Below are 144,179 nucleotides of genomic sequence, written 5' to 3' on the forward strand. Positions count from 1 at the left end.
GTTCCAAAACCTTGTCCAAATTTAAGTCCTTAAAGTCGATCTCACTCTTAGAAACTCGAACCCTCAATTCTTTAGATTAAGGGTAGTTTCTTCCTCCCCTTTGATTTGTGACATCGTTGTTTCTCCCTCCTCGAAAATGACAACATTAAACTTCTTAAACTTCCTATTATTAACCTACTCTGCACCCACTTTTTTTAACCATGTTGAATCGACAACTCATTGGAGTAATACAGGGAGGCCCATGATCAAACCTATTGGCTACCACTATAATACCAAGAGTATGTCCAATAACCTAAGATATACTAATAACTCATGACTTATCAAGAGATGAGATGTCCTGAACCCCATGAGGGAGATCTATCTCATAAGTCACCTACTTTTTGAGCCTTATCAAAAAAACCATGTCCCTCATAGGAATTGAAACTAGGAGGAGAGAATAAAAAACCATTATCCCAACCACTCGGTCTAAACTAATGGGACAACCCACTCTGCAACTACTATAGAAGTAATGTCATATACTTCTTTGACATACCCTAAATATTAAAGTCTTAACTTTTGTCCTTTTCACTTTGAATGTCCAAATATGTTCTCTCTATTTGAAATCTTTATCAAATGAATAAGCTTTCCTAATATTCTAACAAAATCATAATCATCCCTTTTTCTCTTAGTAATTTTCTAAACAAATTTCAAATAATTCATCTATTAAACAATATAAAAAAAAAAAAAAAAAAAAACCTCTCTCCCTCCTCACCCTCCTCATTCCCTTTTCCCTTATTAATTTTCTAAACAAATTTCAATTAACTCACTCATTAAACAATATAAAATTTAAAAGAACTTCCTGCCCTCCTTATGTCCTCATAATGATTCAATTCTTTCTCCATTTCACCTCTTGTAATGCTACGAATTTCTAAACTTTCCACTCTATATCATTGGATTATTTTTTAAATAGTGGGAAAACCTGTTATAACTTAGTTGTTAAATTAGCAGTGGGGATAATCAATCACTGGCTACTATCCGCGAATGCAAACCGACTCATCACTGCTATCCGCAAATGCAGACTGACTCACCACTGCTAGTCGCAAATTGAGTACGACTAATCACTATTATTCAAGGAAAACCACGCCACTCGAAATTACCCGTTGGTGCTTCGTAAGGGGATAGGTTATCACTCCTGCTAGATGCTTTGGGTCATTGGATCCATTGCCACACATGTATTTTTGTACATGTTGAAGGTAGAGTATATTGTAATCACTTTGGGTCAAAATGCTTTTTTTTTTTTTTAACAGTAACAGATATGGGTTGATTGTATTCATCTTGGCCTGAATGCCGATAGGATTGTTACATTGGGAACTCATTGCCCTGATGCTGCTCTCTGCAGAGAGTGCAGCTGAAACTTGCAGAGTTCCTAATTGCTAAAGAGACCATGAAATCCATATCAGTGATTTTCCCCCACTTGAAGATGCAGACAAATTTATTTAATAACCAGCAGTAGAACATGGCAGCGTGCGGTTTATGGAATGGGTTCCCAAGTTTCTTTTCCGTCCTTCATCTTTGTTCCGGCAGGGAGGAGGACAGCTTTATTGGCTTCACTGTCCGCCTCTTTATTATGAATTCTCAGCACATGATAATATCTTAGGTTCTGAAAATAACTCTCCATGCCTTTGATTTTGGTTATCATTCTTGCTAGCTTGAGATCAGAAGCTGGGGAATTGGTAGCCATTGCGTTGATGATGATCTGGGAGTCTCCTATAACGTTGGCTTCTTTTATGTTTAATTCTTTAAGGCTCTGGAGACCTTGAAGGAGGGCTAAGGCCTCCGCTTGAATGCTAGAAGCATACCCGAGACCCCAGGCAAAGGAATGTACTTTTTCTCCTAATGGATTTAGAACGATTCCTCCTGCTCCTGCTTTGCACGGGTTATTCTTTGCTGCCCCGTCGAAAAAGAGGGAGTGTCTTTCTTGCATTTTGATCCAGCTTTGCATGTCATTTTCAGACTTCCTTATCTGCCATTCTTTAATAATTGGGGTATTTTTGATTGCTGGCCGGAATTGAAGTCCAAGGGTCGATGCCCAATCAATGTCCTGCTGACTCAGATTAGTGTCATCTTTAATATCCACCAAGCACTCCTTAATTTGACATTTGATTTTATTTTCTAAAATCCTGTGGTTGTGCTTTGTATCCCTGAAGGTTCTTCTGTTACGCTCTAGCCATATCTGCCAACTTATGATCTTAGGGAGAATTGCCCACGCTGTTCTGATGACCTGATTTTTAGGGGGAGGGCCGGGGTAATTGAGTGCCCAGGTAGAAAAGAGGCCTGCCATGGTGCCTGGGAGCTTGAGGGATGGATTTGGGATGAGAGAGGACCAAACCTGCTTGGAGAAGACACTCAAGGAACAAATGAACAGTTGACTCCGCGTTTTCTCTGCACAGAGGGCAGATGGAGGGCCCATAAAATCCTTTTTTCTAAAGAATGTCGAAGGTGAGAATTTTGGTGTGGCAGAGCTGCCAGGAAAAGAAGTCAATCTTAGGCAGAGAGGGGATGCGCCATACGCCTTGCCAAGGGGTTGGATCGGGAGGGGCGTATGGAAGCTCATTAAGTTTGTTATACCCCCGAGCGACTGTATAACCTGTGACACTCGTGCCCCATCCCTTCTGGTCTCTAAGTCTCCTGTTAATGGGTGCCAAACCATGTAAACATTCCAGGAGCGTGTCCCAGTCCTTTGTCAGATGCGTCGGCCCGTCAAAGCGTATCCAACCTGCCCAGGAATCATTCTGCCACTGTGAAATGTCCCACAGCGTGCGCATTGAGTTGAGGTCCATCCAGCTGCGCAGCGAATTGAGGGTGACTATGCTTTCGATTGGATCATTATTCATGATTCTATCGCTCCAAATTTTAACTTGTTTGCCGTTGCCTGGAATCCAGAAAGAATGCGTGCTTATTAATTGGGCTGCTTTAGCATGTAGCTTCAGGAAAGTCGAATTGGGCATATGGATGGCGTTTTCCAAACACCTGGTGCGGGGACCCATGAAGTATTTCTTCCAGAGAACATCTTGAGCCCATCCCGGATTGGATGAAGTGATTTTCCAAAGAATCTTTGCTGCCATTGCCACGTTCTGTTGGCAGAGTTTTTTGAACTTTAAACCCCCCTCCCACAGCGGCTTGGTTATGGTGTCCCAGCTAATGAGAGGAATTTTATTTTCATTGTTTTTTCCTCCCTTCCAGAAGAATCGCCTGATGTATTCTTCCATTTTTTTAATGATGATTGCCGGAGCAAGAAGGCCTGTGAATTGGAATAATGGTAGACTGTGTAGCACTGATTTAATCAAAACTGACTTTCCAGCAGTGTTTAACCAAGTGTAGCCCCAGGCTTGGATTTTTGATTTGAATTTTTCCAACTGTGGTAGCCAGTCTTTGCTCATTAGTTTTTTTAGGTGAACAGGCAATCCCAAGTATTTAAACGAAGTCCAGGAGGAAGAGGCTGCGAAGCCCAAGCATCTTGAAATATCAAATAACGCCCTCGGGGTAATGTTCCAACTGTATATATGGCATTTTCTCGTATTTACAGCACTACCTGTAGCCTTACTGAGGTTATCCAAAACCATTTTGAATTTTGATGCAGAGGAGAGAGTGGCAGGTCCCAGGAGTAGCGTGTCGTCCGCAAACAGTGCATGATTTATTTTTTTTGCCCCTCTTGCGATGCACAATCCATTAATGTCTTGATCTTGCATTCTTTTGTTTAACAGGAAACTGAGGACGAAAGCTTGAATGACAAATAGCAGGGGGGATAGAGGACACCCCTGCCTAAGTCCTCTCGAAGCTTTGAAGAAGTCAGTGGCTCTTCCATTCACTAATGGGGCGATCCAAGGCTCCGAGATGCATGCCCAGATCCATTTAATGAACTTATCTCCAAACCCAAATTTGCTCATAACTTTTAACAGGAAGCTATGATTTACTCTATCAAATGCATTGGCTAAATCGAGTTTGATTGCCATACCTTGTTCTTTTCGGAGAAGACTTGAATGAATTGCCTCTTGGACGTGAAAGTAATTGTCCACAATCTGCCTTCCTTGGATGAAGCCTCCTTGGTTCTCAGGGATTATTCTGGGAAGAATGGGCTTCAATCTGTTTGCAATTATTCTGGTAATTAATTTGTAACCAATGTTACATAGGGAAATCGGGCGAAATCTGCTGAAGGTGTTGGCGCCTTTTTCCTTGGGGATAAGGGCTAAGAAGGCAGAATTTGTGCTGCCTCCTATCTTCTGGGTATTCTGAGATTTTTGCACCATTCTGAGCAGGTCCTTTTCTATAATCGGCCAGCAGACTTGGAGGAATCTAGCTGAGAAGCCATCCGGCCCCGGGGCCTTATCCGGATCCATATCAAAAAGGGCTTTTTCTACTTCTTCTTTGGTGATTTTGGCCTCTAGAGACTCCTTTGTTTGTTGAGTTATTACAGCGGGCACCACATCTAGCAGATCTGAATTTTGATTTGATTCCTTGTCCTCACTGTACAGGCTTTGGAAGTGCAAAAACGTTGTTTTCTTTATATAATCAAAGTCTTTATGAATGACATTCTCTACTTTGATCTCTGAAATAGAATTAAAGCATTTCCTTACCTGGGATTGTTTATGAAAAAAGGCAGTGTTCCTATCCCCAGCTTTGAGCTAGAGATTGCGGGATTTCAATCTCCAGTATTCTTCTTCCGCTAGGCAAGCCTTGTGGTAGCGCTGCTGCAAATGAGATTCATGATCAATCACCTCCTTAGTAATAGTGACATTCTCCATGCTCTTTTGATGGGAATCCAGCAAAATTTTCAAGGATTTTCTGTCTGTAGCCGGATTAGACAGAGTTTTTGCCCATCTTTTGAGAGCTCCTTTTACCCTTCTGAGCTTTTCTTCCCATATATAGAAAGGCGAGCCTTTGACCGCCTGGTTCCAACTATCCTTGACAATTTGCATGAAGCCTGGCTCTTTAATCCAAAGCGGGCTGAAGCGGAAAGGAATAGGGCCCAGATCTAGATGAGCAAGAAGCTCAAGTTTAATGGGCTTATGATCCGAGATGCTGTTAGGAAAAATGTGCATTCTTGGTTCTAGGCCTAGCAGCAAGAAGGAGCTTTGAATAAAGAATCTATCTAGCCTGGCAGCGATATGGCTCGGGCCTAATCTTTTATTAGACCAAGAGTACTTACCAGAAGAGGGTTTGATATCTAGCATGTCCCATTCCTACAAGATGTCCTCCGCCCATTCCCTTGCTGGATCTCGTACTATGCTGCCTCCCCTTTTTTCGGAAGAATGAAGAGTGAGATTGAGATCTCCGGCTATTATGATATTCTCCATGTTTGCCAAATCTGCTTGGTGTCTTATGGAATCCCAACAGTTCTTTTTTTCCCCCGCAATAATTGGAGAGTAGACATTAAAAAGACAAAAAATTTCCTTGGTGGCTAAATTCTGCATTTTCAGTAGTAGCCAGTGGGTATTTCTAGCCTCAAATAGTACAACAAATTTACTCATGTTCCATACAGTGCCAATTCCTCCCGAGGCTCCCCGGGCAGAAATTGCTCTTGCTTCACTTTTATACCAGATTTTCTTACTTGAATGGATGAAGACAGTGTCTTCCAGCTTTGTCTCCTGGACAAGAAGGATGTCTGGGGTTTCTGTTCTTATTAAATTTCTGATAGCTTCTTCCTTAGCTTTGCTCCCCATACCTCTACAGTTCCAGGAGATGATCTTCATTATTTATGTTTCTGATGGGCTCCCTTGGAGCCTTGGATCTGGCTTTTCAACATCTTTGACTTTGGTGCCAGCAGCTTTTCCAAGGTTGGTTGGCTGCCCTGAAGTTTTTCTCTGTAGGTCTCCTGCTCCCTTTTTTCTTTGTCCGTTTTCCGTCCTCTTGTAGATCTTCTTACTGAGGATTGGGACTCGCCTATTTCCCCTTCCTCTTCTGATTCTTCAGTTTCATGTTCAGCTTCCTCCTCTACTAGGTTCTTGACGTTGGAATCTACAGTATTGGCTCCTTTGGGGGAGGCTGAGGGGGTACCTTTTTCTGGAGGAGCTGATTTGTGGGCTTCGGTCTCCTGAACCATTTCTGTCTCTTTTTGGATCTCGATCTCCCGGGTTTCCTCTGTTTGCGAACTCAGTGGGTCAAATTTGCTTTCAGACGTAGTCTTGGTAGGTATCTGGTGAGCAGTAGCATGGTGAGTCCCTTTGCCGGAAGGGCCTCCCGATTTCTGATTCTTGGGGTGAACTTTGGATCTCTTGACTTGGTTCCATCCATCCTCCTTCCCTTGCGCCGTTTCATTGTTAAAAGGACAGTCTCTGGCGAAGTGTCCATAGACATGACATTTCCGGCATTTGAAGGGCAGCTGTTCATAATCCAGTTTCTGGAGGTGCGTCCAACTTCCGACCTTTAAAGTAATGGCCTCCAGTAATCCCTCCTCCAGATCTACCTCTACGCAGATCCTGGCACAGTCATATTGGTCTTTATTGTTAGCTCGGTCTATGAATTTCCCCAGGGCGTTTCCAATATGTCTCAGTGAGTCCCAGTTCCAACAGTGAACCGGGAGATTTGGGAGCCTGACCCATACCGGGACTGCTTTGGGCACGTCAACTGTCGGATCAAAGTCCAGGGTCCAGTTGTTTAGATACAATCCCTGAGGACCCATGAAGTAAGGGCCGTTTTGGAAGATCAGCTCCTTGTCTTCTTTGGATGTGAATTCGAAAAGGAAAAAACCTCTCCCCATAAAATATGAGGTGACATTTTCTTTGATTAGCGGCGCCCAGTTTCTATTGACCCAGCTCTCGGTGGATTTTGGAGATGGCCATAGTCCTGTAAACTGGCCGATGAGAGCCTGCTCAGCTAACGAGAGCGCGACTTGAATCGGGGTTTCTGGAGGAAGAGAGATCACCGAGATTTTATCTAATTTTTTGACAAACTTTGCTGCATCAGATGATCTCTTCTTTGGGAGGCCCGCAAGGAGCTGGGAGAAGGCCTCAGCTGGCTATCTCGGAGGGGGAGGCGGGGAAAGCGACTGAGGGGAGCCCAGCCCTTCCATTGAAGTGAATCCCAGGAGGTGGAGGGTCAGAACCCGACAGAATCCATGGATCGGCCAACCACTGCATGCAGAGGCGCAGGGTTCAGGACGCAGGACCGATCGGCAACACAAGATGCGCGTAGGGGCTCTCCAAGGTGTGCAGGAGACAGGCCGATGAGAGCCAGCCACTGCATGCAAGCCGCAGGGAGGCCGAGATCGGGCAGCGATCGATCGAATCCTGTAACAATCAGAATTATATGTCGATTTACTTTGGGTCAAAATGCTTTGACTCTTAATTAATTTGCAATTTTTTAGAAACTATTTCCAAAGTTTATTAAAATTTTAGTAAAATTAAATATTAAACTTATTTTTTTAGAAATTGAAAAATATTTTTTGGAAAAAATTGAATTTCTAATTTTTTATTGATGGATGACTGATTTTATGTGGTTCAAAATAATTTTTTCATAATTAAAAAAAGTTTTATTAAAAAAAAACTCTAATCGCTACTCATAAATTAATTATCTATTTTTTTTCAAATATATGGATTTTTCATAATATTTTATTTTCCAAAAAAAATTTAAATACATGAATTTTTCCATAATTAATATTTCATTTCCATTCATTATCATACTTATTTTTAACAATAAATATTTATTAACCTATAATCATTCCTTACTTGATTTCTAATTGTTATATTCTTCCTAATAACAATGTTTTTTCATATTTTTCCATTAATATATTTTACTAATCATAATATATATATTTGTTATTATTATTGTTTAATTATTTAATTGTTACTTATCGTTTTTCATAAAACTATGTTAGTAGATACTAATTGATTATTAACAATTTGATTTCCCCTCCACCAAAATCAAAATACTTAAATTATTCACTTAATATAACTAAAATATATGATCACATTCACCTACATTATCTTTTTTTTTTGCATGAGAGGCAACTACTTAAAATGAAATGAAATGAAACGATATTTTAACATCCACAAGACTAAAACTAGTCTATGAGACCATTAGTGCCCTGCTTTTCACCTTTTTCAATTCAATCATTTTCTTATTCAACTTGACGATGAGTTGGCCCAACCTTCCAACAATCCCCTCGCTGCAAAGACAATGCCAAGAAACCTATGCTAACATATTCTCATAACTTTCTCTAATGTCTTTGAACGCATCACATTCCAAAATGAAATGTTTTTTCTAATTCCACTGCCCCAAATGTGCAAAAGGTACACACCCGTTCTTCCCAAGCTTCTTTAGGCGTTTTCCACCGTCTTGTTTCACACCGAAGTTGATGCGAGTTGGTTCTTAATTGAGTAATAAGAACCTTTGCCCTCCACATAATGTTAGCTCCAATGTACTCTTTTTGTTGGAGATCACACGTAGAGTTGAATTCCTCAATGTAGTACTTCTTCTTTCTACCCAATTCTTTTCCCCATTCCCGTTTACAAAACTTCTCCATAACAAAATTCTTTAGCTCCTTGCTATTTGTGGGGCAAACATTGAGGTAGATATTCCATTTTTGCATCCATGTGTTGTTTTGTCTCATCCATGTTTTCTTTCTTTCACTCATGCCTTCATTGAAGATAACATTAGACCATCTACCTACTCCCATTTTCTCAATTGTTTTTAGATATCTTATGAGTCGTACCATAAAAATTGCTTCGATGGGAGTTGCTCCTATTTCACTCAACATTATCTCATAAGGTATCGAACTTTTTATTTTAAACTTGCTCATATCAAGCGTTTTTGGATTTTCTCAATTTGTTTCCATTTTAAATAGGGGGTGCTGCTAGCCCACAATTCACACTCATATAGCATCACTAAACAAACTAGGAGGCCAAAAAGTACTTTAATTGCTTTCCAATCACATAACTTTGCCTCTCTACATCTGTTTTGAAGAGCATATAATGCTTTCCACCCTCCTAAAATTATCTTCTTTTTGTAGTCCTCCCAATTAAGTTTGTTGTTGAAATCAATCTTGATGTACTTGTACTCATTTATTTTTTCGATCATGTTGCCTTTAAAGAAGAACATAGGCTAGCTCTGCTTCCTTTTATTAGAGAAAATCATTGTTTTGGGCTTGCTAGTATTGACTTGCATCCCCACTACTCTACAAAAATGCTCAAGGGCATATAGGCACATTTGCAATCCATGGGCCGATTTGGAAATCAAGACAAGATCATCAACATATAAAAGAACCTTTATCACAAACTCCCCCAACTGAACACCATTTCCATCTTGCAGGTTTAGCCACACTTCAAGTTTATCAATATATAAACCAAAAAGAGTAGGGAAAGATGAAAGAAAGAAAGAAATTATTTTAACATCCACGAGGCTAAAATAGCCTATGGGACAGATTTCTTCTTCATTTGCTTAATGTATTCGACCCTTTTTCTGTGAAGCTTCATAGTAAATGCTCACAGCTTCTCGACAAACCCCTCGCTAAATAGATTATCTCAAGAGCTATCTGCCAGCATATCTGCATAACTTTCCGTGTTGTCTTTGAAGGCCCCACATTCTAAAATGAAATGTTTTTCTGTTTCCACTTTTCCGGAAGAACAAAAAATGCATATTCTTTCCTCCCACACTTCTTTTGGCCTTTTCCAGCACCCTGTTTCACAACGAAGTTGATGAGAATTAGTTCTTAACTGAGCAATACGAATTTTGGCTCTCCAAGAGATATTGGCCTCTATGTATGCTTTTGGTTGATGACTATGAGTGAGATTAAACACTTCAATATAGTACTTTTTCTTTCTTCCTAGCTCATTATCCAAAGTACGATTGTGGAACTTTTCCATAACAAAAACTTTTATCTCTTTGCTATTTATGGGACACATGTTCAAGCAAATACCCCATTTACTAAACCATTTGTTATTTTGATGCATCCAAGTTTTTTTTTTTTTGCATAATTTGTCATTAAAGACAACCTTAGGCCATCTACCCTCTTCCATTTGTTCATTTTTTTTTAAAATATCTTATGACTCGCACCATAGCAATTGCTTCAATAGGAGCAACCCCTGTTTCACTTAACAAGATAACATAATGAACTGCACTTTTAATCTTGAATTTGTTTGTAATGAAACGTTTATGAATTTTCTCAATTTGTCTCCACTACATGTCAGATGTACTATTGGCCCATAGTTCACAACCATAGAGAATCACCAGAATCACTAGAAGCCCAAAAGGAGTTTGAGTGGTTTTCCAGTCCCATAACTCGCCTCTCTACACCTATTTTGAAAAGCATAAAATGCTTTCCAACCCCCAAAGTTCTTTTCTTTCTACAACCATCCCAACTTAGATTTTTGTTGAAGTCAATTCCGAGGTATTTGTAATCTGCAACTTCTTCCAGAATGTTGCCTTCAAAGTAGAACTTATGTTGTTTATGTTTTTTTTTTAAGAGAAAACCATTACTTTCGTTTTGCTGATATTGACTTGCATCCCCACACTTCTACAAAAATGCTCAAGGGATAGTAAGTGCTCTTGCAAACCAAGAGTCGATTTAGCAATTAGAATAAGGTCATCTGCATACAAAAGAAGCCTTATAACAAACTTGCCCAAATAGATACCATCACCCCCTTGTGAATTTAACCACTCTTCAAGCTTGTCGATATATAAACCAAAAAGGGTAGGAGACAGTGGGAAACCTTACTTGACCCTGATATCGCTTCTAAAACTTTCAGAAATGCCTGTTGAAGTTCTAATTTCGACTTTCACCTCTTCATACAGCTTATGCACAATTGCTCTCACATGTTAAGGAACCCTAAGTTCCTCCATTCTGTGCCAAAGCTTATCCCTAGGAATCGAGTTAAACATTTTTTCTGAAATCAACAAAGCAACAAAAGACTTCTTCATTTTTTTCTCCTAAACTTTTTCAATGATGTGCCTTAAAGTTATACATTGATCAATTGTGGAATGTTTAGGTCTAAAACCTGCTTGCCCTTTAGCACGCTTATCTCTTTCTTCTGCCCACTTGCTAATTTTATTTTCTAGCATGCTTCCAAATAGCTTTGCAAACAAAGTGTTTATCATGATGGTCCTATAATTTGAGGGATTATTGATGTCACCGCTCTTGAAAAGAGGTATTGCGAGACTAGTTGTACAATCTGTGGGGAGCCCCTGTTTTATGATGTTGTTGAATTTTTTTGTAATGTGAGGTGCAAGGATCTTTAAGCCCCACTTTAGATATTTTGCTTGGAGTTCAGCTAAGTCTTTTGCTCTTCCAACATCCAACGTCTTGATACCCATCTCTACCTCTTGCACCATGAAGAGTTCAGTATCAGTGTTGACCAAGGGGGGAGGGTTAACCTTGGGATCTTTCTCATAGAGTTGTCTTGCATAGTCAAACCATTTATAAGCTGTAATACTTTTTCCAGTTTGTATCTTTTTCGGTTGGAGCTCCTTCCAAAATAATTTGGGATTATTTTTCCCAAGGAAGATTAGTTCTTCCCTCCTTGAACCATGAAATCAGCCTTTTTCTTGCTTAATAACTGCTTGTAAGCTTTAAACTTTATGGTATCCTTGTTTGACTCTAAGCATGGAGGGTGGGTAAGTTTAACAGGGAGAGAGTCAGGCCCATAAAAGTCATTATGCCTAGCTTGCGTGATAAATATATCATTCTAAGCAAGAAACATCTCTTGAGGGATTCTCGTTTTTTCCTAGAAGAAGATTTAACTATAAAACAACAAGAGGAAAGAAGGGAGGAAATTTTAAAAGTTGGGGCAGCAAGAGATGAAGGCAAGACAGCATGGATTTATAAAGGCAAAGCTGTGATAGCGCGATTTGGACCTCCTTCCAAAACAGAGCAGCAAGATGGTAATAAAAAGAGGCAACAAACTCTTCAACAGGAAATCAGAGAGCAAGGTCAGTATGGGAAAGCATGGACAAAGACTCAAATTAGAGTCTTGCATGTCAAAATAAATAACAATCAAGTCATACCCAAGTTTCCTTAAGATTAGTTTGTTGGAACTGTAGAGGTTACCCATGGAGACGAGGACTTGGGTTAGGGCCTATTGCGGAAGATAGAGACATAATTTGCCTCATAGAAACACATGAACATGAAGGGTGCAAGACACCTCTGTTTGAAGGATACTAGAAGATGTCAGTGTGGAACAAGGCAACAGGGAATGACAAAGGGCACGGGGGTATCATGGTTTTAGTAAGGGAGAAAGAAGGTCATCTCATTCAGTTAGAAAAAGAAGACTCAAATAAGCAATTCATTTGGTTTAAAATATCATAACATGGAAACCACATCAGAATTGTAGCATGCTATTTTGCGTCGTAGGTTTCAAAAATCTACAAAGGTAGAGGGCTTGACCACAAAGATCCATTTGCAGCCTTAAAAACAGATATTGCAAGATATTCACAGCTAGGTGAAGTCCTTATAGTGGGTGATTTCAATGCTAGGACTGCAAGTGAGCAAGCTAGCATTCTTTGTTGTAAAGATGATGGTGACCCTATTTGGCTTACGGAAGAAAGTAATCATCAGTGGGAAAGAATTTCAGAGGACAAGGGTTGCAATCTCTTTGGTGAACAATTGCTTACTCTATGTGGGGCCTTTGATTTAGTCATTTGTAATGACTTGACTAGATGGGCAAAGTCTAGTAATTTCACTTGCAATACTTACAATGGAGCAAGTGTGGTAGATTATGTAATTTGCTCGCATGGTTTGTGTGAGAAAATGGAGGAAGTTTTGATTGGAGATCAACTATGGGACTTGAAATCAGATCACAAACCAATTTATTTATGTTTCCCTTGGATTGGAAAGAAACAACTAGAGTAAAAAATTCAACATGTCTAACAAAATCTCCCACAAGGCAGACTTCTTTTGACCCCAGAAAATTGTAATACCTTCAAAATGATGCTAGAGAGGCTCTTCGAGAAGGAGAAAATTACAATTCACAACCTTCATAGTCATGAATTAACACATTTAATTCAATGTGCACTTGCAAAGTGCAAAAGAGCAAAAATTAAGAACTCTGAAACAAATTGTTTTTCTGTTAATGCTTGGTTTGACGAGGAATGCAAAAAGGCAAACAAAATGTGGAAAGAGTCAAACATGGATAACATAAAGCTCAAAGCTTCCAAACAGTTATTAAGCAAGAAAAAGGTTGATTTCATGGTTTTAAGGAGGGAAGAACTAATTTTCCTTGGGAAAAATAATCCCAAATTATTTTGGAAGGAGCTCCAACCGAAAAAGATACAAATTGGAAATAATATTACGGCTTCTAAATGGTTTGACTATGCAAGACAACTCTATGAACAAGTTCCCAAGGTTGACCCCCCCCCCCTTTGGTCAAAACTGATACCGAACTCTTCACGGTACAAGAGGTAGAGATGGGTATCAAGAAGTTAGGTGTTGGAAAAGCAAAAGACTTAGTTGAACTCCAAGTAGAATATCTAAAGTGGGGCTCAAAGATTCTTGCACCTCACATTACAAAAATCTTCAACAACATCATACAACAAGGGCTCCCCACAGATTGGACAACTAGTCTGGAAATACTTCTTTTCAAGAGTGGTGACGTCAATAATCCCTCCAATTATAGGACCATCATGATAAACCCTTTGTTTTCAAAGCTATTTCGAAGCATGCTAGAAAACAAAATTAGCAAGTGGGTTGAAGAAAGAGATAAGCGTGCTAAAGGGCAAACATGTTTTAGACCTAAACATTCCACAGTTGATCATTGTATAACTTTAAGGCACATCATTGAAAAAGTTTGGGAGAAAAAGGAAGAAGTCTTTTGTTGCTTTGTTGATTTCAGAAAAGCGTTTGACTCAATTCCTAGGGATAAGGTTTGGCACAGAATGAAGGAACTTGGGGTTCCTAAACATTTGAGAGTTGTTGTGCATAGGCTGTATGAAGAGGTGAAAGTCAAAATTAGAACTTCAGCAAGCATATTTTAAATTTTTAGAAGTGATATCAGGGTCAAGCAAGGTTGCCCACTGTCTCCTACCCTTTTTGGTTTATATATCGACAAGCTTGAGGAGTGGTTAAATTCGCAAGGGGGTGATGGTATATATTTGGGCAAGTTTGTTATAAGGTTTCTTTTGTATGCAAATGACCTTATTCTAATTGCTAAATTGGCTCTTGGTTTGCAAGAGCACTTACTATCGCTTGAGCATTTTTGTAGAAGTGTGGGGATACAAGTCAATATCAACAAAACGAAAGTAGTGATCTTCTTTAAGAAAAGAAAACATAACTAACATAAGTTCTACTTTGAAGGCAACATTCTGGAAGAAGTTGCGGATTACAAATACCTTGGAATTGACTTCAACAAAAATCTAAGTTGGAATGGTTGTAGAAAGAAAAGAACTTTGGGGGGTTGGAAAACATTTTATGCTTTTCAAAATAGATGTAGAGAGGCAAAGTTATGGGACTGGAAAACCATTCAAACTCTTTTTGGGCTTCTAGTGATTTTGGTGATTCTCTATGGTTGTGAACCAGTGAAGACAAATTGAGAAAATTCAGAAGTGTTTGATTACAAACAAATTTAAGATTAAAAATGCAGTTCTTTATGATATCTTGTTAAGTGAAACATGGATTGCTCCTATTGAAGCAATTGCTATGGTGGGAGTCATAAGGTATTTAAAAAAAATTGAGCAAATGGAAGAGGGTAGATGGCCTAAGGTTGTCTTTAATGATAGATTGTGCAAGAGCAAAAAAACTTGGATGCAACAAAATAACAAATGGTTTAGTAAATGGGGTATTTGATTGAACGCGTGTCCTATAAACAGGAAAGAGATAAAATCTTTTGTTATGGAAAAGTTCCACAAGTGTACTTGGGATAAGGAGCTAGGAAGAAAGAAAAATTACTATATTGAAGTATTTAATCCCACTCATAGTCATCAACCAAAAGCATACTTAGAGGTCAATATGTTGGGTCCCTATATACTAGTGATTCCCCCATTACTATTGTAGTTGTATCCCTTATTAATATTGTTGTGCCCCTATTGTCCCCATATTGTTATTACTGTGCCCCATAGAATCCCTCTATTGTTATTTTTGTGCCTTTATATTATTATTGTTAGGTCGCCTTGGTTATATTGTGACCCCTTAGACTCCTATATATAGAAAGGAGGTTTTGTCATTTGAATCATCTAAGAATTGTTCATTTGTGTAATGTAAAGGAGGTTGCCCCCTCAAAGAGGCTTATTTCTAAGGCGTTGATCTATCTTTTCTATCTTTTTGTGAGCTGGTTTCATAACATTTGGTATCAGAGCTTTGGATTCTAGGGTTTTACTGCTATAAACAGGTCATCATGGAATTTGCGCTATAGTTTTTTTTTTGCGATGTTTCAGATGCTAAAAAAAACCCATTTGGGCCGAAACCGTTCTAAATCTCGGGTCCAAATTTCAAAGCTTTTCGCACTATATTTGTGGAGATATGATCTGAGGAAGTTGGCATTTTTGCATACTCCCGAATTACATTCCAAACAGGTGACCTGGGGGAAAATCGTCATAACTTTTGTTTTGAGCATCAGATTGAAATTTTGTAAGAAGTTATAGAAAGAGGACGGACTATAGTTTCCTGTGTATATTTGTTAGACCCGAAGGTCAAAACAGTGACACGTGGCACTTCATACAAGTTCGTTCTTCTGAAAAGGTATATAATCAGGTCATCTTGGGAGATTCTGCATAACTTTTTCTTGGAGAATCTAAATTCGATCAGACTGGTGGCATTGGAAAGAGGACGCAGAGGGCTACTGCAGGTCACAATTTCAGAACTAGATGATCCAAAATTATAGAGATACATCAGATTCAATATCGAGCTCCTACAAAGTGGAAAAAGGTGTGTAATTTTTTTTTTAAGTTTGCATAAGATTGGTTTGAAAAAATAGTTTGAAGGAATTCAAAGGGAATAGTGAAGAACTATTAGCATTAATTGATGCCCCGAAGAAAGAAAATGGAAACACCTAGTAAGAAACCTGAGAGCTCTAGCATGACTCGTGAAGAAGAGGAAGAAATGCAACATGATATATCAAAATTACAAGACCAAGTACAACAAATTTCATTCTCACAAAAGGTAACTAAAGCGAAGATGAATGGCATGGAAGCTAATATGAATGGCATGCAAGTTAAGATGGATGGCATGGATGCTAAGATGAATGGCATGGACGATAAGATGGAAGAATTGAAGATAAATTTGAATAAGTTGCTACAAGAAATGGTCATGAATGGTGAAAGGGTAGTAAAGGAAACTCATGATGAGAACAAAATAAGTGTTAATCATGATTTCATAAACTCTAATGTTGGACTGAAGACTCACCATATTCCAAAAATCGATATGAGGAAGTTTGATGGCAAGGATCCCGCAACATGGATACTACAGATGGAGCAAATTTTCGATCTCCATAATGTGCAAACACACAAAAGGTACGTATTGCAACTTTATATTTGGAACCAAATCAGTTTGTATGGTATCAATGACTTTGCTCTCGTAAGCAAATTGTCACTTGGGCAATTTTTACGGAAGAAATGACAGCACATTATGAGGATACAAAAAGCAACACTTTTTTTAGTCAATTGATAAGTCTCAAACAAAAGGGTTCAATGATGGAGCACATTGAGGACTTCCAAAAATTGAATATAAGGGTAAAAGATATTCCAGAGGAGCATATGATTGATGTGTTTATAGGGACTTTAAAGGATAATATCCAACACGAGGTTCGCCTTTGGGAACCTGATTCATTGGAGAAGACATTCAGATTAGCAAGAAAAATAGAAAGCAAAATTATGGCAACCAGGAAGCCTACCACTCACAACTATAAAGATGGAAGTGTTGTTGCCCCTAGCCTTCCACAACCTATAAGGCTGACACCACAACAATTGGAAGAAAAAAGAGCAAAAGGGCTTTGTTACAGTTGTGATAGAAAATACACCAAAGGTCATAAGTGTGCTGAGAAGAAGTTATTTTACATAGATTGTGAAGAGGAGGAAGAAAAGGAACAAGAAATGTCAAAAGAAGAGGATATACTCTAGAAACAAACCCTAGATAAAGAAGAAATGAATTCAACCATATCTTGTAATGCATTGACTGGAATGACCATTTCTCAAACTATCAAGATAGAAGGACATATCAAGAAGAAAAAGGTAATAGTGTTGATTGAGTTAGGAAGTACCCACAATTTTATTCATTGTAAGATAGCAAAAGAATTGAATTGCTTCCTATATCCAGCACCAGAGTGTCAAGTGATGGTTGCAAGTGGAGGAACCATAAATTGCTCTGGAAAGTGCCATAATATCAAGCTATCCATGGGAGAATATGTATTGAATAGCCCAATTCTTTCCATTCCAATGGGAGGTGCTGATGTTGTACTAGGAGTCTAATGGCTACAATAATTGGATACAATAGCTTTTAATTTTCAAGAACTTATCATGAAATTTTCTGCGGAAGGAAAGGAAGTTGAATTAAGGGATATTGCAGGGAAACCGGGAAAGATAATTAGCTCTAATGATATGACAAAGCTTCTAAAAAAAGAACAACGAGGTGTAATTACACAATTATGTTCGCTAGATGTTTCCACATCGAAATCGCCTATTTCTCCAGATCTCCAAAATGTTTTGGACAATCATTCCAAGGTATTTGAGAGTCCCAAAGGTCTCCCACCTATTCATGATCATGATCATGCTATTCGTTTTATTCCAAGAAGTGTTCCTCCAAACATCAGGCCGTACAGATATCCCTATGCCCAAAAGAGTGAAATTGAACATATGGTTGCAGAAATGCTAGAGGCTGGTATAATTCAACCTAGTCAAAGTTTTTTCTCTGCTCCAGTGGTATTGGTGCACAAGAAAGATGGATCATGGCGCATGTGTCCGGATTATAGGGAGCTCAACAAGCTCACTATTAAAGATAAGTTTCCCATTGCTGTCATTGATGAATTATTGTATGAATTGCATGGATAAATTTACTTCACCAAGTTGGATCTTCATTCAGGATATCATCAAATCAAAATGAAGACTGAAGACATTCCGAAAACAACATTTAGAACTCATGAGGGTCATTATGAATTTTTGGTCATGCCTTTTGGCCTTACCAATGCACCTTCTACATTTCAAGGTTTGATGAATTCCATTTTCAAACCCTTCCTTAGAAAATTTGTGTTAGTATTTTTTGATGATATATTAATCTACAACAAGTCTTGGAAGGATCACGTTGAACATGTTGACAGGGTGCTACAACTATTGGAGGAGAAACAATTATATGCAAAAAGCTCCAAATGTTTCTTTGGAGTACAAGAGGTGGAATATCTGGGTCATATTGTATCTCATGAGATGTTAACCCTAGCAAAATTAAAGTCATTAAGGAATGGAAAATCCCCACATCCATAAAGCATCTGCAAGGATTTCTCGGGTTGAAAGGGTATTATCGCAAGTTTGTTAAGAATTATGGGAGAATAGCAGCACCTCTAACAACATTATTGAAGAAAGATGCATTTTCATGGACTCCAGAAGCAAAGGCCTTCGAACATCTTAAAGAGGCAATGTGCCAAGCGCCGGTCTTAGCTACACCGGACTTCACAAAAACCTTTATTGTGGAATGTGATGCTTCAGGAAATGGAATTGATGCTGTTTTAATGCAAGATGAAAGACCCATTGCTTTCGAAAGTCATCCAATCAAGGGAAAGTATTTACACAAAGTTATTTATGAGAAGGAAATGTTGGCAATACTACATGCACTTAAGAAATGACGACCCTACCTAATGGGAAGACACTTCAAGGTAAAAACAGATCATGATAGCCTTAAATACTTTTTAGAACAAAGATTATCCTCTGAAGAGCAACAAAAATGGGTCACAAAGATGTTGGGTTATGACTTTGAAATCATCTACAAAAAAAGGCAAGCAAAATGTTGTGGCAGATGCACTTTCAAAAAAGGATGAGGATGTGGAAGCATTGTTGTGCGCCATTTCTATTATCCAACCAGATTGGATAAACGAAGCAAGGGAGGAATGGAAGAATAACGAAGAAGTGTGGGCACTTATTCGAAAGTTACAACAAGATTCCAGTACATCTGATACATTTAGCTAGAAAAATGATTCGTTATGGTACAAAGATCGCTTATACCTCTGTAAGAATTCCCAACCCAAACAAAAGATTCTTATAGAATTGCACACTTCTCCTTTAGGAGGACACTCGGGATTCTTAAAAACTTACCACATGATTAAGAAGGAATTTTTTTGGGATGGCCTTAAATCGGATATTCAAAAGTTTGTGGCGAAATGTTTGGTTTGTCAACAAAATAAAGTTGAAACAATTAAGACCCCAGGTCTATTACAACCTTTATCTATTCCAAGCCAACGTTGGGAGGAGGTTTCAATGGATTTTATCACAGGTTTACCCAAGTTTGAAGGAAAGAGTGTCATCATGGTGGTAGTTGACAGACTTACCAAGTATGCACACTTTTGTGAATTATCACATCCATTTAATGCCAATACAATTTCTACTGCATTTATGGAAACAATTCAAAAGCTACATGGAAACCCAAAGATTATTGTGAGTGACAGAGATCCCATTTTCACTGGAAATTTTTGGACAGAATTATTTTCTTGTCTTGGTACTCAGTTAGCTCATAGCTTATCTTATCATCATCAATCTGATGGGAAAACTGAGATAGTAAACAAATGTTTGAAAGGATATCTTCGTTGCTTTGTATCTGGTAAATAGACACAATGGGTCAAATGGTTGCCTCTGGCTGAATGGTGGTATAACACTTCCTTCCATACTGCAGCAAAAATGACCCCATTTATGGCACTTTATGGATATCGGCCACCATCCATTACATCATATTTAAGAGAAAATTCTAAGGTTCAAGCAGTGGAACATCACATCGAGCATCAACAACAAGTTCTCCAACTCTTAAAGAATAACCTCGTGTTGGCGCAGAATAGAATGAAACAACAGGCAGATCAATATCGCAGTGAAAGAAGTTTTGATGTAGGTGACTGGGTATTCCTACGGCTACAACCATATAAACAAATGTCCCTCAAGCAAGCTAAGAAGGATAATAAATTATTACCAAAGTATTATGGTCCGTACAAGGTGTTGCAAAAGATTGGTACTATGGCATACAAATTGGAGCTCCCTGCAGCTTCTTGAGTACACCCAATTTTCCATGTTTTATGTTTAAAGAAGGTTATAGGCGACAAGCTCTCAGTTCAAACAATATTGCCAGAACTTGATGAGGAAGGAAAAATTATATTGGAACCGAAAGCAGTCACAGAAACAAGAACTCGACAGCTACCAAATCGATCAATTTCGGAGTATCTCATCAAGTGGAAGAACTTATCCGCTAAAAATTCCACATGGGAGGATGATAATTTTATACAGAAGCATCCAGAACTACTTAAGCGTTGAGGACAACACTTTTTTGAAGGAGAGGGGCATGTTGGGTCCCTATAATACTAGTGATTCCCGCATTACTATTGTAGTTGTATCCATTATTAATATTGTTGTGCCCCTATTGTCCCCATATTGTTATTATTGTGCCCCATAGAATCCCGCTATCGTTATTTTTGTGCCTTTATATTATTATTGTTAGGTCAGTTTGGTTATATTGTGACCCCTTAGACTCCTATATATAAAAAGGAGGTTTTGTCATTTGAATCATCTAAGAATTGTTAATTTGTGTAATATAAAGGAGGTTGCCCCCTTGAAGAGGCTTATTTCTAAGGCATTGATCTATCTTTTCTATCTGTTTGTGAGTTGGTTTCATAACACAATATCTCTTAGAGAGCCAAAATTCTTATTGCTCAGTTAAGGACTAATTCTCATCAACTCTATTGTGAAACAGGGTGCTGAAAAAGCCAAAGGAAGTGCGAGAGGAAAAAGTATGCATTTTTTGTTCTTCCAGAAAAGTGGAAACAAAAAACATTTCATTTTAGAATGTGAGACCTTCAAAGACAACATGGAAAGTTATGCAGATATGCCGACAGCTAGCTCTTGGAATAATCTATTTGGCGAGGGGTTTGTCGAGAAGCTGGGAGCATTTATTTTGAAGCTTCACAAAAAAAAGGCCGAATACTTCAAGTAGATGAAGAAACAATCTGTCCCATATTCTATTTTTAGCCTCGTGAACTTTAAAATAATTTCTTTCTTTTTTCACATTCTTCTTGCCTACTTATTTTGACTAAAAAAATTCATTCATAAATCTTTAAAATCATTAACAATTATCTGCTTTAAATGGACGTTTGAATATCACTGCGGGTCCGGTAGAAAGAAAACCAGGGTTGAAGTGGCCTAGGAAGAGCCTGTTTTCTGAACGCTAAACGCGAGACAAAACCAGGTATGTTTTCCTTCAAAACGTCCAATGTCAAGGGTTCAGGAAATGAATATCAATCTTGTTTTTTTGGGAGAACAATTCTCTTATTTTAATCGCTAGTTGCTGCAAAGCCATTGTTTCATACGGCCTTTTAAAAAAATGGCGGAATTATAGAATTCCAGTGATCTTCAGTCGTTTCACTTGTTCCATAGAAAGGGAGCTGCACCATTCTTAGTACGTCTCCATTGCTGTTGCAGAAACATTCAACCTTTGGTTGGAATGAGAAAGCCTTCCGATCCTCCCCTACTGTTAATGAAACAGCAGTAGGGGAATTTGTCACCGGATCTTCTCATCAAAGTCATTACATAATCATTTGCGGGTTGTTTCTTTATGTTCAAAAGAAGTTGCTGCGCCCAATAAAGGTAAGATCTTCCTCTAAAACCCTCTTGAATTTGTCATGCAAACCCTGTGCCATCTTTTCCAATTCCACCCATAAACTCGCGAATGCCAAGAACCACATCCTCGTTTTAGAACCAATGTGTTTGGCAGACAATGAACAGCAGAATCAACAAGTTAGTCCAATATAAGAATGTGGTTAGACGGATTGTTTAATCTGTTTAGAGGCTAAACTGAAATCTTAAAAAAACTTAGGAAAATGCGGCAATAGTGCTTGCTTAGCTTACCAGTTTTGTCAGCAATTACCGTGATTGAAGAGGGAATGCTACAGACAACAGGCAATTTAATCTTTGCAATAGCTGGCATCCTCTCCAATTAAGTAACCGCGTTTAAATGTAAGTGTCTATCCTCGCAGAAGAAAGCAACACAGATGTTTTAGATGCACCTTATGTCTCTCTTATCATTCTGGAATCAATTGAGTCACCTAATCACTGACAAGGTACAGAACAAAAATGTTACTCGAGGATGAAAACTTAAAGGCGAAGATAGCTAGGGTTGTGTTGTAAAACATACCAGACACCCCAAAGAATTGCATGAAATCCAGTGTAGTGTCCAACCACCATCTGTCAACTGAGTAAAAACGGTGCTCTCTTGCACATGGGTTTTTCGATCTGAAGCTACTACACTACAAGACTCAACAAGCTCCACCCTCTGTCTCCAATGCTTTGGTCCCCCATGCAGCAAGATCCTCATCTCCCTTACAGTAATAAGAAGTAGCTCATGCAAAATTTCATGGTCTATGCCCTGGGTATCGACTAGGGCCTGCTCTAAGGAATCATTTCATGTCCTGCATATTCTACTATCAGTGGAGCATAATCAGCTACAACTGACAAGGGCTACACTCCATGAAATCTTCAAGGACGCTAGAGCATCACAACGCCTCCCTTTGCCCCTCAATTTCATCCCTGAAGCATGCTTTCAGATTACTGCTTCTCGGGATTGTTTTTTAAGTTTGGGAGCATGCCTCTTGGATTTTTGATGCCCTACTTGCCCCTGTGGAAATTGCCTTGGGAGCAGCACTCCTAGGGTGCCCCCCAAGCCTTAAAAAATGCTTCCCGAGCCTTAAATCTAGATAAGAAGTTAAGATAACAGTCAAATTGAATATTCTCCAAGTAGGGTGTACTTTACATTTTCTTTATATTTCCCTTCCTACTCGTTTTTTTTTTTTTAATATTATCATTAATTGTTTTAAAATGTTTGAGAGGGGTTGCAGCCAGTGTTTTTAAACCCGGCCGGCTTGGAACCGACTCAGCCGAGTTGGTCCGAGTCGGCCAAAAAAATTTCAACTCGGTGGTTGAACTGGTTCAGCCGGCTGAGTTGATACCGAGTCGGCCGAGTCATGGCTCGGTATTAACTCAGCCGGCTTGGCCGAGTCCATATCAACCCGGTTGGGTCAAGGAAAGCCACTAGTGAACCCCCAAAAACACAAATTTTTTGATTTTTTTTTATGTTTTTTTGAGTGTGTGGGACTCCAAATGGTTTTATTAATTGGTTTGTTGGTCTTTGGGGTCCATTCCCCTCTCCTAGTATTGATATGCTATTCATGGTAATGTTAAATTCTTAAAGTAAAAGGATGAAAATGAAGATTAAGGAGAATGTCACTTTTACTTTTAAATTTTTAACATTACCATGAAATGACTCAGGATGTTTGAGAGTGGTTCCGGCCTCATTGGATTTCATATGGAGAAAGTAGAATTTTAGATTTCATTCAAAATACAGCAGACTTATCAGTTTTTCAGGATTTCAGGATTGGGGGATTGCAATGTTTCCATTGAATTTTGTCATGTATTAGGGTATGGAACTTGTATTTAATCAAGAGCACCAATCTCTCTATGTACCTTGATGTTAGTGACATTGGTTGTCGAACTCCTCCGGGATTTGCTCCCAAACTGGGAGCTTCTGAAAATGTCGTTCCCACTCCCGTTTTCGCTCTCGCTCCCTGCTTTCGCTCTCGCTCCCAAGTAACACTGAGCCAGATGATGTTGGCAACTCTAGCAGTAGCCAGTATAGTACTGGTCACAGACTTTTGTTGTAGAGGCCATGTATAGTCTCCTTTGTTATGTGTTTTTGTTTTGATCTCTATATCATCATCGTGTATGTATTGGATAGTGCACTGGGTGCCATTTTGATATAATGGATATATTCATGAGCCTACTTTGATCATATGCTGTCTTCTATCTATATTCTAATGTTGTGTGTTTGGAAACATGAATGAAAATCTTTAAAATTATGTGTTTTTATAAAAAATAAATATTTAATGTATTTTTTACAATGACTGAGTCATTGAAATCGAGCTGGTCGAGTCGATACTGAGTCGGAGTCGACCCTCGGCCGAGTCGGAGTTGGACTCGGAGTTTTAAAACATTGGTTGCAGCCTCATCAGACCTCATTTGAAGAAAATAGAATTTCATACCCCATCCAAAATTAAGCAAGCTTAGCAGTTTTGAGGACTCTAGCAAATTGCACTGCTCCAAACTGAAGACAAGTCCTCTAAATCATCAAAAGACACTAAATTTCACCATGCTCTTTTGCCACATGCTTAAAATAGTAGTGACCTTCACAGATATAGGAATTGAGAAAACTTGAAGTTCAACACCACAACCAAATATGGGCAGAACCATTGATAGTTCACTTGCATGTTCACACAGCGCAATACTTACTAAAAATAAAAATTTACTAAAATAGTAAATTTTCCAATTGAACCTAGAATACCAAAATACTATAGTTGGATATACTTAATGTAAATAACACATCTAAAAATATTCATTGCTAAAAATAGCACCACCTCACATGTCTTCGAAAACAAGTTCATTTGACTCATTGTGACGAGGAACAAGAATATGTTGGCTATTTAGTATTTTCTCATTTGAGCTCCATAACTCCACCTCTTTCGAAAACATCACCACCTTTTCTGAAACATCTCGCAAGTTGCATGTTATCGAAAATGGTCTCAATTGATTCATATGACAACTAGGAACATGGATAATCAGCAAACATTGCAACCTATGGAAGCATGAATTAAAACCTACAAAAAGTAACACATTCTTGTACTGTCCCCCTCTAGAAATACCAATCTCCAAAACTCAAACTCTATAATGTAACTAAATCCCTAGAAATTGAAATCTAATTGTAACAACTTTGGTGTAAAGTATGATGGCCATAGAATCCATTGAGAATGTGTCAATCAATCGTTGATGTTGAACAATCAAGATGGACTAAGGAGAAATCCAACCTGATCCTGAATCTACTCACAAATAATAATGGAGGTAACTTCGATTTTCACATTTATGGCCTATTTTATGTACGTTACATGACAATTTAAGTTTGAACTTTTGATTGCATGTTACAATTCTTTGGTAATGAACATGATGCCTTGTTTCATTTCATGGTCGCTGTTATCTATTATAGTTTGTCGCTGGCAAATGTTATATGTTGAAACTTGAAGGTTGATGTTATAGTAGATCATTTGATTATAGTGTTATAACTGTTGTTTTTCCACGATCTTGGGTCTAGGATAGAATCTTAGAATCTTTGACGCTACCAAACCAAGAATCACAATGATACTACTTTGCACAATGGTATATAAACAATAGTAAATCTACTAGTTCAGAAAATATGGACAACCTTTTACAATTTTCAACCCAACTTCGTTATATTAATCAACATATAATACAACAGTCTAGGGCTCCCGTACCAGGGATAATGGCCCTCATACATACACAAAACTAGGGCTTGGTGCCAATCCATTGACAACCAATTTGCCCATACAAGATAGATTGACCATCTGGCTGATGTAGCGCGCTCTCTCAACCCCTCTCGGTCGTACCCTGTACCTGCCCATTCTTGCGGCTTTCGATTTGCAGCAGCTGCCTCTATCAATGATCCAAGTCCATCTAGCCATTGAACCTTGGCTATCATTCTGCTGACTAGTTGTGCCTTAGTCCATCAAGGGCACAACAATTGAGACTCCTATCGAGTTATTCACAACTCCGTTTGTGAACAACTCTTAATTTGCCCACTGATGCTCCTCAGCTACTCAGGGACTTCAACCCACTATTGTCTTCTTGCGTTGCTCCAATGAAGACCAACACAGGGCACAAAGGGCTGCTAGCTATCACTGCAAGATGTCCATCTCCCATAGTGAACACGGGCTAGGAGGACTGCCCATCATCTGCTGTAGAAGTCCTTCTCAACACACAAGTCTAGGGCTGCTCAATATGCTGCTGGTTGATCAAACCCTTGAGCTCTTCTTCTGCCATTCTAACAACCATCTAAGTCCATGAAGATGGTGCACATCGGGCTCCAACTTGGGTACTATCAGGCTGTCCTCTAGTAGACCATGAATGCCCAATCCACGCCCACCCTTGGTCAACTCTCACGCTGCCTTCCAACAGTCCATGAGTGACCAATACTCATTGTAGCATCTGCTCCTAGTCAGGGCAACCAAACCCTATGGAGACCCTTCCACATGGCCGCTAACAAGCTTCTCAACTCAGTCCTCTCCTAGGACCCTCATCCACTTAGCATCCAACCATCAACAAGGTGACATCTACAACTCATTGTTGCTGCCTCCTTGACCTCGATTTCTGTGCATTCTCAAGACTGGTTAGGGCACCCAACAACCCTAAACCACTGCTCCAAAACTGCTCCTCTTGTCCAAACTTCCACCTATTTTGCTGTCCCTTCCTTGATCTTCTAGACACCTTGGGCACCTCCACAAGGCTCTGAAATATCTCAGACTGCTACAACAAACTAGGGCTGCCTCCAGGCACAAGAAAAATCACGTTTGAAGCCTCCTTTACCCCTGTACAAGTTGCGTTGTTCCTATAGAGGTTGCGACCTACAAAGAGCCTTCTCCACAAGGCCTCACGACCCTCAACACTCCACCAATCACCTGTTGTAAGCTACAGCAGTGTGCGGCCCTCCTGTAGCAGAGATCCTGTCACAAATAAGCACAAAAAAACACTCTAACATACCTCTGGACTGCGGCTAGGACCTGCAAGGAACTCACACCATATTTAGGAGATAATTTGCCCCAAAACCATCTTCCTTGCCTCCATGCAAGGTGCCTTAGATTTGCAGCGCTTCCTCACAAGAAAACTCGCACCAAAACAAAAGTATCTACCGAAACTTGTGTTCTAGCCCTTGCATCCTAGTTGTTGAAGAATCTAAGGCAATTAGAGTTAATGTGATTCTTCTTAGCATGATAACTATTTGAGAGGCTTTCTTAGTAGTACAATCTTTCCTTATTATTAGAGTGTGTCTTCTTTAGTTCATCAAATAGCTACCAAAACAAAGAGACAGGAACACAAGATGTTTGGCTTTCTGCCAGGACCAAAACCTCTCCCTCTTGGAAAGGAAAACCCGCATAAAATTCTTCTTATAGAGATTCCAATTGACGAATACCAAGACCATGATGTTGATTTGGGGTAGCATCGGATGTGCTCTAGCCATGAAAATTGGTGGAGCGGCTAAAGCACATGAGATCTCCAAGACCCAGAAATGGTTTGGACCAATGTTTTAAAACTCCGACTCCGACTCCGACTCGGCCAAGGGTCGACTCTGACTCCGACTCCTACTCGGTATCGACTCGGCCGACTCGATTTCAATGACTTGGTCGTTGTAAAAAATACATTAAATATTTTTTTTTTTTATAAAAAAACATAATTTTAAAGATTTTCATTCATGTTTCCAAAGTCAAACACACAACATTAGCTTTGCTCAACATGTAAACCCTAGCATCTTGTTATTAATGCTCAAATAGTAAAATACTGCTATATAGTATAAGGGCACTTGTCACCTAAGACTCAAGAGAAAACTAAGAATCAACTTCAGAAATAGAATAATATTATTTTCTAGTGGGTCCCTCATATTCTGTGCACCCAAATCTCATTTGACGAATAAAATTCATTAAGGGACTGGCAATTTGGCACCAGATATAACAAAATTCGATGGTTAACATATTAGACGAGGCATAACTTGGATTTCAGTCTGACCCACCAAGAAATTGCAGCAAACGAGCTAAATTTGCCTCAAGGTATCTAGGAGGCCCTGCACACAATTGCTTTATATGGTTTGAGGAGCACAATACGAAGATTTTTTATTAACTGGAAACTATTTGTTAAGAATTTTTTTTAAATATTCAGAAATAGAGGAACATAGGGAAATATACTTGCTTATGAACTAGAGCACTTGAAATGTAAACTAGCAAACTATCAACAATACAATCAAGAAATACAACAGCCTTGAGAAGAATTTCAACAATGACTTATTATATAAAGATGACGAAATTTCTCAATCTATAGTCAATGCGTTAAGAACAAAGAGAAGGCACAATACAGAACCATAAACCATGGAGAAAGAAATCAATACAAAACAATTTTGACATTTTTTATGTGCTTGGGCCACTGTACGTAACTCGGCCGGGTTAAATACGTACTCGACCGAGCCGGCCGGGTTAATATCGAGCTGGCCGAGTTGTTAGACAACTCGACTGGCTCGGTATTAACCCGACCAACCGAACCGTTTCCTATGCCAGGTTGATTTTTGGAGGCCTGGCTTGGACCAACTCGGCCGAGTCGGTTCTGAGTCGACTGTTTTTAAAAACACTAGTTTGGACAGATTGTACCCGGTTTGGGAGATATTAAAATATTTAATATTTTTAATGGAGTTCCTAGGTCTAAACTTAGGAAAAAAATATTAATGGGTATTAATATAAAACTGGGTTAGAAGGTTCCAATAATCATGGATGAAGCCAAATCTAATCTTAGCTGTTGATTAGAGATTTAATCTCGACCATTGAAGGACCAACGAGAAAAGTATAAGAAGAGGCTTGAGGGTCAGTTGGAGAATGCACCAGAGTGATCAGTGATTCATTTTGCTAGAGCGAGGTTGCTAAGCAAAGTTGAATCAGTGATCAACAGTGAGGGGCAGTGAGTACGGGGCAGAGAGGCATAGTCAATACTGAGAGACTAGCGTAGAAGCAGAGAGAGTGAGAGCAACAGCTAGTCCAGGCTACACAGAGCCCAATAGAGTCAACGCAGAGGCTAGAGGGACTGCGTCATCCACGCAGAGGCTGCTGGAGTGACGCAGAGGGTCCCAGAGGTAGCGCAGTGCCTCAAAGGGCTGATGCAGAGGGTCCTGGGGCTGATGTAGAGGCCAGAAGGGCCAACGCTGAGCTTCAGTTGTGCTGCAGAGGGTTTCGTGGGATAGGTTTTTTGAATACCTGTTTTCGAATATAGAGGTATTGCTGTCGTGTATTTTTCTCTGTCGGGTGAGCCGGTTAGGCACCTAGTTGTACTCAGATAGACTGCATAATAATATACCCTCAGAATAGTTGCACCAGTTTTCTCGCATTGGGTTTTTCCGGGGACATTTGTCCAAAAATAAGGGTGTCACTTGTGTGCTTGTTTTTTTTAGTTGTTGATCTGTAGATGTTGTGACTATTGTGTTTATTTCGGTATTTAAATGTATTAAATAACTTGTTCGAATTTAAACAAGTAGAAGATATAAACCAGCAGAATACAGATTAATTTTCTAACGGATAGACTTAGAAAATTCAACACATGACCCTTGACCTACCAAGCCACTCCAAGACCAAGACACCAATCCTCTTCTTACTGCTGAGATCATCATCATCATTACTACTTCACTAGGATTATCATCATAGTACCACAAAGGTCCTCATTGCTGCACCATTGCTTGCTTCATCACCATGTCAATGAGTTCTTTCTACTGCTGCACTATCAAGGTCATCACTAAGATCACTATTGTTGCAACACTGCTGTACCGAGACTTATGACAACATCTAGTAGTATGAGAGAGTATCACTGAGATCCTTATAATAGTTATGACAAGAACTAATAGTTATGACAAGAACGTGACTGTGTCTTTCTTATTGATACCTCCATCGAGACTGTAATTGTATTCTCCATGCACCGAGATCACAGTTATGCCGAGAAGGTGTACCACTGTAATGCCTATCCGAAAATCACAACGATCCTCCTTCATACGAAATACTGAACTGTTGCCTTTATCCGAGTTTCTTGATCACTATACCTTGTCCAAGATTCTGAACTTCGTGCACTCATTCAAGATTGTAGAGACTTGTCCGAGATTCTGAGCTTCTGTGGTGACTTTAGCTGCATATATATAGTTCTCTGTTCATGTATTCAAGCTGACATGACAGTGTGAAACGCTGTGTCTTTTTATTGAGCCGACATGTCATTTATATTCATTTGCAGGCCGACATGACTGTGTTTTACATCGTTTAGCTTGCTGCCTTCTTCAAGAGGATTGTGCTTGTCTTGGAGGGTTGATCTAGACTCTAGGTTGACTCATATACATTACATATATGCTCAAGAAGAGCTCTTTGACTCTTTGACTTTCCATTAGCACTTCAACATGTGTTGGACCTATGTAATGAGCAAGAAACTCATTTTATAATTTTACAAAAATAATATTTATTTTCTTTTACAAGTACAAAGATCAAAATTACATTTATGAAGACCGAACCTAGTTATACTTTCTTCAACACTCCCTCTTAACTAGGGAGGTATTCATAATGGTACTTGGTCATTCTCAATTTGAAGAATTTCTCATAAGAAGAATCAAATTGGTAATCCCATCTGTAAAGCATCATATCAACCAACATTGTCACAGTGCAAGGCCTTGACTAACAACTATCTCTCCACGAGACCATGACCTTCTAGGACTATTCTTATCTTGGGTTCCCAGCCCTTAAAGAATATCAGTCCTCTTGCCTACTCTTATCTTGGATGCCCTACACATCCTCAAAGAGCATTAGATGCTAGATGATTACCCAATCCTCCATTCTTTCTTCCCAAATGAAGACAAGAATGTTGTGTCTATCTCTCCCTCTCAACTAGGGAAGATACATCCATCATGTGTCTACATTTCTCTTCATGGCCTTCACTAAGACTTACGGCTGTTAGTCTTGGTCTAGTGCATGACACATGAAATAGAAAAACACAACTGTCACTCCTTTTTAATTAGGGGTGACCCAATCCAAGCTCCCTCTTGATTAGGGACCTATCAGAGCTCCCTCTTAACAAGAGACTCTCCTTTTTCATCAGCAACTTCTTCTTCGTGGGTCCTTCAGTTGCTTGAACAAATTCTTTCCCCGATGTCATGAAATTCAGTTGAGCTTCTTCCTTGTTGGGCATTAGCCATCGATCACTTTCCTTCTTGGTTTGTCACGTCATTCCTTTCTTCATGGAAAATGGCCTCCTTGATACATATCTGGAACCTTCTTCATATGGCTACTCTCTCATCATGCTTCTTCCATCCACCACATGAATGCTAGTTGTACTTGTACTTACAACTCTTGTTCGAGTAGCCCTGCATGAACTCATCCAGATATTATTCAAGAAATCAAAACATAATATTAAATCAAATCATACCTTACGAGATGGCTCTTCATCATGACATCTTCTTGTAGGTATCAACATCCTGCATACATGTTGACACATCTCCCAAAGATATCCATTGTCAAGGGTCTTCATCATCAGAGTCTTCATATCTTTCTGGGAGATTTCCTAGTCAAGTCTTCTTGGTCTTTTGGATGTTGATCGCCTTCATCAGGGTTGCATATCGATCTCTTCCTTCCTCACACATTCCATTCCCAAGATCTTTCAATTAGAGTTTCTTAATTGTAGTCAACCACCTCATACTTCATATGAGGACATATTATGTTGATTTCATCTAGTGTGACTTATGCCTTCCTGCATCCTTTCAGAGGAGGAGATTCTTTTTCTCTTGATCATGCTTCTCAAGATAGAAGTAATGATCCTTGTTACCTGCAACCATACAACATGACATTATAATATTAAACACAAGCATACATACCTCATTTTATCTTTAGGTCATCTAGGCTTCTTCTAGTAGCTTCCTTGATTGAAAAGATCTTGATCTGCATCATGTCATCACACCATCATCCCATGAATTCCATAAGTTGGAGTTCCTGATGAAACACTTGCTTCCTCTCTAGATTAGTGAACCCTTCGATGAGGATTCCTTCAGAGAATCTTGAGGATCTTGTATATCCCCATCTGGAAAATGTTTCCTTTTTGACTTGATGTATGATGAGCCTTGTCTTGGATGACTTCTTCCTTTCTTGCAATGTCCAATGAGGTTCCCAAGAGTTATATCCTTCATGTTTGACTGCCATGGATTTTGTCCTTCATGATTCCCATGGTGATGTCACGAGCTTTAGTTTCTAATGCTTCCACGATGCATCTTATTATCATGGTCATATCTATAACACAAGATTTAGGAGCTTATGATAGGACCCTTTTGTGAGGGATACCATCTCGATCATAGTATAGATCTATTACTCCCACTTTCCTTGGCCCTTTTCTTCAGCTTCCTCCATCTTTTCGGTGATATGAGCTTCTTTCTATAATCTTTCCATAGCATTGAATCTTAGCTATACTATTTTGTCTTGTTTGAGGACCAAACTTCCCTTTCCTTTCTGCACATGTTTGAGTCCTTTAACCTTCAATACTTTTGCCATCAACTTGTCTTTCTCTATCTAGCATAGAGACCACAAATTGTTGAATGAGGTAACCTTCTTGTTCATGGACATTTGTTACCTTGCCTATCAGTTAGAACAATGATGATTATCTTCATCTCCCAATTGGGATCTTATGAAGATATTCCTACATCCTTTGATACCCTTTACTTTCATGTAGATAAGATTTCATGTGACCTTCTTCATTGCACCTTCAGAGAGTGAGTTTTTCTTTGATGTCTCCAATATTACTATATGAGGGGATCTTTCATAAGTATCCCTTTCCATGAATTCAGAGGAGACCTTTTGATATGTTCAATGACTTCAGCTATTTAGATGACTATGTCTATCCTCCTCCTTCATGCAAGGAATCTTGATGACCCATCCAACCTGTAGATATCCTTGCAATCGTGAAGTCATTTAACCAAATTTGATTATAGAATGGAAAGATACTTGCTTGTCATGTGAAGATGAAATCTTCACTGTGATTGCTTTGATGACGATTGAAGAAGATATATTAGTACTTCTCCTTGGATGACCTTCTTTTGAATGAGAGAGTCTTTCCTCAATAGAAGAGGTTGCTCCTTTTGATGAAGATGATTTGCTGCTTCCTCGGATGATCTTCTTCTAGGGCAAAGAGATGATCCTTGCTTGTTTTTATAACCTTGAAGATGACACTGCCTTCTTGCCTTCAATATGCTTTGCCTTCTTTTGTTTTGTAGGTCAGGACTGCTTGTATAATTTCAACTTGTTCCAAGATGAGGTATCTTTTGAGGTCCTTTGACTTACCTTGCTTTGTAGACATCTTGATGAGGGTCTTGGAGGTCTTTTGATGATGACTGTGGAGACAAAAGATATTGCTGTTGTAGATTGTCTCCTTGATTGCATAGACAAAAACCCTTGCTATTGTAGACTGATCTTTCAATTCCTTCAACTTGCTTTGATGCCCTTCTTGAAGTTGATCCTTGAGTGTCTCTTTTTGCTGCCCTTCCTTTGACTTCATGTTAAAATTGGCAACTAGGGTTAAACTCCATGTGGGTCACCTCATTTATGGCAAATAATATTTTTCCTAGATTCCTCTTGTCGAGAGGTGTAGGATTGATGTAAAGATCATCCGATTCCGACAAGTATTTATGGAGATATGAATTTATTTGTATTTACTTGACAAATTGTCAAGGTCGGCCAACAGTTAAATGTGTGACACACATGCCTAGTGAATCATATAAATGTGAGAGAGGTTGATTCATTTTCTCATCATCCCATCTCACTCATTTTTCTCTCTCTTCTTAGCTTTGGGTTATACAAGGAGCAGCTCACACGTGGGAAGGAGGACGCATTAGGGCAAGGAGGACGTAGAAGCTGTTGAAGGTCTCTTTGACCTGCGTTGACTCATCAAGGGTGCGGTTTTGGTGTGGCTGCCTCTCTTAGGCAGGCCGCAGATTTTGGCACAAAAATCGAGGCAATCCGTCCACAGGTTTGACTAGCGTTGACTGCCCTAGTTTTGGGCAGCAGGTTGACTTCAGTCAACAACAATTTGACTATGTTTTTGGGGCTGTTCAAGAGCTGTTTCTTTAGGCTGTTCGAGGGCTAGTTGACCGGAAATTGACCAAGCATATTGGAGGTCAATTTCAACTCGTTTGACCAAGTTTGACTTTGCTGATCTAGGGTTTGCTGCTGCTGATATAAAATTACAGAATTCTGATTTTGTACTATTTCTCTCTGCTGAACTATTGAAGATAAAAGAAGATTTGATCAAAGGGTTTCCCCGCATTGGGGTTTGTCCCTAGCTAGCTGCCACATCTTGTGTCTCTTGTCTTGGCTTGTTTTCTGTTGATCGTTTAATGTTTTATTTGCACTTTACTTAATGTATATGTGATTGCTAATCTGTGGCTAATAAGAAGAAAAAAAGTAAACTGCTCTAAGCATAGAACATACCATAATTTAACATGGTATCAGAGCTAAGGTGAAGACAAAGCCCAAGCAAGAGCAAGAGCAAGAGCAATCACCGAAGAGAAGGTTGGAAAAGGCTATCTTAAAAACTTCATGGGGTCCTCAACGCTCTTCCCTGCTGAAGACAAGCTCCATGAGAAGTCTGACTATCACAGATGGAAGATGTCTCTCGATCTGACTTTAGAAGATCAGGAAGTGTTGGACCATGTGAGAGGCAATATTGTTGCGCCTCCATCAAATGCATCCGCTGCTGCCAAAAGCAAGTGGTCCAAGGGAGAAGTCAAAGCAAGGAAGATCATCTGGGACTCTATCGACAAGCGCCTGGTGGCTTATGTTTCCGAGCTGACAACCTCCAAGGAAATCTATGATAGACTGTTGAGTTTATTTAAAGTTAATTATCAATTTCTGTTCCTTAGAAATAAGCTGAAGGAAATTAAGAAGGGCAAAGATGATAGTATGCAAGCATATTTCTTAAGGATCACCGAGATTAAGAATGATCTCCTATCTATTGGGGAAGTAGTTCTTGACAGGGAAATGACTATCACAACTCTTGGAGGACTGCCACCTGAATGGTATATATTCAAGACTACTCTTCTCAACAATAATGTCATCCCAGGATTTGAGGAATTGATGGCTAGATGTATTCAAGAAGAGACAAGGATGGAAGAGCAAGAAATGCCTGCACTTAAAGGCCATCCCTCTGCCTTTTCTTCTCATACTAAAGAAGAAACAATTCTGGGGCTAAATCCAAAGGAAAGGCTGGACTGAAGGGTGGAAGAAAAGGACGATGTTACAATTGCAATAAAATGGCAAGTCCAATCGCAGAGGTAAAAGAAATTCCGAAAATCAAGGAAGAGGACAACCCTTCAAGAAGGCAAGAAACTCCCGGTATGAATCTAACATTGTTAACAATAAGCAAGATGAATATTGTCTACCAGCGACCCTCTCTACTACTGCTCCCCCGGACACGTTGGGAAATTGGCTTATTGATAGTGGTGCCTCAAGGCACTTCACTGGTTTCAAAGAAGCTCTCTCTAATCTGATAGAGAAGGAGACCAACTTGGAAATTGTTCTTGGGGACAACGCAAAATATCCCGTGAAAGGCGTAGGGAATGTCACTCTTCAATTGAATCAGGGTAATACAATTCATTTGCAAGAAGTCCTATATGTACCTGATCTAAAAAAGAACTTGGTGTCTGTTTCGACAATGGAAGACAAAGGCTACAAGGTAACCTTCATCGATGGCAAGGTACGTGTATGGAAAAAGAATTTTAAAGAAGCTTTCACTCTTGGGTTTCGAGTCGATTCATTATATCAGGTCGGAGGAAGTCCGCTGGGTGTCATGTCTTGTGACACATCACTTCAGTCCGAACTATGGCATCAGAGGTTTGCTCACCTTCATTATAAAGCTCTACCCAATGCAAGACAGATGGTGACAGGGATGCCCGAGTTCCGAGTAGAGCAAGAAGGTGTATGTTCGAGATGTGCCGAAGGGAAGCTCAAAAGGGGACCATTCCCCTTAAGCCAAAGCAAGACCTCCGATATATTGCAGTTGCTTCACTCAAACATATTTGGTATGATGCCTGTGAACTCCTTGGGAGGATATTTATATTATCTCACTTTTATAGATGACTATTCTCGCAAGACTTGAATATACTTCTTGCAAAAGAAGGATGAAGTGTTCACTTGGTTTTGTCACTTCAAAGCCTTGATCAAGAATCAAACCGAAAAGAAAATCAAGATCTTAAGGACTGATAATGGGACCGAGTATGAATCCAATGAGTTCCATGACTTTTGCAAAGAAGCTGGCATTAAGAGGGAGACTACAACACCATATACTCTTGCGCAGAATGGTGTGGCGGAAAGGAAGAATCGTACGATTGTGGAAGCTGTCAGTGCTATATGCTTCATGATCAAAGACTTTCGAAGTTTCTATGGGCCAAAGCTGCGAATACCGCCGTATATGTGCAAAACCGATGCCCTCATCAAGCATTGGGTTCCAAGACTCCCGAAGAGATGTTCACTGGTAAGAAACCTGACGTATCTCATTTTAGAATTTTTGGAAGTCCGGTATATTTTCATGTGCCGAAGGAGAAGAGAAATAAATTGGGTGCATTTGGAAAGAAAGGAATCTTCGTGGGCTATAGCGAAAACACTAAGGGCTATAGAATCTATGTGGCTAGTCAAAGGGAAATCGAGATTAGCCATGATGTCACCTTTGACGAAGATATGGCTCTTAGCAAAGTTGACAATCTTCCTACTTAAAGGGAATCTAAAGAAGCTGACACCGGGGAACCAAAGGAAAAGGAAGATGAGATGATGCCCGATGTGGAAGAACCTATGGATCCTATTGATCCCCCTCCGCGAGAGCCTTCCTTTTCTAGGAAGAGGCCTTCATGGCTAAGGGGGACACTTGATGATGCTGAAGGGCACGTTGCACCCAGGGGAACCTTCCGGGAAAGTAAGAAGCCGATTAGGTATCAAAGATACTTGACCATCATGAGCACGATCATCCAAAATGAGCCTTCGTCATTCGCAGAAGCTGTCAAGCATCAAGTATGGAAGGATTCTATGACTGAGGAATATGAATCCATCATGAAAAACGATGTCTGGGATGTGGTCCCCAGACCCCAAGACAAAGCAGTTGTCACTTTGAAATGGCTTTACAAGATCAAACTTGCAGTTGATGTAAGTGCAGAAAAGTATAAGGCTCGTTTTGTCGCTCGTGGCTTCTCTCAAAAGGAAGGTATAGACTATGATGAAATATTTGCACCTGTTGCTTGATATACCACCATCCGCTCGATCATAGCCCTTGCTTCTTCGCAAGGATGGAACCTACATCAGATGGATGTCAAGACCATGTTCTTGCATGGTTCGATCAAAGAGGAGGTCTATGTGGAGCAACCCGAAGGATTTGAGATTCATGATCGAGAATCTCACGTGTGCAGGTTGAAGAAAGCCCTCTATGGGCTGAGTGTGGTATGAGAGGATCGATAGTTACCTGATGAAGCTGGAGTCACTAGGAGTGAAGCCGACCCTAACCTTTACTTTAAGGTTGAAGATGACAAACCTCTCATACTGGTGTTATACGTTGATGACCTCTTTCTAACAGGTGCAGACCCTCTCATTCTCAAATGTAAGAGGAAGTTGGCTTTCGAGTTCGAGATGAAACACCTAGGACTGATGCACTATTTCTTAGGACTGGAAGTCTGGTAGAAACCAGGGGAGATTTTTCTATCTCAAGGAAAATACATGGTGAAAATATTGGAGAGATTCGGTATGGTGGACTGCAGGCTCGTGACTACCCCGATGGAGCTTGACTTCAAGAAGTTAAGCGGTAGTGCTGCTGGACCTGTTTTACGAAATGCTACCAAGTATCGTCAACTTGTCGGAGCATTGATGTTCTTGGTGAACTCCCGTCCGGATATATGCTTTGCAGTCAACACATTGAGTCAACATATGGTTGACCCTCACCACACACATTGGATTGGTGCCAAGAATCTGTTGAGATATCTTCGTGGCATAATCACTCATGGGTTGAGATACACTGCCGGAGATGTGAGACTACTTGGATATACCGATGCTGATTGGGCAGGCAGTGTGGTGGATGAAAGAGCACTTTTGGGTGCTGTTTCTCTTTGGGATCTGCCTTTGATATCCTGGATGAGCAGGAAGCAGAAGTCGGTGGCTTTGAGCACCGCCAAGGCAGAGTACATTGTTGCTAGTATGGCCTCTTGTGAGGCGGTCTGGTTGCGAAAGCTCTTCAATGAGCTGTTTGGATTTACATTGGATACTACCGTGATCCTGTGTGACAACCAGAGCGGGATTCGTTTATCAGAGAATCCTGTATTTCATGATCGCTCCAAGCATATCGATATCAGGTACCACTATATTCGGGATATGGTGCAATAGGGAGTAATAAGGCTCCAACATATCGGTATAGATGAACAGGTCGCCGACATTTTGACGAAGCCCCTGGGAAAGGTCAAATTCTTGACTTTTCGAGAACGACTTGGTGTCGTTCAGAGACCCTCTTATGAGGGTCAAGTATGATGTATTGAGCTCTGGGAGCTCTAGGGGGGCGCGGGGTACTTCTTGGAGCGACATGCGACCACAGGGTGACTCACCATCCCCTGGTGGTGCACTATGTACAGGGTGAAAGGTTCAACCTTCCCCTGTGACACCCCGTGGCGACTGTAGGACAGGATGATTAGTTCTTTTGTGGGCTAGGATGATTAGTTCTCCGTGGCGACTGTGGAACACGATGATTAGTTCTCTTGTGGGTCAAGATGATTAGTTCTCCGTGGCAACTGTAGGACAGGATGATTAGTTCTCCTGTGGGCCAGGATGATTAGTTCTCCGTGGCGACTGTGGAACATGATGATTAGTTCTCCTGTGGGCCAGGATGAGTAGTTCTCCTGTGGCGACTGTTGGACAGGAGGATTCGTTGTCCTGTGGATAGGATGATTAGTTCTCCTGTTGAGGCATCCTACCCATGCAGTCTCGGACTCATCGGAAGTACCTCTCATCTGATCAATGAGTAGGGAAATGGGGTTGGGAGCATTAGTAATACTATTGATGGATGCATCGTTGTATCTACTGTACTCCCTATGCTAGGATGACCTCCATTGATCTGGGATTAGTGAGAGTGGTATGACACACTCTAAGACTGACTTCGGGTCAGTGGAGGATGGTATGATACATCCTCGATCATTTCTTCTTATTCATAGTTCGAGCAGAGCAAAGCAGGGCCAAGCAGTGCATTTGATGGCTGGGATAGTAGCGACAATCAAATTGATTGCAGATGGAGTTCTCCCTAGTTGAGAGGGAGTGTTAAAATTGGCAACTAGGGCCAAATTCCATGTGTGTCACCTCATTTATGGCAGCTAATATTTTTTCTAGATTCCTCGTGTTGAGAGGTGTAGGATTGATCTAAAGATCGTCCGATTCCGACAAGTATTTATGGAGATATCAATTTATTTGTATTTACTTGACAAATTGTCAAAGTCGGCCAACAGTTAAATGTGTGGCACACATGCCCAGTGAATCATGTAAATACAAGAGAGGTTGATTCATTTTCTGATCATCTCATCTCACTCATTCTTCTCTCTCTCTTCTTAGCTTTGGGTTATACAAGGAGCAGCTCACACGTGGGAAGAAGGAGGACACATTAGCGCAAGGAGGACGTTGAAAGGAGGACGCAGAAGCTGCTGAAGGTCTCTTTGACCTGCGTTGACCAAGCGTTGACTCATCAAGGGTGCTGTTTTGGTGTGGTTGCCTCTCCTAGGCAGACCGTAGATTTTGGCACAAAAATCGAGGCAATCAGTGCACAGGTTTGACCAATGTTGACTGCCCTAGTTTTGGGCAGCAGGTTGACTTCAGTCAACAACAATTTGACTGTGTTCTTCGCGCTGTTCAAGGGCTGCTTCTTCATGTTGTTCGAGGGCTAGTTGACCGGAAATTAACCAGGCATATTGGAGGTCAATTTCAACTCATTTGACCAAGTTTGACTTTGCTGATCTAGGGTTTGCTGCTGCTGATATAAAATTACAAAATTCTGATTTTGTACTATTTCTCTCTGCTGAACTATTGAAGATAAAAGAAGATTTGATCAAAGGGTTTCCTCGCATTAGGGTTTGTCCCTGGCTAGCCGCCACATCTTGTGTCTCTTGTCTTGGCTTGTTTTCTGTTGATCGTTTAATGTTCTATCTGCACTTTACTTAATGTATATGTGATTGCTAATCTGTGGCTAATAAGAAGAAAAGAAGTAAACTGCTCTAAGCATAGAACATACCATAATTTAACACTTCAACACCTTAGCTCTGATACCATGTTGAAGAATCTAGGGCAATTAGAGTTAATGTGATTCTTCTTAGCATGATAACTATTTGAGAGGTTTTCTTATTAGTACAATCTTTCCTTATTATTAGAGCGTGTCTTCTTTAGTTCATCAAATAGCTACCAAAACAAAGAGACAAGAACACAAGATGTTTGGATTTCTGCCAGGGCCAAAACCTCTCCCTCTTGGAAAGGAAAACCCGCACAAAATTCTTCTTATAGAGATTCCAATTGACAAATACCAAGACCATGACCCTTGACCTACTTGGCCACTCCAAGACCAAGACACCAATCCTCTTCTTACTGCTGAGATCATCATCATCATTACTACTTCACCGAGATTATCATCATAGTACCACAAAGGTCCTTATTGTTGCACCATTGCTTGCTTCATCACCATGTCAACGAGTTCTTTCTACTGCTGCACTATCAAGGTCATCACTGAGATCACTATTGTTGCAACACTACTGTACCGAGACTTATGACAACATCTAGTAGTATGAGAGAGTATCAATGAGATCCTTATAATAGTTATGACAAGAACATGACTGTGTCTTTCTTATTGATACCTCCACTGAGACTGTAATTGTATTCTCCTTGCACTGAGATCACAGTTATGCCGAGAAGGTGTACCATTGTATTGCCTATCCGAAAATCACAGTGATCCTCCTTCATACGAAATACTGAACTGTTGCCTTTATCTGAGTTTCTTGCACCACTGTACCTTGTCCGAGATTCTGAACTTCCTGCACCCATCCGAGATTGTAGAGACTTGTCCGAGATTCTAAGCTTCTGTGGTGACTTTAGCTGCGTATATATAGTTCTCTATTCATGTATTCAAGCTGACATGACAGTGTGAAACGTTGTGTCTTTTTATTGAGCCGACATGTCATTTATATTCATTTGCAGGCCAACATGACTGTGTTTTACATCGTTTAGTTTGCTGCCTTCTTCAAGAGGATTGTGCTTGTCTTGGAGGGCTGATCTAGACTCTAGGTTGACTCATATACATTACATATATGCTCAAGAAGAGCTCTTTGACTCTTTGACTTTCCTATAGCACTTCAACATGTGTTGGACCTATGTAATGAGCAAGAAACTCATTTTATAATTTTACAGAAATAATATTTCTTTTCTTTTACAAGTACAAAGATCAAAATTACATTTATGAAGACCGAACCTAGTTACACTTTCTTCAACACTAGCTGCCTCCTTTGTTGTCCTATTTTAGAGCTCTTTCTTTGATATTGATGCACTTAGGATTTGTATAAGCCTCCACACATGAGCTCTATTTATACTAATCTCATGTGGCAACGTCTAGCCCTAAAGGGCATCTCTACAAGCTAAGGCTGACTTGCCCTTTATGCCACAAGCCCATATAATAACTTAAAAAATTCATAACCCTTCACCGACAACTCGGAATCGAATGATTTTCGATGTGTAGGATTCATCTCGACGTGTACTATCATCCTCATCCATCACATCTCGAAATATCTCATGGTTTTGTCCTCAACATCGATGGGTGCAAAACCCCAAGCTTGGGTTTCAAGCCCACAAAGCCACTTGTAGAGCTCCTGCCTCCAAACACAGTGTGAAACATTGTGTCTTTTTATTGAGCCGACATGTCATTTATATTCATTTGCAGGCCAACATGACTGTGTTTTACATCGTTTAGTTTGCTGCCTTCTTCAAGAGGATTGTGCTTGTCTTGGAGGGCTGATCTAGACTCTAGGTTGACTCATATACATTACATATATGCTCAAGAAGAGCTCTTTGACTGTTTGACTTTCCTATAGCACTTCAACGCGTGTTGGACCTATGTAATGAGCAAGAAACTCATTTTATAATTTTACAAAAATAATATTTCTTTTCTTTTACAAGTGCAAAGATCAAAATTACATTTATGAAGATCGAACCTAGTTACACTTTCTTCAACACTAGCTGCCTCCTTTGTTGTCCTATTTTAGAGCTCTTTCTTTGATATTGATGCACTTAGGATTTGTATAAGCCTCCACACATGAGCTCTATTTATACTAATCTCATGTGGCAACGTCTAGCCCTAAAGGGCATCTCTACAAGCCAAGGCTGACTTGCCCTTTATGCCACAAGCTCATATAATAACTTAAAAAATTTATAACCCTTCACCGACAACTCGGAATCGAATGATTTTCGATGTGTCGGATTCGTCTCGACGTGTACTATCATCCTCATCCATCACATCTCGAAATATCTCCATGGTTTTGTCCTCAACATCGATGGGTGCAAAACCCCAAGCTTGGGTTTCAAGCCCACAAAGCCACTTGTAGAGCTCCTGCCTCCAAACCCTTGATCTTCAAGGCTTGGAGTAACTCCCAAGCTACAAAAATCAACAATAACTGCTAGATGATTGATGTTATATATGTACTAAATGATTGAAGTGTTTATAATCATCGTTAATCTATTAGTTAAATATATGTTTTCATGTTTTTGCAACTAATTCAACATCATGCATGCTTTTTTAAATATATATGCATCAAACTATATTAAGTTGTATACCATGTGAGAAATTCTTTGCTCCTAGAAACTTTTGAAAATTGGCACTTCTCACTCTTGCTCCCAACAACTTTGATCACAACAAATTTTCCACCAATGGAAAAGGGTTTGAGTCTGATTTGATGGAGATCAATGTAGTGGACTATGGTGAGGGTGAGGGTTTTAGTCCTAGGTTTATTTTCAAATCTAAGGAAGAGCTTTTGGAGATTTGGAGTAGGAAGCAGTGTTTTTAAAACCGGAACCGGTGACCGGACCGGTCCACCTAATGAACCGGTTTACCGACCGGAACCGGTCTAACCGGGACTGGTTTGGTCTAAACGAACCGGTTTTAGAAAAATACATTAAATAATTATTTTTTAATGAAAAAAACTATTTTTAAGATTTAAAACCATGATTCCAAGCCAATAGAGACAAAATACGGAAAGATTGCTCATTGATATACCATGTAAAGCCTTAAAGGTGAATATATCAAAATGGCACCGAGTGCAATACATATCATCGACAAAATACATAAGCAATGAGGCTCTAAATGGCCACTAGAGTGCAAAAATAAAGCCTACAAACTATGGGGCCAGTGGCCTACTACAAGACTTCAGTCTAGACTCTAGACTCTACATATATGATAATAGCAATACTATAATAGTGATCAACATTATCACTTGAAGTTGAAACTTCTCATGAGTCTCAGTCATCATGATCAAACTCAGTTGGTTGAGTCTCGACTCCCAAACTGTGTAGCCACAAACTTCTCTATTGGTTCAGTGACTTGAGTCTCAAACTTCTGAAGGTATTCTGCCCTAATATGCCCTATTATTTCATTTGGTGCTCCACATGGCTTTACATGGCCTCCTATCCCAGCCAAGTGTTGCTTGAACCTGTTAATACCCCCTCCTTGAATGGATTTTTGGCAATATTTGCAGATCATTTTGCCATCAATCATATCACAATGAGCCCATGCAGTATCTTCGGCTTTTGGAGGCATGATGACTCCCTGGATGGTAGATCATAGAAGTGAGAAGTTTATAACACAAAAAAAAATTCATGGACAGCAGACTTAAATGAGGAATTATCAAGTGCAAATCCTTACCTGGAAATGCAAACTAGCTCCCTTAGCCTCCTCTTGAAGATGGCAACTCCACTGACAGCTACACACTATCTCCAAAATAGCTCCAACTCCAACTCCAAGATGACTACTTCAGCAAAAACTCCACACTCTCCAAGCTCACAAACAAACTCACAAACACTCACAAACACTCCAAATCAGTTGTGTGAGACAAATGAGAGTGAGAGGGGTGTCTTATAGCAAGTGTGAGGGTGTTTTTGGAGGGAAAACACCTTTCCCTGCCCCCCAAAACCCCTAAACCACCACTAACAGCCAAAACCGCAGCGCTTTTTCCTTTTACCGGCGGCCTGTCCATAAACCGGCCGGTTTAGGACGGAACCGGCCGGTTAGCTATAAACCGGCCGGTTCCGCCCTAAACCGGCCGGTTTTTACCGGTTAGGGCTGTATTTTGGGCGAGTGAGGGAGGAAACCGGGTTAGAAGGGCCGGTTCGGACCGGCCAGGCCTCCAACCGGCCGGTTAGGCCGGTTACCGGTTTTTTCCGCCGGTTTTTAAAACTATGGTAGGAAGGCCTTTATACAAGGAGGTAACCTTAAGGCCTAAACAATTGGGGTAATACTCAGAGTTTTTTAGTCCATAGTGAAAAGATTTTGGTTTGACACTTTGACAAGATTGATTAGGACAATAAAGGGAATAGTGTCAAATGTGTAAAGGCATAGCTTGTCAATGGGGACGAGACATGTCAATCCATAAACCCTTTCGTCCATAGAATCTTTGCTAAAGGTGACATGGGTGCATATGGTATGCTCAAGCGAGACGATACTTGAAGGCGTAAAGGCTCTAATCCATGGAAATTCGTCAGATCAAGGAGAGTGGCAACCCTACTAGTAGACTAGTATTATCAAGGTTGGAAGGTTGGGTATTGAGAATGGAATAAGGTGAGGCAAATTATTTGGAAGGAGTTGAAGGGGGAAGGAGTATTAGGGTAGTGGGGGGATTTAGTCGGAAGTGAAGGTAGTCAAGAACAAGTAGAAGCAACGATGTATAAATTTGAAGAAAGAACATATTAAAATGCTTCTTGGTGCAGATATAGGAATGGAAGTCATTTAAGGTTTAATGGGAAAAGACCTTGTAGGGAGAATCCTCAAAGCTTTGATGGAGAATAATTGTTTGATAATTTTAGGGTATGTTTCCAAATTCCATATATTGCTCCATTGATGGCTTTGTTTCAAGTTCATATAGACAAAGGATGGTGTGGAAATACATAGAAAGCACTAGTATTGGGGCCCAATAGCTCCATTGAGGCCTGGGTTTGACCCTATAAGTGAACCCTACAATAGGTATGGGTGATGACGCCGAGGCTTCCTAAGAAACTCTAGAGCATAGACATTCTAGAGAAATTGGGTAGTAGCTTACGTAAGTTTGTGCAAATTAGGTTTGGAGGAAGGGAGAGAAAAATAGGGAAAGTCCCCATGGTATTCTAGGCTCAAAGGGAAATAAGGAGGCGTTAGGGAAAAATTAGGGTTGGATATTGGAGGAACAAAGCTTGAGGAAAACAAGGGAGGCAATCTTTTTGTCAACAAAGGTGAGGCTTCAACAACCTAAGTTCAAAGCTTTCCAAAGAGCACAAAAGAGCCTTTCTTAGCCACCAATTTCAAAGCCTTTACAAAACAAGGTATGAAAATCAAGCTCAACGATTTTTTTGTTTCAATTATAGAAGATAAAGAGAACATTGAAAGTAAATCTCATTCTAGTCTTGTTGTGGGAATATAATGAGATGTTAAATTTTGGATTTAAGATGTTCTTTGCTTAGATCAATTACTTCATTAGATTATAAGCCCATTAGCAATTCCATTATTCCATTAGCAATCATCATAGGACAATAACTAAAGAAAGAACATTGAACATAATTGCAGAAGACAAGCCAAGACAAGAGAATGCAAAAATTGGCTCGAGCTAGGGAAAAACCCCAAGATGGGGAAAACCCTTTATCAATTCTTCTTATTATCTTATATCAAAATATTCAACAGAGAGAGAGAGATAGAGTACAATGATTCAAACTTCAAAGTCAATAATGACTTGCTAACATCATAGCCATTAAACAAATAAATGATCTATTCAGAATTGCAATTCTGGCATGAACTGCATACATTTTACTGAAGAGGGTTAGACTGGTTAGGGCTGCTTACGGATCATTGTTAACTGCACCAAAAACCCTCCTCATGACTGCGGCTTGACTTGACATACAAGGAGCTACCCTTAGGGCTGGTTGGTATCCAGTTTAAGCATCTTGACCTCCTTCATCTAGGCTAGAATAGATTGCGGCCCTACCTGAGATGATAGATCAAAGTTGCGGTCTCATAAGGTGAGAATTTCTCCCTTAATTTAGCCACAGACTAGCCAAGAAATAGTTATACTAACTCGACCTTCCTTTTTGTTCTTGAACCCGGACTTGCAAGTATAAATTGTCCATACAAAAAGACCATAATTCTCCTCAAGACCAACCACTGTCCTCTCTGAAACATTTCGACCATGTAGTAGAAGAATAACCCAAAAACAATTCAGCCCTTCGTCCTCTTTCTAGGGCACGACTATCTCAGACATATTTTGGAACCCCTGGATGTCACAAATGAGGATGGAGGACACCTCTATATATACAATTTGGTGAGGGTCCAGTGTCATGATGATTGGTCCTTTTGAGCCTACATGGAGGTGAGGCCGACCTTGACAATTTACATAAGAGTGAGCATAAATTCGAAAATATATTTCCCCTTATCCAAATTTGATGATCTTTAGGTCGATTTTGGTCTCCTTGAAAAGAGGAATTCAATGCCATAATTATCTTCTTCAAAGGACTTAACCAATGTGGAATTTGGCCCTAGTTGCCAATTTTAACGCTCCCTCTCAACTAGGGAGAATTCCACCTGCTAATCCATCCATCATCATCGATCATCATGTCATCCTAGCGTCAAATCTGCATCTCGTCTCAACTCTGCTGAACACTGATATAGATAATGAAGAAGAATTGATCGAGAGTGAGTCACAAGACCTTGCCACTCTCCACTGACAAAAGTCAGTCCACATAACCAGGGGTTGAACCCTAATAGGAATTGACCCCAAGTGATCATCATGCATCCTAGTCATAAGAAGTACGACATTACACGATGCGTCCATCGGTAGTGCTATGGTCCCTATCCACATTTCCCAACTCATTGGCCAGATGAGAGGTACTTCCCATGTGTCTGAGACTACATGGGTAGGATGATGTTGGGGCAACAACAAGGAAAGAGTAAATCACATCCTGCTCACAACGACATGTAGGGAAAGGAGAAACCACATCCTACAAACATATGTCACAATCACACGTAGGGGAAGGAGAAACCACATCCTACACGCATGCAAACCACCAAGAGTAGGGAAAGGATGAACCACGTCCTACATGCATGCTAACCATCAAACGTAGGAAGGATCCTACACGTGGGGAAAGGATGAACCACGTCCCACTGACATGTCAACCATCGATCATAGGGAATGAACATCCTACATGTGGAGAAAGGATGAACCACGTCCCATTGACATGTACACAGATGCCTATATGCATCTCTCACTGGGGTACACGCTGGAGAAGGTGAACCACTCATCTTGTTCATATGCCATAGGAGAAGGTGAGCCACTCATCCTATGCATATGTCATCCATAGTAGGGGAAGGTGAACCACTCACCCTACACACATGTCATTTGTCACAGGGGAAGGTGAACCACTCACCTTGTATACTGCGTACCTATAGGGGAAGGTGAACCACTCACCCTATGGTCGTTTATAGCTCAAGAAGTATCCCAAAACCCCAGGAGCTCCCAGAGCTCAATATTCAGCAGGGACCCTCTTATTAGGGTCTATTCATGACTTCCAGCTTCTTTCCAAGAGGCTATGAAAGGATGTCAGAAATATGCTCATCTCATCAATAGTGTTAAAGCTTGGAGGCTTTCCAATGTATTATATCAAATGGCTCATGGATGAGTTTTCTGTTTTCATAAGACAAACTTGCTGCTAAGAACTTTCAGCCTCAGCAGAGCTTCTAGTATAACCAAATCATGAGATATCAACCTGTCAACCGGGCTAGCATCAGAATATCCATAGTGTCTTAGATTCCAAGAGATAATAAAATCACAGAGATATTTCAATGATCAGTTATTCAATATATGAGGCTCATCCATAGATCAATTCATAGCGAGGCATATGACTGATAGGGTGATTAGTCAAGAACAACATGGATCCCATCAGGTATACATATGCAGACCAGCCGCTTCTCCTTCTCATCGGACCTTTAAGTGAAGAAAACAAGGCTAGGTCTTTCTACCTTGACTTTAAAAATCAACTCCCTCTCATATTAATAAATGAGAGGGTCATTAATTAGACATCATCAGTAATGGCGTCTTTATAATTCAGTCAACATGATTAGATCATAATTACCTCTAAATATAGAGACAGTGACCTTGTTAAAACATAATCATTGAGCCACCTGTAACCTGTCCTTTTTCTACTATCGACCCTTTAGGCCCATGTGCCAAGGTCATCAATGCAGCTAAAGGCATCATCAGAGTCATCATAATCAGTGTACATGACTTGCATTTATTAGGCAAGAAGAGTCATCAAGTTATTCAGCTAGAGACTCTATAGCTCCCTCTGAAGTCTTACTTCAGTTCAGCCTTCATCAATCTGTCCTCATCTTGCTGCAACTATATCAGCAAACATGCCCTGACAGTCTTTCTCACATGCTCTGACCATTCAACAATGAGTTCAACTTGGCAGAATCATACCTTGATATCACAAATATTTCTAACTGAATGAAGATATTAAGAGACTTGCTGTGGATTTTGCCTTGGAGAGGTCCGCTCTGTTCCTTTTGAACTAACAGCTACAAATCTGACTGAGCCACATGTGTCTTAATACTGATTCATAGTCCTTATTGGCACTGTTCCGAATATCTTCTGCTATACTCTAGATAAACTAGAGAGAATCCAAGCAATGCATATCATCGATCAAATCAAAGTATTTCTCAGCCACAATATAACCAAGTTCTGTAGATTGTTGCATTGCTATATCATTGTTGCTATCAAGGTCAAGGACACTATTCCAAACAAGGCGATTTCCTTTCTGAAGGTTATCCTGCCACATAATATTGTTAAAGCCCTACTGTCATGCTGGTCACTATTCCTTAGACAACACAGTCAAAAGGTTAACGTGTCATGCCATGCCCAAAAGTCACTGCCTTTAAATCAAGTTTACAGTCACTGCTCACTGTTATGTCTGCCTTATTTCCATATTACTGTCATCATGAAACATTGCAACAACTCAGTTGTATATGTTACTGTCATGCATGCCATCACTGTTACTTCTGTCATAATTGCAAGATTGCTGACAACCTTTATCTCAGATTCTGGCTCAGTCTTATATAACTTCATTCTCTTCCAACCATATAAGGCTCATCATGAAAGTTCAGGCTCTCAAAGAGTCATTTCAAATGGGCACTGTAAGAATACACTGATAACCAAATGTTCTTAATTCTTACACTCTGCTGCACTTGGCCAATCTGATTTCTGCTGCTTAAAACAACTTCAACGCTTGATCACTATTTTAGTCAGCAATACCTCTGTCCTCTGCAACCCTTTGCTTGTTTGGAAACCGAATCTTCATAAAAACGTGTCACTGATACAAAATCAAGGATTGATGTGGCTGTAGTAACTACTGGAGTATCAGTTCAAGAATTTCGTCCTTAAGATGTCACTCCATAGAAAAAGGATTCTCCAATGCCTATTGCTTCAATTTAGGATAATTTGTCAATCTTAGACCTTCATCAATTCTGCTACAATCTTTAAAGTGTATGAGTGCTAAGTATAGTGACAAATCATTGTTGGAATACCACAGTTTTGCCCATTGGAATGGTCTTCAAATAGTCGATTTGTGTACTGCTATATATGTCTGTTTAGGCCTCAACACTGGTCACCGATGCTTCAGGTCTGTATCAAAACATACCTCATATGCTGCTTCAGTTTTGTCCTGTTACAGGACTGAACTGCCTCCATAAACTGTCTTAGGTCTGTAATAGAGTTTAGTGTCAAGAATTCTTAATGTCAAATTGCTTTTCAAGGAGATACATTTTGTGAGCATTACACAGTGAAGTTATTAAACTTGGGGCTGAAACATGCTGGAACAATACCCTTACACACAACTTCAGATTAGTGCTTCCATTAGATGAAGTCTCAGATCAGAGAATGAGAATGTTAAGGCATTGTTGCTCTCAGCTTATTGTGGACATATCTGAGGATGCCTTACCTTGTCTGCTGTACATTTTAACATGCTTTATCATATCAGACGTTTAAGAATTCCAATGCGCTTTGGGAGGAGTAAAACAGGGTTTGGGCAGTATATCCTTTGCTTCAATCATCAAAATACTTCAGACCTGTGTCAAGAAAATTTTCGAGCTGTCCAATGATGTCTTGGATTCTTATATGTCTTATCATCCCAGAGCTATTCCACACCTAGAAATGTGTGCACGGAAATGCTTATTCGATGGATTTTGATGTCAGTATCCCAAGCCACAGGTATTGTAGAAATCCTAAGTAGGTCCGAACCTTAGTTAGAAGGTAGTTCGATCCTTTACTCACCATAGAGCCACATGGTTTCATCCGCAAATGGAGTCATGTTGCCTGTAACTTAAAACATGCCTTATATAAGGTCGAACTTGTTCAATTTATGCGCAGAAATGTGTCCTAACAAAAGGGCCAAGCCATAGCACAGAAAACAATAACTCTAGATATGTGTGTGTGTGTGTCCAGAAATGCTAATCATAGCCCAGAAATACTTCTTTCTGCTCAGAATTTTAGCTTCTGATAAAGAATTGTTAAAGATCATTTGAGGGCAGCAGAGGAGTACACGTGGGAAGCCGGATATAGTTTGGAGCATACACAAAAAATATTTCCATCACCTGCAAAGGACAATAAATTCCCAGTGATAATCCATAAAGAAATAAATTAAAAAAACTTGTTCCCAAATTTTCAACTTCAGTCTTCTTGCCTAGAAACATGTGACGTCAGAAATTTGTTCCTTCCAGCAATACACAAGACAAGGAATCCTAATTGCAGAACATGAGAAACAAATCTCTTCTTAGACTTTTGCCGCAGGAATATTTAGCATTCAAGTTGCTTTTGGTTTAAGGGCTGAAATAGACTTGATTGATCTTGAGTCCTGACCAGGACTAGAATCATAGTTCATACTTCAGAAATTTTCCATATGCCATTGGTCAGGGCATGCAAAAATCATGGGAACTTGTCAACGAACTTCCCTTGGCGATTGCTTTCTCTTTTACTCTAGCTTGGGCTTGTCCTCACCTGAGCTCTGATCCTATGTTAAATTTTGGATTTAACATGTTCTTTGCTTAGATCAGTTACTTCATTGGATTATAAGCCCATTAGCAATTCCATTATTCCATTAGCAATCATCATAGGACAGTAACTAAAGAAAGAACATTGAACATAAATGCAGAAGACAAGCCCAGACAAGAGAATGCAGGAATTGGCTCAAGCCAGGGAAAAACCCCAAGATGGGGAAAACCCTTTATCAATTCTTCTTATTATCTTATATCAAAATATTCAGCAGAGAGAGAGAGATAGAGTACAATGATTCAAAGTCAATAATGAATTGCTAACATCACAACAATTAAACAAATAAATGATCTATTCAGAACTGCAATTCTGGCATGAACTGCATACATGCTACTGAAGAGGGTTAGACTGGTTAGGGCTGCTTACGGATCACTGTTAACTGCACCAAAAACCCTCCTCATGACTGCAGCTGAAATTGACATACAAGGAGCTACCCTTAGGGCTGGTTGGTATCCAGTTTAGGCATCTCGGCCTCCTTCATCTAGGCTAGAATAGACTGCGGCCCTACCTGAGATGATAGATCAGAGTTGCGGTCTCATAAGGTGAGAATTTCTCCCTTAATTTAGCCACAGACTAGCCCAGAAACAGTTATACTAACTCGGCCTTCCTTTCTGCTCCCGAACTCAGACCTGCAAGTATAAATTGCCATACAAAAAGACCATAATTCTCCTCAAGACCAGTGGCTGTCCTCTCTGAAACATTTTGACCCTGTAGTAGAAGAATAACCCAAAAACAATTCAGCCCTTTGTCCTCTTTCTAGGGCACAGCTATCTCAGACATCTTTTGGAACCCTTGGATGTCACAAATGAGGAGGGAGGACACCTCTATATATACAATTTGGTGAGGGTCAAGAGTCATGACGATTGGTCCTTTTGAGCCTACATGGAGGTGAGGCCGACCTTGACAATTTACATAAGAGTAAGCATAAATTCGAAAACACATTTCTCCTTATCCAAATTTGATGATCTTTAGGTTGATTTTCATCCTCTCGAAAAGAGGAATTCAATGCCATAATTATCTTCTTCAAAGGACCTGCCCAATGTGGATTTTGGCCCTAGTTGCCAATTTTAACATGAGAAGTCATAGGGACTCCTCAAGAATCTGGTGATTAGTCTGTAATGAAAAGCCTTGTAAGATGACAAGTTACAACCATGATTAATCTTGTTGTCACCAAGTCTATAACTACCTTTCTTAACCAATTCTTGAGGAGTGAGGGGAAGTTGAAATCTAAGGGAAATAGTAGGCCTATGGGTATCTTAATATTTAGGAAGGAAGTCTTTGTGGATGATGGAGGAGACATAGAAGGTGGTTTGGCATTAGATACAAGTTAGGCCCTTCAAGAAAAATTTATGTCTATTGCAAAAAAAAACTATTAAAGAAGTGACGGTAAACACTTAACAATTAAAGGGGTCCTTAAATTTGGAATGACCTATGAAAAGGTGCCCAATTGATGATCATTTTTCCTAAGCATTAGAGTGGTCGGGGGTGCTCGCAAGAAGGTAACTCTAAAAAGATTACTTTCTCTTTACATGCCTAATTTTGTAGGATTTCAGGAAACTACGTGCGAATGGGAGAGAGTAGTAAAAATAATGTCCTCTTGCATAAAGGATTTGATTTTCTATGTAGTAGATGCCGAAGGCCATGGGATGGAACAACAATAGTGACTATTTATCTACCTCCATTTTAAATGCAAGGCATCAATTGGAATGCAAATCAAAAGAACAAGGGAAAATGTTCTAATTCATATGCGGATAGGAGGTTGGGATAACAAACTAGTCCAAGGAAGCTTAAGAGGAGACAATATAATCATTGGGGGAGGCTCGAACTTGACCATGAAGGTGGGGCGAATCTTGAGGTAAATTGCTTGACAAGGCCCTTTTGCTAATTTTTCAAGTGCCAATTTCATATTTAATGTCTTATGCAATTATTTTACCTAGTAAATGAATTTGTACGTGGTAAATAAAACTTGAAAACGACAAACATAAAATTCTCTTGCACTTTAACTCAACAAATAGTAGCGGAAAATATTTCAAAAAATTAACCTAGAAAAATAAGACAAGAACGACAATTATTTTAACCCTCTTATCTCTCTTCATTAAATTTTCTCAGAGAAATTACAGGCTCACTTACTAGGGAAAATGGCCCTATGAAAAGACACAAAAAATACAACTAATGGGACATGGCAAAGTTAACTTCCAAAAGTTCCATCTTACACTTTGTTGGCAGTGTTTCATAAGTTCAACCCTTTTGAAGATGCTTGGCCCCTCTACAAGTGCAGTGTCTACCCTCTCGTCCGCCCCTCTCCCCGCCCCCCCACACATACGACACCACTCCATGAACTCGGCCTTGACCCTCTTGGCCTCCCTAAATTTATGACACACCTCGGCAAACAAACTTCCCCTTTGCTAGGGCCCTGGTGAGAATATTTGTCACTTGCTCTTTTGTGGATATATATTGCAATCTCACAACACCTCTTTGGAGTTTGGAGTCTGGACAGGGGTAATGAAACTGCTACATCATACAAAGCAAGCTCTAACCCTTCAGCGATATGCAAGAATACAAGGAAAAATCACGAAAAAGTAAAAGGCGCACAAGAGGGGTGGAAAAACCAAGGACGAGATGGTAACTCATGTATCCACGAATGCTCCCTCCTCACATTTATAGTATATACGCTCAGGATGTGGACACCCCCATCAACTGGTCCCTTTGATCATGGCACTTGGCCATGAAGTCTTCTCCCCTCCATTACCATCATTATTGTTTTTAAAGATCAATTACCATCATTATTATTCACTAGCACCTATTAATTGAAGGTTGGACCAGCCAAATGTTACTTCGCCTTAGGGGGGTTGGAAGCACATAATAGGGTTGACCTTTAGCCACCCTTATCTAGGGAGAAAACATCTTTGTGAGATCAAGGTCCTAATTTTGGAAGGGGATCTTTGTTTGAAGTATTAAATTGCCCTTAACATTCAAGTTTGGTTCACTTAGATGCATTATTGATCTTGGTCCCTAATGACTGGTTGCTTTCACTAGAATCCATGTTATTCTTTTTAGGTGGTTTAGTAGCCCAGGACTTGGGCACCTACTCCATAGGCACTTGAGCCCTTTAGAAAAGTAGATTGGCACAAACAGGTGAAGCGTTGAGACATTGCGCCTCTTTGTAGCATCATTGGATGACACATGTCCTAGCGCACCTCCAGTACCCAGGATGTTGATTGACTTTGACCTAGATTTGATGATTCTTCAGGATGATAAAGCTGGACACAACATGCCTTTGGTTGGCCTTGAGTCAACTTGATGGGTAACTGCTGATTCAGAGCCCAGATGAGGATGGTCTCACATTGAGACACTAGGGATGGCTTGTTGCACCTAAGAACCCCCTAACATTGGAGCAAAGGGGACCTTATTTAGCAGTTGGATACCCATGGAGACCACTTTGTGGCACCCTAAATGGATCTTGGAACCCCGCATGAGGTAATGAGGTGAGTTTGAGGGCTAGCCCTCCAATCATGGACTTCACATGCATCTACGCCATCTTGGACACCTCTTCACCCTTTCACTGTGAAGATTCTGAAATTGAAATCCTATTGCAACAACTGGAAATTATTCTTCTAATTGTTAATTAATTTTAACAATTTATTTGCGACGACAAACACTGAATAAATCACACTGCAACCTTCACAAATAAAATACTGCGGAAATAATAGCGCTGGAAACTGAGAAAATACTAGCACACACACAGACATAAACTGACACCGTTATTTTTGGACAAATGTCCCTGGAAAAACCCAACTTGGGAAAACCGGTGCAATAGCTGAGGTTTTATTATTACGCAACAATGAAAATCTGAGTACAATTTGGATGCACAAACTGGCAATCCACTACAGGATAAACTGACCACAAAAATTAGTGAGACAAATTTTGTCTCACCCGACACTGATCCAGCTCCAAAACTAGCTCTGAGTGGGCTCCATGAAACCCCTGTGTCAGCCTCTGCATCAAGCCTGCGGAACCACTGGTATGCTCTGCTTGGAATTGCAACTGATTAAGCCGTCTGCCCAATTCAGCCTCTGAGAATGACTCGTTGATCCCTTCCGGAAATCTTCCTAGCCTTCAGCAACTGAATCGACCCTCTGTCTGGCCAAATCGAGTTGTTGCCTCTAAAGCTTTTGCGTTGCCTTTGCGCATCCTCACTAAGGAAACTTGACCCTCCTATATCTGACTCTCTGGATTTGGAAAATCTCCTCCGGACTCACTGTCCCTGCCCCTCACTCACTGCTTCGATCTCTGGCTCTCTGACAATTGATTGTTGCTACTCTGGAAATCGATTTGCCAAGGAAATCGAACTTCTGGTGTTTTGTTGTATTTTCCATCACCACATTGATCTCTTCTTATATCTTCCTAGTGGGACTCCAACGACAAAGATTAAATCTTAATTGATGGCTCAGATCATTTCTGGATCGATGTGTGTGAGTTTCTAGAGAATTCTCACCTTGACTTAATTAATTCTGATTAATTAACTAGTTTTCCTAAGTTTAGACTTAGGAAAAATTAAAAAAAATGGTTAATAATTTAATTGAGTCATCTCTAGGTGGGATTTCTAGAAACAATTTCTGGGTTTTGGAGATTTCATGTATTCTAGCCTCTCAACCAAATTTCATGGCTAGAACACATCCGATGCTACATAAACTAACACTCCCTCTTAGCGAGGACTGTGTTCTCTCTAGTGTTGCACATCATGCCACAACACCCTGCCTTTGTATCACTTCCTGTCACATTGTTGATGTCTGGCCATACTTCCCACCAACCACTGCGCAACTCTAACGCTGCATCTGTGTTGCTGTTGACACTGCCATACTGCTGCCAACACTGCATCTGCACTACAACTCCTCATCTGTTGCTGCTGCAACTGCAACTGAGAAGCATCCATAATACTGAATCAACTGTGTTCATTATGATGCATCTGTCTCCTGAGTCCTGATTGCTACTAGTCTTTGCACTATCACTGAAGAATTTGCGTTGCTGCTAACTCTGCACTGAGCCACCTGGTCTGCTGTCAACACTGGGATTCTTTTGGTTGGAACTGCACTTGCATACTGTAATTGGGAAATTCGCACTGCTGTGTCATTGCATCTAGTTTTGCAAATGTCTCCCAGGTATTGACTGCAACTAGATTTGCAATTGTCTAATGAAAAATTGCATCTGCTGACACTTAACCTGCTACTATGGTACTGTGGGCTCCTGTAGCAAAGGTGATGGTGCCGCTGCAATAATACGGAACTGATCTAATTGATCTCCTTGTTGCAACTGCGCTGGACCCTGCCCATCTGGCACACTGGAGTTTCATTCTCCACCTGGATCTGGTGCCCCACTATCTCTTTTAGAGCCTTGTCCTTGGCTGGGACCCTTCTTCTCTTTGCAACTCGTAGTAGACAACTTGCACTTGCTTCGACACTTGTTTGCGACAACTGGAAGTTGAACTGTTGCCTAGATTTGCATTCTGGTTAACTCGCACAACCTCTTCTGGCAATCTCGTACGATCATCCTTGCAAAGCTGCAAAATCTGTGAAACTCAAAACTGGAGAAAATAAACTCGAAAATATCCCTCTTTCCCGCTGCTCAGTTGTCGGATCTGCTACTCGCATGCCTTTCTGGAGTGAGAATATATGCTCACTGCTACTACCAATTTGCAACTGGAAAAATTAGATCTCTAAAACTCGAGATCCCCTGAGAGAAATTTCCCTCTGCTGTTTGTGCTTTTTTGTTCAACCTGACACTGATTCTGTTGTTGCAAACTGCTGCAAAACCCTCTGTGTCCAACCAAGGAATTTGCTCAGCGAAAGTCTGAGTTGTTGTTGCCCCCTCTGACTATTGGAATCACTATCCCGGGCAACTCGACTTTCCTGCCAACCTGCAATTGAAAATCGAATTCTTGCCCCAACAATTCGGCTAGCCTGTCTGAGCATTGTGCTGTCTAAGAATGTTGACCTGCTACTCCCTCTGAGCGGTGAAATTCTTTCCTCCGCTTTTGAGCTTCCCGGCTGATCATTCACGCTATGATACCATGTGAAATTTCATCTATTAGAGCAATTGGAAATTATTCTTCTAATTGTTAATTAATTTTAACAATTTATTTGCTACGCCAAATACTAAATAAATCACACTACAACCTTCACAAATGAAATAACGCGGAAATAATAGCGCTAGAAACTGAGAAAATACTAACACACACACACATAAAATGACACCATTATTTTTGGACAAATGTCACCGTAAAACCCCAACTTGGGAAAACTAGTGCAACAACTGAGAGTTTTTATATTATGTAGCAGTGAAAATCTGAGTACAATCTGGATGGACAAACTGACAATCCACTACAGGAGAAATTGGCCACAAAAATTAGTGAGACAAATTTTGTCTCACTCGACACTGATCCAACTCCAAAACTGGCTCTAAATGGGCTCCACGAAACCCCTGCATCAGCCTCAACGTTAAGCATGTGCAGCCACTGGTACACTGCTTGGAATTGCAACTGATCAAGCTGTTTTCCCAATCCAACCTCTGAGAATGACTTGTTGATCCCTTCTGGAAATTTTCCTGGCCTTCAGCAACTGAATCGACCTTCTATTTGGCCAAATCGAATTGTTGCCTCTGAAGCTTTTGCACTGCCTCTGCACAACCTCACTGAGGAAAGTCGGCCCTCCTATAGCTGACTCTCCGGATCTAGAAAATCTCCTCTGGACTCACTGTCCTTGCCCCTCACTCACTGCTTCGATCTCTGGCTCTCTGACAACTAACTATTGCTACTCTGGAAATTGATCTACCAAGGATATCAAACTTCTGGTGTATTCTCCATCACCACATCAATCCCTTCTTATATCTTCTTGTTGGGACTCCATTGACAAAGATTAAATCGTAATCGGTGGCTCAAATAATTTTTAAATTGATCCGTGTGAGTTTTTAGAGAATTCTCACATTGACTTAATTAGTTATGATTAATTAACCAGTTTTCCTAAGTTTAGACTTCAAAAACATTAAAAAAATGGTTAATAATCTAATTAAGTCATCTCAAGGTGGAATTTCTAGAAATGATTTCTGAGTTTTGGAGATCTCATGTATTCTAGCCTCTCCACCAAATTTCGTGGCTAGAACACATCCGATGCTACATAAACTAACATGGACATGGCACTTTGAGCATTTATTGTTGATGATGTCAGCATGAGAGAGCTTATGGCTCATGTGTGGGCTAATTAGGGCACATTATGATCAAGCTAATGGGTTGGCTTGTAACCCAATACATATTTGCATCAAACTTGTTTAGGGGCTTTTGTAAGCTAATTGTTAATCCTAATCCTCATATAAATAGAGGATAGACTCATTGTATTCGATCATCATCACTTGTGACTTATTTCGGCCCTCTGGGAGAATTTCAACATTCTTGTTTTCTTGTGGAGATTTGACTCTATGTTGTGCTTTGCTATTTGGAGCTATTTCTTTGGTCTTGGAGATGTTACTTTGGAGCAATAAAGGTTTGTACATGCATTCTATCTTGTAAGTGTGCCTTGGATTTGATAAATTTTTATTGTGTTTGATGTATGGAATGGTTAATTATCTAGGGTTTCTATTGTGCTAGTTATCATTGAAAATCATTGGATGGAATTTAGATGATAGCATTGTATACATTACTTACTAGTAGAATGTGAATGGCAATCCCATTGGTGAATCTTTAAACTAGCTCTTCCAATTGATTTTGCTCCCTCACAAAATTAATAACTGAAGTTTTGAAACCTAGGGTTTCATCATTCCCTTACTCCTTGCCAAGATCTATATTTTACAATCCCATAGACTCCATCATCCCAAGGACTAGGAATTGGCCTTGTCACTTTGTTGATCACCTAACAAATTTACCATAAATTTGACTTTCTCTCTCCTAATCTGATTTTTGGCCCCTCAAGGATAAGTCGCTAGCTAGGGCTAGGGCACAAATTAGACTAGGGTTAAAGTCACTGGTTTGTGGAAGGATTCAACATTGAAAGGAGCATTGGTTGTCTCAAAATCAGACCCTTTTATTGGCCAATCCATCCATTTCAAGGCTATTTTTTTTTCCCTAGGTAGATCTTGCACTAGAAAATACCTAGTTTGCCCTAGGTTTCAACTTGGGGCTTGTTGAAGGCTTCTTGTTCCATTTGGTTCTAATATTCATTGCTTGGAAGCCTTTTCTTGGCCTTGTGATTGTAGGTTGATCCGTTAGGGTTGCTATTCCTCAAGCCCTAGATCATTTGTGCCATAATAGGCTACATTGGATGATGCGAATTGCATTCATCTTGCTTGAGCCTTGTCCCTAGGAACAATTGTCCCCTTTATGCCTATCTTGTCACCTTATTTCTTAAACTTAACACATCTCTCATAGGTGACCTACTAAAGGGAAGCCTCCCTTGTGGTGAAAATCCACAAAAGAGCAGGGGGTAATGGCTGTTGGGACAGTGGGCCACACCTCATTGTCGTTCCTTAGTCTAGTTTTTGCCTTGTGAATTCTCCCCTCACAAGACCTGCGAGATTTTTAGGCAATAGGGAGGATAACACTCCATCTCACAACCTCTTGGTTTAGACTCAATTGACAATGTCTTGACAGAACACACACACACACACACACACATAAACACACGCATATATATATATATATAGATATAGATAGGGTCATATCCAATTGCAATAATAGTAAGATAATGAATCTAGAGAAGTAGTAATCCTTGCAAGAGATTGCATTCATTGCTTTTCAACACCGGCGGTTCATGTTGCACATAAACAAATGTTGAAAAAATCATGTGCAATAATTTCTTGGTGAAGGTTCCAAAAAGGAAAATTTAGGAAATAGAAAAATGTCAAAATATTCCTAACAATAAAAAATGGACAAAATATTATTAAACAATGAAAAAAAAATTGCCTCTTTTAATTGCCAACTATTTAGTGGTTTTGGTAACACTCTATAGGCAAGAAGACATTGCTGCAAAATATGGAAACCAAATTGTATCTCTTCTGATAAAAGTGCGTCTTACATAACATTACAATAATTAGATTTATATTATGTAATATGTCAGAGAGCTAAGGACTTACTAGATTGACCTTGTTTCCCAAAATAAGCAAGGAGAGCTAGAGTATCAACATTTGCTCCAACCTCCAAACAATCGAAAATATTTGGTAAAATCTACGTCTTTTGGGTACTAATGTAATATTTTTTCTCAGAAGCAACAACCTTGACTATGATTTGCATTGCAAGAATAACCTTAAAGTCTTAGAGTTCCCCTAGACATTATCCATTAAGACTCCCCCAAAATTGTTGTCCTTCATTTCCACCTCCACAAAATATATTATAATTTACAATTATAGTACATGGTCAAACTAAGTCCATAATGTACTTAGGGACCATGTCTCATCAATGTGTGCTATGAATATGGTCCCACAAGAATGAGAATTGTGAGGTAAAGGGCGTTTAGGTGGTGTTACCTATACAAAAAGATTTTTCAATTGGAATTTAGCTTCAGGGTGCAAGTTCTTGAGTTGACGGGGTCGCATCCTCGTGCATTGTTGTACTAACATTGTCAACGATATTTGTGGCATGCTTTGTGGGCCCTCTTTGCTTGCAGTTGTTGTGCATGTGATATTTCAAGCTCTTACTGTAGTGGCTTATCTAATGAGACTCCGTCAAGAAACATGTATGAACATGTATTATAGTTGTACTTTATGTATTCTATACTTAGTATTTTGTTCTTTGTACTTCTGGGTGACTTCGTTCAAATTGATCACTCACTTATTTTTGGTATTTTATTGGAGACTTGGTCAAACTTGATCATTTTTCCACAATGTTGTACTCTTATATAAAGATAATACAATTTGGTGTACATTATATATGTATAGCTCCAACAATAATTTCTCGTACTCTACTTACTGTCTCTTGCGTTTTCTTTGTGTATCTTTCTTCCATAGTTGACATTGTGCTTATATTCGTTGGTGTGAGAAACTTAAGATTAAGGCCTCTTTGATGTTTCATAATTTGGCCTCCTAGTGATTTTGTTGCTCGAATTTCTCCATGTGCTCTCAATTCCAAGTGGTTAGAGCATTTTGCAAGGGCATTAACACCACCAATTCTTGTCTCTAGGCTATCAACACACAATTTGAAAGTTGACAATTTTTATCCCTATTTGCACTATCAAAACATTGTATAGCTGAAAATGATCTTACTTACATTTGTAATTGACCATTAAGATTATAATGTCGATACTAACATTCCATAGTGTGGCTTTTCTTTTGCTTTTTATAGAAGTGGCTTTTTGTGCTCCCACTTTCTATTGGCATTGTTGTACTTAGTAGTCCACCTACTTTTGTGGTCATTTGTTGGATATTTATATAATTATCTTATTTTATATGGCATACCTAAAGTAGCAAAACCATAAGTTACCTTGGGATTTGGTGTGGGGATTGCACCTAACCACCTATTATCTCGATTTTGTACATCTTGATCTAAATGAGGCGCGAATGAACTCCAAAAAGAAATACGCATGATTTATACAAATTACTTGATGACTTTGTGAATTGGGTTCCCAATGTTTCTCAATTGTTTATACGTCATCAATGGCAAAAATCAACTCCTCATAAAAACTATTCCACATTTGGGATTTGCATGGAAACAACAAGAGTTTCAAACCAAAATGATGGAAGACACGATGTCCATGTTACAAACCCCATAATAGTTCTCTACTGACCACAAGTCTATGATTAAGAGTTTTTCACCCCTCTGACATTTTCTCTCTCTCTCTCCTATTGTAATGATGTCCACACTTCTTGCACTTGTCCATGCTCACCATCATACTCAAACATCCACTATGACATTTGAATCTCCTTTTGTAGATATCAACATGCATGAAGAATGTCACAAGTCATGGTAGTCTCCATCGTAGTTTGTTCTTGTGCCTACTATTTTCCAAGGACATCCTTCATTGCCAATTTTTCAAGTTTCCTACATTGTTGAAATGCATTAGATAATTGCAACTGCACTATGTAGTGAGGCTATGGTATCAGAGAAACATCTAGAATTCATGTCCACATCATCATTTTAGGCTTTCTTGCCTTCAATCAACCTCTCCCTTTTTGTCCTTTTGTGGAGTTTCTCTCACAATATTCGATTCCCTCAATAATTTTTGAGACAACTTAGCTTCCACACTATTCTCCATATTCCCATCCTACTTTGTACAAGGATTTTGTCAACTCCTTGGTCACATGCACCTCACCTATATTGTAAAATGAGTTCAACCCTTATGTGTACAACACTACCACATGTAGTTCCTCCTAATCATGGTCTTTCTACACCAATGCTTCACCTTCTTGATTTTAGCATGCTTCACTAGTTTGTTCTTAAGTAGGAAAATCATTGAATGATGTTTTGTCACTAGTTTAAGTGATTAATTTTTAATAGGAATATTGGTTACCAAGGTCCTGTTATTGCAAAATCTAGTAGGTCTAATGCAAAGCCTCAGTAGGCAAATCCAAACCTCAGGGCAACAAGATATGAACTACCACTGTCACCTCAACAACCTTTCTCTAGCTACATTAGGGGAATAAAATGGGTATCCTAAGAAAAATGTACAACCAAAATAAACTTTATAAGAACCAATAGGATTCAAGATGATGATGTCAACCATGATTCACCATTTTTGGAGTAAAAAAAGTAAAAAGATTAAAAAATAATAAAATAATAAAACTATTTTTTCAACTTGTATTTTCAACTTATCTCCTTAAGGTTTTACTCAAATTTTGAGCAGGAGTACCCGTTGGATGCAAAATTTAATTCTTCATCCAAGGAGTACCCATGCTGCATACTTTCGATGGACCCTGCTACACGAAAAATGAGAAATACATGAAAAAACGTGATTGCAATGTTATGCATCCACCGAGTGTTTCCATTCGAATTTTGAGTAAAACCTTAGGGAGATAAGTTGAAAACACGAGTTGAAAAAATACTTTTTTCTTTTTGGCCTCTAAAATTTGATGATGTAATGTAATCTTATTTTATTATTTCCACTATTGTTTTATAATTTCCTTAAGAGGCCCATTTTAGACCTCAAAATTCCCCTAATGTTTAGTGGTGTTTTTATAATTTCCTTAAGAGGCCCATTTTAGACCTCAAAATTCCCCTAATGTTTAGTGGTGTTTTTATAATTTCCTTAAGAGGCCCATTTTAGACCTCAAATTTCCCCTAATGTTTAATGGTGTTTGAAGCAGAAGGGAGGCTTCCCTATATAGATCACCTAAGGATATTCAATAATAAGGGTTCAAGGTGATTGATGAGGTCTAATGATTGGGATAGGGTATTGGCAGAGCCTGGAGAGCTAAGATACTCTTATTGAAAGTACAAGCACTCTATACCTAGACCATTTAAACAAATTATAGGGCTATTATAAGTTAGAGTTTGATTGATTTTCAGTGATAGGACATGCAATGTCATATAACAACCAAATGAAATAGCCTTGCAATGATTAATCAACAAAGGACTAAGACTATCAATTAGACAGGTAGAGTTTAAGATTTGCAAATGTGTTTTTATGGCTGAAGCATGCCTGAAACAACAATGTGACAAAGATTTCAACCCCATAAATAGGGTTTAAGCATGCAATATTTGCTAGATTTTATTTTTTCACAATTATGTAACATAATTGCTACTTAAAGAGCAATGACACATCAAGTAAAATTACTTTTTTTTCTAGCAATATTTCATATAAACCCTAACCCTAGATATCTAGATTTTTTTTTGGAATGTGGTTCACGGACACCGAAGATCGGTGACCACTATGTCCACGAAACGGTCCCAGGTAGGTCCTTGAAGGGATCAATCTTGCAGGCTCATATCATATGCAATAGGTACTAGACCAATTGAGCTAACTTTCGGGGCTTAGATATCTAGAATTTAAGATGGAAGAGAGGGAAATTAGCAAAAATAGGGGGTTGATCATCATCAACTAGATTAGTGCCTTGATCTACTTGGGAAATGGAGTCATCTAGGGAAATTCAATGAGGATGGCCTTGTTGAAGAGGGTGAAATGGCAAGCGCACATACTTACAAACCCCAATGACTTACTTTTTAGGGAGATTTTAAATTTAAGAGATGCACGACTTGGATTTCTCTTAAAGGATTCAAGGAAAACGATTTTGCATAACATAAAGGAGCAATATTTCTAAATAAATTTAGCAATTTTAAGCATGGAACATGTAGAAACCCTACTTCAAATAATAGAACATGCAAAATATAGAAAATATGCGATAAACAACTTACAAAATTTCAACAATAATCTCTTCAATCAATCCCCATAAATTAACTTCAAACAAATTCCACCTCCAAGACCAGTTAGCACCATAGAGTCATTCTTTATTGTAATCAAAACTAAGCATTAGAGAAATTTTGAGGTCTAAAATGGGCCTAAAAAAAAGCGTACAACCAAAATCAACTTTATAAGAACCAATAGGATTCAAGATGATGATGTCAACCATGGGGATGATTCACTGTTTTTGGAGTAAAAAAGTAAAATGTTAAAAAAAAAAAAAACTATTTTTTAAACTAGTATTTTCAACTTATCTCCCTACAGTTTTACTCAAATTTGGAGAGGGAGCACTCGTTGGATGCATAATTTAATTCATCATCCAAGGAGTACCCATGTTGCATATTTTCGATGGGCCCTCCTACACGAAAAATGAGAAATACATGAAAAACGTGATTGCATGCTCTCGCTCGAAGTTTGAGTAAAACCGTAGGGAGATAAGTTGAAAAAATAGTTTTTTTTGGCCCTCTAAAATTTGATGATGTAATGTAATCTTATTTTATTATTTCCACTATTATTTTATAATATTCCTTGGGGGGCCCATTTTAGACCTCAAAATTTCTCTAATGAGAGTGGAGTTGATTGCTCTTAGGATTTCTTTGATCTTCTTGATGCTTCTACACTATTAGTTATGTCTTCTTTTTTTATTTTCTTGTTTCAAAATATTTCACATTGGCCTTGCTTAGCTTAGTGGTCCAGTTGGATCTTCTCTTTTCAAGAGTGGTATGGTGAAATAATTTTGTGTTCCTATCCCGCTCCTTCAGGTAGGCTACCCTTAACTTGTTTCCAAAGATTCTTTTAATTTTGTTTCTTGATAATCCATGTTTTGAAGAATCTCATCTTCTTTGAGAGTTAAAGAGGGAGTTTCACTTTCCTCCACAATTGTTTCTTGAATCTTCTTCATTTCCATCTCTAGCTCCTATTTCTGAGCAAAAGGATTCCCAAGCATTTCCTTACTCCATTTCTTAAGCGTACTTTCAATCTATTTTTAGTTTATGTTCCAAGACAAACATTTTTATACCTCACCTTGGATGCACCTCTGACAACCACAACGAGCTAGTCCTTTAGGCATGGATGAGAGAACCACATCTTTTGGAATCTAAAGGGGGCATTGGGAAGTCTTTCATATTCTGAGACGTGGGGAAGAATTGTCCAGTGGTCCAAATGAGCTCCCTTTAGGATGAGGGATACAACAAAAGTATTGTTGGTGAAGAGAGAGAGTCACTTTTTTATGAATACAATATATAAAAATAATAAAAATAATAATAGTCATAATAATGATTAATTAAATAATAATTAGTTATTGAGGAGACATGTCCCAAAGGACATGACTATTCATGAAGGGGCACCTTGCCTAGTATATAAGTGGGGTCCTCATTTGTAACCAGCCATATTCTTCATTCATACATTTATACAATATATTCTTTATTCCTAAAATGGATTTTTTTACTCTCGGATCTGAGTGTACACTCGTTCACTGCGCCTTGTCAGAGGTCATATGATAGACATGAATCCAACATTCAATCCTAAGATCAAGTGTTGGCCATGCACCGCGGGTCTCATTCAATTCGACTCAGTTGTGGTTACTCGATGGTCTCTAGAATATTCCCTCCGGATTTGGCACGAGATCTACCTTACAAATGTAATCCTCCTCCTGCTCCGGCTAGAGCAATTGTTCACTCATTCCCTCCAGCATTCTCTCTTGCAGGCGTCAGGTTTAGAAGAGGGGGGAAACGTAATTGCACTCAAAACTACTAAGCTCCATTGCACGAGGCACACAAGAATGGTTTGTGAACGTGGCAGATCTAGACATGGTGGTGGAGGGCGAGGGCTCCTGCCCCTCCCCCCTTTGGCATAGCCAAGAGGAGGAGTTGTTCGACCAAGACATTCCGCCCCACATTCGTCATTTGGTTGCTGCAATGGAGGTGGAGGAGTGCAGACGTTTGGGCAACGACCATTGGGCAGTGAGAAACTTCTTAGCTCACCAACTCTAGAATATGGAAGAAGCTAGGGAAGGAGTTGAGCGCAAAATGGGGGAGGTCATCGTCAATCTCAACCATATGCGCCTCTCTTTGTGAAATCTTTCCAGATCAATTGGCATAGAGTTTCCTCCCATCCCTCCAACTCTAGCATCCACCAGCTCAAGGGAAAGCTCAGTTGCCATGTACTCTTCTCATCAGACAACCATTCCTCCTAACCCTGGCCCTCTACTGACTCAAGAAAAGAATAAGGGTCCGGAGGATCGTGACGGTTCACCATCTTGCAAGAGCCCAGAGCAAAAAATCGACATTCAGACTAGGAATCCTCCTAGCATTGCCCAATCCACTAAAGGGGAACCCTCTCAACATGATGTAGGTCCTTTCGGAGCTGTGATTGAATGGGAGCGTCCTCCCTGGCTGCTAGAAGGATATGATGATCCATTCGCCTATCTAGACATGCTGGAGCAAGATAAAAAGGACAATGCCAAGCACCGTCAACCTCAAGAAGTTCCAGCGCCAAGCAACCAGCTTGATCAGGGCCCTCATCAGGCATCTTAACTCCCTTCAAGAAAGGCTTTCTATGCCTCCGTCTTTTTTTGGTTTCCATAGCGATTTGTTTTTCTAGTCAATTTAGAAACTATCTTATCTGTACCGCCTCTGTTCTGAATTGCTTCAAACTATCATTTGAATTTTCGAAGGGATCATCTGGTTTCCCTTTCATGGGCAGATGGCCCCTCATGTTTTCTTCATATTAATATAGGCAATTTGTAGACAATTCCTCATCTAAACGCAAGCTTCTCTAGCTCACCTTAGCTTGTACTCTATGTAAGTCATTTTTGGTAATATTAAGTTCTCAACTTGCTTACAAAAAAAAAGAAAAAATGGATTCTTTTACTATATTCCAAATATCTCGAACTATTTGACATGCATAAACCTTTGTCCATTACATTGGTATCAAAGACTCATTCTTTGATCTTGACTTTTTGGGCATCAATTCATCGTCAAGTTCGTTGCTGTTGGGATTAGGGTTGTTAGTCAATGTTATTAGAACCAGACCGAAACTGACTAGTTCGACCGTTTTTGGCCCAAAACTGGTCCGAGGCAGAATATGTTGGGTCAGTACCGAATCGACCTATTCCACCGAACCGACTGGTTTAGGACCGATTTTGTGCAATTTGTACCTTCCCAAGTCAGCGTAAAAAAATTGCCTTTTTTTTTAAATTTTTGATTTTTTCATTTGGTTGGCCAACTTCTAATTCTCACCTAGGCCAACCTAATATTCAAGCCTATGGCCCTCAGCCTAATATTCAAGCCTATAGTCCTATTTGCTATGCATTTCATGGTAATGTTAAAAATTTAAGTAAAATGATGGAAATGAAAGATTAAGGAGAATGTCACTTTAAAGTAAAAGTGACATTCTCCTTAATCTTTCATCTCCATCTTTTTACTCAAATTTTTAACATTACCATGAAATGACTTAGGATGTTTGACAGTGGTTCCAACCTCATTGGATTTCATATGAAGAAAGTAGAATTTTAAATTTCACTCAAAATCCAATAGACTTAACAATTTTTCAGGATATCAAGATTGCGGGGATTGCAACGTTTCCATTGGATTTTGTCATGTATGAGGGTAAGGAACTAGTATTTAACACTGTTTTAAAAAATGGTCGAGTCGACTTCGACTCGGTCGAGCCAGACCGAGCCAATGCCTGGCCGGGTTGGCTCGGTGGCTGAAACGGATCGGCTGGCCAGGTTGTTACCGAGCCGATGACCGACTCAGCCGGCTTGGTAACAACCCAGCCGGCTCGGCCGAGCCCGAGTTAAGTCGGCCGGCTCGGTCACTGACGCAAATTGACGGCCTGCAAATTTTTTTTTTGGGGGGGGGGGGAATTGGACCCCACAACCAATTTTAATTTGGCTTAGGGTTATTTTGAGGTCCATTTACCTCTCCAAACCCTATAAAAGCTACCCAACCCCTCTCATTTCCTCACAACTATCTCATTGCATTTGTGTGAGAATTTGTGAGGAGTTTGTGAAGAGTTGTGGAGTTTGTTTTTGGAGCAGCAGTGAGGAGTCTTGGGCAAGCATTGGAGCAGCAGTGAGGAGCTTCTTGGGCAGCCATTGGAGTAGCATTGCAGAGTTCGTTTGTTGGAGCAGCATTGAAGAGGCGGTTTGTGCCTAGAGGTATTTTTTTTTCACTTCTAAAATCTGTTTTTGCTTATTTATTTTTTTGTGTAAATCTGGAAATTGAAAAGAGTGTTTTTTGTAAAAGAAATGAACATGAAGCAATGCTATTTATTTTGTTTTCATTTTTAGATTTTTTTCCTTTCATTTCCAAGTCAAAAAATGGTTGCTAGAGTGAAAGATGTTGCTTGGGCATATGCTGAAATGGTTGATAATAAAATGCATTGCAAATTTTGCCATAGAAAAATTAAGGAGGGTCCTGGAGGCATTCATAGGCTGAAGCAACACTTGGCAAGTATTAGAGGCCAAATTACTCCATGGAAATCACCACAAATTGGGGAGATTAGGAAGGAGTTGTTAAATAGCTTTGAGAAGTTTCATGAAGAAAAAGCTAGGCTAAAAGAAATAGAGGTTGAAATTGGGAGGAAGAGGAGTATACAACAAATGATGGCTACCAACCCCCATTTTGATTTTGAGGGCCCTTCATCTATCCCTTGTACTAATGCATCCAACCCCTTCCACTATGTTTCTCCCTCTTTGGAGTCCATGCAAGAAAAAAAGGGTAAGGATAAAATGAAAAAGAAGGGTGATATGAATATCAAAAGTTATTTCACTATCACACCCTCCTTTCCATCAGATGCACATGGTCCTCAAGCTAGTAGAAGTCGTATGCAACCCACTTTAGATGACCATTGGAAGAAAGAATTGAGGAACGCTGCTTGTGATTACATAGCTAGATGGTTTGGTATGATGATGATATCCCCTTTAATGCTTCTCGCTCACCATATTATGAGGCTATGTTTGATGCCATATTTGCTGCTGGAAAGGGCTTCAAAGGACCTACTATGCATGAGTTAAGGGGGTCTCGTTTGCGGAAAGAAATTTCCTCCATTGATGAGTATTTGAAAGATTTCAAAAACTCATGGGCAAAAACAGGATGTACCATCATGTCAGATTCATGGATTGATCAAAGGAACCGTACCATCATAAACTTTCTTATATTTTTCCCACAGGGAACCATGTTTCTAAAATCAGTTGATGCATCTGATAGGGTGAAAGATGGATAATTGTTGTTTCAGCTATTGGATGAGGTTGTTGAGGAGGTGGGGGTGGCTAATGTTGTTCAAATCATCACAAATAATGCCTCTAACTATGTTCTTGCTAGTAAACTGTTAGAGGAAAAACACAAAACCATCTTTTGGACCCCATGTGCTACACATTGCATAGACCTCATGCTTGAGGATATTGGCAAATTAGATTGGGTCAAGAACACTGTAGATCATGCCAAAAGCATAACAAAATGTATCTACAATCATTCATGGATTTTGAGCTTGATGAGGAGACACACAGGGAGCAAGAATATTATTAGGTTTGCCATCACTAGATTTGCAACTCATTTTTTGACATTGCAATCTATGCTTTCGCAACATAGAAACTTGCAAAAGATGTTTTTCCAGTGATAAATGGAATGAAAGCCAGTGGTCTCACAAACAGGATGGCAAAGATTTGAAAAATGAAGTTAATGAAGAAATATTTTGGAAAAAGGCAACAAAGATTGTGAAGGTTGCTGAGCCACTAGTTAACGTGTCGTGGTTGGTGGATGGGGAAATATTGGCTATGGGATTCATTTATGAAGCCATGGATCAAGTAAAGGAGCAAATAAAGACAACATACAAGGATAAAGTGGCTAAGTATGGGCCCATTTGGACAATCATTGACAAAAGATGGAACAATCAACTCCATCGCCCTATACATGCAGCTGGGTATTTTTTGAACCCAAGGTATCATTATAAAGCTCCAGAGGTAGGAGCTTTGGGTGGGGAGGTTAGAGATAGATTGATTGACTGCATTGATTGCATGATCCCATTGGAGAGTGATCAGCTGGAGATACACCGACAGGTCACTTGTTTCAGCAAAGCCACATGTACCTTTGGCAAGAACCTAGCAAAGATTGCAAGGGAAGCAGATGAGCAAGGTAAACAAAAATTTCAATTTTCAAATTCTTATTTTGTTAAATTGTTTATAATTTGAAAGTTGACTGTTGGATATAATTTGTTGAGCTAACTCATTACACTACTATGTTTTTTGCAACACAATGGTGGGAGGCTTTTGGTAGCAAAAGTTTGCAATTCGTATTTGAGTCAAACTTGCAATGCTACTGGGTGTGAGCGCCATTGGTCTGTCTTTGAGAGGATTCACACGAAGAAGAGAAACCGTTTGGATAAAAAACTGTTAAATGATCTAGTCTATGTCCAATACAACCTTCGACTTAGATGCAACCAATTGCTGAACAAAAGCCCTGATTCAGATCCCATTATGTTGGAAGATATTGATCCAACATCAGATTCGGTAGTGGAGAGTCATCCGACAGAGTTTGATTCTGATGAGGATCTTGATTTGGATTTACAGATGGAGGCATTAGTTGAACAAAATGTTCAGTTGAATGCAGATCCACTTGTAACAGCCTCAGGCTCAGCCCCGAGTCCTCCAGTTGTAGGTGCTTCCTCTGCTCAGCCACAACAGAAGCGCATATCTTGTCTATCTCAACATGCAGTGGTTGCATAGCCTGCTAGTGCTACCATTTCTACAGTTGCAGTTGGAGATGATGATGAGGAGGAACCATGGGTTTCCCTGTGTGACTTTGATTTAGAGTTTGAGCCAAATGATGTTGGCTCCTCTAGCAGTAGCCAGTGGTACTGGTGACTAGTGATGTTTCACAATTTACTTTTGTTGTAGAGGCAATTTCTAGCCTCCTTGGTTATGTGTTTTTGTTTTCATCTCTATATCATCATTCATGTATGTATTGGACAGTGCACTGGGTGCCATTTTGGTATAATGGATATATTCATGAGCCTACTTTGATCATATGTTGTCTTCTCTCTATATTCTAAAGCTTTGTGTTTGGAAACATGAATGAAGATCTTTAAAATTATGTTTTTTATAAAAAAAATATTTAATGTATTTTTACAACGACGAGTCATTGAAATCAAATTGGCCGAGTCGATACCGAGTTAGAGTCGGAGTTGGAGCCGACCCTCAGCGGTTTACGAACTGGAGTCGTAGTTTTAAAACATTGGTATTTAATAAAGAACACCAATCCCTCTATGTACTTTGATGTTAGTGGCATTGGTTGTTGAACTCCTCTATCATGACTCTACTAAAAATGTACCCATCACTCAAACAAAATCTTGACTTGACATGCTACACTTTTTCTATCTTATTTTAATGCTTAGAGGGTTATATTGATGACAAAGATCCCAATATAGGCAATGATTTTGATGATATGTAGGTATTTGTTGTAGCATGATTTGTTTTGGATGCTAGAGGCCATCTAGAGCCTATTTGTTGATGTATTTTTGGTTTAGAGATGGATTGCACTCAATGCTATTTTGGTTATGTGCACCCTTACATGCTATATAAATGAGAACTTTTGCTTATTTGTGTATAAATGGTTTGGATTCATATGGATGCACATGTATATATATGTTTTCTTTAAAATATGAATATTTTATGTGTTTTTGGTAAACTTTTTTTTGGCCGGTTTTTTACCAGTTCCTGGTCCACAAGGTTTTGTGGTTCGATCACCGATTTGGTTATGATAACATTGCTATTAGGCACACACAATTTTCTTGGAAATTCTCCATTATGTCGTTTGGCCTTTAGCCATTTAAAAAAGAGAAAAAAGAAAAAGAATTGGCCCTTGGCTATTAAGGATTAAACAAATAAAAAAATGAAGGAAAAGAACGAATGTATATGTGTGTGTAAAGGGCAAAAAAAAAAAAAAAAAAAAAAAAGAAGAAAAGAAAAAAAGGTTGCAGTGACAACCATCTGACGCCGCCATAGACTTCTGTGGCCACCATCGAATTTCGCTGCCATCTTGTATCTGTGTGCTTGGACGTCACCTCACCGCTGCTGTAGCCGTCCTATTCAACCTATAGTTGTTGTCCGCGACTGATAACATCCGCAATGCCACACAATCACACATTTTCTGTGTAGTTGCCGCTATACTAATCCCCGATCGTTGTTCATATAATAGCCACCTTTTGAACTCGTCGACAAGGTATCTATTTGAACTCGTCGACAGGGTAGTCATTTGAACTCGTCGACAAGGGATTAGCAAACCTCGTATTGACCAATCCTCGGTTCGTTGTTCATATAAGAACAACTATTTAAACTCATCGACAGGGAATTAGCAACCCTCATATAGAACTCGGTGTCGTTGGGAAGGTGCTGAAATTATTTCCAAAAGCTGCAATTGTGGACCAATGTGCTGTTAAAATAACCACTGTTGGTATATCATTACTTACCACATTAATTTTGATATATGGTTATATATTGCAAAAATGAGAGTACAAAGGAGATTATATATTGGATTAAAAAAAAAACAAAAAAAAACAAACAAACTTGTTCAAGGTCAATTAAAATAGGGTGTTATATTATAAAAAGTATAACTTAGGATATATTTAAAATTAAAAAAAAAGCTAAAATTATAAGTCCCAAGTTTAAAGCAAAATATTAGGGTATTTTTTATCAAAGGCAAATTGGAGTCAATCATTGAAGAGAAAAAAATGGAGTCTATAATCAATGATAAGGGAAGGTTCCCTAAAACTTCATATAACTATGCTTCAATGCTATTTAGAATTAAGGGAACTCTTGCAGGAAAAGATATCACTATTTCTATCACTTCCACTGAAAGTAAAAGTTATATAAGCCCTAAATTTGTTAACCAATTGGTCATTCTCGAGTTAAATGTAATTGAAAAATTGGACCTCTGGGACACAACATTATGACATAGCCGATTTATAATTAACATTGGGGACTATACATCTAATAATATTGCAATTCTCTGTTCAATCCCTATGGAGCGATCAAGGTGACATAATTTTGGGTTCACCCTAAATGGAATAACTAGGGTCGTTCATTTTAAATATGAAAAAAAGTTTGACATTTTCCTACAAGGAGAAAAAAATAATGCTACATTGAAACTGGATTCAGTAACACCAGAAGACATAAAAGTTATCTCAAAAGAAATCCTTCAAGAAAATCAAAAGTCAATGCAAAATATGCAGAAGGAAGTTGACAAGATTATCACAGACAAAAATGAAAAGTTTCTCACTTCAAGGACCATAGTGAAAAATCACTGACGCAAATTAAGAAGCTTAAGAAGGACAAGAAGTCATTGGAAAACAAGGTACAATAGTTTATCGAGAAGGAAGCGTCGAAATCTTCAAATGTGGAAATTCAAGTTGAAGAAAAGGGAACAAATACAAATCCCATTAACCTCACAGTTCAGACAAGTCCAAACCTGATTGAAGCCAAAGCATACTCAAATGTTGCAGTTCAGACAATGAAAATTCCAAGTGAAGATTTTGTAACCAACTCAACAACATCAATACCTAAAGTAAATCAGGAAATTGCCAAAAGCATGATGAGGGAAAATCAGGTCACAAGAAATCCTTATCGACATCCTCATCATAAAAGCAGAGACCTTAATCAGTCAACGTGCTAGCATCATACAGAAAGGAAACAACAGACTTATGTTCCGAAGACTACTTATGTCAACACAATTCAGTTTTATGGTAAACATTTATCTGAAGTATCTAGTAACCGCAAGATTCCACAGATGATTGATTTAGGATGGTCAGATCCATTCTCAGTTCGACAATTTTGTTTATGAGGAAACGATCATCTTGTATCATCTAAGAATTCCGAAAGATGCAAATAGATTACAAGACAAAGAAACATATGACACACCTTGTCAGCAATAAGCTTTGAGGACAAAGCTTTTCTTAGGTGGAAAGCAATGCTATGAATATAATATATAAAAATAACAACTAATATAAATTATAATAATCATAATAATGATTAATTAAATTATAATTAGTTATTGAGGAGACATGCCTCAAAGGACATGACTATTCATGAAGGGGCACCTTGACTAGTATATAAGCAAGGCCGTCATTTGTAATTGTAACCGGCAATATTCTTCGTTCATGCATTTATACAATATATTCTTTATTCCTAAAATGGATTCTTTTATTGTATACCAAATATCTTGGACTATTTGATGTGCGTAAACAAACTTTGTTCGTGACACACTTCCAAGAAATTTGTCGAGTCTTTCAGCGATCAAAGCTCTACCCACTCTTCTATTATTCTATGGAAATTGAATCTTGACTACTGTTTGCACTGATGTCTGCCAGGTTTAGAGCAGAGAACATCTCCTGCGGTCTCACACTAACTTGATCTAAAAGCCTTGGCCCTCCTCTTTTATCATTTGGCTTTAGAATGTTTTTCCTCCCAAGATCCAAGCCTCACCTGATCTTGGTCGTCTAAATCTTTCCAGAGCTTCCTAACATGAGATTTTATGCACAATATCTGTGAGGGCAAACAGATTTATCGAGTGCTAGTGATCTGAAAATGGGGCGTTAAAGGCTTCTTGTCTAGCTTACAAGAACCTCTCCCACTTCCAAAGCTTATATATATTCCCAAGATCTTATGATTAACCATTTGCGGAATTAAAAAGTGCTTGAAAATAGGTGTATGCTTTTAGTTTGCCTTTAACTGTTTATGTGCTTTGAGTTCTGTTGCTTATGCTGATATGTAAATACATGTAACAATAAAACAGTGCAGCAAATAACAAACACATAAGATAACAATATAATATGGAGTTCACCCAAAACTCTTGGGCTACGTCTCCTTGAGCTCTAGTCAACTTGACTAGGCTCTCTGGGATTATGGCATAAGTTCTCTTACAAGCTCCGCGTTCAACTCCGTTGGATTACACAGAAACAATGGGCTTAGAACACCATCTTATCCATGGCTCTGAAGCTCTCAGGCTTTTTGGCTCTGGCTCTGGCTCTAGCTCTGGCTCTCGGCTCTGGCTTTGGCTTTGGCTCTGGGCTCGGGCTCTGGCTTTGGCTCTTGCTCTGAGCTTCTCTCGGCCTCTACGTGCCTCTGTAGTTTGCTTGACCTCCAAGCGACTCTCAACAACCTTCCAACGACCTTCACCAACTTTTCGCTACTGCCAATTGAGCTCTCTGGTTCACTTGACCTCCAAGTGACTCCAAAACTCTCTGCGCTGCCTCTCAATCGTGCTCTCTGGCTTTTGTGAGGCATCCCCGCGGCTTTACGGCTTCCTGTCCATTTCTCTGCGTGTAATCATTCCTCTGTCTCTTCAGCTGGCCCTCTGCCTTCTGGCTCTGCGCGTTACAAACGCATCATTGGTACAAAACGCCCGCTTGCAGCATGGCACAATGATCAGGGGTAGTTACAAAGGAATCGGGGTCTTCCTTTAGGCGAAAACCCGAAAGTGGAACAAAATTCCAATACACAGAGATTTATTGGAAATACACTATCGAGCGCAAAATCCCGAACTTCAAATTCTATGAAATCACGCTCATAATCCCTATCAGGTCCGCCCTTTTATGGCTGTCGCAAGCCCATCGTTGATCTGTGTGATCTCCGATCTAACGGCTGATAGCCATTTCGGGTGGTTTATGTGCGGAGAGATTACCCGCCCGAAAAGGCGGTTTTCTCTCTCCTTCGCCATGCCACATGTTGGCCAAAGTATGGGATCGGGCGGAGCCCGTTCAATACCACTTACCACCTGAGGCCAACCTGAAATCCCGCTTACCACGGAACTCAAACAATCCAAAGCTGCATTTATAAACCCCGTTGGGTCCACTTATCGCAAGTCGCAATCACATGGCGTATTGGCGAAATAAACCAATACACGGGAAATACACAGAAATCCCGAATTCCCGGATTTCAAATATTATGGAATCGGGTCTATAATCCCATCAGGTCTAGCCCTTTATCGCAAGTCGCATATCGGCATATCGCAGTGCATTGGCCCTTTGGTATTGGGGATCATCGATCTCCCGATCGCCGATTAAATCTGGATCGTTGATCCCGCTCCTCGATCCAATGGTCGACATCGCACATCGCATGTCGCTATCACAACGGCCCCGGGGGTCTTTCCATATGCCATGGACCACGCCGACGCCGATCCGCCGATATCTCTGATCATCGCTATCAGCTCCAATCGCAAATCGCAATCGGCATATCGCAGTGCCTGGGGTCCCGATATCGCATGCGGGCCTATCTCCGATGCGATAAGTCGGAGGTTGCAGTCGGGGGAGTCCTTCCGCCTTTGCCTTAAGTCCATCCCTTTGCACATTTGCGATGCAATTTCCTTAAGGAGCCTTTTATGCCATTTTTAGAAGAAATGCCTCATTTTTCAAAAGACAAAGGCAATCTTCTTTCTGTGATAACTTCTTCATCTAAAGTCCATTTTAGCCCATTCAAATTGCATCAGATTTAGAATGAAAAGATCTATGCAATGGGACTATTTCCAGGAGCATCCTTGGACTTTCATTTTCCTCTGTGAGGAACACTTTAGACTTAGAAATTTATTCTATATCCATTTTAGATCACACCTTCCCACTAAAAGAACTTTTGGTCTCCAAAAGACTGACATATTGATCTGAACAATAAATTAGAGTAACAACACCCTCTTCTTTCAGCCTCCATACACTTGCCTTGCATAGTGCCTCTGAACCAAAACCTTTGACCACTTTCCTTCCTAGATGTGCTGGTCCTCCTGGGAAGAACTGTCTTCCTCCTTGACTTCCTGCAGAACTCCTGCTGAAATGGTCACAGAAGGTAGTTTGAACTTCTCTTCCTTGATCACTGATCTAAGGTGGCTCAAACAATGTGAAGTTATATCTGCTTCACAAAATTTTCATTTGTACCTGTTTGACAAGCTGTCAACAACAATGGTTAACAACAATAGAAATACAAACAACAACTGGATGGCCTAAACTTCTGCTTCAACGAAAGAAACAGATTTTCACATCTTGTGAATACCTCCATGTCTTACATCTGCATACAAATGATGGACTAGATAACAAGCCCACAAAACATGCCTTTAAAACAAATGACCCTTCAAGTCAAGCATGTCTTTACATCTTTTCTACATGCTTTTCCAAAGATAAAACACTTCATCATTACCTCCATCTTGGAGACCAAATCAATTTTTCTCAAGTCAATATTGCATTACATGCATGTTTAAAACAAAGCAATCAACCCTTTAGGTTAATTACACATACATGTTTAAATACAAGGAAATCATCAACATCCCTGTGTTCATGCACATCAAGTTTATGCATGCATTTCATCCTTCAACTTTCATTTAAGCACACTGTACTTTCAAAGCTGAAATGAATATAATGTTGCAGCAATAAAGTGAGTCTCTTGCTCAACTTTTTCCATTCACCTTCTTGGTAAAACCCTGCAACTTGCATTCCATTAACAAAGAAATGCAAATAGATGCATCAAATCAAAATACATGCAATCTTTAATTGAATAGAACTCTAACCATTTCTTACCAATCCATTTCAAAGGTGCTACCTTTGTCTGCACATCAGCATCAACATGTGAATCATCCTGAAACATATCATTCATGGAAACTTCCTTTCCATTCCTGCCATTCTCTCTTTCCACCTTTTTCAGCTTTTGTGGAAGCATTGTTGGATTCAGAGTCCAACATTTTGCAGCAACATGTCCCTGCTTATCGCAGTAAGTGCAACACATGTGCATCCCCTTGACAGCATGATTTGCCTTGTCCAATGGACCTTTGGCTTCTTGCTTCTTTTCCTTCAAAAGTTTCCTATATGTGGCCATTCTCTTCTAACATCTAGAAACATGATGGTTATCCAAACCACAAAAGGAACATGCAATTCTTTTCCCTAACTTATATGAAAATTTATCATGCTCTACATAATCAAAAGTAATATGATTAGAACCAGATTTATACCTTTCTTTTTCACCTTTATTGCCTTCTTGGGGAGGTGAATTGCATGAAGAAGTAGCTCCCTTTGGAACATCAATCTCTTCAAGGCTGTCAGAGTTTCCACAACTCTCTGGTTTAAGTGTATGCTGATATACACCTTTCTGCAAGGTATGCTTCACACCATTGCATTCCCTAAGAATACAATCTTCACAATCTTGAGTAGAAGACCGGAAATGAAACTCCTTCTTGGAACTATTTCAATGGCTTTCATGGCAGCTTGGGAACTCTCTCCATAAGATTGTCCATAGCCAAGACCCAAATACTTAGGCCTTTCTTCAACCGTTATTGGCTCAACAATACCTTGTGCATGTTTACCCAAGCCTTTTCCTTCATAGCCCATCTTGGACATTAACTTGGAACCTATGCCTTTGGTATGTTTTTCAAAAGAACCAATATAAGCATTCTTAGAAGAATTTGAAGACAAACAGGGATTGTTTACCTCTTCTTCAAGCTGATACTTGACTAAGGCTTCTTTGGCAACAAAGAGCTGTGTATCCAACTCATGCATCCTTTTCAAGTTCATATTTGCAATATGAAGTTGCCTCTCCATTTCCTGCAATTTGTCAGAAAGCAACTGCTTCTCTTCCTCCACAGAATTCAACTGCTCTCGAAGTACGCTGCTCTTCCTTCCATCCTCATACATTTCTCTCACCTTGTCCATCATGATGAACAAGCCTTGCTTCATGTCTCCATCAAAGAATCTTGTGATGAAGGAGGAATTTGAGGACTCACTTGTAGAAGCTATCATTATGCCAATGAACAAAAGAACTTCAAACAAGATTAATCAAGGAGCTTATTCAAGCAACCTTTTGCAACAAACCTCTTGTGCTTCAAGGATTGTCTTGAGGTCCCTTGGGATAAGAAGAATGCCTTCAGTCCTTCTTCCTTTTTGTCCTCCCTGGACTGAGCTATCAATAGCTTTCCCTTCACCTCTGCAAACTCAAACAATAGTCAGTGTGCAAACAAGCATACAATAATCAGACAATCATTCCTTGACTGTCCAAACACCTTTCAGACAAGCAATCTTTGCTCTGTCAATCAAGCATTCTGATCTGATACCACTTGCATCATGATACCACCTGCTTCATGGTATAACCAGTTCTGATATAACCTTCTTTGAAGGTGGGGTTAATCAACTTTTAGGCTTCGATACCACCTGATCTGAAAATGGGGTGTTAAAGGCTTCTTGTCTAACTTACAAGAACCTCTCCCACTTCCAAGGCTTATCTCTATTCCCAAGATCTTATGATTAACCATTTGCGGAATGAAAAAGTGCTTCAAAATAGGTATATGCTTTTAGTTTGCCTTTAACTATTTATGTGCTTTGAGTTCTATTGTTTATGTTGATATGTAAATACATGTAACAGTAAAACAATGTAGCAAATAACAAACACATAAGACAGCAATATAATATGGAGTTCACCCAAAACTCTTGGACTATGTTTGCTTGAGCTGTAGTCAACTCGACTAGGCTCTTTGGGATTATGGCATGAGTTCTCTTACAACTTCCACGCTCAACTCCATTGGATTACACAGAAACAATGGGCTTAGAACACCATCTTATCCCTAGCTCTGAAGCTCTTAGGCTTTCTGGGTTTGGCTCTGGCTTTGGCTCTGGCTCTGGCTCTGGCTCTTGACTTTGGCTCTGGCTTTCGCTTTGAACTTCTCTCGGCCTTTGTGTGCCTCTGTAGTTCGCTTGACCTCCAAGCGACTCTCAGCAACATTCCAACGACCTTAGCAACTTTCCGCTACTGTCAATCGAGCTCTTTGGTTCACTCGACCTCCAAGTGACTCCAAAACTCTCTGCGCTGCCTCTCAATCGTGCTCTCTGGATTTTGTGAGGCATCCCCCCGACTCTACGGCTTCCTGCCCGTTTCTCCACGTGTAATCATTCCTCTATCTCTTGAGCTGGTCCTCTGGCTTCTGGCTTTGTGGCTCTACGCGTTACAAACACATCATTGGTACAAAACGCCCGCTTGCAGCGTGGCACAATGATCAGGGGCAGTTACAAAGGAATCGGGGCCTTCCTTCAGGCGAAAACCCGAAAATGGAACAAAATTCCAATACACGAGATTTAGCGGAAATACACTATCGGGCGCAAAATCTCGGACTTCAAATTCTATGAAATCACGCTCGTAATCCCTATCAGGTCCGCCTTTTTATGGCTGTCGCAAGCCCACCGTTGATCTACGTGATCTCCAATCCAACAACTGACAACCATTTCGGGTGGTTTATGTGCGGAGAGATTACCCGCCCGAAAAGGTGGGTTTCTCTCTCCCGCGCCGTGCCATGTGTCGGCCAGTGTATGGGATCGGGCGGAGCCTGTTCAATATCCACTTACCGCTTGAGGCCCGCCTGAAATCCCACTTACCATGGAACTCAAACAACCCAAAGCTGCATTTATAAACCTCGTTGGGTCTGGCTATCGCAAGTCGCAATCGCATGGTGTATTGGCCAAATAAACCAATACACGAGAAATACACAGAAATCCCGAATTCTTGGATTTCAAATATTATGGAATCGGGTTTATAATCGGGTCGACATTGCACATCGCATGTCGCTATCGCAACGGCCCCGACGGTCTTTCCATATGCCATGGACCACGCCAACGCCGATCCGCCGATCGCCGATATCTTCGATCATCGCTATCGGCTCCAATTGCAAATCGCAATTGGCATATCACAGTGCCTGGGGTCCCGATATCGCATGCGGGCCTATCTCTGATGCGATAAGTCAGAGGTCGCAGTCGGGGGAGTCCTTCCGCCTTTGCCTTAAGTCCACCCCTTTGCACATTTGCGATGCGATTTCCTTAAGGAGCCTTTTATGCCATTTTTAGAAGAAATGCCTCCTTTTTCAAAGGACAAAGGCAATCTTCTTTCTGCGATAACTTCTTCATCCGAAGTCCATTTTAGCCCATTCAAATTGCATCAGATTCAGAATGAAAAGATCTATGCAATGGGACTATTTCCAGGAGCATCCTTGGACTTTCATTTTCCTCTGTGAGGAACACTTTAGACTTAGAAGTCTATTCTAGATCCATTTTGGATCAGCTAGGGATATTAGATGAAACAAATGGGAATCTACCAGGTAAACACCATCTGTTTCATGCTGATTTTTTAAAAAGGAACCTTCCTAGGTTTCCATTGTATACCTTGAATCCTAGATAAGTCAGCAGATCTGTTTGCAATACTTGAACACCTTATTTTTTGATTTAAATTTTCTATTGTTCTAGAGTCAACAGTAGTTTCCTCTACAAAGTGAATATGAGGTCTCTCTATCTTGATTTTCCTTTTGAGAAGTCTTTGTTTTATGGGGGCATTCAGACCCCTGATATTGCAAGAATAGCATTTTCATTGTGAAGACCTTTTTTTTGGTGAAAAAAATAAGCTTACTTTTGAAACTGGGATGTCCATGAGGAGTTGGCCTTCAGGCATTAGTTTCTTCAAGTTAGTTTTCCTTCCTTTTTTGGGTGCTGGTTTTTTATTTTATTTATTTTTGGGTAAATTTTCAAGGGAAAGGGTTTTAACTTTTAATTCCTCACTCTTCTGTGGATGAGTATCTTGTATCTTGAATATTTTTAACAAATTTCAAGGAAGATGTGGGAGTTTCTGGTTTTACATTTTTTGAAGGCCCAGACTTATGCTTCATCTGCTTCCTAGCTCCCACTCCGGTGCCTTCCGTACTCTCCTCATTCAGTGGTTGACTTGATCGAGTAGGCTCTGTGGGAGGAATGAGTAGGGATATGATTGCAATCGAGATTTGGATCCTTTCGTTTTTTTGCCTTCTTGAGGGATGGTGTGGTCTGCATTTTTAGTTTCTATTTCTTGAGGCTCCTCTGAGATTGACTGAATTGGTTGTTCTACAGGGATAGTCTTTTTGGTTTGATGCTCTTGTAGATGTTACATTTATAAATCTTGGATTATTGAGTTTCATGCTAGGCATGTTTGTTTTCTTTGCAGTTGTATTTATTCCATTGCAGTTATGGGGTTTTTGTTTACAATATATACTATTCTGGTCTACGTTTATTACTTTTATCTATTACAGTGTTATCTAGGTTACAGCATCTGACTCTTTGCTGTCGCAGGTTAATCAGAGATGTCTGGATTCCGAAGCTTCACAAGCTTGACCTCTAGATCAAAAAACATTATTGTGGCAGGAGGATTGACTGGGTTTGTTGCAGCTGTATACATTTACACAATGCGAGCTGTTGGAAGCACTGATGAATTGCAAACTGCAATTGAAACTTTTGAGAAGCAGAAGATCCAGGAGTCTCTGCCTACAGTGGCAGAATCCACCAGAACCTGAACATGACTGTTGTAAACTTTGAGATGGTGTCAGTGCCTAGGAATGTTTTTTAAGTGAGATTGTTATGCTCTGAAAAATTTATCACACCCAAAGCACAATGTATCTAATACTAAATAGTTATGATTACTTAGTTTCAATTTCATTTGAAGACCAGTTGGATTGAGGCTGATTCAGGCTATAAATAAATAGCTTTTCTCCACGTACAAATGATGTGAAGCATCTCTTCCGTAGATAATTTCCTAGGGATGTTATAGTGTCACCTTTATATGCAATTTTCATGATTTAAATCACATCATACACTTCAATCTTTTAATTCTCTATTGTCTCTGTACAATAATATTTGTGGATTTTGTATGTCTCTGTGATATTATCTGTTCATAGGGAATGACACTGATAGATTGATTTATTGTAGATTTGAGGTGTAGCAAATATTCTTTGAGCTTTTTACAAGCCGAGGTAACTAGGAAATGTATAGACCGTTGAAAGGGGTGTGTTTCCAAATCATCTAGTAAATGTTGTCTTGACAGATGATGGTGTTTTTATGTTGATTTTGTATTGTGGTTCACCGAGCTATGGGGAGAATAAACATGTTTTTGTTCATGGCAGGTCTCTTTTGGACTCATAAGGATTTACTATCTTTTTATTCTCTAATGTATGGTCACCATAATGTGAAGTTCATTTAAGGTGGTGGATGTGTTTGAGCTTATCACATTTTGGTCAGTAGTGGGGGCCTGACTGGTTGGTCAAGTTGGGGTGGTAACATTCCCCCACCAAACTCAATTCCTCCCAGAGGTGTGGTATGCTTTGTCTAGTCATTGAGGTTGGTTTGCCAAAGCCAGTGCAAATAGAGTGGGCATGGTGATAGGCAAAGTTCCTATTTCCGAGGGTTGCCAGCTCATTTGTTAATTGAGGTATTGAGAAGGCAGCTCCAATCAAGTGGGGTCTTTCTTTTGAATGCTGTACCTCTATAACACGCTGCATTGAGTTGAAGGCTCAAGAAGAAAAAAAACTATCATTGTAATAAGTGGGTTAAAGTGCTTTCACTGTGAACTGTGGGTTAAAATACTTCAATTGCACTGAGTATTGCACAAACATTTGAAGGGAGTTGGTGGTTAAGTGCTATTTGCTAATTATATATTTTTGGTTTGTAAGTTTGTAACCTTTTATAGTTATTTTATTTACTATTCAGTATAACTTTTTAATTGAGATGAGCAATTTTGTTTTAAATGTCAACTTAAGAGCACAAGCTTCAAAGGCAAAGAACTTGGATGTTTCTTTGTGAGCATCTCCATGTTACTCATGGGTAGATATGAGCATTAATTAAGGGTCTTGTATTAACTATGAAGTTTATAGAAGGATCTTGAGGTGGCCTCTCGACCTTTACTTACTATAGTATATAGATGTTGCTTCTATACGATGGTTGTGATGTTGAAAGGAATTTTGGAAGTTTTGCGTTTACTTGAGGAGGAAAGCTTTGGAGTGGCTTGTTTTCTCACTAATTTTTGCCATCTTCTTGGTGTTTGTATATGATAGGGGTTGAAGAGAGATGTTGATGTAGGGCTATCCATGGTTCATGTAAATCATTGTCTTATTGAGTATTATACCTTTTCTTATTACCATTGTTATGTTATGTTTTGGGGTATGTTTAGAGCCTTTGAAGGGGAGAAACCCTTTAAGTGGCCATTGGTAATTGGAATGCTTTCAATGTCTCAATGCAGATCTTTGTTTGATGTGGGTATTCTAAATATTGATTCAGTGGAGCAAAGTGTGGCCCATTGATAACGAGGCAATCTTAGGAGCATTTAGTATAGATGTGTGTGTGTGTGTGTGTTTGTGTGTTTGAGTCTTTTTTATTACCATTGTTATGTTATGTTTTGGGGTATGTTTAGAGCCCGAGAAACCCTTCAAGTGGCCATTGGTAATTGTAATGCTTTTAATGTCTCAATGCAAATCTTTGTCTGATGTGGGTATTCTCAATATTGATTCAGTAGCGCAGAGTGTGGTCTTTTGATAACTAGGTGACCTTAGGAGCTTTTAGTATAGATGTGTGTGTGTGTCTGTCTGCTTGAGTCTATGCACATTTTTAGGGATGAGACTAGGAATATCTAAGAATAAGAGCGAGAATGCCCAGAATGGTCTTGGAATGCTCCTAGGATTGAAGAGAGATGTTGATGTAGGGCTATCCAGTGTTCATGTAAATTATTGCCTTGCTTTTATTTTCACCATTGTTATGTTATGTTTTGGGGTATGTTTAGTGCCCTTGAAGAGGAGAATGATTCTAATGTCTCAATGCAGATCTTTGTTGGACGTGGGTATTCTCAATCTTGATTCAACTGAGTCGAGTGTGGTCTTTTGATAACAAGGTGATCTTAGGACATTTAGCATAGATGTGTGTGTGTGTGGGCACCTTTTTAGGGATGGAACTAGGAATAGAGAATGCTAGGAATGGTCTTGGAATGCTCAAAAGAGTGGAATTCTTGGGAGTTAGAATGGGAATTCCTAAGAATAGGAAGCCTTGGAGCATTCATATGAAACATCATGTTAAGCATAAGTTTGGATTTGTAAAAGGTTCATAAATAGGGGTAAAAGTACAAACAAACATATAATGTGCGTAGAACAATATACACAATACATTTTTTTATAGCAAATTATTATTTTTAATTGAAATGGGAAAAAGCTATATTATAAAACTTGTACCAAAGATAAATAACAATAGTACAAAAAATATTCAAGCAAAATAGGGAACTCTTATATGGCACAAGATAGAGCTTTCAAAAGTCCATAGTTAAAATATCCAAGAAATCCTTGCAAGTATACATCATTAAAGAACAGCTAGGACTCAAATTGCTTTACGTAATATATGTTTGGTTTCTTTTTGCTCAATGTTGGAAGGAAGGAGTTCTAGTGTCCAATATTCACGTCTTCTATCATTTGGTGCATAGTCTCAAAATTTGCCAAGATTGATGACCATATTTCTTAACATATTGTAGTTTGCCTCTCAAATATCTATTTTTTGCTTTTATTGAACTAGAGTATTCATAATTGTCTCATTTAATGAGATGCAGTGATGTTCATTTTGTGAACTTCAAAAGAATGTTTTGTTGCATTGTATAGACTCCTCATGCCTTCGAAGAACCTTCAGAAACTCATGTTCCTAAAATTCCATTAATGTAACACATAACAAGGTTCCTAGAAATGACCGAATTCTAAGGAAGACTCGTATAAAATTGTCTAGGGAGAGCCTAGAATCCAACATGCTAAAAGGGCCCTTTCCTCCACAAACCAAACAATAAAATTACCAGGTCATCAAGAAAGCATAGCTTTTTGAAACCAAAATTGAGTAAACTAGAATATATGGAGATCATCAAAACCAAAGAATCATACCCCCAAAGGAGAGTGGCTAGGGTGCCAAGAAGCAATAATAGGCCGAAATTAAAACTTGGAGAAGTTGGGGGATATATGCCAAATAAAAGCCAAGTAAAAAGCATCGAGAAATAGGGGAATTAATAGAGTAGAGAAACCACATTAAACATACGTAGATTCTAGGAACCAAAGGGTAGGAATAACTACACATTCAGCATGCCCAGGCACTATAATGTTCAAATTGAAATTCTAGAATACCATCCAAAGACTTAGTGTCTCTTACTAGAGAAATTTTACACTATATGGCCTTCCTCCATATGATGTTGTTAGTTTCTTTCGCACATTGACTCATGATTCCACCTTGTCAATGAAAAGTCTCGTTGAGATATTCAAGAAATGTAACAAAATTAAATTTGAGAATGCAAGAGAGAGGTGGGTTAGTCCTTTAAAATATAGTCACCTTGCATGAAATATAATGACAAGGACATGGTGACAAGTGGGGATTTATTGTGATGTGACATCTCTTCATATGCATAACCTTGGGGATTTAAGCAATTGCATGACAATGCCACCCCAATATTTTTGAAGTGCCTCTATTTTAAGGGTAGTGGCCTTATTTACCAAGGAATCAATATCATAGGTGTTCTCTCGATATTACTTGGTAGAATGAGACATTATACAAATCACAGACTTATGGATTCAGATTATAATCAAAGCAATCTTGCTATCAAATGGGGTTGATTTGAGGACCATCAGTTAGGTAATTATGCTACAGTGCCCTATGACAATAAGAGATTTTATTTTGAATAATTTCATTTGGATAAGACATGGATTAAAAGTGCAAGTTTTAGCTTGGTTGTTTAGATATTTTTCTAAACCCAAGGCAAAGGTAATTTAAACTTCCCCCTTCCCCTACCATCCTTATATTTTTTAACAAATTATTAAGAATATGTTGTCTAAGGTTTATACACATTTTGAAATATTTGTTGTTTTTGTGAAGTTAAAATTTTCATTTATGTAAACATAATTTTACATCAAAACAATAACATTATGTGGTAATTTGTCACTATCGAAACCATGCCAGAAACAATTTCAGTTTCCATGATAACAATACAAAGAGTTTCTTGATTTTGAACCAAAACATAAGAAAAACGGTAAGGAAGACTCAACCACTAGGGCCATTCTTAGCCAAAAACCTAGAGCAACTAAGTCTAAGAAATGAAAAACCAACTAACCGAGAGACCATTTCGGATTTGTTAAATTCAAAGGGCTTCAATTGGGATGGAGTCCTCATTCCCTTCTAGAGAGCAACGTGGACCAGGAGATAGGCCAAGGTGAGCTTCAATTTTGTTGAGTTTGCAATTCATTCACCCAAATTTCATCCAACTGAAGGAGGATTTCTTCTTGAGCCTCATCACTGTCAATCAACACCGTTCCCAATAGTGTTTTTAAATGCTAACTAAGGTAAACAATGTGCATGTAGTTGTTGAAGTAGCTTGAAGAGTGTCTTGTATTTAGAACCTAATCCACCGCTTCAACTAACACTTCGAAATCCATTAGGAACCAACATTCATCTACGATTTCTTGTTCAGCTTGAATGATTGCTTCCTGAGTGTGTGGTGGAGTATGGGCATGAAAACAAGAAGCATAGGTCTTCACTCTCTATAGGGCTTGAGACCCACCCAACTCTTGATAATCAGCTACACCATGCCTCACTCTAGCGCACTAGTGGGGCATATTGAAGGTTAGCTTGAGGGGAAATACAGGGCTAGGAGAGGGGGAGAGTTCGAAATTGATGGATGCTAGAAAGTAGGGGCCATGGAGTTAGCAACTGGAGTGAGGGAGAGAGTCAATGAAGGGTGGTACAAAAAGAAGATGCAAAGGGGGCCACAAAAGCATAGAAGAAGTAACCAAGTCAAACACAAAACCCAGAGGAGTGGTAAACAGGGTCAGGAACCAAAAGAAGAAGTAAGCACGAAAGCAAGGAGAGAACCAACAATTGAAAGAGGAAACAATCCAAGAGTCCAAAGCCTTGGTTGAGATAGACGGGTGATGGAATGGAATAGAACAAGAAACAACAAACAAAGAGAACTCGAGCCATAGAAATACTTGTAGCTAGATTAGCCAATCCATGCACAATTCTGCCATGATTAACCATAAACAACATAATGACCTCGTGTGCCGAAGGAAATTAGTGTAAGTCGTGTGTAGGGAGGTGGCTTTAAGTGCTATGAAAGTGCTCTGCCTCCATGAATGACCAATATATATCACGAGCTCAAACTCGAGTGTGGTAATAAACTTGCAAGGGTTGATGAAATCAAACCAACCGAATTCTTGAGTGCACCAAGAGAGTTCGAGCACTAAATGGCAGTGGATGTGCATGACCTTCCTTATGTGCACTAAGTTAAGGAGCATTATAATTGAGGTTGATGGGATGTGTTTCACTATTATTGAGGGGGGAGGTGTTTCCATCTTTGGCCTCTATATCAATGGGTGGGACGACGACAATGCCTCCCTACATCTATCATGCGCAAGTGACCCCATCTAGGTAATGGAAATCCAGTCGTATATGTTCCAAACAACTTTTCTTTAGGGACAAATCCGAGAGTGAACTTCAACGCGAAAAAAGTGACATAGCTTGGGCTTTGCAAACTTCATTGGTTAAAAGGTTGACTATTCTATTGCTTGTCTAATGTACATGTAAGAGAATAATGACTTTAATGAGGGAGAGGAGATCAACCACCTTGTCCAAGGAGCTAGACAAGCCTAGTTGTGCGAGACTTTCTCCGGTAGGCACTATTGAGGATCTTGAATGTCATGTTAATAATAATTTGATAATCGCCTTCTACTATTAACTTAGAAAATCGCGAGGAGTGAACCACTTGCAGGCTCTCTTCTATGGCTTTTATTTTTGCATCGTTATTATTGGTGTGCCCCAAGGGGTTGGAGAAGATGAAAAGAATAGAGTTGTGATAATCTCTGAAAACTCCACCATAGTCATTTGGGCTTGGATTACTTTTAGATGCTCCAATGAATTCCAACTTTATGAAATCTTGGGGGGTGGGGGTGGTAGGGTGCCAAGAGGTAGGATTGATGATAGGCTCAACCTGAAGGGGAGGAGGGTGGTTAAGGATGAAGGGGACACTCACAAAGGATGGCAATTTCCTATCTATGAGAAATCCAATCCTACGAAGTCCAAACTTGGGCCATAATAGACTCCCTGATATTGTTTTTGATGAGGGTCTAAAGGGCTTCATGAGACAAGGAAAGATAGCGGAAGATGTATCTATTACACTCTTTCTAGATTGCCCATAAGGGTAAGCCTGGTAACAAAGTGCAAATGCGATTTGTGAAATAATTGAGATATCCAATGCTCGATTGTCAGGGGGACACTAGTTGAAATCAATCAGTGTGGTGCATGCAACTATAAAGTGCCATCCAGATGTGATCAGAGTAATGGTAATGAAGAAACAAGTGCTCAGAGTCAACCTCTTATCTATATATATAGCAAATGGAGGGCCCACATAGTTGTGCTTTTGAATATCGTCCCATGTGAGATATTTTCCTTGATCCAAGAGCTAGAGGAAGAAGGATGCTTTTGGCCAAAAAATGTTGTTTCGAGATATGATGGCTTATAGGTTCTTTGGGGAAATCTTGGAAGCCAACTTCTAATCCATAAGATTTTTTAAGTGAGAAGGAACTCATAGTGTTGTATCCCAACAAAGCTTATTGGGCTAGTTGGATATTGAAATATATCAACTTTTGACTTCTTACCAAAAGGCAACCCATGCATCATCATTTGGATTTGGATTCCAAGCTTTCAGGGAATCCATATTCTCCATTATTGGGAGTTGTCCACCCCATACCAATAGTTTGCGATTTTGAGATACCCTTGACTTATCACGTGCCTACATAGTTCTTTTGATTTTCGCTGGTCATGCAACTTGGGGGATTATTTCCATGAGTCTTCGCGAAAGAAGGCTGAAAAAACAATATCATTGAATAATGTGCAAACCCTTTTTGGCAAGATTCTAAATTGAATATTTGACCTAATTAAATGTTGTTCGAATGAGATGTTAAAGAGGGATGTGAACAACATATTTCCTTTTCCAAATAAATTTCCACAGATAATTTCCAACTTGGAGCCATCACCACCATAATTTGGTTCTAGAGACAGTGGTGAGAGTAGTTGAATCTCTAAGGTGTAGACCTCCCCTCAACTTGGTGTTGTAAAGCTTATGCCAAGCAACCAATGCCCATTTTTTTTCTTACTTGGATCCCCATAAAAGGAAAGAGCATTTGATACATCATATAGATTTCAAAGTGGATAAATGGGCCATAAGAATAAAGAGCCAATATATTGGTAGAGCTTGGAGGACCAAATTAAAAAGGACTAACCATCCAACTATATTGAGGGTGTGAAAGGTCCAATTTTCTAGGTTACATATGAATTTGCTTAGAAGGTCATATGACAAGGATGATCTGAGAGAGCTTTCAACAAGGAGTACACCGAGATAGTTGGAAAGTAGCTTGCTATTTGGGAATGCCATTAATCTAGAAACCTGATTATGCACAACCATGGGGGTGTTAAAGAAGAAGACCTAAGATGTGGAGTTGTTAATATCCATTTCAGAGGCTTGAGCAAAGTCCTCCAAGGTTTGGCGGATGCCTCTAGCTTCTTGAATAGTAGGAACACCCATACACATAGTGTCCTCCACAAATTGTTGGTGGGAAAATGGAGGGTCCTCTTCGAATGGGAAAAGTCCTTTGATGGTTTGGTTGGCTATAGTGGCTTTAAAAGCACAAACCATTCCTTCTATAGCCATAATGAATAAGAAGGGAGAGAGGGGGTCTCCTTGATGGATTCCCCATGAAGAGGAGAATGGTCAGGAGGGAGAACCATTGAGGATGACAAAGGAGAGGGATGAGGAGATGAAGGATTTAATCAAAGCGACCCAGTCATGAGAAAATCCAAAAGCTGAGAGAATGCTAAAAAGATAAGACAAATTAAATTTATCAAAAGCCTTGGATAGGTCTAGTTTGAGATCACACCTAGTTTGTTGGTGGTTTTCAGGGAATGAATGACTTCGTAGGCCACTGTAATATTTTCAAGGATTTGATGACCTTCAACATAGCTAATTTTCTTGGGAGAAATCAAGTGAGGTAATAAAGATTTGAGGCGATTTACTATAACCTTTATGATGAATTTGTAATTCATGTTGCATAGAGCTATGGGTCAGAATTTGTTGGGCTCCTCAACATTGTCTTTTTTTTTAACAAGAGTAAGAAAAGTCACATCCAAGGCTAGAAGTATGGAGCAAGAGCTACGAGATTCCTATATTGCATCCCAAACATCCTTGCCAACAATATACCAATAGGGTTGGAAAAGGTTTGATGTGAAACCATCTGTGCCTGGTGCTTTGTTGTTGGGCATGGATTTTACTATTGATGCCACCTCTAGAAATGTGATTTATTTTAGCAGGGCCTCGTTTTACACTTGGGTCACCAAGTAAGGAACACATTGTATGATGTGATATATGGTTGCCCCCCTTTGTGGATAAGGTTCCATAAGCACATTTTTGTAGAAATGCACAAGTTCCTGTTCCATTTCATCTGTGGTATTGGAGTTTGACCCCATCCATATTTTTTAGAGAAGAAATTCGGTTGTGGTATTTGTGTTGCAACACAAATTTATGAAGAAACGTTGTGATTTCCCTCCTTCCCTTAACGAGCTAATTATTTATTTTTGCTACCAAAGGATCTCCTCTTGCTTTCTACACTCTTCTAGTTGGGATAAGTGTTGGCCTCTTCCCATATTAATTCTTCCAATTGGCTCTTTTGTATGACTTCTAACTAGATGTCCTCCATTTGGGAATCCAATCTGGCCTTAGCCTGGAATATATCTCTGAAGTCCACTTTGTTCCACCATTTGAGCTAGGCTTTCACATGTTTGATATTATGAGGTAGTCTATACAAAATACCTCTATGTTGTCTACTTTTGATGATCATTGTTTTCTCGTATAATTGAGGATGTGTTAACCATAATTGTTCAAATGGGAAAGACCTATTTTTGTGGTGGGATCTAATGTCTATCTCCAAGTTGATGGAAAAATGATCCAAGCCACGCCTTAGAAGGATGGATGCCTCCATGAAGATGTCTTGAGCCATGACACTCTCTGAGATAAGGAATTGGTCCAGTCAGGATGCAATTTGTTGCAAGCTCCCTCATTGACTATTCTAAGTGTGAAGGCCATTGATTGCATCCAGGTTGAGAAGGTGTGTTGACGCAAGGAGTTCCTAAAATAAAATATATTCTGCCATTGGGGAAACCACAACATATACAAAATTTTAGTTTCCATGATAATCATATAAAGAGTTTCCTGAGTTTGAACCAAAAAATGAGAAAAACAATAACAAAGACTCAACTGCTAGGGCCATTCTTAGCCAAAAAAGTAGAACAAAAAAGTCTAAGAAATGAAAAAATAGCTAATCAAGAGACCATTTCGAATTTTTAAAATTAAAAGGCTTCAACTGGGAGGGAATCCTTCTTGTCATCTAGACAGTAGCATAGAGCAGGGAATATACCAAGCCGAGATTCAATTTTGCAGAGTCTGCAATCTGAGGAGCGTGAGAGCACATGAATTTCATTCAATCGAAGGAGGATTTCTTCTCGAGCCTCATTCCTGTTGATCAACACCCTTCCTAGTAGTGTTTTTAAATGCCAATAGAGATAAATAGTGTGCATGTAGTGGTTGAATTAACCTGGAGAGTCTCCTGTATTTGGAACCCAATCTGCCACTTTAGCTAACACTTCAAAATCTGTTAGGCATCGATGTTCATTTGCAATTTCTTGCTCGAATTGAACGATTTCTTCCTGAGTGTCTGGCTGAGCATGAAAGTGATACACATATCTCTTTGCTCTCTGTAGCGCATGAGAGCTACCCAAATCTTGATAATAGGTTGTGCCATGCCTCACTCTAACACACTAGCAAGGCATATTGAAGGTAATCTAGAGGGGAAATACAGGGCTAGGGGTGGGGGAGAGTTCAGAATGAATAGGGACTAGAAAGCAGGGCTAGGGAGGGAGAATCTGGATTGAGGGGAAGAGTTAAGGAAGAGTGGTGCAAAGAGATGGATACGGGGTCACAAAAGTAGAGAAGTATCAACCAAGTCAAACACGGAACCCAAAGGACTGGTAAAAGAAACTGAAAACCAAAATAAGAAGCAAGCATGAAAACAAGGAGAGAACCAACAATTAAAAGAGGAAACAATCTAGGAGTCCAAATCCTTCACTGAGATGGACGAGTGAGGGAATGGAATTGAACAAGAAACAACAAATAGAGAGAACTCGAGCCATAGAAATACCTATAGATATATTAGCAAATCCATGCATAATTTTGCCATGATTAATCGTAAACAAAAAAATGACCTTGCGTACCAAAGGAAATTAGTGAAATTTGTGTGTAGGGAGGTGGTTTTAAGTGTTATGAAAGTGCTTTGCCTCCATGAATGACCAATATATTTCATGCGCTCAAACCTGAGTGTGGTAATCAACCAACAAGGACTGATGGAATTAAACCAACCATATCCCTGAGCGAAATGAGAGAGATTGAGCACTAAATGGCATTGGATGTGCAAGACCTTCGTCATGTGCGCTAAGTTAAGGAGCATTATGATCGAGGTTGATGGGATGTGTTTCATTGTTATCAAGGGGGGAGGTGTTTCCATGTCCACCCTTAGTATTAATGGGTGGGATGAGGGCAATGCCTCCTTGCATCTCTCCTATGCAAGTCAGCCCATCCAAGGAATGGAAATCTTGTTGCACCTATTCTAAACAAATTTTCTTTAGGGAAGAATCCGAGAGTGAACTTCAACACGAAAATATTGACATAACTTGGGATTTTCAACCTTCATTGGCTATTTTATTGCTTGTCTGACATACATGTAAGGGAATGGTGACTTTAATGAGGGAGAGGAGATCAACCATCTTGTCTAGGGAGTTAGCTAAGTACTAACTGTGGGAGACTTTTTCTCAGGTGGGTGCCATTGAGGATCTTGGATGTCATGTTGATAATCATTTGAGAGTCTCCTTCTACTATCAACATAGAAAATCCCAAGGAGTGAGCCACTTGCAAGCCCTCTTTTATGGCTTTTAATTCTAGATTGTTATTACTAGTGTGCCCAAGGGGCTAGAGAAGATGAAAAGAATAGAGTCAGGATAATCTATGAAAAATCCACCATAGCCAACATGGCTTGTATTACCTTTAGATGCTCCATTGAAGTCCAACTTTAAGAAATATTTGGTGGGGGGGGGGGGATGGGCGTGGGGGCAGAGTGTAGAAAGATGTAGGATTGAGGATAGGCTCAACTTGAAGGAAAGTAGGGGAGGAGGGTAGTCCAGGATGGAGGTGACTCTCACAAAGGATGATTATTTCTTACATGTGAATAATCTAATCATGTGAAGTCCAAAATTGGGCCATAATAGACTCACTGGCATTTTTTTTATGAGGGTCCAAAAGGGATTTAGGAGCTAGGGAAAGATTGCAAAAGATGCATCTATTATGTTCTTTCTAGATGGCCCATAAGAGGAATCCTCGTAACAAAGTTAAAATTTAATTAAGGATGGGATTGTGAAATAATTGAGATGGCCATTGCTCGATTGTGAGGGGGACACTAGTTGAAATCCAATCGGTGGCATGCATGCAAATTTTAAGTGCCATCAAGATGTGATTAGAATAATGGAAATGAATAAACAAGTGCTCAGATTCCTTAGCATCTTATTTACATATATAGCAAATGGAGGGCCCACATAGTTGCACTTATGAAGATTGTACCATGTGAGAACTTTTCCTTGATCTAGGAGCCAGAGGAAGAAGGATACTTTTGGCCACAAATGTTGTTTCCATATAGCTTTCCATATAGGTTCGTTAGGGAAATCTTGGAAGCTCGATTGTAATCCACAAGATTCCTTAAGCGAAAAGGAACTCGTAGTGTTGAATCCCCAATGAAGCTTATTGGGCTAGTTGGATATTAAAATATATTAGCTTTTGACTTCTTACCAAAAGGTAGCCCATGCATCATCATTTCGATTTGGAGTCCAAGTTTTTGGGGGAATCCACTGTCTCCATCATTGGGAGTTGTCCACCCCATTCTAGTAGTCTGCCACTTTGAGATACCCATGACTTGTCATGTGCATACAAAGTTTTGCCAACTTTGGTTGGTCCTGAAACTTGGGCGATTGTTGCCATGAGTCTTCCCAAAAGAATGCTGATATGCCATTGCGGATTTCCCAAAAACAACATTGTTGAATAATGTGTTGGACCTTTTTGGAAAGATTTCAAATTGAAGATCCGAACTGATTAAATGTTGTTCGAATGAGCTGTTTAAGAGGGATGTGAACAACATATTTCCTTTCCAAATGGATTTCCTTATATCACTTCCACCTTGGAGCCAATGCCACCATAATTTGATTCCCAAGATATTGGTGAGTGTAGTTGGATCTCTTAAGTGTAGACCTCCCTTCAACTTGGGTATGTAGAGCTTGTCCAAGCAACCAATGTCCATTTTTTTCTTACTTAGATCACCCCCAAAGGAAAGAGCATTGGATACATCAGAGAAAATTTAGAGTGGATGAAGGGGCCATAAGAATAGAGAGCCAATAGATTGGTAAAACTTGGAGGACCAATTTAAGAAGTACTAATTGTCCAGTTATATTGAGGGTGTGGAAGGTCCAACTTACTAATTTATTACTGAATTTTATTAGAAGGTTGAACGACAAGGAAGATTTAAGAGAGATGTCAATAAGGGGGACACCGAGATAGTTGGAAGGCATCTTTCTTTTTTGGAATCTCATTAATGTAGCAATGTGATTATGCACAACCATGGGGGTGTTAAATAAGGATATTTGAGATTTGGAGTTGTTAATAACTATACCAGAGGTTTGAGCAAAGTCCTCCAAGACCTGGCGGATGCCTCCAACTTCTAGAACAATGGGAACACCCATACACATAGTGTATCCACAAACTGTTGGTGGGAAATGGGAAGGTCCTCTTTGAATGGGAAAAGTCCTTTGATGGTTTGGTTGGATACTGTTGAATTTCATAACTATGGTCGATCTTCATAATCTATATTTTGGCACTTGATGTATTTATATTTATTATTGTAAAGCATGTTCTGCATGCAAGAGTCAAAAGAAAAATTATATTTTTGAGTCATGTCCTTTCAAACTTTTAAAAGAAAAAAGTTGAATTTGAAAATTTAAAAATTTTGGCTCCAAGTTTGTCAAGTTGGTGTCCCTCCAAGTCAATTTGGCCTAGGCAGAGTCACACCCATTCGACCTAGCTAGTTCACTATAAAGAGGCAGATTGACCTCCTCCTTGAGGCACCAATTCACACTCTTTCAAGCAAGACAATTTCTGGGCATCTTAGTGAAGGACAAGAAGGACAAGGAGGATGAAACAGACACAATTCATCTCTCTATCTCTCTTCTCTAGATCACACGTGTGGAAGGAATTTCTCTCTCTGTAATTTGCACTTTTTTGGGCAGTTTCTGTTGTAGAGGCCAAAATATTTGGGCAATTGTGGGGGGCCAAAATTCTGGGGTATATCAGAAGAGCAGATTGCTGGATCATATTGGAAGGGTTGACTTGGAGCGTTTGACCAAGTTTGACCGTAGAGTTGTTGAAAGTCAGTTTGACCTAGTCGTTGAATGGAGGTCTAGGTGTGTCTCTTGTTTAACAAAAGAATTTCTCTATTGAAAAGGGTTGTTGGGATTTTCTCCTTAGTGGGTTTTCCCAGGGCAAACCTTTTGCTCTCTTTGTGCATTGTGATCTCAACTATTTTACTATTCTTGTATGGTTGAATTTTTGAAGTATATTTGCTTAATGATATATTGGCAAAATTAAAAGAAGATCAACATCATTAGAAGTAATTATAAATTTTCAGAAATATTGTGCTAGTATCTATTGCACTTGAAAAATCAACATGGTATGAAATCTTTGCTGAAGAAGGGAACACATAGATCACTCTTAAAGAAACCATAGATTAATATCACTATTGTTGAAGTCCTTATTGTGTATCTACATTCATGGCTTCCTTTAGGAAAGGACATAGAACCAACATATATTGCAGGAAAAGAGAAGTTCAAGGAGGATGACATCACTACCATGAGTCTTATTTTGGATTCTGTTAGAGATAATCTAATCCCCTCTATTGCAAAGCTTGATAATTCCAAGAAGATGTATGATACCCTAACTAACCTATTTACTGTAAAAAAACATTGGTCAAACCACAAGCTTGAAGAATGAGCTTCATGATATAAGGATGACAAGTGATGACATTGTGGCTTCATATTTTGTAAGAATCTCTCAAATAAGGGACCAAATTAAAGCAATTGATGAAACTCTCTCTGAAAAGGAACTTGTGAATACAACACTGAATGGCCTACCTAGATCATGGGATGCATTTGCAACATGTGTAAGTAGCTGGAAGGAAGCTCCTTGGTTTGAAGAAATATGGACCTCTTGTGCTCAAGAAGAATCAAGGCTCATCTAGAGATAGAAAGGAAGAAGCTTCTCAAGCATTTGTAGCTCGTTTCAAGAAGAATAATGGAGAAAATAAGAGGTTTGGTTTCCAGAATCGAAATCCAAAAGGAAGATTTGCTCAACAAGGAAAGAAAGACATGTCAAAGATCCAATGCTATTGTCATCATAGATTTGGTCACTACATGAATCAATGTTGTGAAGGAGAGAATGATAAAAAGAGAAAAGGAAAAACACATGCTTTCAAAATTGACGTTGATTATGAACACCCAAAGAAGTCTAGAGGTGATAAATATTTCTTTTACTTTTATGCTCTAACAGGGTCTAATGCAGATGACGGTGATATGTGGCTTGTGGATAATTGGTTCTTCAAGCCATATGACAGAAGGTCATGGAAATATCACTAGCATGATGGAAATAAGACTATATCAAAGGGTAGATCTTGGAGATAACCACAACTATGTAGTCAAAGGAGTAGGAAAGGCATCCATTGAGTTGGAATATAGTAACAATGTCCATCAAAACAATGTTCTATATGTACTAGGTTTGAAAAAGAACTTGGTCTCTATTTCATGTTTGGAAGATAAAAGGGATAGAGTAGCATTTTTGGATGGAAAAGTACTTGTATGGTCCAAGGGCTCTAGTATAGATGATGCTAGAGTTATTGAGATTCGTGAAGGAAGATTGTATAGACTCGTGGGTCAACCAACTCATGCTCTCGTACATGATGAAATTAATTAATGTGAACTATGGCATGGGAGATATGGTCACCTTCATTATAGAGCATTGCCTTAGTTAAGTCAAATAGTTTCAGGTGTTCCTGAATTGCAGATAGATCACCAAGGTGTATGTAAATGTTGTGCACTTGGAAGGAATATCAAGAATCCATTTCCAAGTATTGACAATAGATCTAAGGAAGTTTTGGATTTGATTCACTCTGATGTATGTGGTCCTATGCCTATGAGATCTCTTGGAGGTTCGCTATACTATGTGACTTTTATTTATGAATCCTCTCGTAAGACATGGATCTATCTCATGAAGAACATGGATGAAGTCTTCACCAAATTTCAAGAATTCAAAGTTGAAGTGGAAAACTTGACATGTAAGAGGATCAAGATTTTGATATTTGACAATGGAGGTGAATACACCTTGAAAGAACTTGTTGATTTCTGTAAGAAAGATGGGATTAAGAGGAAGTTGATTGTTTCCTAGAATCCTCAACTTAATGGTGTGGCAGAAAGAAAGAATAGGTCCATTGAAGAATCTTTCAAGTTTATGATTCATGATCAATAATTGCCCATGTTCTTATGGGGAGAAGCATCCTTAAGAACTACATACATTTAGAATAGATGTCCTCATCAAATTCTGGAAGATATTACTCTTGAAGAAGCATTCACTAGAAAAAAATATAGGTTGGGCATATGATAATCTTTGGTTTCCCTGTTTACATCCACGTTCCTAAGGATAAACGGAATAAGCTATAACCTTAAGGAAAGAAAGGAATATTTTTTGGTTACAACAAATCATCGAAGACCTATGAAATCTACATTCCAGAGCATTGATGGATTGAGGTTAGTCGGGATGTCACCTTTGATGAGAAGTTTGCATATTGGAAGTCTAAGGAACTTTCCATGGATTCCTACGATGAAGTAAAGCACGAGGCTTCTAAGGAATAATGTTCAAGTTCTATAGAATGTCCTAAAGAGCTATAAGAGCCTTATGAACCGACAAAACCAATTGTTGTTCTTGAAATCAGAAAGAGACTAGCATGAATTAGATCTATGTTGGAAGAAGAAGAAGGACATGCAAATCTAGATGGCACATCCATGAAAATAAGAAACCTAAAATATTTTCTACTTATGTAACTCTCATGACTAACCTTATTGATGCATAACCTTCCACTTATGAATAAGTAGTTAGCCAACAAGTGTGGAAGGAGGCGATGGATGAAAAATATTAATCCATCATGAAGAATAATGTCTGAGAGATTGTTCTGAGACCTAAAGGGAAGTCAATGGTGACTTCCAAGTGGATATAGATCAAGCATGCTGCAAATGGACGTATTGACAAATAAAAGGCGCAATTTGTGGCTAGAGGGTTTTTTTAGAAAGAGGGAGAAAAATATGATGATACCTTTGCTCTAGTTGCCAAATACACCTCCATTAGATCTATTATTTCTCTTTCTGCTTCGTTGGGATGGAGTTTACATCAAATGGATGTAAAGACTGCTTTCCTTAATGGTGTAATTGAGGAATAGGTGTAGATAGAGCATCCTCAAGGTTATGAGGTACATGGGAAGGAATCTCACATTTACACGTTAGAGAAGGCCTTTTATGGACTTAAGCAAGCTCCAAGAGCTTGGTATGCACGAATTGATAACTAGCTGACGAGACTTGGATTTACCAAGAGTGATGCTGATCCAAAACTCTATTTCAAGGTTGTGAAGAATGCACTTGTGATTTTATTGCTATATGTTGATGATTTGTTTCTGACAGGTGTTGAGCCTCTCATCATTTAGTGTAAGAGGAAGTTGGCCTCTGTGTTTGACACGAAGGATATTGGTTTGATGCATTATTATTTGGGATTGGAATTATGGTAGAAGCCTGGTGAGATCTTCCTTGGTTAAGTATGTTATTAAGATCCTTCAAAAGTTTGACATGATGGACTGTAAAGCCATGGCAACTCCCATGGCGACTAATTTGAAGAAGTTGAGACACTATGAGTCCAACTTGGTAGATTCGTCTATGTACCAAAAATTGATTGGTTCGCTGATTTATTTGGTTAACACTAGGTCAAACATTTGCTTTGCAGTGAACACATTGAGCTAGTTCTAGGTGGAATGAAGACATGAGCATTGGATTTAAGCAAAGAACATTTTGAGATATCTATATGGTACTGTGAACTATGGTTTGAGATGTCTCAAAAAAAGATGTACAACTGCAAGGATATACAGATTCTAACTAGGTATGGAGTGTAGATGAAATGATGAGTACTTCAAGGGGTATGCTTTAGTATGTGATTCACTATGATATCTTGGATGAACAAGAAACAAAGATCTGTCATGTAGAAAATCTGCTATAGGTTAACCCGATAATGCAATATAAATCAAAGCAAAATACTATAACCTACTTCTACTATCAATTTGCGGAAGCTTAAAGATCGAGCTGAACAATATAACTAGAAGAAGAAGAATCAATGCACAATACACATGAAAATAATTTTGGGGAAAGCCTCAGCTAAAAACCTCACTATCTGTATTATCATACAAGGTGGAAATACATAGGAATTATACAAAGCCTTAGCTCTCACAGCTAGCCAGCTCTCAGTACAATCCTCACAGATGCTCATAGGCAAACTTGGCTTCTCTCAAGCCTTCCTCTCTGACCTCCAAGCTCCTATTTCTTTGCTCTCTTCCTCTGGGATGATTCACCTTCAACCAAGTGGAACACTACTCTCACACACTGTGAAACTGCGCAATCCTCAAGGAATTATTCCTTCTGCATGCATGAGTTTTATTTATAATAAAACACATGCAACTGATAGTACATTGTCCTTGACTTTAACCTCAACTGGGTCTTTCTTAGAATAGACATGCATGAGTTTCTGATGAGGGAATCTTCAGTTAACTGGAGTAGCACTAGTTGGATGCATGCATGCATCAACTGACTGATAACTCACAATTAGTTCCTCAAACAGTTTGGAACTAATTTAACTGGACTTAACTCAGTAAAATGAGTTAACTAATTACAACTCAAATATAACTCAATCTTATCTCCTTAATTAAAGGATAATCTCCTTAATTTAAGGGATAACTATTGCATGACTTCAAAAAGACTTCTAACTTGAATTTCTCCAACTAATTAATCCATAATGAATTAATTAATTATTTCCAAGTAGCTCGTGAGTCTAAACTCGATTTTAATTCACACTTTTATTTCAAGGACAAATTAAAATTGGAATTTCTGGATTCTATTTTTATCATTTCTTGTTGCTATTTTCAACACTCCCTCTCAACAAGAAAGGAATTCAACTCGATCCTGATTGTGAACCTTTGGAATGTTAAGCATGCAACACTTCTCTCTAGTGTTGTTGCTCCAACAACTCAAAAAAAAAATAAAAAAAAAAATAATACAACCTGAATCAGTATGATGCATCTGTCATCAAAGTCTTTGACTACTATTGCCTCTGTCAACTGAAAACTTTGCGCTTCTGCTAACTCTGCCTTTCTGCACTGTTGTCAATCCTTCTTTGCGCTCTTCAGTATCTGAATGCTCTATCCTCTGTCACTTTGATCTCTTACTGCATCAATCTCACTGATTCCTCCCGCTACTTTGTACTTTGGGCTCCCATAGCAAGGTACAATCCATGAGATAAAACCTCTCAATGGACCCTGCCCAATTTCAAACTTCTTGGGACTATCACTTCACATCACCCCACCTCACACCTGGAGGTATGGCTGCATGTGATCCCTCTGCCCACTTAGATCGAAATTCCCCCCTAATGGAGGTATCTGCATGAGTGGATCTCTTCATTCGGTCTCCTCTCTGCTTCTCCAATTGTGGCTCCTCCACAATTGTTTGAGACTTCTTCTGGGACTGCATGTTGAGAAGTAATTTACTCTCCCTCTCAACCACCAAGTTTCTAACATTTGCGTTGCTCCTCAAGGCTTTGCATGCATCTTGAACCTCAGGAGCATACAGATTCTTAACTCGTGAACCGATCTGTTTCACCTGTCTCGTGGGGATGTGTCTAAGGAAAGCATCATAGCCTTTGTCCTCCAACATCACGACCGATACCAAGTTCTTCTTGAGTCTAGGCACATACTTCACATCTGTCAAGGTGATAGGAGCTCCATGCTCCCTCTGAAAAGCAACCGTGCCCACTCCTGAAACACTATACCTTTCGTCGTCACCCATCTCTATGTGCATCTTGAGGTCTTTCTCCTCCAAGGTACTGAACAACTTTTTATCACTGGTCATGTGGAATAAGGCTCCACTGTCAAGATACCAAACACAACCCATCATTGATGACACCATGCATGCGATGAGGATAAAGTCCATTTCGAACTGAGAGGCTAATGCCTCACCTCCCGATCCTTCCGACAATTCCTTCTTGGACTTCTTCGATGGGCAATTAGTCGCATAATGTCCCATCTCGTGACAATTAAAGCATATCACTTTAGACTTGTAACCCTTCTTCCCTCCATGAGAAGAATTCGATATGGAATGGGAAGCCTTCCCCTTCCCTTTCCTTGCCTTACTTGCTAAGGCCAAATTTTCTTCATCATCATCCTTGGATGAAGAACCATCTCGTGTGCTCCTCCTGATCTCCTCCTGCATCAGATCCGACCACAGTTGTTCCCAATTCGGAAGTTTCTCCCTTCCATTCACAGAGTCCTGGTAGCTATTCCAACTCTTTGGAAGGCTAAGGAGAGCGAGGCTCACCATATCATCATCGACAGTAGTTATTCCCACATTGCCAAGCTCATCTCTACAGGTGGTGAGCTTGTTTAGATATGTGGAAATAATATTGCCTTTCTCCATCTTGATTCTTTGAAGCTTATCCTTGAGCGCCAATTTCCTCTGGGCGCTATTGTTTTGGTAGAGGTCTTTCAATGTCTTCCACATTGAAAATGGAGTATCCTTCCCATGGAGACTCGAGAAAATATGGTCTCTAACTCCCTCAAGGATGATCCGTCTCGCCTTCGCCACACACTTATTCCACTCAGCCAACTCTTGTGCATTAGTTGAAGTTGGCTTTGGGATTTCTTGATCAATGAAATACTTCAAGCCATTGTCTTCTAATACAACCTCCACTCTACCTTTCCATGTTATGTAATTCAAGATACCTTCCAAGGCATACTCAAGTCTCAAGCCATAGAACGCCATTGGCCAACCTTGAAGTATGATATGAATTCGATTTGCACCTGCAACCCCGAACTTCAAACTTCAAATTCTCTTCTCAGTATACTGTTCACAGCTCCGATACTGTTAACTTGCCTCTGATACCATGTAGAAAATCTTTCTACAAATCCAGCTCTGATACCATGTAGAAAATCTGTTGTAGGTTAACCCGATAATGCAATATAAATCAAAGTAGAATATTATAACCTACTTCTACTATAAATTTGCGGAAGCTTAAAGATCGAGCTGAACAATATAACCAGAAGAAGAAGAATCAATGCACAATACACATGAAAATACTTTGGGGAAATCCTCAGCTAAAAACCCCACTATCTGTATTATCATACAAGGTGGAAATACATAGGAATTATACAAAGCCTTAGCTCTCACAGCTAGCCAGCTCTCAGTACAATCCTCACAGATGCTCACAGGCAAACTTGGCTTCTCTCAAGCCTTCCTCTCTGCCCTCCAAGCTCCTATTTCCTTGCGTTGTTCCTCTGGGATGATTCACCTTCAACCAAGTGGAACACTGCTTTCACACACTGTGAAACTGCGCAATCCTCAAGGAATTATTCCTTCTGTATGCATGAGTTTTATTTATAAGAAAACACATGCAACTGATAGTACACTGTCCTTGACTTTAATCTCAACTGGGTCTTTCTCAGAATAGACATGCATGAGTTTCTGATGAGGGAATCTTCAGTTAACTGGAGTAGCACTAGTTGGATGCATGCATGCATCAACTGACTGATAACTCACAATTAGTTCTTCAAACAGTTTGGAACTAATTTAGCTAGACTTAACTCAGTAAACTGAGTTAACTAATTAAAACTCAAATATAACTCAATCTTATCTCCTTAATTAAGGGATAATCTCCTTAATTTAAGGGATAACTGTTGCATGACTTCAGAAAGACTTCTAACTTGAATTTCTCCAACTAATTAATCCATAATGAATTAATTAATTATTTCCAAGTAGCTGGTGAGACTAAATTCGATTTTAATTCACAATTTTAATTCAAGGACAAATTAAAATTGGAATTTCTGGATTCTATTTTTATCATTTCTTGTTGCTATTTTCAACATGTCACACTCAACACTGCAAAATCATAATACATCACAACCAATGAAGCTTGTATCGAAACAATGTGGCTTCAAATGTTGTTTGTAGGATTTTTCAACCAGGAGCTGGAACCAACTATGATATATTGCGACAATCAAATCTGTGTGAAGCTTTCATACAATCTCGTGTTCCATGACAGGTCGAAGCATATCGAGATCAACCACCGCATCCATGACATGGTGCAGAGGAGAGAAATAAGGCTTGGGTACATCTCCACTGATGAGAAAACAACTGATATTTTGACGAAACCTTTGTCCAAAGAGAAGTCCGTGCACTCTAGGGACAATCTAGGGCTTTTGGAGATTACCCCTCTCACTGAGAGGGAGTACCGATATGATAGAATCCTGGATAGTTGTTCTCCATGAGTCAAATATGTTGACCTGTCGGGGAGAATAGTCTGAGTAACCTAGGATCACTCAATTGATGCTAAATGTTGTGCCACGTGTCAATAGTACTGACCAGTTATGACAACTAGTTGATATTGATACTTGCTAGTTGATGCTAACAGTTTGTTAGAGATTACAACTAGTTGATGCTGATGATGATGTCAGAGATTCTAACAAGATAGTGATGATGTTAGAGATGCTGACAAGATGATGATAATGTCAGAGATGATGACCATGATGATAATTTTGTTATAACCTTAACTTGAGAACACCTATGACAATCGTTATGGATACCTCCCTAGTTAAGAGGGACTGTTGAATTTTGTAACTATGGTCGGACTTCATAATGCATATTTTGGCCTTTGATAAATTTATATTTATTATTGTAAAGCATGTTATTCATGCTAGAGTTAAAAGAAAAATTATACTTTTGAGTCATGTCCTTTCAAACTTTTAAAAGGAGAAAAAAATAAATTTTTAAATTTGAAATTTTTGGCTTCAATTTTCTCAAGTTGGCCTCCCTCCAAGTCAAGTCGGCCTAGGCAAAGTCACACCCATTCAACCCAGGTTGTTCACTATAAAGAGGCAGCTCAACCTCCTCCTCAAGGCACCGATTCACACTCTTTGAAGCAAGACAATTTTTCGGCATCCTAGTGAAGGAAAAAAAAGGGACAAGAAGGACAAAAAGAAGGAAGAAATTCATCTCCCTATTCTCTAGATCACACATATGGAAGGATTCTCTCTGTCTATATTTCACACTTTTCTAGCTAGTTTATGTTGTAGGGGCTGAAATCTTTGGGCAATTGCAGGGGGGCGGAAATTTTGGGATTCTTGTAGTTGCAAGAGGGCCAAAAGTTTGGGGTAGTTAGAAGAGTGAATCATTGGATCAGATTGGAAGGCTTGACTTGGATGGTTTGACCTTAGATTTTTTGAAGGCCAGTATGACCTAGTCGTTGACTAGAGTTCTAGGTGTACCTTTTATTTAACAAAATAATTTCTCTATTGAAAAGGGTTGTTGGGTTTTCCCCCTTAGTGGGTTTTCCCAGGATAAATCTTGTGCTCTCTTTGTGAATTGTGATCTCTACTATTCTACTATTATTATATGGTTGAATTTCTGAAGTATAATTTCTTAATGATATATTGGCAAAATTAAAAGAAGATCAACATCATTAGAAGTAATTATCAATTTTCAAAAATATTGTGCTAGTATCTATTGCACTTGAAAAATCAACAACTACAATGACCTAAAATAACGAACCAATCCTTCTATAGAAATAATTAGTAGTAAGGGGGAGAGGGGGTCTTCTAGATGGATTCCTTGTGAAGAGGAGAACAGTTGGGAGGGAGAAGTATTGAAAAGGACAAAGAAGAGGGATGAGGAGATGAGGTCTTTAATCTAAGTGATCTAGTCATGAGCAAACCCAAAAGTTGAGAGAATGCTAAAAATATAAGACCAATTAAATTTATCAAAAGACTTGGAGTGGTCTAGTTTGAGAGTCATACCTAGTTTGTTGGTGGTTTTCAAGGAATGAATGACTTCATGGGCCACCATAATATCATCAAGGATTTGATGACCTTTAACATAACCACTTTTCTCGGGAGAAATCAAGTGAGGTAATAAAGGTTTGAGGTGATTAACTATAACCTTTGTGATGACTTTGTAGATTACGTTACATAGAGCTATGGATCGAAATTTGTTAGGCTCCTCAACATTGTCTTTTTTTGGAACAAAAGTAAGGAAAGTTGCATCCAAGGCAAGAAGTATGAAGCAAGAGCTACGAAATTCCTTCACTGGGGCCTAAACATCCTTGCCAACAATAGACCAACATGGTTGGAAAAGTTTGATGTGAAACCATCTGTGCCTTGTGCTTTGTTCTTGGGCATGGATTTCACTTTTGATTCCACCTCTAAAAACGTGATTTCTTGTAGCAAGGCCTCTTTTTTCACTTGGGTCACCATGGAAGGAATGTGTTGTATGATGTGATGTATGGTTGCCCCATTTTGTAGATGAGGCTTTGTAAGAAGATTTTTGTAGAAATGCAGAAGTTACTTTTCCTATTTAATTTGTGGTTTTGGAGTTTGACCCCATCCTGATTTTTGAGAGAATAAATGCAGTTGTGGTGTCTATGTTGCAACATGGGGTTACGAAAAAAAGATTTGTCCCTCCCCCCCCACCCCCACCTTCCATTAACTAGTGAATTATTGATTTTTTATGCCAAAGGGTCTCCTCCTTTCTACACTCTTTTAGTTGGGATAAGAGTTTAGAATCTTTCCGTATTAGTTCTTCCAATTGGCCCTTTTGTATGGCTTCTAATTGGATGGCGACCATTTGGGACTCCAATTTTGCGTTAGCCTAAAATATGTCTTTGAATTCTACTTTGTTCCATCATTTGAGTTGGGCTTTCACATGTTTGAGATTCTATAGTAGTCGATACATTGCAAAGACTATGAGCTATCTACCTCCAATGACCACTATTTTATTTTCTCCTAGAATTGAGGGTGCATTAACCAAAATTGTTCAAATTGGAAAGGCCTATTATTGTGGTAGGATCTAATGTCTATCTCCAAGTTGATGGGAAAATGATCTGAGCCAAAACTTGGAAGGATTAATGCCTCCATGAAGATTTCCCGAGCCATGATACTTTTTGAGATAAGGAATTGATCTAGTATGGATGCAATTTGTTGCAAGTACCCTCATTGATTATTCCAAGTGTGAGGGACATTGATTGTATCTAGGTCGAGAAGGTGCATCGACACAAGGAGTTCCTGGAATAAAATAGATTCTTCCTCAAGCTGTATGACTCCTCTTTTTTCATCCAGAGAAGAAATGAGATTAGAGTCTCGTCCTAGAATCCAAAAGGCTTGTGATACTAGTTTGATACTCCAGGGAGTTCTGAAATATGGTGAGACCTCCTAATTGACATTAAGTGTCAATTACAATGGATTGAAAACCTCTTCCCCATTTGGAGGCTATCATTTCTATTGCTTCTGAGGAGGTTTTAGTTTCTTGAACCATGAAAAACATGGTGTTATATGATATCCATTTGTATTTAAGGAGCATTTGTATTCCTTTTTAGTTGAGGCCCCTAATGTTCCAATAAATGACTTTCATTGAGAAGAAGGATTTGTGGAGGGATACACGTCCAATATTAGCTTGATTTTGCTTTAGGTGATCAATATTTCTCCCAATTCTTCTATGATTTTTTTGATTTATTTGTGACCATTGTTCTTTTATTCTTTGTTGGATTTCATATTCTTTTAGGGGTTGCATTTAAATCCCCAAAGAGATGGTGACGACGAATTTAGATCATGCTTTCTGGGCTTGAAATTGAGATGTGAGGAAGGCTTAGCTTAGAATTTTGACTTGATGCTCTGGGATGGAGTGTGGATCTTCCCCTTTCTAGGATTTGGAAAGACTTGGGAGGTCCAAAGAATCCATATCCATATATTATGCTTCCTCTATATTCTGTTCATTCCCTATATTGGACATGTGGATTTCTTGAAGGATAAATTACTCTTCTTTGCGAGGGGGATTGGGATTAGTTGTAGATATTTCCTTACGATTTTTCTGAACCATATGATTGGGAATTTCAATGTTGGTAGGGAGAGGGTTTGAGGGAGTGGAATTTTGTTCGAGGCTTGAAATAGGGCTGAAGTTATTGATGATTTTGGGGGTTTTTTCAGAGTGAGGCGATAATGGGGGAGAATGATTGTTCCTTCACCTAGTGCTTGTCTTGGAAAATACTTCAAAGCATTTATCCACCATTTGATTAGGGGTTGGTTGATTGAGCAGATGTAATTTTCGATAGATATGTTCATATTCATGGTAGCGACGACATCGAAAGGGGATCTGCTCATAGTCAAGGGATTGTTTTCAGATTTCATCTTGGTATTAAATGTCTATTGATTCAAGTAGACGTTTAGTGATGTTCATATAAACATGGATATATACTTGGATTTTTTTGTGACTTCAAAGATATTTACAAAATGTACCAAGGAGTTGCCAATGCTTGCTAAGGTTTCTTCATCCAAAAATTCTTAGAGTAACGAGTAGATTTGTATCTATATGGGAGAAACGATGAAATCCTCCTTATCAGGGATAAAGTCATTTATCCAAAAGCGGAAGGTAAATCCTAGCCGAGTTGAAGATATATGGGTTATTCTCAAAATTTCACATTCTGTCCTCCTAGTTGGCAAAAATAATGGTGAAGAAGCCCTTGGGTTTCCATTTTCGTTGAATCCATAGAGTGAGGGATTTTTTTGAGGGCCGAAGCCCTAGAAATTTTCCTATGATAACACGATCTCTTATATATTGAATGTAATCACTAATAAGTGTTGACCAAACTTCAAATTTAGGATCCACAACCACCTTAGGAAGGAAACTTCCTGGTCCTCTTTGCTCAGGCTTGTCATTGGAGGTATTTCCGTATTTTGAATCGTGCCATCATGACTTGTTGAAGCATGGGGTTGGCTCACATCTAGACTTGAGGTGGGAATTGATTGCATGTAATGATGTTCTCTCATGACTATATTGCTATAGGAGAGGGTGTTACTACCTCCCACAACGCCTGCCATTAGCAAGGTCTGCAAGTGCTATGCAAGTGACGACTAGGGTTTAGGGTTTCTTCAACACAAATATTGCTCCTCGCCTATGTCCATTCTAAGGCTGAGGAGAGTCTTAAAAAATCCTTCACCATTTTGAAACATGCGTTATTAGCATCATTTTAAAAGATTTGATCTAAGAAAAAAAATATGTAAAATTTTACTGATTGTCATTGATGTCTTCAATTAGTTTATCGTGTTCTTCTAGAGTTGTATTTATTGGACCCAAATTGATCAATGATAGATAGTGACTTAGTTTTGCAAATACATATTATTATTGTATTATCATCTATATCATCATAATTATATCACTAGGATTAATAGTAGGAATTCTTGTAGGGGTAATAGCCTTGGAGAACTTCCATGCAACATTAATTTTATCATGAAGTTGGATTCGTAAAAAGTTCATGTTAGGGTAAATTATATATATATATATATATATATATATATATATATATTTTAAAATGTTTAATCAAAGAAGAAAAAAAAACTATAAAACTATAATTGTTATTAATTTCCTCAACTAATTTTACCATTTTTATTTAAAAATGTATTTATTGGTCTCAATTTGATCATTCATTAATTTAGATTTGCTTAAATATTATTATTGCATTACCATCTATATCATGATTAGATCATCGCTAGATATCCATTTTGATGACCTAAACTCCAATACTTTGTATCTCAACTTATTATATTCCATACACATTAAATTTGTCTTATAGGATTTCATCATTCAAGATGCTCTTTTCATTTGTAATGTCATCTTTTTATCCTAGGCTAATCTTTGCCATCTTGTCTATTATCTTGATATTCTTTTCAAATTCTAGTGTATATGTGACTTTTTTTTTTCTAGTATCATCTCTTGGGATTGCCTTCTGCTCACAATGCCTTATGATTTTTTTTGGCAAGTTCAAATATACTTGTGTTGGTCTTATGAAAATTACAATGACATTTGATTATCATTTTCTCTTCATTGATAAGGTGTTATGTGTGTGTAGATATTAAAAAGTTCAATTTTAAAAAACATTAAATTAAGCTCCATAATATCTTTATATACTTGTAATCAATTTTTTTTTATTCGTGTCAAATATTTTCCACCGTAGGTGTGTGCATATATTTTCTTAAAAATAAATAAATAATATAATTTTTTTTTATCTGAAGAAAAAATGAGCTTTTTATTAAGAAAATAAAAAGTTACATATGCACATGCCAAAGCATTTCTAATACTGATAATCTATATAGTTCTTTCCACGATAAAAAAATCAAAATTAGGCCTCTCCAAAGTGAGAAAACAATCCTCAGTTCTGTAAATAAAATAGTTATAAACATCCGCATGATGTATGGGAAGACAAAAACTGATCTAGTACCATACATAGCTAACCAATTTGAGAGTCTGTAAACAAATAGCTATGAAGGAAGACAAAAGATAAACATAAGCAGTGTGACTGAGAACATTGTCATAATATCAAGAAGACATGATGAAAACCTCTGAAGCTTGGAAAAAGTTTATAAAGAGATAAAATACTCATGAAGAAATTCCTGAACCGTCATCTTTAAATAATATACTTGTTATTTCATATAGAAACCAAAATATACATTGAGATGTGCCTCTATAGCGCTTTGAGGAATCTTTGCCTCTCCTTTGTTAAAAATAAAATAATGAAAACAATTGATGTTCATATACTCCTCTTTAACACACTTCCATTAACCCTTTCCCTATAGGCATTGTCAAAAAATAAATAAGCAACTTCAAGATTTGAACATAAAAGCAACAAAATATAAACACATATATTCATCTCATTCTTTAGGATCTTGTTCCAAACTTTTTGGAATCAAATATATTAGTCATAAATATACCTCTTGAGTGCTCGAAGCACATTATTGTTCTCCACATCCATTGCACTTAAAATACAAAATTAAAAGTTTAAAAGCTTGTTTTGATAATTCATTTTCCTTTAAATTTGATTTTGCAAGTTGTTGAAGATGAAGTTTTGAGAAAGTTCTTTTTAATGCTTTAATTATTTTCATTACGGGGAAATCAAATAAGTTTTCCATATTTCTTTTTCTCCGCCACTCTCATTTCATCATGATTCTATAATGTAAGAAGTTAAAGTGTCCTTGTGAAATAATATATGATAAGATACTATTTTATTGGCTATTAATTTTTACATTAAATCGTATAAAGTTTTTAAGTTTTTTTTAGAAATAAGAACTACAAAAATTGAATTTAGGGTTGTCAAGACTTTAAAGGCAAATATTCATTACTCTACAACTCTCCGCAACTCATCTTATTTTAGATCATAAAACATCAAATAGAATTTTACCATCCACCCATTAGGACCTGCACATTTTGTCTTTTTAAAATATCTGAAATATGGCTTTTAGTTCTTCTCTATAGACCTCTCCAATTAAATATTAGTTCCTCTTATTCTTCTTTGCTAGCCATAAACCCTACTTTTCATCTCATATTTAACTTCTTCCAATTCCAATAGCTTTATTTTCATCCCTTTTAATTCCATCAATTTGAATTTTTCCTCTTCATAAAATATTTTTTTTGTTATTTCTTTCAAAAGTATTTGTAATTTGAGTTTTGACTTATAGCAACATTTTTTAAGAAGTTTGGAGATTTTTGATTTTTTGTTTTTTGTTTTTTATTTTCCATGCCATTACTACCTTTTTCACTTTATTTGTATTTTTTGCGAATTGATATATAGTTGGGTTTCCATTTAAGAATCAATTTTCCTCCAATTCTAACGCATCAAACTTTTGCAATCCCCATCTTTCAACAATTTTCGATTAAATTTGAAGACCCTGTTTTTTCCCTTTCAAATTTCTAAAATTCTTTAATAATTCTTTTCCTATTTCCTTAAAGCATTTTTTTTTAATTTGAACTTCAATATCGAGTAACTCCTTTTGCTACTTTTGGGAGTTTTAAGCTACTTGTTTCTCCCATATTGCTATTATCTTTTTCATTTTTTTTGGAAAAGTGATATATAACCAATTTTCCATCTGAAGAATTAAATATCTTCTAGTTCCAATAAAGTTTTTATTTTTTTATCTTTTACAAAATAATTAATTTTCTATTATATAAATTAGATTTTAGGGCCAAAATCATTTGATATCAATAGTTTCAACGTTCCAATAAATCCAAAGCAAAGATTTTTTTACCTCTTCTAGCCCTTTAGATTACAATTCTACATTATACGTTCAGTAAATTCTATGTAAGTGAACTTAGAACAAACCATATCTGTAGTACATTGACAATAAGAAAATTTAAGCAGACTTTGAAGGCCCAACCTTATTGATTCCAAACCAAAGCACCTATTTCCCTCGACTCATTCCATCACTTAGTGTAGCATCGCCAGCTTTCTCCTGCCGTGTCTCATGTAGCACCAAAAATTAACTCCTGAGCACCTGCAAAGAAATCAAAGCCTAAAAGCTCCACCTTTTTTTATAGCATCTCAACCTCTAATCTTGCAAATTTCCTCTCAATTATTGCCTCTGACCACTGGAACTTCGTTTCTGCCAAATTGGCTCTCAGCGCCCTCTTACTTGCAATGAGGTCTAACCTTCTGGAGAGAATCTCCACCCTTCCATCAATAGCTTGAATATAATCTCCAGATATTTCTTCCAATTTACCACTTCAAGCTCTGAAGCTTGACCCTCATTTGACGCCATTACTAAATGTTCCAATTTTAGATAGAGGCGACGAACACACCAGGAAACGAGAAAACGAGAGAAGGAGATGACCATATGCCATAAGATCTCTGCATAAATGACCAGTCCTCATCGCCTCTCTTGAGGCTAGACACTGATGGCTCCATTAAAACCAGGTCACCACTGATTCAAAGATCTGATACAAACTTGAACTTTTTGATTCACAGGACCAACATTCCTCCCTGCTAATTTAAGAATGATAGAATAATGGAATACAATTGACTCTGCAGTATTAATGAACCCATGTGAACTCCATTAAAACCAAATGTCGAATCCATCCATCTATCCAACCTTCTGGGCTTTACATGCTTAGGAGAGAGCATAAGGTACATCGTGTTACGACATCAAGACCAAATCTCATGATAACCTCTAAGTGGATGATAATTTCATGATAACCTCTGACCTTAATAATCAAATTAATTCCAATATTCATGCAAAGCTAGGCTGAAGTTGACCCACTATTCAGGAGATAACCAATAATAATGATTCCTTTTTTCCATATTTAACAGTTTTGAGTTAAGGCACAGGGGCGAAACTCCCTCGCTCATCATTTATTTTAAGAATTCTTGATTCTATCTCCACCCCAAAATTTGCCATTTTGTCAGAGTTTCCATTAAGCCGCCAAAGAATATGGAAAAGGGAAACTTCTTCAATTATTTTTAACTGCAATGCAATTCTTCTTACCATAAAAGGGAAGGAGAAGAATTAGACAAAATCACCATAGAAATCATTTTTTAGTGCAATCATCAAATTTTTGAGGATTTTGATTTTTCTTATTTCTTTTATTTTTAGCCACCTCCAAGCCTCTCTATAATACTAGAAATTCAGCTTAATTGTTTGAAATTGATACTGTATTTAAATCTCAAGAAAATCTAATCTCTTCATGTTCTTTGGGACAATAGATCACCCCTTCCTCCTTCTCCGGCCTCCCCTGTGTTTCCTTTCGAAGCAGCATCGAAGAATAACATGGCAGAATAATAACTATTTTTCCAGGATTGAAACTCCTCGATCACCCCTTCCTCCTTCTCCTGCCTCCCCTGTGTTTCCTTTCGAAGCAGCATCGAAGAATAACATGGCAGAATAATAACTATTTTTCCAGGATTGAAACTCCTGTATTCCCTTTCTCAAGCATTGAATTTCAACTGCATTCGACTGACAACTGAAGCTGAAAACATGATCTAGAGGGAAAAATTTGTCTATCCAACTCCTCTCTAAAGTAGATAATTCTTCAATATCAGAAGCCTTAAGGCCTCTCACCGGAATAGACTCGGAGAGAAATAACAAAGCTTTAGAAGCTGAAGGAAGAATAGAAGGAGATTCATCTTTAAAAATCACTTTGTTTCTTTCTAACCAAATTGGCCACACACAAATTTTGGAAGGGGTTGCCAGGCAGGTTCCCAGGCTCGCCTGGCAATGGAGGATTAAATATTATCATTCGCCAGGCTCGCCTGGCAATGGAGGATTAAATATTATGATCTGGGCCAGTGTTGATCCAATATTCAAACATTTCCTGCTAGCTTAAAGGAATGGAAGGGATGGGATGCACTTTTTCAAAGGCCAACTGCCAAACATACAACGAGAAAGAGAGAACTTGGAATAAATGATAAATGGTTTTTTTCTTACATTTTTTTGGCAGGGGCTTACATGAAGCTTGCAACAGCGATACAGTTGCTTGGCCTTGCTGAGTTTCTTCTCTACCTTTGTCACTTATTCTGACGTACACGAACCCATACATGAACCCATACACAAACTTACTAACACATTTCTTGCTCTGTCGACCTTCCTCAATGGCTTCGGCACCTTACATGGTCTGGCGTCCCTTCTGTGCGTTGGCGAACCTGTGAACTTCAATACAGAGTAATTAAAATAGATACTACCTCAACAGATCATTGATAAAGCACAAATACTCAGATGCCAAAACAAGATAACACTCTTTTATATTAATTCAGAAATAGAGATAACACTCTTTTATATTAATTCACTCTTTTATATTAATTCAGAAATAGATTACTATATGTTCTTCATTTTCTTTTTTTTCTTCAAGATTCCTCCCCATCCTTGACCCTGAATGTTTGTACACTTTATATTTTATAGAATGAGATTTTTCTCATGAATCAGCATCCAAAAAAAGGAATTAAACTTTAGGATGGCATCTTTTTGCCAAACAATTTTCCAAATCTTTGAGGGAGAAGGATGCAAGAGCTTGCGTAACAGATACCTATATCCGTCTTTGATAAAAGACTCAAGGGTTTGGTTGGGTGCCAAGTTTGACATTCTAGAGAATCACCGTCGGTTGGAGCTAAACCTTTCAAAGAGGAGACAAGTCCCATTTATATAGTAAATGTAAGGGAAGGCCATGACCGTAAACAACTTCTTAAATCTTCATCTTCTAGCAATTTTGGATTGAATTTAAAGGGCTTGGGTTTGTTTTCCCCCTTTTCAATCTAAAAAATATTGAGAAATGATTTTAAGATCCCACATCTTGACCCATAATTTTAGTTTGTTAGCTTGCACTCCATTACTTATTTTATTATCATAAACCTATCCAACAATTTAGACACCTCTTCGTTCCCATTCCTAAAATATCTCTCTAGTGAGAACAACCTTAATGGGTTCAACATCACATAAACCTATTTATTCAAACATTTTATTCAAACATTTGTAAAAAGTATTATCTAGATGGGTCTAACCCAACATTTTCTCCCCACACTTCACCTATTTTGATGGTCATGTTTAGGTCCACTCCCAAAATGAAATTGCTAGGTTTCAATGAATCCATGGTGCAGAGATTACTCTTTCTTTATATGTTATTTTTTCTTTTCTAAATCACAATATTAATGAAAAACCTCTCCTTATTTTGTATTAATGAATTATTTAGATAATTAAATATATTTTGGTTTTCATAATTAATCATGTAATTTCATGTACTAATATACTTTTGTTTTTGTTTATTTAATAAACAAGCAATTAGATGATAATGTATCCAACTTCACTTTACACATTATTAGTATGTATTTTGGTTTTTATAATTAATCATGTCATCTCATATAGTAATATGCTTTGGTTTTTGGTACTATAATATTGATTTTTGTATTATAAATTAGCAATTATATAATAATGTATCCAATTTCACATTACACATTAATTGTAGATATCTTCTATTTATGTCACTAGTATTTATTATGAAAGGTCATTTTTCAAGATCAAAATTGAAAAAATATAGAATATTTTTAATACCAATTTAGATCTATCTTAACTTCAGATCTATTAATTGTTTAGAGAGATTAAATCTCTTTTTGCTCTAAAAGAAGTTTGCTTCTCAAGATAGAGATTTGATGCCCCTCGAGGCTTGGTAGATCTGGAGTTCAGATGGATCTAGACTAGTTAATTAAATTTAAATATAGTTATGGAATCATTATTAGTCCCTACCAAGACACGACTCTAATAATTGATTTGTTTGTTGATTACTATTAGCATTGATCAATACAAATTATAATGTTTAACTTTGAAAAATAATAATTGTTTTTCAATATTATTAAAAGAACTAATAGCCTCTAGGGTTAGCTCAATTTGTCTAAAGCATTTTGCTAATGGGAGATCATGGGGTGAATTCTCCTCGACACTCTCAAGGTTGGGCTCTGGTAATAAGTCGAAAGGATGTGATTCCTCAAAAATAAATAAATAAACTAATTTTCAGAGATTTCATTGGACCATAACTTGAAGGTCTCATTGTAGTCTTTGCATAATATAATGTCATGTGGGATAACTCCTTACATGTTTTATACCATAATTTATGGGCATGGTTTCAAATATTCATGGGTGATTTTTAGATATTTGCATAGGGATTTTTTATTCTTAAGTTTTTGTAGGAAGACTATCAAAAATAACATCCTTGAAAATAGTTTATACTCAAGTAAATACATATTTACTATCAACTACTTCTTCTCACCATAATTTAATCTAATTTTATATAAAAAATAGAAATAAGATGAAAATAAATATACTTACCAATACCCAATAAAAATGACAAATCATAAAATAGTGACGAGAAAATTGGTAGGCCCTCCCACACTAGTTTAATGCATGAGGACGAAATGATGAGGGTATCACTTGGTGCCCTCACGGAGAAGTTTCTAGAGGACCTGGGTTGCATTCACTTCGAAAGCATGCGAAGGAGGATGGCCTCGGAGTTGAGCGAGGGAGATAGAATAACTATGTAGTAGAGGATGTCTGTGGCTGGTTTGGACAGTGTCAAAACAAGGCTGTTCTACGGGGCTTGTTGGTTTGTTGCATGGAAGTTTGATCTATGACCTTCAGACATCCAGACTTAGGCACGCAAAACATTTTCAGGCACTAGGACATTCACAGTTGGTATGAAAGCTATGGTGATGCTTATCTGAATATATGGCATGAAGGTGAGGGGAGGCCTCCCATCCAGGTAAGAGCCTGGGTGTCCTGGAAGACCCTGGCTGAATTCGAACCAAAGGGCGTCGTGGTACTAGACAAGTGAGAGGCGCTTGAACTTCTGCGGTTCCTCAGAGGCGTTGAGAGCTTGAAACAAGTTGAGTTGACTGATAGGTGCTTATTTATGAGTTTATTTCTGATTTATGGTGTTGTGTCTTTGGTGCTCATTGAAGCAGACTTGCTGTAGGCTGTGTTTTCATTCGTAAGCCTGGAGGAGGTTTGGTGGACTCTGGGTTATTATGTGATTTCACCCAAAGAAATTTGGACCTCATAGTAGTGCTAGGAATGAATCTGGTTATTTGGGGGAAGTATGGTGTGGTTGCGGATGGTGGGTTTGATTTGAGAGCCCTTGCCTGTAACAGGGAGGGGTAGGGTCCGTCGGGGTTGAGGGTGGCCATACACGAAGGGGTGATGGGTTGATAAATGTCGACAGTTGGGCAAGTTGGGCAAGTTCCGACACAAATCTTTGCGATGCGGGTGACAGGTGTCGAGAGATGAGAGGGCGTGTGATACACTCGGCGGGTTCTGGAAAGTGAAGGGAGTTGTTGTACACGAGGCGGGTAGGCAATATCGTTGGGTGGTCGGGATGTTATTGCAGCGGGGGCATGATCGTCACGCCAGAGGGGAGCGAGGCTGGGCAGAGGCTCACTAGCATGGGTGAGCAGAGGATGTAGAGGAACTGTAGCAATAACAGGAGAACTCCCAAGGCGTTGTGTGGACCTGCCACCACCTTTTGATGTTACAGAAGGATAGATTCATTGGGTTACAATGAAGCAATAACATGACAGCTCCCAAGGCGTTGTGTGGACCTGCCACTGCCTTTTGATGTTACAGAAGCATAGATTCATTGGGTTACAATGATAATAGATCAAATGGCAAGACAACCACAATGAGATCATCTATTTCTTAAATGCTCTGCAGTTAGACCAAGGGAGCATGTTGGACCGTATGGCTTCTCTCTGACGCGAACAAAGGCGGTTGCAGGTGAGGATGGACAATATCAAGGGCAAATTAGAGCATTTGAGGAACACATCCATGAAGCTTTCCACCAACCGTGCAGAGATCGGGTGGGCATTCCAGGTCCCGGTAATCTTATTGCGTAGTTATGCAAACCGGTTGTATCTTGATTTTGGATCAGTTCTGGAGTATTGGGCAATCCATGTCTGGTTGGATAGTTTTATATTGTTATTACTTTGGTCATTTGCTAGTGTTATTTGGTCAATAAATCTGGTAGCAATGAGGCTCCAAAAAAAAATTGGATAGATGCTCATCCTGATGTATTATTTTTTTAATTAATTGAATATGTTTATTTACAACAACAAAAAATATACTTAGGAGGAGTTAGTGTTATTTGGCTAATAAATGTGTAGACTCACTAGTGGTTACTACCCACTAAAATTTATTCAAGTTCTCCTGCATCAAGCAAGAAGCAATTTACTTATCCACTTCTTTACATCTCAATTTATTAGTTCATGCCAAAGCAAGACTACAGGATGATTGATTTGTGTATGGACAACTATTATTTTAGCATTGACCAATATAAATTAATTATTTATGCAAATTTTCCGAAAGCATAATTTCTAAGTTGAATTGGAAGGACTAAACTACCCTACAAAACAAATTACAATATAACAAATTTAATTTTATGATTTTTATTACTTCTAATTTTTTATTATTAATTGATCCAAGAATTAAATATTTATACTCATTTGCAGACGCTACGACATCCTCCATACTTGATTTTGTATTATTTTAATTGAGTGAACATATAAATGTTAAATTTGTATATTTACAAACATTTACGTCTACACATCCCCTATGCTGAATTGTAGAATATCTCTCAACACAATTAACATAATATTTTCTCACAAATAAAACATTCTTAATATTAACATAATATTCATCTTAATGCATTCTCTCCCTAAGAAATGGCAATGCAAAAACCTATATTCAAATATAGATTTAGATAATAAATAATAACTAATTTACCATAATTTCAAGATTTTTATAAATATAATTTTTATTCCGCCTAATAATGACCATGTAAAATATAATTCAAATGTGATTTAAATAATAAATTTATCATGATTTTTTTAAGAATATATATATATATATATATATATATAAGTTTTGTTTTCAAGGCAAGCTAATCAATTTTTGTATTATTAGTCTAAATCTATGAAGGGCATAGTGGGATCAAATCTCTTTGCATTTTAAAAGAGGTTTGCATCTCATGAGATTTGATCCCTCTTGGGGCTTGGTAGATATGAAATTAAAATGGATCTAGGTTAGTTTAATTCCGCCCTTTAAATAGGCTATATTTCACATGAATATCATGGGTACTCATACCATGAGTCAATACCATGAAGTTATTTTTATTTTAACATTTATTTTTTATTTTTTTATTTTATTTTAACTGAGTAAAAATGTTTTCCCGTTCTTTATTTTATTTATTATTTTATTTTAACTTTAATTATATTTTTTATTTGTTTTATGTAAATCGACTGAGTCAAAATGTTTACATGAAGATAGGACATTACAACATCTCTTCCATATTGAGTTGGAGAGCGGCGATGCAACGATTATGTAATTAAAAGAAATGCAATATTAACTTAAAGTAGTTTAAGTAGGTGACAATTTCGCCTTGAAAATATAGATTTGTGGTACATTTTTGAAAAAATCCAGTTGAAATTTTTGGAAATCCAGGTTACAATTGTCAAACTATAGAATTTTAGGCGTCTTGGGGTTTTTCATGGTGTTGAATCTATTTCTACCTACAAAATCTATTGAAACACTTTTAAATCAAGATGTTGTAAAATAAAAAATATCAAATTCTCCTGAAAAAGTTATCGTTGAACGAAATTGTTGCCTATTAAACGAGGGCTATTAATTATACATATTGGTTTGGCATTCTAGAAATTAGATCCTTTTTATCTAGATAAATTTTTTAAAGTCAATGACATACATATTAGTCTAGCATTCTAGAAATTAGATCCATAATATAAAAACAAAGTTTTTATCTAGATAAATTGTTTAAAGTTGATGACAAAACTCGTGAGATAATTAAGTTTGTCCATGTTGAACTCTTTTATAACACTAACTTGGTATTGTAACCATGTTGCTAGTGCCATATACAACAAAAAAAAATAGGGAAAAAAACATATTTGGATGGAGAATCAAGCTAAATTGTCTCAACGAATTCATCTTTCTCTTAAGAGGTAGAGAATTCTAGGTCTACAAGCTTTTTGCCCAGGGATGGATACCTTGTTGATAATTTTTCTTGTCAATTTTTACATTTCATGGATGCATAAAAGAGTCTCATGTTGGGTTTCAAAGTAATTAACCAAAACTTTGCCTATGAGAGTTTTTAATTGCAAATATATACTCATAGATTGCACATATCTTGTCTATAGGATCTTGTGTTTCGTGAACCTAGTGTCCAACCTCCTCCTCAACCTATACATTTGTGAAAAATCTCTTCTATATTCTAGCTTCCCTTTCTGCGTACTACATCTAATTCAAAAATTCAAGATTTAAACTTATGTTTACAAACTCAAAATTAAACTTATGCTTGCAATTCAAAATCAAACTTATGTTCATTTGGTTAAATATATTAGTTTTTAAGTGGAAGATCAAGACTAGAGCTCTGTGCGTGGCGACAGTGACCTAGCTATGGATTGAAGGGTTGAGTAGTAGTCGTCTGCTTGGGCCCTCTGAGGGTCCTTGGCCCCCCTGGTCGGGCTTCGGTCTCTCTGACCTGTTTGTTGGTTTGAAGCATTAGGTTGGGGAATCTTATCATTTGGAGGTGTGTTGATTATTGTCAGTGCCCTTTCGAAGCTCGACTTTGTTCCTTGGAGCCTTCCCAAGTGACGTCGTTGTTCCTGGAGATTGAGGCCTTCAATGTTCTCGTTGCTTCAACTCCAAAATTCTGTAAGCAGGGTGGGTCAAAGTTTGTGAAGAAGGCAGAGGAGATCCCCAAGATAGAGATTTGTGCCCCTTAGGCCACTCTCGCGCCTTGCAGCTGGCTAATCGGGGTCTCATTGGCCAATTTATGGGCCTTTGGTTGTCCCCTAAGACGGTAAAATCCTGGATCGAGAAGAACTGGAAACCTCTTATTAAAAGAGAGGTTATCTCCTCCTTCTGTGGCAAAGGATTCTATAATTTTTACTTTGAGAATAGGCTGGATAGAGATTTAGTGTTCAGGAGTGGTCCATATTTTATGGGGGCTCAAGGGCTGTATCTGGATCATTGGAGCCCTAGATTCAACCCAGAATGTGATGTTCCATCCTTGGTTCTGGTCTGGGTGAAGTTGCCTTACCTCCCCCTTCACTGCTGGAATGATGCGACTTTCAGGCTCATAGGGAACTCCCTAGGAAAGTACATTAACTGCTCAGAGCCAAAAGATGGTCTCTTCTCTTCAGCAGCTGTCAATTTATGCATGGATAGCTGGACGCACATGCAGGAAGTTGACTATGACCAACTTCCCTTTAAATGCAAACTATGTCATGAGTATGGGCACTTTGCTAAGGTATTTCCAAAAGGTTTGGAATCTTTGGAAAAGAAGTCTGGGGATCCTAAAGAAATTTGGCAGTTGGTTCAGCAGAGGAAGCCTTCGAAGCATTCATACCCTGCAGGATCTTTCTCGGTCTTTAAGGCTGATGGTCCTGCCCACCTGCCTCCCTCAGGCTCACCCTTTTTTTTTGGGGGGGGGGGGGGGGGGGTTCTGGTCTGGTGTCAGAGAATCATTTTGGGATATTGGACTCTGTTGCTACTGCTGAATGCTCTGCCCGCCCCCCCCCCCCCCCCTTCCTCCTCTTAGGAGGCCCCTGCCTCTCGGTCTTCACCCCTAGTCTAGACCCCAAAAATTCAAAAAGAGGCAAGCTCTAGCTTGGACACTGATAGCAGTTCCGAAGAATCATCGAATGAAGAGGAGGAGGTGGATGGATTCCATACATCATTGGAAGGTCTGGGGCTAGCTGTGCAAATGATTTCAGTAGATTGAAGACCAAATAATGCAAGGATGAAGAAACCAAAAAGAAAAGGGAAAAAAGCAGGAAGAAAAACAAATAAAGAAGTCAGGAGGGAAAAACCAGAAAAATACAAAGAGTTGGGAGTCCAACACACTATCCCTAGTCAGCTAGCAGGAGCAAGGAACAAACGCAGGGGGGGTGGAGGAAATAATACTGGCCTTGGTAAGGGGGCAGAGATCATAAAAAAGTGATTAATGAATATAATCTCCTGGAACTGTAGGGGTTTGGTACAATAAAAAGAATAATGGAAGTGAAATCCCTAATCAGAAAGGAAAGACCGGATGTCACCCTCCTTCAGGAGACCAAACTAGATGAGCAGGCTCTCAACTCAATCCAAAATAAGATCTGGAGTAGCAACAATCTTGAAACAGTTAGTTCAAGAGGAGCATCAGGAGGCCTTTACATGATGTGGAACCCAACAAAATTTCATTTGGTAAGTTCTTTAAAAACTACACATTGGATAGCAACTACTTTTAATTCACTAGAAAAATAGCAACTCTTCACAGTGATCAATGTTTATATGCCCACTCACTTCTGGGAAAAAAAAGATTGTTGGAAATCCCTGATGGAGTTAAAAGGCACAGAGTATGGACATAATTGTATTCTCGGAGGAGATTTCAATACAACAATGGGAAGTCATGAAAAAAGAGGGGGCTCCATTGTTCATGACGCCCTACAAGAGCATATGGAAGATCTAATCTTAACTCTGAACCTCTTTGATGTTAAGCCTAAAAAAAATTGTATACATGGACCAATAAAAGAGTAGGAGTGAGCCATATTGCGGCTCAACTGGACCGTTTCCTAGCCACTAACAATCTCCAAATCCTAAATTTCAGCCTCAAATCCTCTATTCTTCCGTGGTCTGGATCTGATCATCGGTCGATCAGTCTGATAATTTCCCAGCCCTTGGATCTAGGCCCTATCCCCTTTCGCTACTCTCCCCTATGGTTGGAAGTCCCCAAATTCTTGGAGGTGGTTTCCCTCTCCTGGTCAGGATGGATTGAGGGAAGCCCAATAACTATCTGGGAGTCCAAGATTCGCAGACTGAAAGGTGACATTAAAAAGTGGATAAAGGAAAACAAATCAGGCAGACAAAACAATATTAAAGAGATGGAGGAAAAACTAGCATTAATCCAGGGACAAATGGAATCTACTCTGGTAAAAGAAGCAGATTTCCAAAAAGAAGCAGAGATATTCAAGACCCTCCACACAAACCTTAGGAGGGAAGAGGAGTACTAGAGATTAAAATATAGAAATAATTGGTTGAAGGTTGGGGATAGGAACACAAAATTCTTCCATAAACAAGCCAAGTTCAAAGAATCGAAAAATAATATAACTCAAATCAATCATGGGGGGGAAACTATCAAAACTTTTGAAGAAATTAAGAGAGCAGTGGTAGAGCATTATGAAAAGTTATATACAAGAGATCATTCAAGTGATCTTGAAAGCGAATATTTCTTCCTGGAAGGTATCCCTGTGATGGTGATGGAAGAAATGAATAGAGCTCTGATATCCCCCCCTTGCGGTAGAAGAAATCAGGAGGGTCATTTTCTCCTTCCCCCTTGATAAGGCTCTCGGTCTAGATGGTTTCTCGACCAGCTTCTATCAATCCTTCTAGGAAGTCATAAAAAAGGACCTATGCAGATTGGTGGGATATTCTTTAAAGCGCTTCGCCATGGGGGGTGGCATAAATTCTTCCTTCCTGGCTCTGATCCCCAAAGAATCGAATCCCTCCTCCTTTTCTAGATTCTGTCCAATTTCCCTTTGTAATGTCTCATACAAAATCTTCTCAAAGTTGTTGGCCTCACGGCTTAAGTCTCTATTTCCCTATTTGATCTCTGACAACCAGACGGAGTTTGTCCCAGGTAGGCAAATCTTTGACAATATTATCCTCATCCAAGAAGCACTTGATTCTAGTTGGCACAAGGTTGATCAAGGGATGATCATAAAATTGGACATGGAAAATGCTTTTGATCGTGTTAAGCATGGGTTCCTGATAAAAGTTCTCAAGAAAATGGGGTTGGATGAAACATTCATTAGATGGATCATCCTTTTTATTGCTTCCCCTTGGATTGCTCCTCTAGTTAATGGCTGGGTGGCAGGCTTCTTCAAAGCCTCGAGGGGCCTTCGTCAAGGATGTCCCCTCTCCCCTTTCTTATACATCATCATGGCAGATGCCCTGAGTAGGAAATTGGAATATGAAAGAGAAACTCTCAACCTTTCGAGCATAAGGTATAAAGAAGGTATCAAAAGCATAAATCATGGGCAGTTCGTGAATGATACAATTTTGATGGGTGGAGCCTCGGTAAAAATTTATCGGCACTTCAAAAGAACTTTAGACATATTCCTTAGTGCGTCAGGGGGATCCACTAATGATAGTAAGAGCCACATCTACAATTGGAATATCTCCAGACAAAAAGAGAAGAAAATCGAAGAAATTCTGGGGTTTAAAGCAGTCAGAGATTAGAAATATTTTAATTATTTAGGGGTCCCTATATTCCTAAGAAGGGCTACTCCTAATGCTTGGCAAAAAGTGCAGGATAAAATGAAAACAAAAATTGTAAATTGGGGAGGGATATGGCTCAACTATGCAGGAAGGGAAATTCTAGTGAAGTCAGTCCTGTCGGTGATCCCTTTGTATCAGTTTACTGCCCTACAAGACCCCAAGAGAATTTTACATCAAATGGGGATGTATATAAGGAAATTTATGTGGAAAGGAGGAATATCAGAAACAAAGAAGTATCATTTGGTAAATTGGAAAACGGTCAAAGCCTCGAAACAACATGGTGGCTTGGGAATAAGAGACATGGGGTTAGAAAACCTCACAATGGGAGAAAAATGCATTGGAATATGATTACGAATCCAAATCGATGGTGGAATCATGTGATCAGGGCCAAGTATTCAATTCAACAAAATGACAGAGTGGACCAAGAAGACCGAGGCTTAGGCTCCCCCATATGGAAGTTGATCAATTCCTCCATGGACACCATTAAAAATAATTTAAGCAAAGTCTCGGGGAATGGAGCCTCCATCAAGATTTTCACAGATTCGATTTTGGGCCTCCAGCCCCTAGGTTCGGATCTTTCCTTGGTGGAACTAATATCTTTCATGAGACAAGGAGGGGTGGAAAATTTGGACCAGATATCATATTGGAATCAACAAGGAGGGTGGAAGGGATGGAAGATAGATAACATTCCTGAGGCTCTTCTCCACCAAAGAGATAAGCTAATTAAGAAACTAAGAGGATGTGCCCCCATTTCTCTCACAATTGAAGATAAGTGGGGATGGAAAAATTCCAGCTACACTGTCAAGGAAGGGTATTCACACTTTCTCTTTAATTCCCAGGTCCCTCCTAAATCCACCATTTGGAAAAAAAATCTAGAAAACTAATGTTATTCCAAAGGTCAATTTTTTTTGTTGGCTGCTTTCGCATAAAAAAATCCTCACAACAGAGAACCTCCAGAAGTGGGGTCAGATTGGCCCCTCAAGATGCCCGCTATGTGAATCTTCAGAGGAGTCTATTCCCCATCTCTTTCTCCACTATCAGGTGGCTAAGGCAGTTTGGTCGGTTGTACTCAACCATCTATACAACAGAGTTTCATGGTCGTCTGACCTCCTAATGTTATTCAGCTCTTGGACCAAATGTTATTTAGGCTCCCTTCAGGCCAAAAGCAAGTTCAAATATATCTGGTCTACTCTTCTTAAGTATGTATGTTAGCAAAGTTGGCTATCAAGGAACAAAGCTATATTCAAAAACACATGTCCTTTTGCTAGACTAACAACCATTTTATCCCTTTCATCGTGTATGGAATTGCATAGACCGGAATCAGACCCTTCTCTAGATGAAATTAAATCTGCTTGGATGGAGCCATGGGTTGGCACCCCTGCTTCTCAGCATTCAGCCAAAGGTAACCCCTCTAGTGCCCAGTGGATTCTACGATTGTCTTTTGAGGGGCTGGTGGAATGGATAAGATCTTCGAATCAATGGACCCTTCAATTTGATGGAGCATCAAAAGGAAATCCTGGGGTGGCAGGAGGGGGAGGGATTCTCATTAATCCCGAAGGAATCATTGAAGATAGATATACTTGGGGCTTGGGTAAGAAGACAAACAATCAAGCTAAAGCTTATGGTTTGTTTTTCGGCCTAACATTGGCTCAGAAAAAGGCATTAGAAAGATCCAGGATCTAGGAGACTCAATGTTGATCATAAAGCATATGAACCATAGATCGGCAACAAAAAATATGAACCTTAATCAAATAATTAAGAGATCCCAAGGGATGATCACCTTATTTTGAGTTTCTGTCATTTTTTCATATCCTAAGAGGGAAAATCCAGGAAGCAGATAAACAATCAAATTTGGCTTGCCAGTTGAAGGCAAAAAAAAGTATAGTGAACAACGTTGAGGAAACAGTATGCATTCCCTAGTCTTATTCATGGGTTTATACTATTGGTATGAGGATGGCATTCTTGGTTCATCCAAGAGGTCATAAAGTATCAACAAGTTGGATTTTTCAAGATTAGTTGGTCTTAAGTTTTCATTACCCCCCTCGCCTTTCTCCCTCACTCACACACCCCCCCCCCCCCTCTCCCCCGCCCCTTCCTCCCCCTCCCCTCTTCTCCTTTTTTCCCTCTCCTCCCTATCCTCCATCACCTTTCTTCCTCTCATCCTGCTAATCCTCTCATTCTTATCTCTCCTCCTCTTCTCCATTTCGTTACGGCCCCATCCCCGCTCCTTGGTACCTATTGCATCGGCCAATGCTTGGCCTGTCCTGTCCTTGTGCCTCATGGCATGGGTTACCTTAGTCTGTTGCAAGATTGTGTTTGCGTCCTTCATGGAGGGATTACACTAGGGCTCGGGCGATCTCAGTTCGTGAGAATACAGTCCCCTCAGCATAAATTTTGTTGCAAAGGTCAGCGTTCCAGTACCACCAAAGGCAGGTTAATGGAAGATTGGGAGAAACATTTATATTCTCGGCTTAGATTTTCTCTGGTCACTCGTGGGAAGAAATTGTGGGTGAGGATGAAGGAACAGGAGAAGGCCTAGGAATTCATGGTTGTTATTTTGGAAATTAAGGATGAGCATGGGGATCCCATCTCCATTAGTACTAATCTCCAGTACAACATCCATATCCAAATCTACTCCTTCTATTTAAAGAGTAACAGTTTGATATTCTATTATGGGTTAAGGCTTATGCTAACGGTGGCCTCTATGAAGGCTTGGCAGCTGAAGCTTAAGACTCTGACCATCTTTTACAGGTTCTAGGTCAAAGCGTCGACATTTAGGGGGGGTCTTTGGAGGAATTTTCTGTCGCAAAGGGAATCTAAGTGTCGACTTACTTTTGTGTGTCAATTTACAGAGAGTTGGTTGCCTGAGAGAGGCCACGAATTGTGGGGATAATCAGAGTCGGGTGGGGGTTCTGGAGTAGAACTATGTAGGCATTCTGAAGTTGGAGGTCTTTGGTAAATTGGAGTTGGGGGACTGTGGCATTCTGGTCACCTCCATGAGCGTACACACTACAAAGGATAATGCTCTGTCCAGCTTCTGGGGGCATCGCAGACCTAGGACTAGTGGGTCAAGGGATGGAAAATCCAGGGAAGGCAGCAACAACAGATAGGCCTGCAACAACTGTGTGCAGGAACATTTGATGATTCGGGAAGGTTTGGCAATTCTGCAGCGATGTATCCAACAACAACAATTTGACACTCTGGCTATGCAGGAGCAACAATTGGAAAAGAAGGAGCGCATCTGAAATTTGGAAGATGAGGTGGATGCGTTGCATCAACAAATTGAGCTATTGAAGCTCAAGATGGAGGAGAGAAACAAGAGCAAGGAAGAAGAATTCATTGGCCTAGATCTGAACAGTCCAGTGCCAATGGAAGAATAGTTTGTTCACTCACTTGTTTTTGTAAAATGTTTTTGAATGGCACACTATAAATGTATATACTTACTATGTCAGTTATGTCGATTGTATAGCCATAGGATACCAAAAATGAGATTTTTTTGTAAGAAGCATGGGAAAAACTCTATGGGAAGGGATGGGAAACAATGGATGTATTAGAAACCCTTAACAGGCTTGAAAATATGATGTAAAATCCTGATTTTGCACGCGAACAGGCGCGATTTATATATATAAAAACACTACTCGTTCCGGTTAATATATATATATATATATAAAGTGTTCATTTCCTCTTATTTGTTATTCTAATTCAAAATTCAAAATTTTTATTTTGTAGCCTAACACCCATGGAGATTTGAATTAGTGGCTTGTCAAAGGGAATGTCTTAATAATGCACCCATTCACCATCAATCCAAAACTCCATGAATAAATCAAAATTTTGTGATTTTAATTATTAAATTGATTTTTATGTTTTCAAATTAAAATAAAATTTTATAAAAAATATTAATAACAAAATGGTTTTATATTACTATAAGAACTACTCATTAAAAAATATATATAAAAAATCTAATACATATTTTAATAACGTAAAATTTAGCTCTCTCTCTCTCTCTCTCTATATATATATATATATTTCCTCGGATGGGGTGACATGTGCAAACAAAAGTAGGGGGGTATCGCCATCGCCCCACTTTGCGATTGCGTCCAAGGTAGTGGCAAGATACCCCTAGAACTAGTTAATGTCGACCCATGTGGCAATTAAGACATTCCTCAAATTTTAGATGAAGCGACGACATCAGGGTATGAGTAGTCTGCTCAAGAAGTCGAAGCGTGTGGTACCCATGCCAATTCAATGTAATTTCATGAGGCTCAACGTTAAGGAGGATGTAAACACAGGACCCCAGGAAGGGCAAAGCTTAGCAAAGGGAGGTAATTGTTTTTGGAAATCTAGTTTTCGAATTCTTGGTCCAATTGGGCTGAATTGCAAGGGCCTCATTAGGAAACTTGTGCTTGGGTGGCTACTGTGGTTGTTTCCATTCTATTCTTGGAATTTGGTGTGGTATTTATCCTTACTTCTATTGAATTCTCATTGTTTCTTATTTTGGGCCTTGACTTTTGTTAGTATTGGTATTATTTCCTTCTTGATAATTGCTCTGATAATGCTTTTTTTCCTTGGTTGGGATGTAGTTATTGTGTGGACTCTATGGTGGGTTGCATGTCAACTTGAGGCTGAGTTTTGGGAGGCTTGATGGAGGTGGGGGATTACTTGCTTCCCCTCAACCTATGTGTAATGCCTTTTGACTATGTTTATGGTCTCTCCTCTATTCGAGATACCTTTCTTGACACTTGAGTGGTTGTCCTATTCGGAAAGTGGTCATTTGGGGCCTCGATGGTGGGTGCCTCTATATTGTCTTTATGGTGGTGCATGCATGAATCAACTGGGTCATGGGGACTTCCTCATTTGCGGGCTGAATGGTGATGTGAAGCAAACTCATGTGCTCCTTTATTTAATGTTGGTTTCCTGACACCTAAGTGGCTCCTCTATTGGAAAGGTGGTCAATTGGGGCCTCTGTGGTGGAAGGAGGCTTGGTGGGTTAAAAAATTTGTCATTGGTTTTGGTTTTTATTCTTGTATTAGTTTGTGGGGTTAGTTTCTTTTTTCTTTTATTGAAGTCCCTTTGTAATAATGCTATGTTCAAGTGATCTCCTTTTTCAATGGGTTGAAAGGTGGTGTGACGTAATTTGGTGGTTGGAGGTGTGGTTGCAGGATTTGTGTATCTGTGTTATTGCACTGGATTCTATTCTTGCCGGTTCCCGTATTATTCACATTGGAGTCCTAGGAATTGTAAATTTTGAGTATCATTTGTCATGGGACCTATGGTCTGCATCTTGTTACTGGGCATAAAGGATTATCTATGGTTTCTTGGTTGTTTGTTTTCTCATGCCGCAGTAGTGAGCTTGGGTACAAATAGGGGTCACTTCTTATTGAGAGTGGGGGTACCAAGGGCAAACTTGCATGCACCATTAGATTGAAGGCTTCGCTTCTTGTCATCGGGAACTCAACCCTATCCATGTTCAAGATGAACTCATAAGTATGGAGGGGGAATCCTCTTCTCATTACTCCTCCCTCTCAGGCACAAAAGTATTAATTGAATGGGCTGAATGGGTCCCAGATACTAGTAATATGAGAGAAGGTATAATCAGTATATGCATGTAATTTACCTTTATTGGAAAACTAGATTTCTGATGGGGAAAATTATCTTGGATCACGATGAATCCCATCTCGATATACTCCAATCCCTTGAACGTTTGCACAAGCATCTCAGTATTCTTGACAGAAGAATGGAGAGGATTAGGTGCCACGTTGGCATCCCCTGAGTAGAAAGACGACCTTCAAAAGACCCAACAACCCCTATTTCCATTACAATATTAGATTTGGACCCCTCAATATGATTACAAAATGGTTCTGGTGTGTGATCGCATAGTTGTAGTTTCTTTTTTACAAGGCCAATCATGTCGGAGTATTAGATGTAGTTGTTGAGAAAATGGTTGTTATTGATGTCAAAGGTTTTCTAGCTAAATAATATGGTATTACAAGCTGTAAGATCACCTTGATACCTTTCCAAATACGTATGTCTGACCCTCTAACTCCTCTCAGTTGAGGAGATATGATTTTTTCAAGATAAAAATTGAATTTTTTGGACCTAATCAAGTCGGCCCTCCCAAATGTCAGGCCGCCCCTACATGGTTCAAGTTGGCTTTATTTTGGGGTCAACAAGTCCTATAAATAAGCCACCTCCTCTCCCATTCAGCCAAGGAATTCATCAAGCAATCAAGGAATATTTCATATATGTTGAGCAACAGATAAGAGAGGTTCATACCTCATGAACCTAGGCAACAAGAAGCAAGAAGTTTAGCAACAATATTGAAAGGTATGTTTGGTTTTTGAAAGCCTTTTTTTTATTTCTCTTTGAATTAGGTTTTTGGACATAAGAAAACCTAGGTTACAACCCTAAAATTTGGCTTTGTATTAGCCCTAAAATTCGGCCCTATGGAAGACTCGATTTTGGCCCCATGAGAGACCATGCCCTATAACTGTCTCAGGCTCAGCCCTAATCTCAGCCGAGTAACAGAACTATATCGGACCTATGACAAATCCTCTATTTAGCCCTGTGAAAATATTTTACTCACCTTTGTGGAAACCCGCAATCACAGGCAATCTTGGCCTGTTTTATAGTGCAATTGAAGTTATTGGAAGACTAATTAAACGTTGAACTAAAGCATGATTTGAAGCTTTCTTGGAGCATTATTTGAAGCTAATGTGAAGTCTAAAAAGAAGTTGTCTTTGAAGCTTGTCTTGAAGCTTGTTTAGAAGGAGTCTTGGAGTAGATCCTTGATCAATTTTGGAGCCTATCTTAAAGTTTGTCATGAAGGATTTTTGGAGCTTATATTGGAACAAGGTTTTGAAAAGGATTGAAGTCTACTTTAAAGTAGTTTATCAAGTTGGTGGTTGAAAAGGATTTATGTCCTCATTCATTTTTTCCAAGTTGGTGCATGGGCTTGTTCAAGAGGATTGGTGTCCTCATTCTAGGTTGGTGCTTTGGTTTATACAAAAGGATTTGTGTCCTTATTTGACAGGTTGGACCTTGAATTTGTAAAGGAAGATTAGTGTCCTAATCATTGTAATTTGAGGTAAAATTATACAAGTAATTTTTTATTTTTAATTCTTGTGGTTTTCCATGATTTGTTCTTCTTATTTGTAAAATATTTTTAACTTGCAAACTAAAAATTTGATGAAATATTGATTCACCCCCTCAGTATTTCTAACAATTGGTATCACTTGAGTCAGCTTCTTCATAATATTCTAACAACGGAAAGAATAATTGTCCAGTCTTAATGGCTAGTAAAGAAGCCCTTAAAGTCCCCTACTTTGATGGAACAAATTTTGAATTTTGGAAGATCAAAATAAAGTACTATATGATGTCTCTTAGTGTTGAAGTTTGGAAATTAGTTACAAATGGATATAAGATCCCATATCCTATGCCAACAAACCAATATGGGAGGAAGGCATATATAGTAAATTCCAAGTCGCTAAACTATATAGCAAGTGGCCTATTAGATTCTGAATTCACCAAAGTCATGAGTAATGAATCAACTAAATAAATGTGGGACAAGCTTATCAGTGTTTATGAAGGAGATGAAAAGGTAAAGAAGGCAAAGCTTCAAACTTTTGGAAGATAGTTTGAAAGTATCAAAATGAATGATGAAGAAGATATTTTTACTTACTTCCTCCGAGTAGATTAAGTAGTTAACTCTCTCTTAGGCTTGGGTGAAGATGTCAAAGAAAATATGATTATTCAAAAGGTTTTGAGATCTATTCCAAATTGTTTTGATGCTAAAGTTTATGCCCTATAATAACTAAAATATTTGGACACTTTATCAATGGATGAACTTCATGGAATTCTCACAACATATGAGACTAGGTCGGGAATTAATCCAACCCATAAGGAAGTTGCATTCAAAGCATCAAAGTCATAGAGTAAAGGCAAGAGCAACGATTTTGTCAGTGATGATTTTAATACTGAAATCGCACATCTTTTCAGGAGGTTGAAGAAAGGATCACATCTTAAAGGTAAGTTACCTCTCATTTGTTTCATATGTGGTAGAATAGAACATTATGTTGCCAAGTGTCCTCTTAAATATGGAAGTGATGATGAAGAAGAACCTAAGAAAAGGACATTCAAAAGGGGAGGCTCAAGAAAGAAGAATTTCTTCTCCAAGCAAGATAGTGATGTCTCTGATGAGGAAGAGTATGATGAAAATAGAGAAATCTTATTCATGGTTGTCTCAAATGAAGCACAAAATCTGGAAGCAGAAGAAGAAATAACTGAAGATATAGATGATTTATTTATCAGTGACTTAGAATAAAATGATAGACTCGGAAAAACAATGGAAATTTATCCAAAGAAAGCATCTCTTTCAAAACTGAGATAGAGGAAGCTACGCAAGTAGAAGAAGTCTTGAGAAATAAACTAAAGTAAAAGGAATAATTCTAAGAAAAACTGGATGTTGAAGTAGTATCTATGAAAAAGGAGTTGGAAAAATTCAACAAAAAATTTAAAAGCTCCCAAACCTTGGACGTCATTCTCAATTGTCAAAGGCCACCACATGACAAATCCATGCTTAGTTATACATGAGAATCATATAGTTCATAAAAGGAAAATTAATACTCGTCATGAAGAAAATATCAGAATCTTCATAAAAAACAATGCCAAAAAACCTAAAAGTTTTGTGTATGTTCTTAAAGGGTCTCATCACATTCCTCACAACAGTCTAGAAGGAAACAAAGATCAAACAAGGAATGGGAATTCAAAGAGACAACCCTTCCTTAGAAGAAATGACTTATCAAGGCAGGCTTATACTAACATGTATCAAACTATATTCCTTGGTCACTGTTTATTATGTAAAAATTTTGGTCATCTAGAAAAATACTATAAGGCTTATAGGATTAATTGCCAACCTCCTAAAAATAAGGTTGTTGACATTGAAAGTCGAGACCTAATCAAAACTCATAATTCCTTTGTCCTCTTTCCAAGTACACTCTAGAATGTTACAGGTGCAACAATCTAGGTCATGAAGCACAAAATTTCCCACTAAAACCAAAAGGAGTATGGAAAAGGAAGATTGAAGAATTTGCGCTTGAGAAATGTGGCATGGTTTTTTATGCTCATAATAAATAAATCCAATGGTTTGTTGATAGTCAATGTTCTAGGCACATGACAAGAGACCAAAAAAAGCTCATATCGTTAAGCAAAGAGAATGAATGAAATGTGACCTTTAGAGATAATGGATCTCCTATAATTGTTGTAATAGGTACGGTGAGTCTCAACAACGGTAGGGTCAAAGCGTAAAATCTTCAATATGTTGAAGGCCTAAAGCACAATCTTCTGAGCCTCCGCCAAATGTGTGATCAAGGATACGATCTCATCTTCCATGCCAAATATTGTCAAATAAAAATATCATCTTCAAGAAGTCTCATGGTAAAAGGGGTAAGAACAATAGATAATGTATACATTCTTAGTGAAATTCAGGAAGAAAGATGTTATATGAGCCAATCAAATGAAAGACGGTTATGGCACAAATGCTTGGGACACCTAAGCTTTGGTAACTTGGTCAATATCGACAAAACTCAAGCAATAAGAGATATGCCTTGAATTTTAAAACCAACAAATGTTATATGTGTATCATGTCAACATGGAAAACAAACTAGGACCAGTTTCGAGTCAAAGGAATTTTCAACATCAATGCCACTGAAAATTATCCACACAAATCTATGCAGACGAACTAGAACTCCAACACTATAGGGAGAAAGGTACTTTGTGTTATTTATAAATGATTATAATAGAATGATTTGGGTATCTTTTATTAAATATAAATAAGAAGTTTAGGTTGCTTTAAAAAATTCAAAGCATCAGTTGAAAATGAAAGAGATTTGAAAAGCAAGTGCTTATGATCAGATAGAGGTGTAGAGTTTACTTCAGGAAAATTCAATGAGTTTTTTTAAAAACATGGAATCAAAAGGAAATTTTATGTTTCGAGAACCCCACAACAAAATGGAGTCGTAGAAATAAATAACATGTTTGTATAGGAGATTGCAAGAACTATGTTATTGGAAGCCAAGTTACCTGTTAAATTCTGGAAGGAAGCGACAACAATATACATCATAAATAGGGCACAACTTCAAGTAAACAATTATAAGACTCCATATGAACTAAGGAATGGAAGGCATGCTAATGTGAAACACTTCAAAATATTTGGGAGCAAATTCTTTATGAAAATAAATGATAATTCACTGGGAAAGTTTGATTCTTGTGTAGACGAAGGAATTTTTCTTGGATACTCATTAAGAAGTAAGGCCTACAAATGCTACAACAATCAACTTCACAAGGTAGTAGAAAGCATTGATGTAAAAAGAGACGAGGTTGTACTCTAGAAAGAAGAAAATCTAAAAAGTGAAGAGTACCTTATCCTTACTTAGGAGGAAAGTGTTGCAAAAGAAGAGCAGGAGTTGGAAGACCAAAAAGAAGAACAAACACAAACCTCATCCAAGACAACATTCAAGTTTGTACAGAAGCATCATTTTAAAGATCAAATTATCAGAGATATGGGTACAAGTATACAAACATGAAGAAGAATGATAAATACACCAAAGAAAAGAAATATCGCTTTGTCATCCCAAATAGAACCAAAGGATTTTACTCAAGCAAGTAAGGATCCACATTGGATAAATGTGATGGAAGAAGATATGAGCCAAATTCAAAAGATTGATTGGAACCAAGTGGGTGTCAAAGAGCAAAATGAATGAAGATGGACAAGTTATAACAACAAGGGAAGATTGGTGTGTAAAGGGTATACTAAAATTAAAGGAATTGACTCTAAAGTGCTTCAGTTGCCAAACTAGAGGCTATAAGAATGTTTTTATCATTTACATGTTTTAAGGCTCCAAAGTCTATCATATGGATGTAAAATCAACCTTTTTAAATGGCGACCTAAAAGAAGTATACATGGAACAACCTAAAGGTTTTGACTTATCAAGGAATAAAGACTACGTATGCAAATTGAACAAGGCCCTGTATGGATTAAAATAAGCCCCAAGAGCTTGGTTCCAGACTATATCACTACCTTCAACAACAAGGGTTCAAGAGAGAAGTTGTAAGAAGCAACCTATACACAAAGATGGATGAAGATAACATGTTGATCATGCTGGTGTATGTGGATGATCTTATTTTTGGTAGCAACAATGATGAAATGAGTCATAGATTTTCCCAAGAAATGTCAAAAGAATTTGAAATGTCAATGATTGGAGAGTTGTCCTTCTTCCTTGGACTTCAAGTAACTCAAACCAATGTTGGAATTTTCATAACATAAACAAAATACCTCAAGGAAATTCTTAAGCAATTTGGAATGGAATAATGTGATATTATAAGTACACCTATGATTACAGGATGTAAGCTAAGTAAGGATGATGAATCTCCTAAGATAGATGAAACTATCTACAAATTAATGATTGGAGGTCTCTTATATCTGATAGCTTCATGACCAAACATCATGCATGTAGTTGGTATGGTGGCAAGGTTTCAGTCATCTCTTAAGGAATCTCACATGCAAGTTGTAAAGAGGATTTTGAGATATCTGAAAGACACCCTTGATTTTGGACTCTATTATCTACATAGCACAAATATTACTTTGACAACATACATAGATGTTGATTGGGTAGGAAGCATTGACGACCGGAAGAACACGAGTGGAAATGCATTCTTATTAGGAGATTGTATTATATATTGGTTGAGCAGGAAACAATCGTTTATATCTCTCTCCAAAGTTGATATCGAATATATAGCAACAACAAATTGTTGTACACAAATTCTATGGATGAAGGAAACCTTGAAGGATATCAAAATGGAAATAAATCATCCCATCACTATCTTCTGTGACAATACCAATGCAATCAGTATTTCAAAGAAACGAGTCATGCACTAAAAATGAAGCATATTTTGATCAAGTACCACTTTGTCAAAGAACATGTTGTTGATCAAAACATCAAAATGGAATATATCAACAGTAAGGAATAGATTGTGAACATCTTTACCAAATGTCTGCCTCGAGAAACTTTTGAATATCTTCATCAGAAGTTAGGAATCATCTCTCTTGCATCTTAATAGAGCATCCCTATGTTATTGATGTCAAAGGGGGAGAAACAAGAAGTCATATGGAGTGGCATATGGCCAAGGAAAGCAGTCACTGGAATGTTGTCATCGATAACAAAGTGGGAGATTGTTGAGAAAATGGTTGTTATTGATGTCAAAGGTTATTTAGCTAAAGAAGATGATATTACAAACTTAAATAAAATCTCGAGACCTTTCCAAATGAGGTATGGCTCACTCTCTAACTCCTTTCACTTGAGGACATATGAATTTTTCAAGATAAAAATTGAATTTTTTAGACCTAGTCAAGTCGGCCCTCCCAAAGGTTAGGTTGGCCCTACTTGGGTGAAGTCGGCCCTATTTGGAGGTCAACGGGGCCTATAAATAAGTTTTCACCTCTCCTATTCAGCTAAGTAATTCACTAATCAAACAAGGAGTATTTTAGATTTGTTCAGTAGCAGAGAAGAGAGGTTCATGCCTCATGAACCTGGGCAACAAGAAGCAAGAATTTTAACAGCAAGATTGAAAGGTTTGTTTTGTTTTTGAAAGCATTTCTTTTATGTCTTTGAAGTAGGTTTTTGGACATAAGACGACCTTGGTTACAACCCTGAAATCCAGCTTTCTATTACCCCTAAAACGCAGCCTTGTGGAAGACTGGATTCCATCCCTATGATAGACCCTAATTTGTCCCTAATTCAGCCCTAAGTTAACCTGTATTTTTTCCCCTGCAATAGCCTTAGGCTTGGCCCTATAACTGTCTTAGGTTAAGCCCTTTTATTGACACAGGGATAGACCTATCTCGACCCTGTGACGATCCCTCTAGTCGACCCTGTGACAGGTTTTTACTCAACTCTATGGCAACCCACAACCACAACCAATCTTAGCTAGTTTTAGAGTGAAATTGAAGTTGTTCGGAGACTAATTAAAAGTTGAATTGAAGTCTGATTAGAAGTTGTATTGGAGCATGATTTGAAGTTGATGTGAAGTATGAAAAGGATCATTTTTTGAAGCCTGCCTTGAATCTTGTTTAGGAGTCTTGGAGCAGATCCTTGATCAATTTTGGAGCCTATATTGAAGTTTGTTGTGAAGATGTTTTGGAGCTTATATTGAAACATGATTTTGAAAAGGATTGAAGTCTACTTTAAAGCAATTTATCAAGTTGGTGCCTAAAGAGGATTGGTGACCTCATTTAGTTTTTCCAGGTTGGTGCCTAAAGAGGATTGGTGACCTCATTTAGTTTTTCCAGGTTGGTGCCTGGGCTTGTTCAAGAGGATTGGTGTCCTCATTCAAGGTTGGTGTTGTTGTACCTGTTTCCTGTAGGCAGTCCTTGGTTGCAAAAACTATGCCAGGAAACCAACTCAACTAGTATTTAGGCTCAAGCTGGCCCTTGAACTATAGGGGTCTCCCTCAGTTGTTACGAGGCTTTGTTTAACGTTGTTCACTTGTCACTAAACAACAACCTTTGAATCACAATGGCCAAATTTATGGTTTTAATTGGGGTTGGTTGGCGATCAATGACAATCCCTATTCATATTAAATGCCTCTCTCACAGGGTCCCTTCTGAATGTGTCAGCTTCTAGCCTGACAAAACGACTTGATTTGTATAAGAATTTGACAGAAGAATGTAAGGATATTCCTAATAATTGAGTGGCTAGACCGATCACTTAACAACTAGGAAGATTTGGATGTGTGTAGAAGATTTATACAGCCCGACAAAACATATTCAGGAGAAAATAGAAGGACAAACAATAACCAATTTCAAAGAGGAGCTAGATCAGACAGACAATCTACTATACTAATCTCTTTAAGCAATTATAAATCTGCAAGGGATTTCAGAGAGATTGAAACACAATCTGTTCTTACCCAGGTCTTCTATAATACTGTGAACATGTGCAGAAAACAGATATGGAAATACTGGAAAAACATACAAGAAACACAAAATTCTGTCAAACCAGAGCCATAAGGCTTTCATTAGAATTCTACAAAAGAAGCTATTACATAGTTTAAGAGCATTGGCATAAAAAACCCACACCTGTTTATTACAAATAAAACAATATATAGACTAAATATCCCCTAAACTGTTACAATAATCCTGGAACGAAATTCTGAACTGTATATTAAAAATAAATAATATTTCCTTATTAGTTGTAGGGAATGTGGAACCATTGCAAGTATCTGCCTTGAAATATGGAGTTGGTTGAATGATTGTTGAAAATCTGTAGAATGATCCTCAATCTGTTGATCTTTTGATGTTCTGAATGCTGATATCTCCATGATTTTAAAATCTAGAGTTGTTGTTTCCGCCATTTGCCTTTCAATTGATATTTCTGTGCCTTGAAATCCGGGGTTTGTGAAGTTGTTGCTGAAGATCTGTTTGGAATGCATTTATGTTACTTTTTGACAATGCTTCACTAATTTCAAAATCATAAATGTTTTCAAATATTTTGTGAATAAATTTGGTATTTTCATGATTTTACTAAATAAATTCAGAAAGTATCTCCTCAAATAATAAATTTATGGATAAATCATCCACTCATTTGAAATTATGTCATGTTTCTATTTCTCATGTGTTTACAAAACTATGTGTGGTTTTGTAACTCTGTGTCTTGTTCCTCCTTCCCTATAAAAACTCATTTACTTTCGCACTGTAAATTTCCTTTCTGTGAAATTCATTTATAGATTAAAAAACCATATGTGGTTTTGTAAATCCATGTCTTGTTTTCTCTAGTTGGTAGAGTATTTTACTTTGCTCTTTGACTTTAACCTCAACTTGATTTCACACCTGTAACTTGATTTCACCATACGTGTAAATTATTCTTACTTCTGTAACTCTGACTTCAATTTCACATATATTGACATAAATATATTTGGCTCTCTTGTACATTAATTTCATCAATATATGATTGCAAAGCCTCCCTTTATTCATTTTCATGCACTGAGAATTTACATTAACCTGTAATTCCATTTTACCCACTTTGCCTTCCATTGTGAAATAAATTTATTTCATAATAGTATTCCCGCCATATAAAATTATAATTAATATTGGGTATGGTTTTGGGTCCCCTCCTTAGTGGTAAATGGTTTGGGATTTTAAGTACCGAATAGCTAGAATCTGGGGGTTGACAGTTTTGGAGGGTGGTTTCTAAAACTGTCGACTTCGAACCCCGGGTTAATGGAAACGGGAAATGGCCAAAATCATTTTTTAAACGTTGGATTAAATTACCGATATCTAGAGGCATGAAAGATAAGGAGAGTTTAATCAATTAAATGCGGGGTAGGCCATAGGCTTTGACCTTTAGCTTTGAGTGCGTTTATGATTTTAGCTTATGATTAGGATTGAATTTTATTTTTTATAATATAATTCTAATTTTAAATAAATATTTTCATAAAAATATATAATTATATTTTTATAAAAATTAAACCAATTTTTAAAATTAAAATTATTATATATCAAAAATAAATAAATCTTTCAAAAGCATAAAATTTATATATGTGCTCAGTATTTAACTAAGGAAATGACAATTTCACACTGAAAATTTTTAATTTTTAGTTTGTCGAAATATGTTACAACATCGGCTCCAATGGGGACTGCTTCCCTTGTGGGATGCAGAGAACTAGTAGACCAGCTGCCTTATGTGTTGGGCATGGAGTCATACCATAAAATCATTGATCACTGATATGCCATCATGTAATGTATAGCCAATCCCCATCATCCAGCTACTGCATATTAAACCTACAATTGTGAATGGAAACTTATATTTCCTACACTAATCCAGAGACTTATTCATTCTGAAATCTGAAAATTGAAAATTGTTGAAGTGAAACAACTGTCACTGTAAGTGGAAATAAGCACAAGAGTGCCTAATTCATGGGCTATGGAGTCAATCATTTAATCCCTTGGAAGTCATTGCACTCAACCAAACCAAACTTAATACTGCAATCTTGAAATATAACTGAAACAATTGTAGATCTACTGCACCCTGAATCTGAAAGTAGCTAATCAATCCCACACCTCTATCTAACTGAACTGGAAAATTTTACACTATTAGGTGTAATCTGCTTTCCAATGTAACCAAGTGCAGAGTGGATTTATTGACAAACCACGTTGCCAGCAGCTAAAAATCTGAAGAATATATACAATATGAACATAAAATCCCATGGAAAACTTATACTCACAGGTGTACTTTAAAAGTTGCATCCTCTATAGACATTTTAGATTTCTGACCATGGATGAGAGGGAGAGACATATACTATTGATTGCAAGTATCAATGAACCTTGCATAGCAGTAAAGGCAGCTGAAATTTCGAAACAGTGGGATCGGTTACCCAGTGGAATCGCCATATGACAAAGTGGAGTCGCCAGGTGAAAGAAATGCAACCAATAATAAATGCCTACTCCTTGTTCACCAGCAAGGAATATATCTAATCTTTATCGTTCCCTGGAGAAATATATCTTCGTTACTTTGTTCCCCGGCAATGGCGCCAAATGTTGTACCTGTTTCCCGTAGGCAGTCCTTGGCTGCAAAAACTACGTCACGAAGCCAACTCAACCAGTCTTTTGGCTCAAGCTGGCCCTTGAACTGGAGGGGGCTCCCTCAATTGTTACGAGGCTTTGTTTAACATTGTTCACTTGTCACTGAACAATAGCCTTTGAAGCACAATGGCCAGATTTATGGTTTTAATTGGGGGTGGTTGGCGATCAATGACAATCCCTATTCATATTAAATTCCTCTCTCATATGGTCCCTTCTGAACGTGTCAGCTTCCAACCTGAGAGAACGACTTGATTTGTATAAGAATTTGACAGAAGAATGTAAGGAGATTCCTAATAATTAAGTAGCCAAACCGATTACTTAACAACTAGGAAGATTTGGATGCGTGTAGAAGATTTCTACAGCCCGACAAAACATATTCAGGAGAAAATAGAAGGACAAACAATAACCAATTTCAAAGAGGAGCTAGATCAGACATACAATCTGCTATACTAATCTCTTTAAGCAATTATAAATCTGTAGGGGATTTCAGAGAGATTGAAACACAATCTGTTCTTACCCAGGTCTTCTATAATACTATGAACATGTGCAAAAAACATATATGGAAATACTGGAAAAACATATAAGAAACACAAAATTCTGTCAAACCATAGCCATAAGGCTTTCATTAGAATTCTACAAAAGAAGCTATTACATAGTTTAAGAGCCTTGGCATAAAAAACCCACACCTGTTTATTACAAATAAAACAATATATAAACTAAATATCCCCTAAACTATTACAATAATCCTGGAATGAAATTCTGAACTGTATATTAAAAATAAATAATATTTCCTTATTAGTTGCAGGGAATCTGGAACTGTTGCAAGTATCTGCCTTGAAATATGGAGTTGGTTGAATGACTGTTGAAAATCTGCAAAATGATCCTCAATCTGTTGATCTTTTGATGTTCTGAACGCTGATATCTCCATGCCTTTAAAATCTAGAGCTGTTGTTTCCGCCATTTGCCTTTCAATTGATATTTCTGTGCCTTGAAATATGGGGTTTGTGAAGCTGTTGTTGAAGATTTGTTTGGAATGCATTTATGTCACTTTTTGACAATGATTCACTAATTTCAAAATCCTAAATGTTTTCAAATATTTCGTGAATAAATTTGGTATTTTCATGAATTTACTAAATAAATTCAGAAAGTATCTCCTCAAATAATAAATTTATGGATAAATCATCCACTTATTTGAAATTATGTCGTGTTTCTATTTCTCATGTGTTTACAAAACTATGTGTGGTTTTGTAAATCCATGTCCTATTTCTCCTTCCATGTAAAAAACTCATTTACTTTCACACTGTAAATTTCTTTTCTGTGAAATTCGTTTACTAAAAAACCATATGTGGTTTTGTAAATCCATGTCTTGTTTTCTGTAGCTGGTAGAGTATTTTACTTTCACTTCAACCTGATTTCACACTTGTAACTTGATTTCACCATGCCTGTAAATTATTCTTATTTGACTTCAATTTCACATGTATTGACGTAAATATCTTTTTGCTTTCCTGTACATTAATTTCATCAATATATGATTACAAAGCCTCCCTTTATTTATTTTCAGGCACAAAAAATTTATTTGGGATTTTAAGTCTGGAATAACTAGAAGGGGGGGGGGGAGGTTGGCAATTTTAGAGGGTGGTTTCTAAAACTGCCGAGTGGTAAATGGTTTGGGATTTTAAGTCCCGAATAACTAGAAGCAGGGGGTTTGCAGTTTCGAAGGGTGGTTTCTAAAACTGTTGAGTGGTAAATGGTTTGGGATTTTAAGTCCTGAATAACTAGAAGTGGGGGGTTGGCACTTTCGAAGGGTGGTTTCTAAAACTGTCGATGTAAGGTCCTCGGATGTGCGGTGCGGTTGGGCGCCGGGTGACCGTGCACGCGCGCGCGACGGGCGTGCGATGGTGCGACGGGCGGGTGCGACGAATCGGGCGTGCGGAGGAAATGCGACGTTCCTGCGAGCTATGTGCGATGAACATATGTGACATAATAAACCTGCGATGGAGTGTTTATATGCGTGGGAGCCTTGGTTAAACATATGGAGGCTGACGTGGTGAATGTTGGGGCTTATGCGATGGAGTGTGGGCGTAGGAAGGTCGGCTGGGCAAGCCACC

The 144,179-nt window shown here is 38.6% G+C and overlaps 1 protein-coding gene across 2 annotated transcripts; it reads left to right on the forward strand.

The window, feature by feature from the left end:
• Nucleotides 1-21,166: 21,166 nt before the first annotated feature.
• Nucleotides 21,167-83,118, forward strand: LOC149207034 (uncharacterized). 2 transcript variants are annotated; one of them, XM_089395646.1, is made up of 3 exons: nucleotides 21,173-21,322; nucleotides 21,556-21,720; nucleotides 82,585-83,118. In XM_089395646.1, the coding sequence occupies exon 3, from the start codon at nucleotides 82,596-82,598 to the stop codon at nucleotides 82,803-82,805; it is 210 nt and encodes a 69-aa protein (XP_089251772.1). In that variant the 5' UTR covers nucleotides 21,173-21,322; nucleotides 21,556-21,720; nucleotides 82,585-82,595; the 3' UTR covers nucleotides 82,806-83,118. The 2 variants fall into 2 exon arrangements, with proteins under 2 accessions (XP_089251771.1, XP_089251772.1); XM_089395645.1 differs by lacking the exon at nucleotides 21,556-21,720 and having other exon boundaries at nucleotides 21,167-21,322.
• Nucleotides 83,119-144,179: the final 61,061 nt, after the last annotated feature.

This window comes from Pinus tabuliformis, chromosome 1_2 (assembly GCF_031772625.1).
Source record: "Pinus tabuliformis cultivar Carrire ecotype Pingquan chromosome 1_2, CPIR1, whole genome shotgun sequence".
Classification (NCBI taxonomy): Eukaryota; Viridiplantae; Streptophyta; class Pinopsida; order Pinales; family Pinaceae; genus Pinus; species Pinus tabuliformis.

Coding starts and splice junctions, on each gene's coding strand:
- LOC149207034 (XM_089395645.1), top strand. CDS start 82,596: ATGTCTGGATTCCGAAGCTTCACAAGCTTGACCTCTAGATCAAAAAAC.